This window comes from Tympanuchus pallidicinctus, unplaced genomic scaffold (genome assembly GCF_026119805.1).
Source record: "Tympanuchus pallidicinctus isolate F22 unplaced genomic scaffold, pur_lepc_1.0 scaffold1, whole genome shotgun sequence".
Classification (NCBI taxonomy): Eukaryota; Metazoa; Chordata; class Aves; order Galliformes; family Phasianidae; genus Tympanuchus; species Tympanuchus pallidicinctus.
The window spans coordinates 37,212,775-37,356,953 of NW_026294618.1; the positions used below are offsets into that span (position 1 = coordinate 37,212,775).

At 35.4% G+C, this 144,179-nt stretch overlaps 1 long non-coding RNA gene across 1 annotated transcript; it reads left to right on the top strand.

Annotated features, from left to right (window-relative positions):
* Positions 1-4,721: 4,721 nt before the first annotated feature.
* On the top strand, positions 4,722-109,341 carry LOC128076484 (uncharacterized). Its single transcript, XR_008204399.1, has 3 exons — positions 4,722-4,822; positions 108,038-108,147; positions 108,410-109,341. It is a non-coding gene; the product is annotated as an uncharacterized LOC128076484 (long non-coding RNA).
* Positions 109,342-144,179: the final 34,838 nt, after the last annotated feature.

A 144,179-nucleotide genomic window follows, 5' to 3' on the forward strand; every position in this document is an offset into this window, starting at 1 on the left:
AGGCTGAAGGAGATAATTTCTTAGATCACATCATTATCAGTTACAAGAGATGGTGTCACCACTGTGAGACAGTTAAAATGCAGTCTACGAAGTGGTGACATATGAATTCCACATCAAAGAAAAAGTTCAAGACATAACCTTCTGTGGGTAAAATGCAATGTCTTTTAGGTAGGAAGGATGAGATTCTTCTGGATTTCCCAGTACCCAGAAAACCACCCACTCTGACTGCTGCATCCAATACTGACTAGGCTGAAGGTTCAAGATTACAGAGTCAGGTTAGAGAAGAAGACAACCTTTCTTTTGCAGCATAGTAATACCAGACCCCATACCAGTTTGCAGACCATGGAGCACATGCCCTGTTTTGGCTGGATTGTCCTACCATACCAACTTCACAGTCTGGATTTGGCGCTTTCTGAATTCCTTCTGTTCAAACCAACAAAAGAAAGACTATGTGGGCAACGATTTCCTAGCAACAACACTGTCTTAGCAGCTGCGAAACAGTGATGCTGGTGCATATTTTTACAAGCATGACAGGCTTTTGTTCATTGCTTGCAAAAATGCATAGCTAATGGTGGTGACTATGTTGCAAACCAGTCTTTGGCAGCTGATATTTCCTTCTATAGATGACTGTTATTGTGCTCTTGGTACCTGATGTACTTTGCATGGAAATAAATAAGAGGCATTACTTTTAGAGCAATCTACAAATATTACATAGATCGGCAATGGAAAGAATGAATTCTGGTTTTATCCAGCGATAGCTCAACTCCTCATAACAATGTCTAGCAATTTATTAGGAGGAGAAAAACTTACACAAGGAAAAATTAAACTGGTATTTCCTGTACCAGCTGTTTCTTGTAACATACAAGTAAGCATATTATCTTCATTAATTTTGTTTGCATTGGGTGGGCTTTTAGAGTACTTGCTTTATTATGAGAACTCGAGACTGGACTCCAAGTAATAGCCAAAAACTTCAGGAGAAAATAAATTAATTAATATACCATGTTAATATTGTAAGCATTTTAAGATACGAAAGATAAGTAAGCTAGTGCACATGGAAATCCACAAATAAAGCAATAAAACCCATCACAGTGAACCACACCACCTCGTAATTAACTCTGAAGAGAGTTCTGTACTCCAAACTTGAAATCGGCTAACTGATAGTCATTAAGGTCCGTTTTCACAGTTAGAAAATGCAAAGCCTGGCTCCTCAGCCAGTCAGTTCCACTAACCTTACCTCTCAGCTCTCAGGGAGAGATGCTCTCAGCTCCCTGCAGCTTCACTGCACTGCTCAGGATAAGTTTGTCAGTCTAGATGATGTGCACTGCCTGAAAGTGAATTCCCTTTTGAAAGAAAGGGAGTATGTTTGGAAAGCAAATATTTTGACTGACATGTTTCATGAGTGCATGCCTGATGGAAACAGAAACTTAATAATAAAATAAATATAAATGTTTCAATGCAAATAAATCGCAAAGTATATATCTTCTCCTAAGTATACTCATTTTTAAAAGCTCTACACAGTAACAGTATAGAATAGATACTGGATGAAATTAACAGGAAATGTGAAAATTATAATGTATATTTGCAATACTTAATCAACTGGCTCATCTCTGATAACACTCTAAGTCTGGGATTTGGATTATTTTATCAAATGAATTTACACATCTTCAGATCCTAAGAAACTCATTTTTTACGCGTGAGGACTGATTTCTAATATTTTTTCTAAGAAAAGAGAATTTTCATTGTTAGTAACAAAATTAAGACGTTTTAGAGAATTAAAAAATGTAGATGCCTCAATACCAGCCAGACAAAAGGCTTATTTTAATTTCATTGATGTTCACAGAGAAAATATCAAGTTTCCATGCAGATGTATTCAAAGTATTTTGTTCCAGATTCTAAGAATTGACATTGAAGTAATCAAAATAGATATTTAAAATTACACTAGCATTCTTTTTTAATTTAAATTGATTAATGAAATTTACAGATCTGTATCACTTATTAATAATAAGAATAAAAGAATTTCCTCTGATTGGAGGAAACTCAAGAATCTTATCTCAGAGTGAATAGTATTATAAGTGCAATTTAATTTCAACATGTGTTACAATTTTTCAATGCATTAATATTTTAGTTTTTTTGGAAAACTGACTTAAGCTTTAACTACAATGGAGATCTTTAAGTACATGGTAAAAGCACAGCTCCAAAAGATAGGAAGAAATGTGTCTGGCAACTTAATAGTTCTCCATTTATTCTATCTGGCATTTATCCAAAAGTTCTTGGCCTTCAAGAAAAGGTGAGAGATTTTCAGAGCTGAAACATTTTTCAAGCTGTTCTAGATTTCTGTGCTTTAAATCTGAAGGACCTGCAGATTTAAATTCATAGAAGTATAATTCAGTATGACCTGAAAGGCTTACCATCTTTTTGCTTTGCTTTTGATACCTGATTGTTCCAACAAGAAAGGTACTGGAGAAAAAGGCTATCTTCAAGAGGGTTTGAAGTTGGTATCTAGAAAAACAAAGTTTTCTTGGAGTATACACATAATATCTACTTCCTTGCAAAACTGACTGAAAGAAAGAGAGTTAAACCTCAATGGAGACCCACTGTAAATTTTGTTACCATTTTTTTTCCTATAACAGCTAGACATAAAACCAATTTTCTAGAGATTTTCTGAAAATTTGAAAGAAAAAGATTTTTCTACTTGCTGCATTTAAAACCATGTAATGGTTTTACAACGGTGTTTTATAACAATGTGATCTAAGTGTGTTATCCAAGAAGAAAATGTTGACATTGTGGTCAAAAGAAAGTTTTTATTAACCAAAAGTCAGAATGTGCATTAAGCATTTCTATTAGAATTATCAATTTGTGTCAGATTTGTTTGCAATTTGTGCTCCAACAGTATTTTCCCTTCCTGACTGTAATAGAAAGCAATTAAACATACATTAGAATGCAATAACATTATTATGGCAATTGCACTGGAGCATGAATACAGAAATAAAATATGGAAAATTCTGATATTGTGGCAAAAACTATGCTTGCTACTATGATCATCCACTCTTTTTTATCAGCAACATACTTTAGAGACTCTTCTGATCTCTCTGCGGTTAGTAGTTCCATCTCTGTAAGGTTTGTATCCAAAATCTGACAAAATTTAATTTCTAACAGCCAAGTATATAATATTACTACAAAGTATTGGCAAACAGATTGGCAGCTCTATAACCTCAACTCTTTTACTTTCTTTCCAGAACATTTTAGACTCTCTTCCTCCACTGCATATTTCTACAGTACCTAGTGTAACAGCAGCATCAATAACCTCCCCATAGCCAGCAAGAAAAGCAAGTCTCCCTGACTTTCATTCGTCTCATTTACATGACATTGTCCCAGCACCAATCTGCCCTTATAAGCTGTTTGCACCAATATGTTAGATAGGAATGTGAAGCAGAAGGTGGGCAGGGAAAACAGTTGCAGGAAAATAATCCCTGCATTTGCCTCTTCAAGATCCAAGAGAGCCTTTTTTTTTTTTTTTTTTTTTTTTTTTTTTTTTTTTTTTTTTAATGAGAGCTATGGATGCTTGAAAATGCATTCTGTTCTCTGCTGTCAGTTGGATGTGGTACCGTCAAAGCTTTAGTTACGACAGTGAAAATTTCTGAGCTGTCTGTGTTGACACAACCCTCATGCTGTCCTTGGCTAGGTGAATCTGGCTCTCAGCTCTTATGAAAGGAAATGAAGTTCCAAATCATTTATTTCACATTCAGTGAATGACAAAAAGCTGCAGCCTGCTAAAAGCCACTGACAGGCATGGTAAGTTAAGAAATTATTTTAGTACTGAAATGAGTAAGATATAAAATGCTGTATGTGTACTTAATAGTTAAGGAGAAGCTAGGATTATGGTAATGTTATATAATATTGTCTAAATGGGGTATCTTTCTCCAAATTACGGTGTGTTTTTTTTTCTCCTTTATTGATTCATGGGCTTTTTTTTTTTTTTTTTTTTAACATGAGCCCATCAGTTCTGCTGAAATTTTTGTGGAGATTGGTTTTTCCAAAGCCAGCTGGTTAGTGGGTGTCAGTCATGGGCAGCAAGCAAAGACAAATGATAGAGCGTGATGATGATAATCTGTTGAAATGTAAGTGAAAGAAGTTCAAATTTCTCCTCTCAGCAGCAGGTGACTTTAACCCCCAAAGCACTGTGATGTAAGTATCTGTCATATTGAATGCATACCTTTTGCGTAAATAAAAATTTACTAGCACAGAGACATGAAACAATATCATATATGATTCAGATGAATGCTTTTGCTGTCAGACTAGTCAGTACCAAGACACTGGCTGTAGTTATTAAAAACTCCACATAAAGTCTATGCTTTATCTCAGGATGGAATTATGAAAAAGGGAAAAAAAAATCATAAGGATTTGCAAGCTCTTCCCATCAGTCCCGTTTAAGAACAACATGCCTTTTTTACAGAATACCAATGCTCAAAGCCTCCAATAACTGATATTCCAGTATGAATATTGCAATATCCTAGTACAAACACTGCATAGAAACTTCAACTTGTAGCAGTTGATTGATAAAGCATATGGAGAATTCTAAAATGTTACTGCAGGGGGAAAAAAAAGAGAGAAAAAAAAAGAAAGAGCAAAAAATAAGTCAGAAGCCTTAATTAACACTTACTGCACAAGATCTGCCAACCTGCTGTGCATAGGCAGTAAATAGAAAAAAAAGAACTAAAGGAATAGTCCTGTTCATTTATCTGTCTAAGCTGAGCCAAGCAAAGAGTAGCCGGCGCTGGGACTTAACAGAATAGCATCTTAATTGCTTATCAGGATGAGAAAGGTGAGTGGTTAACTGCTGCCAGTGAGAATTCAGTCTGTTCCCTTAGGAATTGGACTGTTTTTCTTAGCTATACATTTTATTTTTAATATAATTTATATATTTTTATAAGGTTATCAGGTTGTAGTTAGTAAACTGTTGAATTCAATTTATTTTTGTTTTCTTGATATAACATTATCCTCTGAGAATTCTTTTCACAAGAGTCTTCCTCTTATTTCTTTTTATAGTGAATGTCAGGAAGGATGCTTTGTTGAATAACCTTTTCTGTTTAACAAGGTTGGGGGTATACTCAGGTGCTAGAGAGAGGGTTTGTTTCATTTTTCCTTCTGTAGTTCTCCTGAGATGTTAAAATTCACTAGCTAGATTATTCTCTGTTTTGATATTTTAATTATGTTTTCTGTAGCAATCTGCCTATAGCTTCTTACTCAGCCAAAATGCTTTTTGAAACCAATCAGTTTGGTTTGAATGACTAATACTAAGAAAAGAGGTTTAATATTAAATGTAGTCAGCACATTTTAAAAACTATTTATTATTAGTATAATAATATATAATTATTATTATAATTAAAAATTATTATTTATTATTAAACTATTTATTAGAATTATTATCCTTCATTAAAAACTGTTGTATTTCCCATGCTTTCAGAAAGATGTTTCAAGTATAATCAGAAGTGTAATCAGAGCAGTTTCCTTACACCACAATCTCAGTTATTTCAAATCACAACTTCATGGACTGGCAAGTTGGGAGCCTTTCATGTAGAACAATATGACATGGCTGGATCTTCAGAAGATCAACATGTTCTTCCAGTATGGAATATTTTCCAGAATGACATAATTTTGCAAGCTCTGAATTCTACTGGAAGGAAATATGAGAGATGTGGATATTCTTGAGCACAATCGCTAAGATAACTTTGTCAGTTGCTTATTATCCTTCTGTTGTTGATTCGTGGGGCTACTTCTCTTTGGTTGTTTTGTTTTTAGAGGATACATTTTTACCTCTTGCACAAAGATTAACATTTGAAATCTTTTTCTTGTTGTTGTCATTTTTCTTATCTGACAAGTGCTGATTACAAGTGAATGAGTTGGGCTGTGGGGGAGATTACACAAGCATCTAGTGCAGATTGGGCATTTCTACTATCAGCCAGTTAAAATAACTTAGGCTGTCATAAAATCATGCAGGACAGGTACATTAGGGAGGAAAATCTTTCACACAGTGTCTTGAGATATAAGAAGAATCCATGTTTAAGTGCATAGTTTAGTAACACCGTTTGTCACAAGATGAATAGTTCTAGCAATATTTGCCATTTTCATGTCTGTGCTCCCACTGTCACACAGTGATAGTGAGGTAGTTCAATATGCATAGATCCCAGTGAAGGCATGTGTTTACTTGCCCCGTATTTCATATTGAATTTTCAGTACCAGCCAGATGCATAATCTTGCTATGCTTATTGAATCTTCTGTACTTGTGTTTTGTTTCAAAACGTAGCGTGCTAGTGAATTTGTGTGAAGAGCCTGAATTTGCAAATCTATAATAAATCAACAATTTCAAATAGTCTGTTCTGGATCATTTAGCAGAATGTTCATCATCTTCCTAACACTTCTGTGCATCTAAGAGAGTTTTGCCCATCATCTCTAAAGCTGATTCTCTGTGGACACACTTCATAAAGTAAAACTCCATACATACTGATTGCTTGCCATCATCTTTAATACTGTCACTTTTTTTCCCAAGCTCAGTTACAAAAGACAGCTGAAAAAGCAAAATTCTGCCAGATAAGGTAATATCCACTCGTATATCATGAGCTGGGTGATGCATCCTCTTCTCAATTTCTTATACAGTTTTCATCCTAGTGTTACTGTTAGAGCAGTATGTTAACATTTTGAGACTTTGGACTCTTAAGATTTTGAAGAAAGTACTTTGAAAAACAGTGTTTTCACCAATCACACAGTTTAATTAATACTGTGTTATAATTCTATAAAAAGTTATAAACAAACCAGCCTCTAAAGCCTTTGCATTTTATGAAATATGTGGTCAGGAATTACTTGTTATGATATATGACTTACTGTATCATGAAAATGTTGCTGATAAACATTTAAGCTGGAAGGTCTTTTTAAAAAGGAGGTATAGCAATGTCTATGAAAATTAGAAAACATAGCAAACTGCAGTTCAATGCATCTGCAATTTGATCCATGTTAAAAAAAAAAGAATGGCAGAGGAAAACATTCCAAACATAGTCATAAAGTGTTGTTCAGACAAACTACAGTGATAATGGGGAGAAAGGACATAGCTACACTGTTCACTGAAGCAATTTTAGATCTTGTTCCAAAAAGTGGCATCCAGAGGAAAGTGGAACGCTTAGCTGAATTGTTCCATTGTTTTGAAGGCCCACATATATCAAGGACCCTACAAACCACTTGTATTGATGCCAGCAAGGTAATAAGGAACACATTTTGTTGTATTAACTTCCTGATTTAGTAACGTTATTTCCAGCTTTGTAATCAAGTATGTCAAATTTTATATTTCTAGATTAAACTTGAATGCTTTTAACTTTAAATGTTTGTGTTGTGTAAGAATGAAGTCGTGGAGATTGAGAAATATGAGACAATCTCCGCAGAAATAAAGGATGCTCATGCAACAAGGCATGCTGACAAACTCCCAGAAAGCTGAGATGAATGTAGGAATATCAAGACTTTTAAGTGTGTTTCCTATTTTGCTGCAGGGGTCAGCTTAAGGACAAAGTAACAGTTTACAAGGTAACGCTTCCCCAGAAAGATATTGCCTAATCTGAGCAAAAAGGCACTTTACAGCTCTTGCTGTGCCCAGATAAATTATACTCAGCCAGGTGCAGACTGGTGCAATTGCAGTGGTCCTGGTAACTGCTGAATTGAATTTATGAAAAAAGTTCTCCCTGCTCAAATTTCTTGACTTTAGACTGAACAGTGTTTGAAACCAGAAGTCAGCCAGAAATAGAGCTTTGGTGTCTTTTGTTTTTCATCTGCTTACATTTTGATTCTATGTAAGTCCTATGTCAATCAGAGTTCCAAATTTGACATTATAAAGCCCACCTTAGCAGTTTCTGAGGAAGGGAAAGGAAGGTGATACATATGAATGATTAGTTGTTAGAAATCTCTTGACAATCCAGGCTTTTATTTTTCCCTTTATTGTGCTTTTTTGCTGCTTTTCATCTTTTCAATGATTTTTTTCTTAGGAAATGCACAGAAACAGTGGCTGAGAAAAGCAGTTAATCCAAAGCCATGGATGACATCTGGTCCTGGTTCTATCCAGTTCCTTGTTTTTAAAGGTTGTCTTAGTCATTTTTGTTATTTGTGTTTACATCTTCCTGTTATTGAATCTCCAATTGCAATCATTTGAAGTCATGCAATTCAGCTGAGTTCTCCCACATGTTTTTCCAGATCCTGATAATGTATTCAGGGTCTGTGAGCTGGGGTTTTCCATGACAGATCTTCAAGAGATCTCTTGAAATAATCTTTTTTGGCTAGCCCTGCAAAGAGTGCTATTTTAATTCTTTGGCCTTTTTCTTCTTTTTTCCTGAGACGGTGATACGGTGTTTCTATTCCTGTATGAGTGTTTTGTCGTCTTACCCCCATATTCATTTTGAGCATTTTCTCCTTTTTCTGATCTTATCACCTTTGCAAATAGTTTAAGTTTGATTTAAGATCCCCCCTGCCTTTTTTTTTTTTTTTTTTTTTTTTTTTTCTCCCCACTCAAAGCATGTTGCTTCACATTTTTTTCTTTCTTTGTGGAGGCTGCAGTGCTTCTTAAGGACTGAGTGAAGCTGATGAAATCACTATCACTTCACAGACTTCACAGCGCAGTTTCAGCAGTGCCACAGAATCCTCTTGACAAATGTTTACCTTAAATAAAGTTTGGGATTTCTGAGCTTTGCCATTTATGCAGTTCTTTCTGGCTTCTTAGCAAGGGGGATCAGACAATGATTGTTCCTGCAGTTAGCCATACTATCCATTGGTTTGCTCTTATGGGAGGACTGAACCCACTTTCTTGTCCCAGTATGCCTGACGATCTGTAAAAGAGAATGCTATTTCCTGTATGGGTTAGACAAAACTGAGGCAGGGTACAGTCATCTGTCAGTACCTTACTTCTGCTTATCTTCCTTATGGCTTCAATAAGCCAGGATGTCCCCCTCCACAGTGAGCGGCAGACAGCAGAGCCAGAGCTGAGCAGTCACAAGCTCACTGATGAACCCTGACACAGGAGAGAAGGAGCTTGCAGAACCTAGAAGTGCTCAGGAAAAACGTTTGGACAGCTCTTCCCCCTGTGTTCCTGAGGGGACTCATTTACTATTTCTGTCTGAAAGCCATGACTTTGGTGCTCCAATCCTCCTGCTGTCTCCGGCAGGATCATATCAGCCTATGCTACAGCTGTCCATGCTTAATAGCATTTCTTATTTATTTATCATAGCTTGATAACAACCAGGAGAACAGTGAGGATCAAGGAACTGTGATGTACAAACTATAATTAAGCAGCAAAAATACAACAGAGAAATAGGAAGTGTGTGACAGGTAGAGGTAGACATACAGCAGAGCCTTAGAGAGAGACAGCATTTAGCTTCCTTGGCAGGTCTCTGCCTGCCAGCAAGACAATGTTTCTCATTTGAATTCATGTGCTTTTTTTCCCTGCTGGTCATATGGCAACCGTGTTGGGCTTCCTATCAGAAATCCATCTGAACTGGGCCTGCTGCCCTGCAGTAACGTGGCATTACACAGTGCTCTGCAGCAGCACTAAGCTGCATTTGTCTCTGACATTTTGGGAGTTAGTGTTTTCTTGACAAAAAAGTTCTTCTTACTGTAATTCTCCATATTAAAAAGAAACATTTACACATGCATCTTTGTTATATATCAGCAGCTTCATATCATAGCCACAGAAAATGAACTAGGATTTCTTTATTCACAAGAAAAAATCTGATCTATCCAGTTTCCCTACAATGCTTTTTTTATTTTTTCATTTTTTTAAGGTAAGGTTCTTTCTTAACCAATCCCATGTTTGGTGAAAAGCTGAGACAAACACAGTACTGCTAGCATTCATAGTGCTGCATTCAAGAAGTAAGGCACTTTCCCTATTACAGTGGAATAATTAAAGTTATTGTCTTTCAGGAAAAAAAAAGCAATGTTTTTGTTTTTGTTTTTTAAAAAGATCAAATGTAAAATAACATTTAAAAGCACTGTGGGTTATTTTAGTTCTACCATAGTCTTTTATAACCAAGTTAAATGAAAAAAAAAAAAAAAAAAAAAAAAAAAGTGAATTAAATACAGAATTAAGTACTCAGGTAGAATTTATGTGTCATTAACCTCAGATTAAATTCTATTACCAAGAAAATAAAGCTTCCAGGGGACTCAGTACATTTTTAAAGGGGAAATGGAGGGCAAATAATATTTCCATAATTAAAGTATTAAATCAAGTTAGAGAGAATGATCCAAATAAAATTACCTGCTCATTGCAATATGAATCAGAAGTTGTAGAAAACACCATTCAATTTAGTTACTAATTGTAAGCGATTATTGCTTGAGTGATGGTGTTAAATTCTGGAGTTAGATTAGAGGTAGAATATTTTAGGCATAATGTTATGGCTGGCTGACAATTTTTCCCTTACTGAATGTGACAGCACCACTGCTATACTTAGTGCAAAGCTTTGAACTTCTGTCTGCTAACTTTAAAAGGAGTTTTTAATTTTAAAAGGAGTTGGTCGCAAGGCATTTTCTAAGATGATCCCTTACACAGAAAGTCATTTGCTGCTCCCTCCTATGATTCACTGAAGGCAGACTTGTTAACCTTTCTTAGAGTTTATTAAGGAGCTGCTCTTTTTTCTCTGGCTTTCGATGAAGGGGTTAGCAAGGAATGTCTGTTAGCTGCATATAAGACATTCTCATTTATCATCACTAATATTACATTTATCCAGACTGAATGGATTTTATTCTTCATCTCTGTATCTTTCAGTGGAATAGGGAAGCAACTGGAATAGCACCATCCAAAAAAAATGAAATAAAATAAATAAAATAAAATTGGATAGAATAAAAACAAAACAAACAAAAAACAAGCATATCAATATATATTTGTTTAAGCTGGTAACATAAAATTCTTATTATGACTGTTCAATTTACAAATTAGCAAATAAATATAATATTTATTTACAAAATATTTACAAAATAGCAAATAAAACTACATTTGCAAACAAAAACCTAAATACTCCCCAGCAGGAGGAATAGATGGGCTGATAAATATTTTCACTATTTCAAAAGATTTGTCATGATAAAAAAGAAACAAACAAATAGAAAACATGTGCATACCTGTGCACATGAATGAGTAAGCACACCGACACACGATCTGAAAGGTACAAATAACTACAGAACAACCGTATATTTATTTTTAACTCCTGAAAATGTATTCTAAGAGTTTTGTAATATTGGTCTACAAAATTTTAGTCATGCTATAAGGTAATACTCAAGAATTATTTTTACTCAATTGAAAGTATAAACTAGTTACCTTTTATAATTCTAGCACTATTAAAAATAATTACAAGAATAATAAACAGATGCAAAAGGAATAAAAGTATATCCTGTTTTTTGACATAATTTCTTGAACTGGAATACTGTTTTGTAACAAAAAAGACTGCAAACATTTCTTTTTTACCATATATGAAAAGTGTGAAGCGATACTCATATTTTACTGTATAACATTATGTATCTGTACATATTTTAATATATCACAAATAGGATATTCACAAAAAATCTTCCATTTTTCTAATAGATTTTTTTTTCCATCTTCAACAAATTCAAAGAGATAGAAGTCTTAAATATTAAAGCTGAGAAGAATTTTTGATAGGAAAATTGAAATCTTGGGGTAGAGGAGAAGCATATTCATATACTTCAGTCAAAATGAGGTTTAATGTAACATTTAAACAAAAAAAAGAAAATATTAATACTAGGACATCCTAGATGTTTTTTATTAAGCAAAATATTTTTCTTTTTCTTTTGGAAAAGACATTTTTATTAGTAAATTAATTTATTCTGTCAAATTCAATTTTTTTTCCAGTGTCACGTTACGTTATTAGCCCTCGAACAAAACAGAGTAGAAATATGCAATGTTTACAATGTTGGACATTTGTTTTCCAGAAAGAAAAAAAATAAGCCATCTGGAAGATTCAAAGGAAAAAATGCTGTATCTTAAGAGTTTGATGTCTGTATTTTATTCATAAATTTGAACTTACTTGTTTTGTAGAAAAATGCTAAGTAGCTGGCTTTCTTGCCAATGTTTTCCAAGCATTATGGATGAATGAATGTTTATAGATATCTTCAAGTTTTATATTGGTGAAGGCACAAAAAGCAAAAGTTTCAATCTCCTTTAAACGTTTTCTTTTTAATTAATCATATTACTATGATGTTTTCCATACTCAAAGTTCTACAGGGATTAGGATTTCCTTCTCAATTTCTTACATATGTGAATTTATGACATTTTTTTCGATATCTGCTCTTAGGAGGAAAAGGGTTAATTATTGCAAAAGAGTAGAATTCTAAGTGGGAATCATTGGCATTATACTTGAAATTGTGACTTAAAAATTAAATAATAATTTGGTTCCAGCATTAAACATTCAAATTATAATATTGATTGACTCAACCAAATTATCTAATTAGAATTTATATCCAACTAGATAGCTATCTTCTTAAAAATTATAAAGATGGATTATTTTTATAATTAATGTGATGTTTTAATTTTAATTCTATATTGAGTCTACCTTGATTAATTTGATTCTGATATGATTTTGTTCTGACAGTCCTAGTGAAGCTTAGATTTGAGGAGATATTTTTGCAAGATGGAAAAGAAAAATAAAACAGAAAAGGGGGAAAAGGAAAAAAAGAAAATATTTAAACTATTTCTTACAATGATCAGTATAGGTCCATAACTGTGCAAAAAGTGGATGGGTACCAGGCTGAATTAAAAAGCTAATCAATTTATCCTAATTAGTCTGGTTCTCATGCATCCATCTCCTGCAGTGCAACAGGGTGCAGTGGAATTAGCACAAAAATGTTGGAGTAGAATTAGTTTCTGTACACTTAGATATATTAACAATTCACTACTTGTTTACTGATTTATGTTAGTTTACTGTGGCATCCAAATGGCAACTGCTGGTCCTCTTTAATCTGTATTTTAAATCATTCTTATTCTTCAGTTCCACATCACAAAATCTCTCTCCCACAGTGCTGTGCTGTTTCTGGGTTTTTGTTTGTTTGTTTGTTTTGTTTGTGTGCATATGTGTGCTTTTTTTTTTTAACCTGAATTGAAGAATTTGGGAGAAAGCTAATGAAAATGCCCATTAACAAGCATAATGGATGTCCTCAACACTTTTGCAGGTTAGTCATTACTTCATATTGGTACACATTCCCTATCCAAACAAATCCAAGAACATTTTTCTAATACAAGCAGATTTATATTCTTAGCATACTGCTGTTCAGACTTTGGCACTAGTTTTTTCTTATAAAATGTTGCTTTTAAATCTTGAAGGCATCTATCCTGAACTGTTTTGAACTTGAGATGTTTTAAGGTTTACATTTAATGCAGGTTACAAACCACCTGAGGAAGTCAAGTCTGCAGGAAACTAAATCATCCCCGTGATAGTCTTGCAACAGAAACAAATTCTTGAGCATCTCTCCACCATTTTCCTAAATCCCAAGAGCATTTAGACCTTTCAAGAGCTCTTGATCCATCTTTAACTCCTTGAGTATTGAACTATGAAGTGATTTTTTTTTATAAGGTGTATTGATTTAACCTTTTGGCAGCCCACTCTTTAACCTTATGTGGAGGATTTCACTAATTCCAAGTTTTCATTTGAATTGACATCTTCCTTGACATCTGACATGATTGCCAGGACTTTGTACATTTAATTGCTCAAATGCTCAGCAGAGATGAACAGGAATGACCCCTCAGACTTCAGTGGAACAATAAGAATTTAGACCAGCTTGCAAGGCTCGAGTTATATAGGTATTTTGAGGCGTTACTTTATCTGCCTCATATGTTAGATTTTGGACAAGCTCAATTTACAGGCATTCTTACCAAACTCATACATAATTTTTTTAGTTCAGAACTATCCTAATAAATTACAAAATGGAAACTTTTTCTCCTTCAGTCAGCACCAACCTTTACTTTTTTGGATGACCTCAAAAACTAATTCTGTCCTTTGCTTTACACATGCCACATTCACACCCCCATGGCCTCCTCATTTGATGTAAGGCAGCCAAAAGATTTCAGGTGAGGTGATACTCTGGGATGTTCTCCAATTTTGACTGACTCTCAGTGGAATTTTTTCAAGGGCACTCTTATGTCCTCAGATCCCAAAGGAAATAAAAAAGACCTTGCTATATAACTTCCCTTTGAGCCTTTGAAACTCCTCTTTTAAAATAACGTTCCAGAAAAGAAGAAATTAATATTTCTAAGCTTTCACCTCAACCAATAACATCTGTCTAGTCTTCAGATGAAAGTTTCACAAAAAAAAAAACCACCACTATGCACTTCTTTTTACTTTATCCATTGGAGAAGATGAGAAAATGTGAAAATTTTGGATGAGAAATGAAGAAACTTTAATTTGATGATTTTCAAAACTTTAGTTTCATCAGATGAGACTTGAACAAGGCTCTAATGATTATAATATCACAAACATTGCTTAATATGTTCCATGTTATAGTTTCCTACGATATCTTTTGTGATATACTCAACAATTTCAAATGCTCCATTCAATTTCAGTCATTCAACTCAACATTCTTTATTAATCTTATTATAGAATTTTCTTAAATCTTCCAAATACTTTGTTTGCTTAGCTTTCTTTCTTCTTTTCCCTACACTGTACTGCTAATTAGTATTTCTAAGGAAAGTTGAATCTGAGTATTGGGATGGAATTTTACGTATACTTAGATGCTAAGTTTTGGAATCTGGGATAACAAATTTCTACCAGCAATTTGGGATTTGTGGTAAAGTAATAAGAATGATGTTGGAATTTAATTATGGTAATTCCAAAGATTGAAAAATATAATTACAATGTACTGGTCTTCATCTCATACAACTCATTAGGAGTGACAAAGGATTTTATATAAAGCTCTTACTGTAAACTGAAAAATTTAGCAAGGTAATCATGAAAACTTTTCATTTCAATTCAGATATATTGGGCTATAACAAACATAGAAGAATCAACCAAAATTACCAAAGAAAACTGTGAGAGGACTTGTCTGGTAAACTTTAAAAGTGTAAGTGACAACTCTCAATTAAGAAAGATAAATATAGCAATAACTTGGACTCCTACAGTTTGGAAAGCCCTGAATTAAGTCTGAGTGGTGTTCCACAGACTGCCTATGACAGTGAGACTACAAAAGGTCCAGGGATTTTTATGCCATAGAATATCTCTCCTATTCCAACATACTGTTTCCTTTACATATCACAGAAGATATGCCTGTTGGCTGTGCAGCATCTGCTCATATAGTATACTTTTTTTTTTTTTACTTTTTTTTTTTTTTTTTTTTCAGTTACCCTTCTTGAATGTCTGTATTCTGTCTTAATTTTTTTCTGTTTCCTTTCCTGAATTTCTAATTTGTTGTGAGATATTCATGATAATGCTGATCAGGAAAGGCTTGTCCTACTAGCCTACTGTTACAGTTTATAACTGCTTATTTTTACCAAGAGTCTCTTCAGTCGCTACAGGTATAGTGAAATAGCCTCAGGACCATTAGATTTGCCTCTTCAGTGTCCTCATGCCCTGTGGAGCTCAGTTTTCGAACTCCGTGAGAAAAACTAAGGTGACTTTGAGGAGATCTGTACTAAGAACGTTAAGATTGATATGAAGCATGAATGGAAATGTGCATGTGTAAACACCAGAAGAAAGAGTGCAATGAGGGTTAAGAGAGTTGCATGTACTACTACTAAAAAAAATACCTTTTGCAGCAATAAAGTTGAAAAATGTATTGTTTCTACTAAAGCTAGAAAGCCTGCACTCTGTAAGACCACAGTACAGACAGCTTTTTGGCAGAAGGCACTGCAGTGTGACAACAGAAGGATGAAAACAAAGTTACAACACATCAAACACACTGTATTTCTCCATGTCATTATTTCTCCTGTTTGCCCAAATGGAAGGCAGGCTGTAACTGTAAAGATATGTGTATTCCAAACAAGGAAAAACAGGCAATGTGATAACCTTGTCTAATATTGATGGAGGCTTAGACAAGTAAAATTCTGATGTCAAAGAATTACATAAGTTACTGTAGGTATCTAAAGGGAATAAAAAGACCGAACTAGTTTGTCATCATTAATGAAAACTGCTTCAAGAATTGTGGTGAAGCCTCAATAGCTGGCATATAAGTGGCCCTGGCCAAATTTTCTGAATTCCCAGCTTTGTGGTTTTGAAGGCTGGAGTGTGAGCACGAGTGAATGAAATCTCTTTGAAACACTGCAAAACAAACATCACATTGTCATTTCTTAAACTTTCACAGTGGTGTTGTAACATTCATTTCCTATGCAACAGGCTCTCAGGAAGGGAAAGGGGGACTGTGTAAACCAGCCAGGCAGATGGATAAGTAGATCTGTTTAGACCATAATTTAAAGTTACAATGTGTGTCTGACAGCATTGTTAAAAGCATACCCAACTCTATCCAAGACTCATCCCCAAATCTTCTAGAACTTAGCATCAAAAGCTGCTAAGTATTTACTTAATTTCATAACAGAATTTCTCACACGAGTATGAGTATGAGTATCATGAGTATGATACTCATGAGTATGAGTATCTCTTATGTATGCTCTTTGAGTTGGTTATATCTGGGTGAATTTTGCTCAAGGTCAACTCTGCTAAAAATGCTGGAGAAAGATCTCTCAGAGCAGACTTTTTCTTTAAAAACAGTCAAACATTCTTCACTTGCATTACAAACATCTGTTTTAAAAATAGGATGGTATTACGAGGACTAGAAAAATGTGCACATACTACTAAAGGAAAGTGCCTAAGAATTTTAGGTATCCAAAAAGTTAGACAGAAAATAAATGGACATTTCTGAAGATCTCAAGTGGCACATAAATTTCCATGTATTACATTCTCTATTTCCCATAAAATCTGAATTTCTTGCTAAGCTTTTATTTCCTCATTTATTTGGATAAATTCATTATTTTAGATATTTGTTTGTTTAACACCTTTCTTTTTTGCACTACTAATGTGATTTGATTTCATGGACTTCTACTATTCTGTTTTAAATCATTAAAATTAGAACTCAAATTTAATCCATGGCCTCAACAATGACATTTGAAGAGTGCTTTAAGCTAGATTTTTTCTACATAGAATAAATTCCTGGTATTTTCTCTAAGCTTTTACATTTGTTTTTGTGATTTATGTATGTTTATTTGCTAAAGGTGTTTCAGGGACTTTCCTTTGTTTTACTCACTTTTTACTTTCCACAAAGATTGTATGTACAATATAGTAATAAAATGTTAACAGGAAATTAGGTGCCCTATCAATTCCACTTTTTAAAAAAATTGGCAAAAAAACAGTGTGCAATTTCAGATAATTACTTGTAATCCTTAGTAATCCTCCGTAGACAGCATGAACTGGCAGTCATTAGTATGCTTTGAGCCTTTTATTTTGCATACACACCAGGATATGTAGAACATCAGTGTCCTTGCTGACTTTCCAACTAAAATATGGTAAATAAAATAAGGTAAAATCAAGTCAAAGAACTGCTCAACTTCAGTTCAGAACTAGGAGAAAACAATGAACATGAAGCAATTTTTTTTTTGTCAAAGAGTTACGCAGAAATAAAATCTTTGGAAAGATTTCCTTTCCTATTTGAAACTCTATCAATAATTGAGTGTTCTGTGTTCTTACAGTTCTGAAAGAAACAAATTCATGCCAATATAATTGATTCAGTTTGAGGTTTAGTTTTTTGCTTTTCTTGAAAAAAAAAAAAAGACAAAATCAAGAGAAAGTTATCTGTGGAATCCAGTAAAATCTCATTCAGATAGATCTTCTCATGCAACCATCATAAGATTGCATAAGAAGACACTTAAGATACTGTGAATATATCTATTCTAATAAACTAATCTTTGCCAAATAGTTACCATTAGGTAGTCAGATTAGTCCTTATCATAATTTTGGTTTGAGCAAATCAATAGACTCCCAGGTACTTTCTAGGCAGGGCAGGAAGGCTTTACCCATTTACAGAAAGGGTTGTTAAGCACTGGAACAAGGTTCCATAGGGAGGTGATTGAATCACCATCCCTGAATGTGTTTAAAAACCGTTTGGATGTGGTATTCAGGAACATGATTTAGCAGAGGGTTGTTAGAGTTAGGGTCGTATTGTCATTTTTGTGGTAGGACTCGATGAGCTTGATGGTCTTTTTCAACCTAAGCAATTCTATGATTCTATGAGTGTATTTCCAGTTATAAGTTTGAATTCAGATGCTATATGATGAAGGATTTATTAATTTATTAATGACTAATTATATACTGTTTAATTATGCCCGTTGTCCTTACAATCAGAGTCTAGGTCTCAATACTGTTTAATAAAGTGCTTTTGATATAGCCATGAGTCCTGTTTTGTCTGAACTTAGCTTTTTTTCTGCTTTGAAGAAAAGGAATTTGACCAGTTGGGAAAGAAGGAATTTGGCCATTTGTATTGGATTTTGTAGATTTTGTAGAAAGCAGAAAAACAAGAGGTTTGATGTTTACTGATTTGAATCTTCAGGTTATTTAGAAGCTTGGAAATGAAATCTGGTTTCATGATACAAAACCTGTCATTGACTTCATTAGGACCACGATTTCTCTCTTTCAAGTCTTGCAATTGTTAATGCACAATTATGGTGAACTGCATATGAACTCCATATCTGAGGTGGTTGCCAAGCCACTCTCCATCATATTTGAAAATTTGGCTGTCAGTGAGGTCCCGGATGACTGAAGGAAGGGTCATGTCACTCCCATTTACAAGAAAGGGAGCAAGGAGGACCCCGGGAACTACAGGCTGGTGAGACTCACCTCTGTGCCTGGGAAGATCATGGAACAGATCATCCTGGATGACGTGCTTGATCACATGAAGAATGAGTGTGTGACCTGAGACAGCCAGCATGGCTTCACCAGGGTAAGGTCATGCTTAACCAATCTGGTGGCCTTCTATGATGTAGTGGCAGCATTGGTGGACAAGGGAAAGGTTAAAGCAATTTGAATATGAGGTACTATTTAATATGTTGTAGTTATTAGGGTAAAATATTCAGTGCGCTTTTATATGTAATTTGCATTTCTGAAAATATTAATTAAAGCATGTTTGAAGATTATAATACTGATTTCAATACTGGCAATGTATTGAAGTTCAATATTATTACACAGGGCATTCCATAAATCTGACTTGCATTTATTTCTTATTTCAGACTTTTTGTCTTATTTCAAAGCATATGCACTGGCTTTACCCACTTTTTTAGAACTACTGAATGTGTTTTTTCATCAACTGCTATATAGCATCAAGTTCCAAACTGAAGTTTACCTTTTCTTTTCACAGACGTTTAAAAAACAACAGCAACAAAATTGCTTCTGTAATATTCAATCATGGCAATATATTAACAAGCAAAATTTTGCCTGACATTCATAAAAATATTATTTTTCCCCTTGGACATCTATTCTATTTTCAACAAAATTATGCAACAGGAATGTGTTAGCAAAATTTTTAAAATCTGTTATTTATTAGATCAAATGAAATAAAATCCTCCAGAAGTAGACAGTAACAGCTTAAGCAAATGAAACATGACTGAGACCAAAACTTCATGGAAGAAAAATAATTACATTCATCAGAAAAGAGTGCCTATATTAAAAACTTGACAGAGATTACAACACATAAAATTAAGAGAGTTCTTAGAATTTTATATCATGCTTTCATTTTCACTTCCATTTTGTTCATGATAAATTGAAAGTGCTGGAAATTGAACTTAATTTGTCTGTATTCTCACATAATATCAGCTTTGTCTAATTAAACAAAATTGAATGTGCTCAAAAAATTATGAGCTTCTTGTCTCAAATCACAGTATAACATTACAATGAGAAAGAAATGTGAAGCAGTAAAGATGCTATTTAAAAAGAACAGTAGACTAATTTACTAACATAATTTACTAACCTTTAATCCCAGGTAGTACTATTTAAGCTGCTAGCTAAGGTAAAAAATACAAAACAAAACACTGATCTGAATATTCTTCTATTCCCCATTTACCTGCAATATGAAAGGTCCCCAAGATTTGAGACATGGCTGGCATTTACTCCCAGCTAGGCTTTTATAATATTATAATACCATTATTTTAATATATTTTTATTGACAGACCTTCAGAAAACAATCATTCACAGCAATATGTTTATCCAGTCTTGTCTGAGTGATTCAGCTGTGTTGCAGCTTAGAAATTAAAGTCACTCTGACTTCCTTAAAATTTTCTCTTGCAAGTAGAAGTTTGCATGGAATTCATCAGGTGTGCACACAATTTTAGTGAGACTGCTAATTAAATCATATGTATGTTGACCTCTGATGCCTCAATGTCTTCAGGCAAGGTTGGTTTTTTTTTTACTGTGTTTCTATGTATAATGTTAAAATTTCAGAAATCGCTGAATCCACTTACTGTAGACTATCTATTGTTATCACCTGAGTCTAATGCTCAATAAGCAATTGAAAATAATTGATCCACGTTAGTCTGTACTTGTATTATATTCAACTGTGATATTTTATAAACCCATTTAATGATTTGTTGCCAAAGGATAAAAGCGCTGTCTCTATTCCTTATTTTTCAGTAAAATAGTTGTTTTGTAGCAGTACAGGATTGTCCCTACTTGTAATACTGAAAGTTCAATGCTGTAATTCCCCATCTGCTCAAATTAAACATAATTGCCAGTGACCCCTGTTCATTATCACTTATAAAGTTCAATAGTTAACAAACAGTAATTAATCTCATTTTACGACAGTAAGGAGGAAAAAGTAACAAGAAAAAAAGCCCTTAAATCTTAATGTGATTTTTATACCATCTTTGACTAAATTTTCTTCTCAGAATATTGTTTTTTGAATAAGGTTGGTTATCCCCACCTAGTGGGCAATATATTTAACGAAGCAGTAAAAGCACTGCCTACACTTTGCAAAACTGTGTGACAGTAATTGTTCCTATCATAATTAAATAATGAACATGATTTACAACATCTGTGTAGATTAAATATTTGAGAGTCACGTGTTATGCTGATTTTAGGCAGAGTTTAAATGGTCTGCTTTATTGCACACTGTGTATGTGATATTATGTCTTCACTCAATACCTAAAACAAACCCGCCTGTTTATATCGAAGAGTTTTCACATCTCTAGAGTTAGCAAACACCTACAAAGGTTTTTTGAAAGCTATTTCGTTATAGAAGAATAGGAAGAAGTTTTTACAAATAATCTCTTTCAAGAATTGCTTCTTATTATCATTGAAATTATAAATGGAATATCAGAAAGTGCCTTATCTCAGTGATTACCTCTCATCCGTTCTGGTGAACGCAGTACAAACTCTGCAATACAAATGATTAGGAAGAGCCTATTAAAATGTATGCAACCTGGACCGTAGAGCTATAATAAGCTTGTAGAGGTTTGGGCATCTTCAAAATCAAGCTGGAGGTGACTTCATCCACTTTGAATCCACAGAGTAAAACACACTTTCACAGAAATAAGCAGTTCCTACTCTCTTTGAAATAATGAGAAGAAAGGAAATGGAAATAATGTATTCTTGTTCTGTGTTGCATATAGAGTACTTGCCCAGCAAATGATAATCTCACTTTTGATTTTCTTTTTGTTTGTGGAGTGCTATATACTGCTGAGGAAGTCACTTACCTTTCAGTTGCACTGTGTCTGGGCTCCTGAATCAATTATTCCTTTCTGCAAACATGGCTCAGCAACAAATGGAGAAATGTGGAAGACACAGAGTATCCCATAATCCTTTATGGTATTTATTGGTTATGTCTATTCTAATAAATTCAGGAGGAGCAAAGCATATGGTGTAGTACTAGCACTTTTTCATCTATTCTGTTCAATCATCAGCATGCTTTCAGCACTGATTTGGCCCATACCAACTAATACTCCAAGGTGATTCAAGAAATAGCTAGTCCAGGATTTGTTCCAGTTAAACTAAATGAATGAATCCAAATTGAAGCTTCTATCACAAGACTGTGAAGTATACCACACCACTTACCTTTGCAGTCCTGCTGTATACAATGTACTCATATAAAATATCCACTGGAAATGAAAGAGCTGAAAGTTCGGACATTTCCAGATTGATGAGGCCTGAACCATGTGCTCTGCTGCCCAGAGTCTGCTTCTGCCACTAAAGTATTTTCCAGACAGATAGATTTTAACTGCTTGTATTCTAAGTGAAAAGAATGACCTATGCATATGAACCAAAAAGAAAACTGAAAAATAAAATCCCAGTTGCACAGAAGTGATTGAGCACAACCTTGAAGGAAGGCTCTTACCTCAATCTTTGATGCTTTATAATCTTTCTGCTGAGGAAGCATCAAAAAACTCAGTGCTCCGGTCAGTGTTCTCTGTATAAGCCTTGGTCTGACTGTGTCCCATCCAAGAGGGGTAGATACAGGGATACTTGTAACATCTTAATGGAAGAACTGATTTTCAGTCCTGAAATTAGGTGTTTAATTTACAGTGTTTATAACTCAAAATGTAGACCTAAGGCTAGTTATTCCATTTATTACAGATAGTGTAAAAATAATGCCAGGATATAAACTTGAAGATAAAATCATGAGAACTTAAAGGTTTTAGAGGTCATATTTTTTGGTATTTAGGTATTTAATATCTGCTTGTAATATTAACAAAGTGTAAGAGACAGTCTGAATTTCTAACACATAAAGCACACTTGAAAAAGCAATAAAAGTGAAAAATAAAGTGTTCATTTTTATTTATAATTTTCAGTCATATATTTCTTTAAAACATATTGCAAAATAGAATAAACACATTTAGCCTTTTAGAGATAAACATTCTGCAATATTTGCTGCTCAGTATGATGTACATAATTATTGGAATTAAAGACGATGTGATAAGCGGAGGAGAACAAACCCTATGTTTGGAGTTAATATCAACCATATTTCAACTATTTTTCAGGATGCCTTTATATGTATTAGATCATAGAGTAAAATAAACTCTAATATACTGATTTTGCTTTTGTGACAGAATCTTACAGTAGTCACTGTATGACAAGATAGATATTTTTGTCTAAATTTACCTTGCTTTTATTTACGTATTCACTACTTTAAGAAGTTCCTCTTATAGCAAGTATACCAGGATTTTGCTCTGGAACTCTGCCCATACATTATGACAGATAAATAAAGATTTGAGATTGATTTGTACCTGAGTGTACATGGATTTTAATGTGAATAGATTTTGTGATATTTTGACACTATACTACAAGAACTGTAGAACTAGCATAGTTCCTAAGTAATTCTGAGCTATAAAAATGCTGCATTCTTTCCTCCTGTTTCCTCAGTCCATCTTACAAAGATTGTGTTCTCAAGAAATAAAAGAGACTGCCTGTCAGTGAAAGGAAAACTTAACATATCCATGTAAAAAAAATTCATTAAACATCTTTTCTAAAGTATAGTTTAAGGAACCAACATTCCCAAGTGCCTAATTATACTCTAAATATAATTTATGACCTTTTATAATTGTAAACTGTTTGACACTTAAGGTTTAACCAACTAATCATTAGTAGATGTCATGCATAATTCTAACATCTATAATGTGTATTTTGTGAAATTTTTCAAGATTTTGATGTAAACTCAATATAAATAACTTGAATGTATTAAAGAAATGTATCTTCAAAAACTCCTTAAAAATAATTTTAAAGTAGAATTGTTATTTTAAAATAACAAAATATCTAAATAATCTGTCAAAATAATCTGACACCGTGAGGAAGCAACAAGAGTATTTTTGTCTGTCGTCATTAAATGTCAGATTAAAATATACTGAGGGCTTTTCATGTTACCTCCCTTGTAAAATTGTAGACCATCGTTCAGATTCCCTGAAATGATTTTGTCCAGAAATGATGAGTCTTCCTTCCTACGAAGATGAAAGGGGTCTTTGCCAAGCAAAAGAAATCTTATAGTAATAATAAAGGATATCTTCCTGTCTAGATTGGTTCAATATTTGGTCCTGCAAAAGCTAATGAATTAAAAGGTTTTTTGTCAGACAATAGTGTACAAGCATTCAAGCTTTTTTTTTTCAGTGTAGTGTTTAAGGAAATTAAGGTCTTTTTGCTTTTTTAAGGAAATGAAGTTTTTTTTCCTGCATAATAGCTATTGCTTAATGACTTCAAATTAAAAGGACTTGGATTTGATGCACGGACTTACATTTTAGACATTATGAAATTGTGCTTGCTGAATGTTCTATTTTGTTATAAGTTTGCTAATTGTTACTCTGAAGAACGAAAGGGCATCGTTCTTAAAATCAGCTAAGAGCATTCTGCATTGAAACTGCCTTAATCATTGTATGAAATAACAGAAAGAACATCCAATTTACAAATGAATAATATGGAGAATAAAAAACTGATGATTCCCCATCAGTGAAACAGGACTTTCATGTGCAATGATGTCACAACAATCAGCTACGGGTCTTCAGGGGTAGGAGAAAAGAGGGGAAAGATTATTTTGATTCCTTACCAATAGTGAAAATCTTAGAATAAAATGCTTTCAAAAAAAAGTCAAGTACATTGCCACAGCCAATTAGGAAGGATTGCTTTTCCCTCTATCACTGCATTAACTTTCAATAATGACTATTCTGCAGAAGTAAACAGTAAACTGAGGCAAAAGCACATTCAGTAAATAGTAAAGAGGCAGTGTGTGTGCCAAGTTATGCACGCAAATATAGATATGTATATACATAATAACATTAGTAACATATTTTGTAAATACTACCCAGTAGTTTTCCTACACTTACTTTCTAGCAGAGCCACAGCAGCTACATAAAAATGTAGTGTACTGTTTCATGTACCTTAAGGGGCTGCATGTCTGCTGCCAGCAGAATATGAAGCCAACAGTCATAGGGCTACAAATATCCGGGAAGAATCTGCAGTGACTCAAAGGACATTAAAAGCAAAGGAGTGAGGGGAGCAGAAGAGTAGAATAAATATGTTGCCTCAGTTCTTATGATCAGGAGCTTCCTAGCTGTTAACTATATAACAAATAAATTTGAGCATAGTTGAATTAAGATATATGTGAATCATCCTGTCTGCAAAAAGCACACTTCTACGTTTTCAACTTTTTTTTCTTGTGAGTACTTACTAATTGCTTCTGCCATAGATATTAAATTTCTGTAAGTGAACACACAAAATGTGCTGCAGCAGTGGTGCTAGGGATAACAACTGGGGAGGATGAAAATGAGGGACAATATTTAAAATATTATTTTTTATATAGACAGCAATGTACAATCAGATTTTCTGTTCAAAAAGATATGAGGCCATTTCAAAATACGATGATTATCTATTGGTATTCTGACATGGGAGAATGAGTAAACAGCTAGACAGAAATTGGAGTATTTTACTTACTGTAATGTGACTGGAGCAGAAGCTCCTGAGCTGGCAATGACACTACAACTTTCCATCAGGAGTGTTTGCTCTGAATGTGTCAAGTACCATTGCACTTTCTTTCCCCCGTCATCCCTGCCCTAGTTTTCCATGAGGATCTTTATGTATCTGTCTCACTCCAATTTATAGGAGGGAGAGGAGGTTCTTTTAATATCTGTATTCCTGGCATGAGATTAAGAAACAATGGTTCAAATGTTGGTCTGACCAGTTTATTACAGATCTTAATCAGGGAGACAGGGAAGGGGAGGACAGAAACTATTATGAATTAGGGTAATGGGGAAGGGAAGGTGGGCAATAGAAAAGATAGGAAAGAAGAAGCAAGGAGTCTTTATAGGAAGCAAGAGGGAGATAGTCACCACCATGGATCCAGCGTGGCTTGTAGTTCAGTCATTGATCTTCAGTAGTGGTGGGTCATCAGGCATTGTTGTTCTGTTGATGACGACAGTCACCATGGTGATGATGGCCCCTTTTCAATGGTTTCAAAATAGTCAGCTTTCTTTGGAGTGACAGCTCAAATCCAAAGTGGTTGAGTCAGCTCTCCTTGGAGTGGCAGTTTCTGGCTCTGGGATCTCAGCAGAAACTCCTTTCTTCTGGGCCTTGCCAGCAGAAAAGAGGGAGCAGGGATGCCCACCTGCATCCTGTTTTTCACAGGACACGCTGGTATCATTCCCCAGTTTTCCCATACCATACCCATACTGGAGCTAGTTAGTCACAGGCCAGATGTTCTGCCAGTGAACACTCCCGAGCACTCTCTTCCGGAAGCAAGCAGCTCTGGAGGAAGGGGCTTTCAAATGTCCACAAAATGATGTCAATTGTTACACAGTAGCACCCGTCACTTGCCTCTTCAACAAATCAGTCTTATCACAAGAAATACCTCAAGAAGCAAGCTTTGAGCCAAAAAAAACCAAAGAATTCTCACAGTATCTTAGTACTTTTTAGATTGAGGCAGCAGCCACCCATTACACTCACTGATATTTTTTTGTGTTATACACAAATGTGATGAAAAAATGCAAATTTTTTAGGTCTTTCTAAATTTTCATCTCACTAAAAATGAACTCTGCTTCTGATATTATTCATGTTTCATAGTCACATTAGAATATTTTGGTTTTGCATATTTTTTTTCAATACATATATATTGTTGTGAATGGAATATAGGTGAAGAGAATGTATGAATTTTGGACTAGTAAGGCTAAGACATAGATTCATAAGGATAATTGCAGTTTGCTTCCATGTGGGTCCTTGGAAGCTGAAATGTAAATCTCTGTGTACCGGTTTACCTTTATCCATGCACATTTGGTAACTCATACATCAGGAAAGAGCAGCACAAATTTAAAACAAACAAACAGAAAACCCAACAATCTGTACAAATATTCCCTTATTCTCCTACACATTGAGAAGGGTGAGTACTGTGTGCTCTACAATTTAGATTAGAGCAGTAGCAGTCTGGAATGTATTTTTGCTGTTTTTTAATAAGCATGATAAATCTGCTTACTCACACACTATTTCTACTCAGCTGACTTTCATGTGGCATTCATATCTATATCTGTGATTTTTATCCATTTATACCTACTTACCATGATGCAATATCTCCCCTTAAGTCACCTGTGATCTTCTCATGAATGTTTTTAGTCACAGGATCATGATTAGTGTATATTAGTAGAATCACACATAAATCTGGAGTTTCTTAGAATGCCTCAAGCAGATTAAGTCATTTTAAAACCATTCTGCTGCTGCTAAAGATGCACCACACAGCTCCTGCAGTTTCACTCAGCCATGTCTTCCTTCCAATCCTCAAATTCTGGTTGTTGAAAATTAAAAATGAAAAATCTAAAAGTTGTCTGTAGAAGGAAAGGAACAGAAACATGTAGACAGGGTATAAGATGCAGGCTGGAGGAAAACTGGGTGGAAACTTTCAGTCCCTTTGCAGAACAACTTTATTTTTAAGTCACCTGCTTTTTTGTAGATAGTTGAAAGAGACTATTGTAGCTCTTTACACAAAATTATATGAAACTGAACATAAGAAAGACACTTCTGAGAGAACTGGATCACAGTTTGATGTTGATTACTTTTGTCTGCCTTGAAAAATGTCTAATAATTTCCTTCTCACTGTTTTCTTCAGTTTTATGCCCTCCATCAGGGTACAGAGTGGTCAGTCACTCCCCACAGGGTCTGTCAGGGCAAGACCCATGGCTGAGTAGGACAGCATGTTCAACTCATACCTCACTAGGTATGAGTTGAAAGCAGTACAGGTGACATGGGGTTCTGGGTCATGGGAAGGGTGACTGAGGAGTATGGAAGCCTGGACAGGAACAGCCTGAACTGTGGTTGCCCTCAGGGGTCCTCACAGATTGCAATTTTATCTTCAATAATTATTCAGTGTGGGAAATTGCCAGTTGTGCATTTCAAAAAAGGGAGAAGCCGAGAAGCACTAAAAGCTGTGACTTGGATGATGCTGTGGGAACCTTTGTATATGAGCTGAATTCAAATTTTTACCAGTGTGGTTTAAATAAGGAAATGTATTCTTACAGTCCTGCTGTCCAGAACGAATTGAGAAGATGTTAAAATTATTAAAGAATTTAACATTTTCCTTTGTTTGTTTTTTTATTTGTTTATTTAACTTTTGATGTTAGGTATTATCTGCCCTCCTTAAGACTATCTCTGTGGTTGAGACCATAAACCTTTGACACTGGGAACCTGTGGGCAGAGACTGCTGAAGTGTGGTAAGCAACCTGGTGTAGGACAACTGACAGAACTGCCATAGCGACCTTGCCAACTTCCATAGCGACCTTGCACCTCATTGTCCAGCCCGCACTCAGCAGCTCTTTCATCCTCACTTCTCTTTTCCAGGTCGTTCACAACAGACATGGATTTTTCTTTCCTGGTAGTCTGATGCTGCTGTGCTTGGGCTCTCTGCCTGGTTAGGACTGCATTGGTATCAGCAGCTACACAGGGTTTACCTACTACATAAATTTTAAAATAAATGTATGCATTTATTTGTGTGGAGAGGATATTACATTGTTTTATTATAAATATTAAAAGAAGAAAGAGGAATGCAGAAGCAGATTAATGCTGTTATTAGGCAGGTTTTATTCTTTTCCTTCCTATCACTTATTGGAAAGTAATGGAAAAGGACAAATGAGAGAAAAGATGGAGACTTATTATGTGCCCACCCATAGGGAAGACAAAAAAGAGAAAGCAATGAGCAAATAAAGTATTAGACTGTGAGTTTCTTCTCTGCTTTTTCTCACAGTTAGATGAGGTAATGCAAAAAGCAGCACCACAAACTAACCATAAAAGAAAAAGGCCTGCCTGCAGTTTGACCTGAAAATCATGACAGGTGATGCAGACAGAGTTCAAGGCACAGAAACAGCAACATCCTGGAGGTCTAGTGTGAATTACCACCATGAAGGGAATGACATAGGAGAGCACATACAAATAAAAAGAATCAAGATTCTGTGGCTATGACAACTTTCTTGGAGAATGTCCAGAAGCCTCCTTGGGGCTCAATAAGTTCAAATAGTAAACCTTGCTGTGCCTGAACAGGCCAAGTAGACTCCCAGGGGCTCCTTGAATATATGAGACAGAGGAAAAACAGAAGCAATGGTCAGCTCTCGTAAAATCACAGTCACTGTCAAAACAAAACACCAGTGAATTTTCTCTAGATACATGGCTCTTCAGAGATAGCAGTGGGCCTTTATCCCAGTGAGGCTGACATACTCAAAAGCAGGGTGGAAAGCTGAAGTTTATATGCCTGTTAAGAATCAGTCGAAGATTGATGTAGTGTCAGAGTTGGTTTCAATACCAGCATGAAGCATCTCCTTATTGATCACTGCAGTGCCTATCCTTCCTGTAATAGTAGCTTCACTCTGTATAGACTGTTCAAATATTCTGTGAGTCAGAGATTCATACACAGCACCTTAGACATTAACTACAAAGAGTAGTAATGAGTCTTTTCTTTTCTTTTTAACAATAACTATCCAATTATTTACATCACAAGCCAGTTTTCTTCCTTCACCTCACTGTTCTTCAGCCTTACCTCAAAATTAAATGTAGCATAGTTCAGTTCATTGTTTAAATAAAGCTGGAAACTGAATCCATGTCTCACAATCTTGCAGAATGCTGTAATTCACAAACTGCTGTATAAAAGGAATATTCAATAAGTACTTCTGTGTATCTTTACATTTTTTAGAAGGGCCCAACACCAAAAATTCTACTTTCAGTTCGCATGGAACAATGCACACAGTTCCAAGTGAAATAAAATTGTTCATCTCTCTGGGTGATAAACATCACTTTTTGCTATGTAAAAACAAAACAAAAACAAAAACAAAAACAAAAAAAAAACAAAAAAAAAGAAAAAAGAAACTGAGCTTTAAATAACAAATTGTGGGCATTTAAAAATAGCACAGAGTATGAACAGTATGCTTGTTTCTTCCAGCATCTAAAAGATACAGCAGGGCGTGTTATTTTAAATTTGTGCAGGTGTGAATAATTTAAAAAAATCACATTTATATGGCTTTGATTACATGATCATTCTCATAGCTACAAGTGATTTTAATCAGCAATGCTGAGAGGTGGTGGAGCCTTTATAAATAGTATACAATGAATTTGCATAAACTCTACATACTCTGGACCTTTATTAATGTGCAAATTGCTAAACAATAATAAATCTATAATTGACTTCATACATTTTCAAAATCTCTTTTTCCACTTCTTTTAGAATAGCCTTCAAAATAACTAGTCTTCCAATGTTAAATAATTGTGCAGTAGGAATTTCCTTCCTCCAAAATGATCCAAAGTATACGCTGATATTCCAAATGTCTTAATGACAATTTAACTGTAATAAGTCAGTAGATATCTATTATTTAGATAAGAGGGGCGGGAAAAAAAAAAAAAAGAAAGAAAGAAAAAAAGAATGGATTCTTTCCCCACTCTTTCCTCTTCTTTAGAAATGAAAGAAAATAAATAAATAAAAATCCAGAAATCTGTTACATAATTTTGTATTTCTTTACCTTATCCAGTTCAAAGAACTATCATTCATAAAAAAGCCTCCTAATGCACAATGGTTATTGAATTCATGTACTATCAACTTTCAGACAGTGCTTGAGCATTAGTTGTTGCCTTCCACAGGTCCAGCCTTCCTTGGTTCTCTTACTGCTTCTTTAGTGAAGCAGTTACTCGCTGATATAGAAACATATTATGCTGCCAAGTAGATCTACGCTTGTGTAGATGACCTTTCTATCCACCTGCCACTCAGCTGTTTTTTTTAATGCACCAGTACCTGAAGGGTCTTGAGGAAATAAAGGTTCCAGTGTCCCACCCACTTTAGAACTGGACCATACTTTTGAGTCAAATTGTTTCAACACATACAATAAACATAGCAGGTAGAAGTCTACAGGAGAAGATCTGGAGCATAAGAAGAAATGACAAAAATTACCAAAATAGAATTTGGATATCAAGGTACCTGCTCAGTGTCTGATACTATCAATACACTGCTGCAGTACAATCTGTCTACACTCAAGTTATTAATCATGTCTTACGGGTCAAAAAGGATTTCAGATGTAAAACATTTTTCAAGTGGGAGTTAATAAAAACAGAGGTGATCAACAGGCTGTATAACCTTTAACTCCTCATAAATCTGCATTTACTCTGGTTCTTTACTGTCTATTAGTTCTTTCAGACACATCTGTGATAACAGTGGGCCAAAAAAAAAGGGGATTTCTGCTGGAAAAATCAGGCAACCATAAGACTTGTAGCCACTTTTTTTTTAAAACACTTTGATAAAGAGAGGTCAAACTGTCTAAAGCGGTGAGGTTAAGCATAAAGGTTTTCATTAATTCCCATGAAATCTAGAGGATACAACGACTGTTATGCAAGCTTCATACTCACAAAGTAAGTTTCACTCAAGGACATTGAAAAACAAACATAATTAAGTGTGAATATTGATTTTAGTCAAGTACACACTAGAAATGGGCATGTAAAAAAGACAAAAAGATAAAGTCTTTCAAGATGGGATAAAATCGAGTATCATCGAATCTGGCAGTAGATGAATTTAACTTGTTACAAAAACTATTTAAAAATGAATTATCATATTACTCATTTGATAACATATTAGCAATCCATGCTATATTGCTGCAACTGCAAGGCAGCTGCTTTCCTCATTTCTCAATGCTATATAGCTGTTATAAATAATAAAACGATCTAATGTTCATCTGTGATTTTTCCCAATTGCCTTAGCCCAAACTCCACACAAGACCAAAGCACAAATTACAGAACAGTGCAATAGGACTTCATTAAGACACTCATATGTCCAAAATGTTCCTTTATCTGTATAAACAAAACTGTTTTTGGATATTCTTTTAATGGAAGATGTTCAACCCACGTGATTTTATAGTGCCAGGATGAAGAGAAAAATAGAACAAAGATTAGTTCATCAGGCTGCATGAATACTCACCAGGTGGTCAAAAAACGCAGTATCTGTCAAAATATTTTTAATCATTTTTTACTAGCAGGACTTCAGACAGAACACAGATGTTTATTTCAATCAGTACCATAAAATTCTAATTTCACCCTGCTCCTCTTTCTCTGAAAATGATCAATTTGAACTTATACAAATAGTTCAGCAATATCATGGCAGAAATTTAGTCGTCTTCTGTTTAGCTGGAGATCTAAATTTTTATTCCTCTTAAGGGAAGATTATTATAAAAAAAAAAAAAAAAAAAAAAAAGACCCATACAGATACTACTGTCCTTTCACACAATACTTTTCAGAAATTCCAGCTTCCTTCTCTGAGTATTTGCTGAGGCTCTTACAAGTAACGTTTTAGGAATTCATCATTAGAAAAGTATTTTAGGGTCTGCTGCCACAAGTAACCATTATTTTATAGTGTGTACACATGAATTTGAAAAAGATCATTAAACATGTGCCATTTTTTTCCCTTCTTTTTGTTTGACAGTGACCTGAGTGTCTTGGCTACATATTCTCTACAACATTAATATCCTTTAGTAAATAAAAATCACCCAACAGGAGTCCAGGCCCATTCAAGAACTTTCTCATTATTATATTTATCAGTTTGCTTTTAAAAAAAAATAGTAAGTACAAAAATGTTGAAATATTAGCTGTACCATTTTTTGTAAACATCATAATACTATTAAGGAAAGATTACAAGAACTGGTGATAATCCTTTCACTAATGACTTGTAAATCCTTCTGGCTGCAGTCCTGCAGAACAACATGACTGTGTGTGTACGTAAATGCACATATCTTTGTTTTTCACTCCTGAAAAAAACTTTGTTTCACTTATTATTTTGATGCAGAAAGAGTTGTAACAGACAGGTGTCTGTCCACATCAGAAAAATCACTGGAGCATATTAAATGCATTAACACACAAGATTATACTCAATCTTCCCATTGGTAGAGAATGGAAACTCAAGGTAACAATTAAGAATGAAGGGATCCACAAAACTCTGTACAATAAATTTCATGTCCAGATGCACAAGTGTTAAACATCCAGCAAACTAGATAGGAAGAAGCACTACTTTACATGAAATTCAAGAAATCCCATCTGACTGATGGGAACAGTTGCGGCCTGGATCTGTAAGGAAATTATCCTTCATAAAGATCACGCTGATGTGTGATCACTGATATGATTTTTATGGACATACTGGATGTGTGTTGCTGCCTTTTGAATCACTAACTAATTTCAGTAAGTTCTCAAAGCTAGATAAAGGTCTTTAGACTTAACAAAATAAAGTGTTGCAGCCTCACTTTGTATACCACATATATACCTATCCACAAGTTAGTGAAATTGTAAAACTTTGTTTTAAGTATTGATTTACATATTTGAGTATTCTGACTCTTCAATCTTTAATGTAAATAAATAAATAACAAGTGTCAAGATGTTTAATCAGAATTGTAAAAGTATTCTAGAAATTGTGGGTTGCATGGAAAAGATGAAAATGTAATTATATTTAAAGGTGGCCATAAAACTTCTTTGTTGTTCTGAGATAATGCAGTAGTTTATAGGTCACTTCTGCAGTTTTTCCCTTTTACTGTAGTATGACATAGTACAGGACCCCTACTTAACAGCAAGTCATGAATTTTATACACCTCTGATAATCAGTCTCATCAGCTCAAGTGTTGCCAAGTGAAGCACATAAGCTCTCAATCCACACTATGTGAAATTCAGATGGGAAAAGAGAGGTGATGTCATTCTTTCCAATCCTGCTTTGAAGTTTTCCAGAAAAAGGTCCTAACAAACCTCTCACACATCATCAGAGTAATAATGAAATGCATTAAAACTAATGTTCATGTCTCTTGTGCTTTGAAGCAGCAGAGAAACCCAACCAGACTAAGATTTATAATACTTAGTGACTACCTGAAAATGCAAAATATATACAGCTTAACCATGCTGGATAGAACTCAGCTTTTATGCTCAAGTAACAGCATTTCATTTCAACGTAAAAATCACAAACATTTACATAAAAGAAGGTGTGAAGCATAAGAATTGACAAATGTCTTAAATATATAAATGTCATCATTTTTTTAAGGATATAAGGTGAATTATGGAGGGAAAAAATAAGATAAGTAGTCAGGGGCATGCATCAGTGAACCTATCAGTGACCCCACAAAATACATGTATCAAGGAACTGCAGTTGAACTCACTATCTAAAAATGTATATATAATACAATGTGCTTCGCAGTCAATTGAAGTCAGTCATCTTATATCATGGTGAACACAGTATCACAACAAGAATAAAGCATCATGATTTGTTTTAATAGAAAAGAAAAAAAGGAACAAACTAGTTAATCATTAATGTGAAAAAAATTTTTAATCCACAGATAAGAAAAAACTTGATATTATATTTGAAAGACAAAATTTTAAAAATATTTCACAGCTCTCTTCCTATCTCATAGTGCATGCTTGTGCACAGATTAGCATCTTAAACTTTGTGTTTGTAAGAGATTTTGAGCTGTTATTTCAGGCTGATATGCTCAGAAATTTTAATATGCATTATATGCAGTAGATAGCATTTATATCATCCATCAGCTAAATTTAGTCTCACTGTGGTAACCCACCCAGGGAACAGGCTGTGACTGTGATTAATTTTGCTTTTTAATTTTTAGTCTCTACTCTGTGTGAATTGCAGCATGACAGTTTGGAAGAGCCAAAGGTGTCTCAGATTCAATAGGAATTTACATGAGGGAGAAGGGCAAGTTCACCTGGAAATCTGCAGACAAAAAGTGAATAGTTTTGCGATGATATTTTCTGGCTTACTAGAAGTAATAATGAAATGAATATGACAGTAACTCCACAATCTGCTTTATCTATAAACAGTAGAGAAGAGCACTCAGAGTGACAGTCTGCCTGTCTTCTTTGACCCACTACAGAATTAGTATGCATGTTTGGTAAAAAGAAGTTTTCTTTGTAGGTTTCTAGAGGAAGATCACCCAAATTTAAGCAGGTGCAAGGTTTTCCCATAGCAGGCCACAGTCAAAAATAAAAACATAAAAGTATATGGTTGCTTCTCTAACAGAAACAGCAGAAAAAATGATCCTTTTGTGTCAGAGACACAAATGGATAGTGCAGCTTATATTCATATTAGTAAATACCTTTGTCCTCTCTTATTGCCTACTGGGAAAAGTCTGTCCTGCGTGCAAGAATTAATTAATAATTAATACAATTTATCAAGTGCTGCTCTCTTAAACCTCTGGATTCAAGACGTTTCTTCTTCTCTGTCCACATCTTGAGTCAGAGTCCCTAACACAGTGAGTCTGAACTGGACAAATCAGAGCTTTTTGCAACACGTTGAGATGATAACTATCAGTACGGACAATCTCAGCCAATTTCTGTGCAGATTAGTTTGTCGTCCTCAAAGGTAGTTCATTCTGATCCATTTTGATTTTACAGACAAGAAATGCTTACTTGGTAAGTGACCAGCAGTTACTATTGGCATCTCTTTTTGGAGACAGTAATCAACTGCTTCTTAAAGTGTTTCCAAACTGCAAATGAGGCTGTAGGACAGATGCTTTCTTCAGATCCAGCTGACTCAATAACTGCCATTATCCCTCAACACTTCCATGAAGTATGTCAGAGTTTTGCATATCTGCCAACATGGCAGCATTGTGAAAAACTCCATTATTTAGCATTAACTTGTTTCAGCAAATTCACGTAAATTAAGCCACTCACATATCAGTGTATCACATCCCAACAATTAACAATTTAACATTTCAGGAAAGCACAACAATCAGCTAAAGAATGTAACCTTTTCTACTGCCACAGAACAATCCAGGAGACAATACTCGTTTTCAGGTTGACCATGTGAACTTTACTTGCTGTTTCCAGTGCAGTTATTTGTTTGCTAAAATCAACTTCACCACTGTTTTCAACTGACCTTTTCAATTTCTAATTGGAGGAACAAGCTAATAGTGATCATGCTGAGGCCATGTGTCATCAGGGAGACAATTGTCAGTGAGTTAATTCTTATTTAACTGCTATGCAAATGGTTCTTTTAAAAAGATTTGTTAAGAAATTTTAGTAGATATAACCGTCAGCTATTCCTGGAGCTTCATTTTTTGAAACTTACAGATGTGCCTGTGAAAACCCAGAAGTTACACGGGGAAATAAAAATGACAGATCAAGAAATTCACCAATCACCATCCTGCCCTGGACTAATAATGTAATGTGGATGTGCTACAATTTCTGTCCAAGACTATAAATTCTATGTAACTTTTTATAAAGATTTTAAGAAGTCTATTTATAATGTGAAACCTGATCTGTTTTCAACCAGACTTATCCTGAAATAATCAGAAGATAAAATAAATTTCTAGGATAGAATCATAGAATCATAAAATCATAGAATGGTTTGCATTGGAATACCTATATTAAAATCATATTAAATCCCTATATTTAAGATCACTGTAAGATGCTATAGGCAGAGGCACCTCCCACAAGACCAGGTTGCTCAAAGCCCCATCCAGCCTGGCCTTGGAAGACTCCAGGGATAGGGCATTCACAGCATCACTGGGCAACCTGTTCCAGTGTCTCACTACTCTCACAATAAAAAAATTTCTTCTTAATACCTAGTCTAAATCTACCCTCTTCCACTTTAAAATCATTTCCCCTCACTTCCTATCACTAGCTGCCCCTATAAAAAGTCCCTCCCCAGCTTTTCTGAAGCCCCCCTACAGGATATGTACTTTCAACTGGTGATATTCTATGATCTGTCATATGCTAAATCCACATCAGTGGATCTGAGGTATCTTCTGGATTTGAAAATGTATTTTCAGAAGATCACTGAATTTATGGAATAGAATCATTTAAGTACTATTGAATGCTTTGCTTATGTTTGCTGTTACTATTTTGAATTTGACATTCTGGAAACAAAATCTTTCCAGTCAGTTTTTACTAGCTGTTTTGACAGACATTTCTATGAGATTTCTAAGTGTATTTACTTTAAAAAGGACACCTTTCTTGACAAATGGAATCCAGAAAGGCAGTTCCTTTACATCTCCTTAGTGTAGAATGACTGCAAACCCATGCATTTTTTAAATGATTCTGTGACTTACATGAGTCTGGTAGTCTCTAAAACCAAGAATGCACTTTTGAAGAGTTTATGTAGTTTTAGTTTAGAATTTCTAGAGCAAATAACTGAATCTTGAGGACCTACTATGCTGAGTGTCTGGGGATTGTTTTCCTGTCCAGTTATATATACTCTTATTTCTTGTTAGATGCGATGCATTTCTTAGGTTGTCAAACAATTTAGGAGAAAGGCTGTTTACTAAAAAAAAAAAAAAAAAAAAAAAAAAAAATAAGAAGTTTAGAAAACATGTAACAATTGGGGAAGTAGGGAAGGACAAAATAATAAGTCTGAGAAAAAAGGTCTGTTTCAACTTGAATACAGACAAGAGCATATGTTTAATTTAAATATCTGTGTATAAATTATTTGCTTTGCTCAGTAGTGGTACATGATATCAGCTAAAGAAAAGTTTCAAGGATAATTAAAAGTCAGAAATAAAAATGTACGCAGATTTTATTAGCAGGAAAAAAATGATAAAAATCATAATGTAAATAATATAGTGGGTATCCAAAGGAAAAAAAGAGAGAAACAAACTCTTTTTCTTTTTTATTTGGAAAACTAAAACAAAACAAAACCTCTCAAATATTTTCTCCCCACTTATTTACATCAAAATTCAAACAATTTTAAAGTGGCAGAAGATGCTTTATGTTCCTCAGTAATGTTATATATCTCACTTACTTTTAGCTATCCTTAAATTTGTTATCCAATCTAAGCTACTTCTCCCAATTTCTTGCACAACGATGAAGAGAGGTAGCCACTACCTCTATTGATTTTTCTTTTCCTTTTAGATACCTGTTTTAGAATAGGATGAGACAGTCTCCAGATACGCTTCTCTACTCACCTGGTTATACTGCAGAAAGTCTTCAGCTCAGACATGTGGATTAAAAATTAGAAAAACCAAGATCATAAAAGAAGTCTGGACCTGAGCAGAAACAAAACTCAGTGATATACTTAATTGCCATTAACAACTCCACATATTAGATCAACAAAATACCAAACTCATTCCTCAATTTCTATTTTCTCTTTCTTTGTTATAATTACCCTGTTCTTCACAGAATAAGAAAGGAATAAAACAACAAACAAAATCGTCCTTACGTATTTATTTTTAGAATCTAGAAATTGAGACAGTTCTTCAAAATGAGAAAGAAAATAATGGACTTAGTGCCAGAAGAATGACTAAATAACTTGTGGGCAAAAACAAGATGATTAATAAAGAAATGAGTAATTAAACAAATAGAGCCAAATCAAAATGTGATTTTGTTGAGAAAAACACATGTAAAATATGAAAATGTGTAATCTAGATTTTTACGTGGACAGACTGGATACTCAAAAGGTGCTCACAGCAGAATATATCTTCTCTCTAGAAAGCTTAGCTCATCTACCAGATCTGTAATTCATCTGTCACTGTCAAAAAAAGAACACAAAATCTCAGCCAAAATGATTCAGACATTTCTAAGAACAAGTGAGGTAAAAATATTTTCTCTGCCTGAGATAAAAATATTCTTGCAGACTTTTCCTGAGAACATTTAGCAATTGTTTTAAGCTGAGAATGTACCCACTGCTTACTGATGGAGTTGATCTTTGTGTCAGGGATGTGTGTTCACTCTTTCTGAAAATCGTCCAAAATGAAGCCAAAATGTGGCTTTGAGAAAAATAAAATTAAAAAAAATATATGGTAATTAAAAAAATAAAGGTGAAGAAAATGGAATTTTTTACACTTTGCAGTATTTGTTTTTGCCATGTTCTCTAATACCTTGACTTTGCATCTCTGTGTGCATATATATATGCGTGTACGTGCATGCTGAGTATTTGACACAGATATTTGGTTCTTTAAGAAGGTGATCAAGTCTTTCTTTTTAGTTTGTACAGAATCAGGCACTTGAGATGTTACTGATATAAAATTAAAATATACCTACAAGCAGTATTATTTTCAGAAAAAATATCTGCTAATTCTTATTGTGATGAACTCACACCATTTCCATTATTCAGCGTACTCCTAAGTCAGTCTACCTAATGCAGATATTTGGGGATGTATTCTGCTTTGTGCACATAAATGGGAACTGAAAGCCCCAGCAACGTTCTTGGTACACTTTTTAAAGGACTGAATATTCTGTCTTACAAACTTAAAAATGGTGTTTGATGTGTATAAAGAGTTACAGAAGAAAACTCAGCATATTGCATGCAAAATCATTTCAAATCAAGTGGGTTGTGAAAAGACCATAGAGCTGCCAGTTGCATAGTAAATAACTGTGAAATTTTAGATTAAATATATCTCTTGATGTAGCATCTTTATTCTTCCTTGGGTAGAAACTGCAGCAGAAGTGAAAGCAAGTCATGAACTAAATTCAGGTAGAGCAAAAATAGACAGAATAGAGTAGGAGAGAGTAGGAGAGTGATTATGTACCAGTGTATGTATGGTTATGTATGAATGTAGAAAGAGCCTCCAGAGATATTCTGTTATTAATTGCAACAGAAATCAATAAACAGGGCAGATCAAGACAGGTTTATCTGTTTTTGATAGAAGTTGTCCATATCATCTTTTCCTCAAGCATAATGAGAAGTAGTATAAGCACCTACAGAAGAAAGCATAAAGCCATCTCCTCCATTTCCAGATATCTGACTGAAAATATTTTCAATATTGGATAAGGAAAGGACAAGGGAAACAGTTGCTAGCAAATTCCAGCATTTCATGCTTCTTTTCTGATAAGACAAGATCAGTGTCCAAAGCACTGTTATCACATAGAAAGCACTATGGGTTCTGACATAGTTCAGTAGCTCTGTTGTCTCTATTTGTTCCAGGATCTGAAATTCCTTTAATGTGTAGTGTTGTCACTGTCACAAGGCCAAGCAAATTCCTCACTTATAACAAGACTGCACCCATCTTTCTTTGGACTGATGCAAGAAGGAGATACAAGTAAAAATATGAACATATAGTAATCTCATGTGTCCCACATTAATTAATTGGAGAAGAAAATGGAAAATATTATCCCTTCTGAGAAATATATAAGCCTGAATAAATTTGGTATCAATATCTGTTGATTACTAAAGCACATTATTGTGTTGTTGGTAATGATATTCCTCTTCAGGAAGTTGTTTTTTGTTTTTTTTTTTCTCTTCTTACAATTATCCTTGTGTCTCTTTTCAGCATAATAAAAGCTGTTTTACTTACAGTGTTAACCTATTTAAAACAGCTCAGATTGTCCACTCTAGACAAAATATTTTCTTATTAATAGTCAGATTATATCATGAGTATGTCAGCATTCAGATATTTTATTTTACAGTTTAAAAGTAGTCTTAGCATAAGGACATAAGAAAGACAAAGGAGCTCTGGACAAATGGAGACTTCTGCTGAATGTCTATAGTCCTAATGAAAAGACGTATTTGCTTAAGAGTAGAATGATTGAACGGGTTGTCACATTTTCTTTTGTCTGATTGTAAAGCTGAATGATTCAGTCTTTTAAATGCAATGTCTCTAAATATGTTTGGCTATGTAGCTTCTTCCTGTTTATAAATTTTACTATTGCTTTATAATGACAAAAATTATGAAACTAAGGAGGAGAGATTTCATTAAAAGATAATTACTTTATCTGTAGCTTAATCCCCTGAATATCAGGCTACAATTTCCCTTCAGGAGATGGAATACTTTGAAACGGCACTACTAATTTGAGTGGAATATCAGGGCATTAATCAAACATCCATAATGCTACATGCTGGGTAGGCATGACAAGTCTTTAAGGAATTGATCTGGCAAAGTGAAATTTTAAGACATCTGGAAACACAAATAATCCAGTGGGTAGTTGCAAGTCTACAAGAACTCAATAGTGGGACCATTACATTTACATGCATATTTAAATACAAAGTTAAATGAGTTGTGGAGGATTGAAGCAGTTTTATTTGTAGTTACTATGCTGAAAACAATATGCTTTAAGGCTCGACTAGCTATAGTCTCTATATTTTGTTTAATTCAGCTGTCAAATCTTTCAGCTTGCATAAAATAACTCACTGAAAGGTCATCTTGGGATGTATTTTCATATTGCAGGTAATCAAAACAGAATATAACAGAATTTTTTTTTTAAACTGATAGCAGAGTAGATATGGAATAGGATCACTGGGATGCAGTGATGTGAGTAGACCTAATGAAATGCCACTAAAGCTAGAAACCATTTAGACTAGAAAATAGACTCATGAGGAATCCAATGTTTCGCTCTTGGTAAAGCTTGATTTTCTGGCTCAGTAGCTGCTAGTCACATGGGTGATGTCCCACTACCCAATACAGTCGCTGAATCATATTGCTTCACTCTGTTCTTCCTCTCCATTCTTTTTCTGTATTCAGGGTTACAAAGTAGCTATTCCAAGATACATAATTCACACTGCTTGTTTTTCTTTAAGTTCAAAATTACATTTACATTTACTTTTGACGGTTTTGAGAAGACAATAAGATTATTTGAAGTTCTCTCCCTTTTTTATATAATGCTGTATATTCCAGTTCAGATTAAATACATATCTGTATATGAAAACAAACTGGGAGAGAATGAAAATGGTCCACATATATGGCTGCCTGCCTCAAAAGACCCCATGCAGACTCAAATGACTCATTACTCACAGTAGTTTTCAGGACCAGAGCCTTAATTTGGCATAGCAGAAAGCAAGAATTAAGAAAGATAAATATATTGCAATCATTATATTCATCAAGCTATGGTTGGGAGATTATATCTGGTATTATCATAGAATGGCAAACATTGGAAGGGATTTGGGATGAAGTTCATCAAGACCAAGTGTAGGGTCCTGTACTTTGGTCACAATAACCCATGCATTCATACAGGCTTGGGACAGAGTGACTGAAAAGCTATATGAAGGAAAAGGATCTGGTGATGTTAGTCAATGCTCAGCTTAACAAGAGCCAGTAGTGTGCCCAGGTGGTCAAGAAGGCCAACAGTATCCTGGCTTGTATTAGAAATAGTGTAAAGAGCAGGAGGAGGGAAGTGATCATCCCCCACTCAGCACTGGTGAGGCCTCACCCCAAGTACTGTGTTCAGTTTTTGGCCCCTTTCTACAAGAAAGACTCAAGGCCCTGGAGCATGTCCAGAAAAGGTCAGTGAAGCTGGTGAAGTCTGGAGCACAAGCCTTACAGGGAGCAGCTGATGGAACTGGATTGTTTAGTCTGGAGAAGAGGGCGCTCAGGGGAGACCTTATTGCTCTCTACAACTGTCTGAGAAGAGGTAGTGGCAAGGTGGGGGTCAGCCTTTTCTCCCACATAACTAGAAATAGGATGAGAGGATGGCCTCAAATTGCACCAGGGGAGGCTCAGGTTGCATATTAGGAAGAATTTATTCTCAGAAGAAGTGATTAGGCATTGGATCAGCCTTTCCAGGGAAGTGGTGAAGTCACTGTTCCACTGGAGGTGTGTAAAGAAGTTGTAGGTGTACCTAGGGACATGGTTTAGTGGGCAATACTGGTGGTAGGTGAAATACTGGACTAGATGTTCTCAGATGTCTTTTCTAATCTTAATTATTCTATTATTCCATGATGCTATGACTTCTAGAGATTTCTTAGTCCAAACTGTTCAGCTTAGAAAAGGATCAAGTAAAGCAGGTTACCTAGGGCTGTCTAATTGTATTTTGAATACCTTCAAGAATGGAGACTCCACAGCTTGTCTGGACAACTACTGAATTATAATTACCAACCAGTAATATTATCATATTTTTCAATCATTAGCAGTATGATTATATAAAGAAATCAAGATCTATCCTCCCTAAATGACAGAAGTGAATTCAAACAATATCTACATCTGTAATATACCCACAATTCATTTTAAAGCATGGAACAGGCTTAGAAATTTCACTCGTTTGTTCTATTTTCTTCATCCATTTCACAGTTTAAGATGGAACAAGGAACAGGAATATAAAATCCATCAACTGCAAACTTACCAGTCAGAGTATTAAAAGTAAACAATATTTTCAATTTAACTGACAGTTTAATCAATTCATTTGAGAATTCCAATTTGATTTGCTACAATGGATAACTCAGATTTCATACATATTTGCACTCAAGAACATATCAATGCCATGAGATACATTTCTGTGTGGAAATTTTATTTTTTTCAAATTACATTCACAATTTTTTGGGCCAATTAATCATTTTTTGGTTTTGCATGTAGCTATTGATCAACACAAGTTTTCTTGTTTAATGGTCATTTTAATATCAGAGTCAGGCCAGTGTGAAACACAAGGAGCCAATTATTGTAAAGTGTTGCCATGCCAACACTGGTATTCAGTTTTTTTTAATATTTTCACTAAATTTATTTCCCCTGTGGGCAAAATAGCTGCTACTGTTTCTTCAAACTCAGTGGCCATCATATAACTACCTGTCAGATTACCTGAGCTCCTCTTGTTAATTTCAGGCTCCATTGAACAGTACTGTGGTGGCAAGACTATCACTCAGCTTTTAGGAACAGCTCCAAAATCCATAGATTTTGCATATGAGAGAAAAATGTTGGAGTTTTTACAGAAGAGTATAATATTACTCCTTTATTTTAAGAAAAAGTGCCGAGCCTCTCTCCATCATATTTGAAAAGTTGTGGCTGTCAGGTGAAGTTCCGGATGACTGGAGGAAGGGTACAGCAATGTACGCTTGCAGCCCAGAAGGCTAACCATATCCTGGATTGCATCAAGGGAAGAGTGACCAACAGGTCAAGAAGGCTGATTCTGCCCCTCCTACTCTGCTCTGAGACCCCAACTGGAGTACTGTATCCAGCTCTGGAGCCTCCAAAACAGGAAGGGCATGCAGTTGTTGGGGAGGGTCCAGAGGAGGGCCATGAAGTTGTTCAGAGCACCTGCCCTACAAGGATAGGCTGAGAGAGCTGGGGTTCTTCAGCTTGGAGAAGAGAAGGCTCCGTAGGAATCTTATAGCATCCTTCTAGTTCCTGAAGGGGGCCTGAAAGATGTGGAGGGACTGTCTACAGAAGGATGACTGGAACTAGATGATATCCATTTTTGCAAAGAAAAATTATGTAAACAAGAAAACTTTTTAAAAGTAAACTGAAAGAATCAGACAAAGAATAAAGTTCTGGAGATAGCAAGTAGCTCCCTTCAAGATGCCTTCAAGATATAGAGTAATTATAAAATCAGCCTCATTACAAAATACAGAACAGTAAAGAACAATAGCTAAAGAGCAAAATTTAAAAGGCTTTACAGAAGTACAGTATTTACAAGATAATATAGTATTTATAGTCCAGCAATTACAATAAAAAGATAAATTCTGTCTGAATAAAGTGAATGGAAAAGAAGTTCTATCAAGTAAAATATGAAACTTCAGAAAGCCAAAAATGACTTCAAAGAAAAACTTCCCAAAGCCATGATGCTCCTAATAAGATATTTTCAAACCTACTAGAAGAAAAGTACTTAACACCAACTTTGTAGATCAACAGATATGATGATTCTGTGATTCTACAATTCAGCGACTTTGATAAGGACAATCAACACAGGAAACAAGTAAGACCACGATAGGAAACTTTATGCTATTACTTACATCCCTTCTCACTACAGTAAAGATTTCCTCATGAGATGTGACTCAAAGGAATCGTCTCAAATTACAGTGTCAGCTGGTAAATAAATAACACAATGAACAAATAAAGAAAATAAATAATACCTATTGGTTAGGGCTAAGTAGTATTCTAAGCATTAAAGGAATTCATAAATCGTTTAAGTAGTAACTGTGTCATATAGATAAGTATTTAAATTAGCTGAAGAAGTGGGAAGTCAGAAAAGAACAAATTATACTTTGAGAAAGTCCTTCAAGAACAGTCAAACTATTAAAGACCAACATTTGATTCAGAAATAGGCTACTTGTTCAAAATTCTAATATTTACAGAGTAAATATTTGGTTAAATAAAGTAATATGGAGAAAGAATCAAGACAGCTCTCATAGAAGAATACTATGCTTCACAAAGATATTAGAGTTTTCTGAGTTAGTCTTCAACATTGTAGGGTGATGATCAGTTTGACAAATGCACTGGACTTAAAAAAAAAAGCTAAGTGAGTGTCACCAGCAGAACAGTTTGCTGATTATGCCTAATTACACTTCATAGTAAAAAAAAACAAAAATGATTGCAGTGTTAATAGAGATTTTTCAGTATAGAGAGTAAGGGTAATACAATGACAAATTACTATATGTTAAAGCCCAAGGGTAAAACAATATTAGCTATTGATACCCAGTCATGGACTGTAAGCTTCAAGTACATAGGCTTCAAGCACACAGGACAACAAAGATAAAAAAATGTGTACCTCTCCTGCTGAGAAAAACTGGAGATCTGGCTCCAATATACATGAAGAAAGTACACAACAACTTTTTTTGCCTCTATTTACCCCAAGAATCTGAATCTAAAGGCAAGGACTGGGAGAATGTAGAAAACCACCACTGCAGAAGATCAGCTTTGCAGACATCTAAGTAACACGAAGGTGAACAAATTCCTGGGATCTGATAAGACACATTCAAGGGTACTGAATAGACTGGCAGATGAAATTTATAAGCAACTGTCTATTACATTTGAAAAGTCATGACAGTCTGGTGAAGTTCCTACTGACTGTAAAAGAGGAAATATAACTCATTTATAAAGGGGGATAAATGGGAAGACTTGGGAATCTACAGGCCAGTAGGTAGCTTTCCTCTGTACATTGCAAGATTATACAGCACATAAAATCATAGAATCATAGAATCATAGAATTGCTCAGGTTGGAAAAGACCTTCAAGATCATCAAGTCCAACCTCAACCTAACCATACTACCCTAACTCTAACAACCCACTGCCAAATCACATCCTTGAGCACCACATCCAGTTTTTGAACACATTCAGGGAGGATGATTCAACCACCTCCTTGGGGAACCTATTCTAGAGCTTAACAACCTTTTCTGTAAAGAAGTTTTTCCTTTTATCTAACCTAAACCACCTCTGTATACTACGCAAAGGTGCACAGAAAACAAGGAGCTGACTGGTGACAGCCCATGTGGTTTCACTAAGGACATATTATGCACAAATTTCTACAATATATCACAACACTGGTAGATAAGGGAAGAACAACTGAGGTAATCTCCTTAGACTTATGCAAAGCATTTGACACTGTAGATTTAGATTAGATATTAGGAAGAATTTTTTTACTATGAGGGTGATGAGCAATAGGTTGTTCAGAGAAGTTGTGAATGCCTCATACCTAGATGTTCAAGGCCAGGCTGAATGGAACTTTAAGCAGTGTGGTCTAGCGGGAGATGCCCCTGCCCATGGCATATGGTTTAGAACTAAATAATTTTGAGGTCCTTTCCAACATAAATCATCCTATGATTCCTATTCTCATCTGTCGTTGACATTAGGAAAAGAATTAGAATAGTTCCACCGAAGGGACCTACAAAGATCATCTAGTCCAACTGCCTGACCACTTCAATGTTAACCAAATGCTTGTTAAATACTTGAGACATAGTACATCAACCATCTCTCTAGGAGAGCTCAGAGTCACTATAGATAACCGTACAGAAATGTCAGCTCACTGCTTAATAACTAATTACATTAAGTACATAATACAGTGCACACACACTGGACAACTGCAATAACAATTGACTACAAACTAGAACACAGGAGATTCCCTGTGAACATAAGGAAGTGCTCCTTTAATGTGTAGATGATAGCACTAGCACAGGTTGCCCAGAGAGGCTGTGCAGTTTCCCACGTGGAGATCTTCAAAATCTACCTGGAATGATTCTATATAACCTGCTCTAGGTTTCCCTGCTTGAGCAGGGGTTAGACACATGGCTTCCAGAAGTCCCTTCCCTCCTCAGTCATCCCATGACTCTGTGAAGACATTCTGCATTTTGGAATTTATCAGAAAGGGTTAAGGGAACAAAATAGAAAACATTATTGTTCAGCCGTGTAAACCCCTATGGATGTTTGAAGGCTGTATGGAAATCTTGAAAGGGGTAGCCCTTGAAAGGAATCCCCAGTTGAATTAAAAAAAAAAAAAAAAAAAAAGGTAGAAAAGATCATCAACAGTACCGTAGGTTTTATGTTTTATGTCCAAAGAACATTGCATATAAAAGCAAATGTAGCTTTCTTTTGAAAAAGCTATAAAGGACCGAAAGTTACCTTTTGAGGCTCCTGATCTCAGACTTTTCTACAAAGAAGGAAACAAAACCAGGCAATCAAACAGAACTTTTTCACCTGGACCAGAGCTAGCACTTGCCTAAAGCTAAGATTAAAATATTTCTAACACATCTAGGCAGCAGATGTATGATTTGCCCTTAGTAAAAATGTAGTTTTTTTATCACTAGAGTTTATGCAGTCCAGTTTTTATGCTATTGTTAACATGGAAAGAACAGAAATTTAGGAAGACAATTTCTCAGAACAACAACAACAAAAAAAATTGAAATTAAAGATTTTGGAAAAGACCAGAACATTCAGTCTGATGTACAGAAACAGACAGGAGACGATTTATATCCTAAAGAAATAGCAATTAAAAGAAGAGTAAACAGTTTCAAAAGTAATTAATACAATGTTTTCGGTATCATGATCCGTCTGACAGAAAAGGACATACTGTCTGATTGCTCAAAGATCACTGACTGCTCTGTTGCCTGGAATTTTCTACCGCCTGGATCTTTCTCTGTATTTGTTATTATCGAATGTTAATAGTATCTGGCAAGTACTATTAGATTATCATTACATGATTTTAGTAGAAGGGCTGAAATGGAATGATTGACATTTTTCTATGAGTAAAGCATTTCTATGAAGAACTATAGTGTGTACATCCAGTGTCTGTCTTCTATTGCTTCAGAGATTCCATCCATTAATAGGCAGTTTCTAAACCACTGGAAAACAAATTTATGGAGCAGAAAAGCCTTGTTTAGAATTAGCTATGTGCAAAAGGAGAAGTCTTTATGATCAACTGCGTTTGAGTTACATTTGCAAAGATCAGAATTCATCCACCCCAGTTTAGCCATTTAGAAGTTAGTCATTCGAATTTTAGGTAATCTCACAAAGTTCCCTTTATAATTAAAGTACAGAAACAGATGTCTCTGGAGGATAATTCATCTTCCCACTATTCCTCATTTTAAAACTCTGTCTTGGAAGGAAATGAATAGTCCTCTGGAGGTGTATGTGTCTGAGAGGGACCCTCAAGTTATTATACATATGTGGATAATTTTTAGATGCCTAAATTAGATTAATCCCATTTTTAAAAAAACTTTTCAGTTTGGAAAAAAAAATTGTTAACATTTTGTTATTCAAAATAAGATGATTATTATTATTATTTAAAGATAAAGTGCATTTCTCATAAAATTCAGCCAGGAAATATTTAGTTTAAAGTCAGGCTTTCTCCAGAAAGTTATGTCCAAGTGAAAATAGGAATGTATTACTAAAAGAATTTTTGCAACTCTAGCACATAGAATTTGACTAATAAATGCACATGTAACAATAAATTATGTTTTGTTGCCAAGACGACAGAAGTGAAAAGCATAAAAACTAACATAAACAATTTACAACTCTCTGGGACAGAAAGAATTACAATAATGCATTGTCTTTCTAAAAAAAAAAAAAAAAAACCAAACAAAAACAAACAAAAAAAATGATTAATGAAAGTTCTTACTTTATTGCCAGAAAAGAAGTAGCACATGATAATAAGACAAAAACCCAAAAAAAGGTTTATTTAATAGCCCATCAAGTGAATATGAGGAAGCACACATATTTCAACCAAAGAAATTTTGTCTCACTCATTTCTGCCTATTCCATCTCATACAAGGAAGGACAGAAATACTTTGTTATAATTGTTTTTGCTATTGCAGTGGAGTCTGTGTTCTTTTATTCTTTTTCTTTCAGATAGTTTAAAAGAATTCATGTCTCTGAGAAAAGATAAAACACATTCTTAAAAACCTATGATCAAATTATGGCCTCTGATTTAGTAACAATTTTGCTACTGAATCTAGATTGAACTAATCTCATACCAATGGCAGAAGTTATCTTCCAATACATTTTGTAACATCAAAATTGATAAAATTTTTCATTAAAATTTTTCCAAAGAATGCTGGTGCAGCATCTAAAACTCAACCTTGAATAAGGCACTACTCAGTCAATGCAATAGACTTTACCATTGAAAATTACATTTTATCTGTCATTAGCTTCTATTAGTTTCCTAATCATATTAAAGCAGCAAAAATATTTAGAGCCCTGAGACCACCATCTTTCTCTAAGCTGAACATGATTGCTTTATCATGTAAAAGTGGAGCACGTGATGAAAGCAAATTTAAAGATACCGTATGACTGTAATGGCACCAATTTGGGACTCAGATATTTGGATTTTCTGAGCAACTGCGATTAATTTTTTTTTTTTTTCGCATGTCCAGTGGCTTAAGGTGTCACTGACATTTTTGTGACTGAAAACTAGCTCATAACTAAGAACATATGAGGTGACGTCTATATCATTTTGAAATTTGTTTGCTTATACAAAGTCTGAACATCAGGTCACCTAAACTAAATCTGTTTAAATCACAGAAGTAATAAAATAGGAAAGATGAGATTGTAGAAAATTCAAATGCTATTTCCATTCCATGGAGTTCAGAATTATATTACATACAGAATAATTAACTTTACTGTATTCTATTCTAAATAGCAGGTTAAGAGAGTAGAATTCATCTATTAGCATAAACAGAACTATAGCAATGACATGTACTCTGCTAACTAAAATATCAGCAGAAAATAACTTACAAGGGAAAATGAGAATGTAGACAAAATGTCTTATATTCAGAGAGTGATGTGAACTATAATTAAAATCACACACTATAAATTAATATAGGATTCTGGAACATGATGGAGATTTTCAAATAATGGATTAACATATGAAGCAGCAGGAAAATCAGAGAATGAAAAACTCTCTCCTATAAAGAATTATGTCACTGAAGCTATGCAATTCCCAGACCTTTAAAAGCAAGAGATCAAAAGACAGAATGAGAATATGTCATCCTAATGATAGGATTCATCTCAGTTACCTTGTAGTCATCTAAAATCTAGGCTGCTCAACTAGGCTGTTCATCTGAGCTGCTGTTACTCTTCACTGACAAGACAGGCAACTCAGAGGGCAAATCACCCTTTGTTTATTAGAATGGGCTGAATTACCCAGATGAAGTCAATTTTTCTTTCCAGTTGTGAATGAAGGTAGCTTGGACAACCCTGTGAAATTACCCTTCTATTTTTTAAATAGCTAATATTAATTTCAATTAATCCCCAAGTGAAAACACTTACGTGCGAGGAATATATTTTTTCAAATATTAGGTTTTGGTCTATGCAGAAAAAAGCACTCCACAGACTCATCTAGTAAAACAAATGCTGTGAATCCATACAAAACCTTTAAATGATCTTCACAATGTAACTGAAAGGATAATATTTGCCAAGAACATTTAAAAATCTTTCCCCTCTGAAAACTGTGAAGGTATTTTTAATTAAAATGGACTCTATAATAAAGAAGGTAGCAAGAAAACAACATATTATAGGCTTGCTATTGAAACTTCTTATCCCATTACAGCTGAACAGTAGAGATTGATGAAAAGATTATATTTATATGATCTAAAATAATCATGTTACTGAGAGGAAAGTGCAAATGTTTCCAGGAAACATTCTGACTCATTTATACAAATTCGGAATCCCAGATTTGTACCTGTTGTTCAAGCTCTGTAAAATCCATAGAAGGAGGAAACATTCTGGCTAAATATGTCTACTGAAAGGATTACAAAAGTTCTTTGGACACAGGTTGTTCTAAAAGTAAATAATAATATAATATTATAATAATATTATATAGTAATATTATTATATTATTTCCACAGAAACTACAACAGGTACAAAGAACAAAATAACACCATTTAATAGAGCAAATTTTCAGATACAGAACTATCAGTGGTTTAAGGGCTAGTTCATCTTGTTTCTATGACTGGTGGGGTGGAGGCACCCATGGATCTGCGCCCCAGAAAAAGATAAAGGAAAAGGATAGAGATGGGCCTAAAAGAAAACACTGGCAACAATCTGAGGAGAAACAAACTAATTTACTAAATAAGATGTCAGAATGCAAGATAACACAATATAATACAATATAATACAATATATTCAGAATTGAAGAGAAAGATAATAAATCAAATTAAATGAGGGCATTCCAAAAACTGAAGGCCTTACTCTAATGCTGAGGCAAGATGTGCAATTGGGATGAGCAGAAGGGAGAAGACTTTGCCAGGGATTTTATCTGTTTTCTGAGAGCTAAGTCCTCTGGGGTATGTAGTTCCTCTATTCTGGGACAGGTACCTGGAACAGGAGCATTAACTCTTTAACTTCGAGTATGCTACATGATGTGATGAGGTGGAATACAGATAACCAAATATCATAAAACCGTGACAATAACACAATTTGTCAACAGTCACCACCATTAGATAATTCACCTAGATGAACTGATTGAGATACTCTTTGTTTTGTAGTGTGCATAGCTGTTTGGAACATAGTTTGTCTTCCATGTTGCTGTTGGCACTGCTGAATCACACCACCCATCACCTCACTGTGCTTGCAGCCACTGCGTGGGCTCCATAAACATTCAGCAAGCATTGATGAATGCTGACAGGTGCCACTTTTTCTGCATGGAGGAATTCAGTGACACACCTTTGCTTCATACACACTTCCGTGTCAAATACCATGTTGTCAGAGTGGTCCTCTGCTTCTGTCTTTTGCACAGCAACAAAATGTAACAGAATGTGGGCAGGAAAGTTCAACATCTAGTGCAATACAACGAACGTCTGTCTCTGACATTGTGGGCTAATAAAATAAAATAGGAGGCTTTACTTTTGGAGCAATTTTCATATCATCCATGGTGTATTTGCTTGATTGTTGCATGAGGGCAATATTTTGAAAGTGATCTTTTTTTTTTTTTTTTTTTTGTAGTTCAGGCACTTTCTGTAATGTAGGTTAAATCCTAGTCCAGTGTGTTCCACATTGTCAGTAATGAAATGTGGGATTTAACACCTCCAGATGTACACCTGCTGTTTCATTCTCAGAACTGTATGACTATCCTATTTTCAATCGAAAAGTTTCACAGAAATATATGAAGAATTAAGAATATATCATTTGGCCTCAGCAAGCTATGAATGAATTTTGTATAAGTAAGTAAGTTGCTTTTTGATGCTGCTTTCTTGCTTTTACAGTAGCCAAGCGGAGCTTACTTAACTTTATCATTCCATGAGATCTAATCATGCACTATTTACTCAAAATCCCATTGAAAACAGTACAGATATTTTTCTGCATCTCAAAAGTATGATTACATGTCAACAGACAAACTAAGAAAATTCAGCAGCCCTCTAGTACGCTTATTAAAAACTAGTATCTCCTAATTAAGGATGGAATAGGTCCCTGTGTGAAATCTACTGCCAGCAGTGAAAAGGACAATAATACAATACTGCCTTTTTCACAGTTAGTCTCAATTTGTAGCATACAGTAAATGAATAAAGATCTAGTTTCTTTTAAAGGTATGGGCCAGATACTCAGGTAGGCAGAGCGATATACATCCTTTTCTTCAAAAAAACCTAAATCAACTCACATCAAATAGAATCTGACCCACTTTTTTAGGGATCTCTCTTTTGCTCACATGCTCCTAATTTGGCTGCTTTTCTCAGTCAGTAAAACATGAAATCCCACTGCTGTTTTGCCATTTCTTCTCTAAACAATGACAGCAAGAAAATAAGCGTCAGCAAGGAAAAGTATGCTGAGACTGGTTTTTGTTTGTTTGTATTTATCCTTTTAATGAATGAGCAGTAAAAGAAATAATAGATACAAAAGAAGCATATGCTCTAAGAAATGCACCTCATCAAAATACTAGAAATAATATTAAACGCTGACTAAAGCGAATTCTGAAGCTATGAGCTTCAGTAGAGATGAGGGTTTGGTTTCTATGTTTTATTTTCTGGTGTTGTATTTATCTTCTTTGCTTTACCTTAGTAGAAACATAGAATAGAAAATGCATAAAAGATGACTCTAAACAGAGCAAGGCAATACACATGAGCAATGAACAGCTCACTAAGTACATCTCTATGAACGAATAACTTTGAAACTCTTCATTCCCTAAACACGTTCATTAAATTCACTTAGACCATGTAATTGCATGGCAAATTGAATCACTAAGTTGCTGAAGGCAACTTAGGAAAGATCATTATTGTTTATTATTCTCATTACAGAATTTAACTTAATTTGAAATCTAAATTATTACCTTGACAATGAAAAGCACTGGAATCTTATTCTGGGTAAATTATATATATTTTGATAAACATATCTAAGTGTGTGTGCTTATATATCGTACATTCCATAACAATCACTTTATTTATCCAACTAAATGCATCTCAACAATGCTTTGTTTTCAGGGATAACATACCTTTGCATTTAATATTTCATTGTATTTTCTCTGTCTTCTTTAAGCTTGCTTTCTGAAATATTCCAGCTAATATAAGGAATTTCATGCACACAAAAAAGAACATTTCTGCATTCCTGCATGTGTTAGTCAGATGTTCAAACTATCTCACTACCACTGAAATGATTATATATATAATTTAGAACTTTTGTCTTAAAAAAGGACTGTTTTTCTGATTTCCCTACACACTCAATGGAATACAACCAATCATTATGATACTGAATTTGATTTACACATATATATCAGTAAACCTAATCAAATGTGCAGCCCTGTATTGTTTAAAATCTGTGTGCAAATAAAGCATATAAATTTTATAATATCACATTAAATTATGCATCAAATCTAGTGTCCAGTCTCTGGAACTGTCAAACATTTAGTGCAACAGAGAAAGGCAGATCTGCTCTGGTATTTAAATGTAAAACCCAAAAGCCAGGCTAAGCACTCTGACTCCTGTTTCTTATGTTACTAAGGAAGATGAAAAAGAAAAATAGATCTGTCCTGCAACAGAACTATGTCTTTTAACAGCTTGATAATCCTCTGCAATTATCATCATTTCTGCGCAGTGCTGTGGCCTCTAAAACTTCCAGTTATAAAACGAGAAGTTGAGAAAAGATTATATAATGAGAATATACCATCAACATGTATTCTAAGTCTATTGTTGCTTTGCATACACCAAAATGAACAAAAAAGATTTTCAAGACTCTATTCTCAGACACTTGGTTGAAAATGGCAATTTGCTGGCAAAATTAATTAATTGTTGTCACTATATGAAAAAGAAAAGGACAGTAATTACAGGTTTAAGGATATTTGTGCAATATTTTGCTTGTTTTTTACCAGTCAACTCTGCTATGCACTTTCTAAACATTAGTGCCTTGTGAAGGACAGTGTCCTTTTATTTTCATTGAGAGACTTGATTATTTATTTTCTCTGATAGTAGAGGACATAAAAGCTAAAATATAAATATTTTAACATTGTTTAAAAGCTGTTGTTTAAGAAACAGCTATGGAATTCTTTCCTTTCATGGTTTTTAAATGGTCCTGTTTTCCAAAAGTTGTGCAGACGGATACCCTCTGGTGTAGCAGACTCATTACGATAAGAGTAGGTGAGCATTAAACAAGGCATTAGGAAAAAAAAGTATAGTTTTTAAATGAAGATGTGTCTTGAAGGATTTAAAAGTCTGAGAATAAGGGATTTTTCTCTTTCTGTAATTAAAAAAGGATCTCATCAGTTTCCTGTGATAATTTACTAAAACAGATTGAATGTATGGCAGAGCATCTGTCACTGCTCTTTAATATCAGCAGAGAGATGCAGTTAGTCACTTATTGCTAAGCTGCTTTTAACTTCAGTAATGTGCATACTTTTTCACAAAAGTGTTTGTTTGTTTTTGTTTTGCTGCAAAAATATTGTGAGTTGTTTTCTAAATTAAAATCCAACATTTCAATTCAATATTTAATTGATAGATAATCATGGATTCCTTCCAGATGGTGGATAAAGTAGGATTTACCCTATTTTCTGTCAGTCAAAATAGTCCAAGCAAGTTGCAGAGGTTTCCTCTATCTTTGATAAAAGGAGAAGAACAAATACTTCCAGGAAATGGGTCGGGAACTAACATTGAATATTTATTGTAACATGGAATTTGATTGCAGAGGTATATTAGGTAGCACACCTGGATGAGATGCTTAATTTAAACAAAGTCTGGAAGTTTCATTCCACCAAGAGAAGTCAAGTGAAAGTATGGACTTATCATTGACTATTGATTGCAATTCTCTGCAAGTTCAGTGTAAGGCCATCTCACACTGGGAACAGCTTCCCAAGTCATTTTGTCAAAGGCAGTTCTATAACCATGCAAGATTTTACTATAAAAAGTGAATAGAAGGATGAGGACAAATGCCCTTTGTTAGATCAGGGATTGCTAATCTACAGTTGGTTGATATGGTATGACATTCAAAAATATGAATTATATTGTAAAGCATTTCTTAAAAGAAATACAGATTTCGTTTAAGCAAAATAAACAATGAAAGTCTGCAAAACTGTGAAGTATTTGGCCAGAGTAGTCATCCAAATTTCTTAACTTTGTTTAGTAACAAAAATATGTAGATTAGTCTCTACATTGGACAACTCAGGAATTCAAATGACATTATAATACTGACAATTAGGCTTTGCAATTCTTTTACACATATTTAATGCAGTTACAAATTTGTACTATTAAGTGAACTTGTTCCCTAAAATCTGATATGCATGGATAAACAGTTTTAACGTGTTGGCCACTATCGAGTCATTCATTTTCATTTTAAATCTCACAGTACTTATTACATCTAGCAGGTAACAAGCAAGGTAACATCGAAATCTGAAGTTTGCAAAATTATTTGAGTTAATCCAAACCAGATGGTAAATAAAATGCTAGAGAAAATTAATAAGTAAAGTGAGGAGGGAAATTACATCCAGAATAAGTAAGTCCAAAGCAATCTATACATGAAGAAAACCTTACGTTGCTTGTTTACACCTGTCTCAAGAAAGGAACCATTAGTCATTTTATTAATTGAGAGATATTTGCTTAATCTACAACTGCAGGCTGAAGGCAAACAAAGCATTAGCTTGCATAAATATCAAAATGATAAATAGCACAGATTTTCAAAGTTCTTTTGTATAAATCAATATTATGGCATCATCTGGAACACTGTAAGCACTACTGCGTGGCACTGGGAAATCTATTATGCACAAGATCCAAACTTTTATGTATGATTTGAACTCCTAACCAGGCTTTGCAAGATCAAGAAGGAGACTGGGTAGAGCTGAAGTGAATAATAATAAAGCAATTGAGAATGAAGGTGATGGTTACCTGCATCTTTTATTTCCCATATTTTTTATTGGTTACTTATTTCAGAAATACTATATGGAAAAGAGAGAGAGAGAAAGAATTACCAAAGTCAAAGAAGACACACACTTGGAAAGACTCACTGAAAAGACTGAGAATATTTTTACAAAGAACATAGAGAGAGGCATGACGAATGCATACCAAATAAGAAATGGTCACAGAAGAGAAATAAATATCTGTTCTTATAGTCTTATACCAAAATTAGAAAGACAGCACAATGACAATAAGAAATCAAGGATTAAAACAGTAGGAGAAAAGACTTCTTTACATGATGTGTTATTAGACTGTGGGAATCATTTCCAGCAGCTAGAGAATACTAACAGGAAAACTGAGAAAGCCTGCTAAACTTTACACCTCAAGACATAAAATGAAAACTTAGGGAGATCACTTTAGTGGAATGAAATTTGATTTCTTAGGGTATTTGGTTAATGGCTATTTAGCATAAAAATCTTGGAGGCAAAGGAGAAAGAACAAATTTAACAGCCACACACATAACCTCTGAGATAGAAGAGACAGTACCAGATATCGGGAATCTTAGATCCCTGATGGATGGACTACTGAAAAAATCACCCAAAACCTTGAAGAAGTTCAGTATGTCAAATTTATTATGGGATAATTAAGGTGTTTCTTAAGATTGTTTGGAGTTTACAATAGGATGTTTAAAATGAGAACCAAATGCCTAAAAATAGGCATTTTGTGACTGGGGGAAAAGGAGCTGCCCACATGTAAGTAAACTGTCAATATGCTTACAAAACAGCCCATGCCATTTACATGTACTCTCAGTAGTTTATTTCTGACTGTTTTCTCTGTGTGTTCTCCAGTATATATGTTTGTATGTGTATGGTACATGCATGCAGTCTGCTCTTTTTCTATAGTAAATCTTCTGGCCAGACCACGTGGCAAACATGAAAGTCTTGGTGACACCAATTGGAGTGGAGGCTATGTCAGCTGGGGACCAGCAAGTGCATGAAGTCCAGCCTTGCATAAACCAACTGACCAGAACCAGCTGTTAGCAAATCTTTGTGTGATGTTAGCAAATCTTCATCCTGATCATCAGGCCTGGGGCTGTCTGCATTGTATTTTACAGTTGTGAGATCTTCTTGTGTTATTGTGGCTGCCAATCAAGGCACCGCTCATGTGGCTGTGTTGATCTTTGTGCTGGCTGTGTTAATGTTGTTCATGCATCTGCATGTTTGGAGATGCTTGCTACAGGCTAGACCTGCAAATGGGAGCAACAACACCCACATCAATCACACCGGGACAGGAGGAACACAAAAGATGAGAAGACCCCAAAGTTTGGATTCCTTCAAAGGTCTTTCAAAGACAATTTTAGACAACTGCATCTGATCTATTTTTGTCTAGTCCAAATTTATCCAATTTTCCTTATGATGACAAACTTGCACTTCTTTTGGATGGTGCTGGTAACTGCAAAAAACGTACTTGACCACATGACCTTTGGGTATAACAATACATATTAATTTATTTCTGAAAACTTCCAAGGTAAAAACTCACTTCTTAACTGCTGAATGTTATACAAGCAAATTACATCAAAATATTCACAAGAAACTGCATTAATTCAGTTTTGATTTTTGTTCTAAATAGAAGAACTGTTTGTGCTCAGTATTTGAACCATCCTTACCTGTAAACTTCCCAATTCCAATTAATTGTGACAAGCAGCCTGTAACAAAAAAATTAATATTTACTGTAGTACCATGCATATGGATCATATTTTATGCAAGATATATTCAAATTTAATACTATGTAGGTAGCAATTTTCCTGGTTGTAAAATTGAGTTAACTTAAGAGAGACCTATAAAAATTAGGCTGCGTATATCAAATAGAGAGGTAAAATGTCACTATGAAATCCATTACAGTAGCCATTATAACTGTGCATATGCAGAACATTGTTTCAATTTGTTTTGGAATAAATCCTGCACTGCATAAAGAACTACAGCTCCTATTGAATTCAGTGTTGATTTGACCTGAACTTTTTTTTTTTCTTTTAAAGGAAAGAAAAATTTAAGAATTGACTTTTTAGCAGTGAATTATGCGGCACCGCAATACCATGTTTCACTTCAGCCAAACGCTTAGCAAAATCACCATTTATTTCTGAGGTTTTTTAAGGACATTCTCAAATGATGTGCTGATGAACCCACAAAGAGCAGACCATTACCAGGACGTTATAAGCTTTTTATTTTTAAACAAGCAAAAGTAGGTCTTCAGAGAAAGCCTTCCATCTGCACATAATAACAGATGCAAAATTCTACATTTTTTAGTAGCATCAGAGAAGTCCAGAAGTAGCATCCAGAAGTCTCTACTTGTACCTTCCATGAAATTACAAATGTTCCCAATATGCTTTAATTGCCCAATCTACCTGCTAGCAAAGAAAAACTTATTTCTATAATTTATGAGCAGCAATTGAAGCTACTGTAATAAAAATCTATATGACAATCATGAAAAGAGCAGTCTAAAAATAATAGTTTTGTTTTTTCCTATTTCTAACAAATATTTTAGAGCATATTAAAAGTTAAATATTAACGATTCTGTGTATTTGAAGGTACAATTTCATGTAAGTGCTGAATGGCCTCTTCAGGCTTCAGTTCAGCCATCCAGTGACCACGGAAAGAAATATAGAATTTATTTTCTCAAGGAAATTTTTGATGTCTTCGTTACAATTGCTGAAATGATAATATTTGTGATGACATAAAATCGATTTTCATCCTTTTTGTTAATATGAAACAAAGTACATGTGTTACATATTAGGTCACTCTACATATAGGTCACTCTAAAAGTAATGCCTCCTATTTATTCCCATGACAACTACAAAGACAGTAGAAAACTATCAACAGATACAAAGGTTGACAATGGCTGTGTCTGGCACAGGGCAGCTCCAGTCTGTCCACACAGAGGCTGCTCCTGCTCTTCCCATTGCCCATATCTGGACATGGACACACAGTGCACTCTGTCTTGAGAAACAGACTGTAGTCTGGTCACAAAACTGAAAGAATATCCCTAAAACTCCTGATGAGTACAGCATAGAAATATGTGCTGTACACTGTGGCTGACTGCTATTCTGGGATTCACACCCAAGAAACTCAGTAAACGTTTTCTACCACCTGATCTTTCTACTGCCTGAGTCTCCTGAAAACCACTCTTCTACAAGCTGTCTATGCTCTCATTTCAGCTATAGAAGATGTAAAAAAAAAAACAAAAAAAAACAAAACAACAACAACAAAAAAAACATTACTGCATGGTGCTGTTTTTCAGTATCTTCAAGGCATTTTCATGTTATGTAATATACAGACATAGCACTTTCACCCATAAAGGATAGTTTTGTAATTCTTGTTTCTAGAAATAATATAGTGGCTCTATAACACAAACTAGAGAAATAACATTGTGAAGTTGTGTATGTTCAATAAAGGAATTAACAAGATGAAAAATATTCTGAATTCTGGCAATCTCCTAGCAGAATCAGTAATAATTATGCACAGTTTGATTGAAGTTCCTTGTATATGTTCAGCAATTTTTTTTTCCGTGTGCATTTCAGATGCAATGAATACTCTTTGGTACCAAATAAGATAATAAATGTAAGTTAGGAATAACAGAAGAGTTTTGCAGAAAAAGTGAAAATATTGATATTTGTCTCTTGGACTGCATTTAAAGATTTTCAATTAGTAGTTTCCTTAAATCTGGGTACTCAGGATTCAAAATACTTTTGTTTAAGACTGTTGTGTTTCCTCATTTTCTACCCCGCTGTCCCAAAGCACAGACATTTCCTTTGCATCACTTTTAGCATATTTAGTTATTTATGTTTTAAAGGAATGAAGAAGTATTTCTAGCATTCAAATGCATGGTAAAAAATGCAGCTATGTTTCTAAAATCATCTACTAGGAAACAAGGTTATGGGATATGTAAATATATTGAACATTCTGTGTGTTAAAAATTGTCATGCAACAAGCACATGGAATTGTAAATGTTAATATTCAAAAATAAGTTACTACAATTAGTCATCATTTATTACTTTTTGCATATAAAAATGGAAACAACCATTCTTTAGCATTAAATATATATTCACAACAATCATTGTTCTGACAGTAAAGAAAGGGTATATGCAAATTATTCTGCCAAAAAGAAATACATAAAACAGAAATAGCTTTTAGATTAAAAAGAAATCTGAAGATGCTCCCATCTTCTTCTTCTCCCTTCACTCTTTTCCTTTGTATCTTCACAACATTTGGAATATGTCCAAAAGACCTCCTTTGTTCATTCACATTTCAAAATGAGTCGAACTTTTATAAAACTAAACAAAGATGTTATTTCAGGGCACAAAATAGTCTCTATAGATTCCTGATTGTTTTAAGCCCAAATCTGGGATACTCATCAAAACCAGAAATAAAAATATTTGGAGGGAGGGGGTTAATAATGAAAGTGATTAGTCAAATAAAGTAAAACAGATGCTTTCTTTTGATCCATTTCTTTTTTTTTTTTTTTTTTTGGAGCAGATAAGAATTTTTCCAATTCAAAACATTTCAAATTAAAGCACAAGACAAGAGGAAAAAATTTCAGATGTCTCTACCATGTTTTCATAAATCTTCCTTCTGATCCAGTTCTTTTTCTGCCATCTTGCAGCTGTCTTTCAAACGTCACTAATATTGTTTCCCACTTTCAAATTTTCAGTGCTAATTAACTAATTACAACTCTGAAGTAAACTAAGTCCTCAAATGTTTCAAAATGCATATACTCTTTTTTCACCTGGAAACTTCTAATTTACACTGGTAGCCTGTGAAAGACAGAAACTATTCATGGAAAACATTTTATTGAGGGTTATCATCAAAGAGAACACATAAAGGACATGTAGCCCAACAATTTCATACAGCACAATTCTGCGCCATTCAACCTTCTCAGCCTAAACAAACAGGGAATTCAGATTAAATATGGCAAAAACGATGTCACTGAATCAAAGTCAAATATGCCAAGCATTGATGCACTACTTGGGGGTATCCAGCCAGCTTGGATATCTATCAGTAAATGCAAATCAATAAATGTAATAGAATACCTCAACGTCTATAAAGTGCTCAATGTTTATAGTCCAGCAGTTTTTTTAAGTGCAGCAAGGAGGACACTGCAGTCACATGTGGAAGCAAACTGTCTGGTAATAACTTTGCTAATAACCTACCATTCACCTACTGGATGCTCAAAAAATCCTGGATTCATAATACGACAGGTTTGTGAAATGATATTTTTTCTTTATAAATGACAGTAGGTGACATAAAGCTTTCTTGTTGGCTTAACTACTGTATCTAACAATTCTGCAAAGACATTTTAATGGAGTAATAAAAAGATTATATGACATAAAAACAACAATAAGTGGAACATTATGCTTTTATTTTTATCTCAAATCAACTTATTCTTTGCAAACCAGACCACTGACCTACCAGTAGAAGGTAAACATCATCTCCCATCATCAAACAATGTTGCTTCCTCTCACTGTCATTAGATTTCCCTATTCCATATGGAAGATCATTTAGCATTCTACTTCTACTCCCATTTGGAAGGATAATCTTGATTGCTTTATAAACTAAAGATTTGATCTAATTTCTAACCTGAATTTACTCACAGACAGACAAATTTGCTGTTTTGTAGCTTACTTTTAAAAACATCTGATGTTTTGTGCCCAGGGATACTCATTCCCTTCTGTAGGGCCATACATCATGAACACCTATTAAACTTAGGTTTGCATCAATTGCAGCTCAGATGTCTTATGAATAATCAGAATTATAGATCTTTTTCTTCTTCAGTTATTTTCATCCTGTCTGCCCAAGTTACAACAGGTTTTCTAGTTAATTCCTGAGGAAGTGACCTTGAACTACAGTTTCTGTTTCTTAAATCTTGGAATTAGTCCACTCTTTCTATACAATATTTTCATGATTTGTTGTGTTGAAATGTCTTCATATCAGGAACTTCTTCTGTCAAGGTCAGTTAGCAACATTTTTCAAAGATTAAAACTCAGATATTCAAGAAGTTTTACAAATGCTTGTTTCTGAGTAGCTTTTAGACCTCAAAACTCCCCATTTAAATTGTATCAGAGTTAAAATATTCCTAAGATTCATCATGTCTGTTTTTTTTTATTAAGAAGCATAGTTTCTTCAGAATAAAAAGACCATAACATTTTCCAAAAACATGAAACTTTCACATTTGAAATCCAACCCTGCTATTCAGCATGACTTTACCATATAACTTGTCAGAAGCGTGAAACCAGCAGTTTATGCTCTCAATCGCATTTCACTAATACACAATCTGAGAGGAACATGGCTATTGATAACTGTAATTTCTAACAATTTGGTCTCCTATTCACTAAGATATTTAAAAATATGCTGCATGTAAATATGAGTATAGTTATCAAGATCTTCCCTAGGAATGGTACATTAGTAGAGAGACTCTGAGTTCTCATTATTTTTCCAAAGATTTGAGTTTGACTTTCTCTCAGGAACAATGCTGACAGCTGCCCCCCTTTAATGCAGCTCTAAATACATTTCAGCCATTTTGTTTGGAGAGTCAAATCTACTAGATATATTATCAATTATCTTGGTTCATTGAACACATAGACTAGTGAACATAGATTCCTTCATCGTGATTCCTGATCTCAGATACTATTTTTGACCTACGTATACTATTGAATTAGAAATGTTGACTCAGCATGTCTATTAGGATATCTTTCATTCTGGTGTTCAAAAAAAAAAATAAATAAAAAAATAAAAAAAATCAGTGCTGAAATTCTCCAGTCAGCACGAGTGGTTTGAACAAGTACCAAAACATGTTTAATATTGTGGAAACATATTATACAGTATATATTACAGACTGACTCCAAACCTTTTTTTTTTCATTCAGCAAATAGACCCTATAAAGAAAGCTGCAGGGCCTTGAAGCAAATCAATTTTTTGTGGCCATAAAATTGTTTTCGTAGTTTATTTTCTTACTAGAAGTGAGGATGAATTTCTGATTGATGGTGTTTTCTGATGTTCAATTAATTATATACAACGATAAACAGACAAGGTTGATATCAAAACAATAATGTCAAAAATTAGCAACAAAGAAGTACAAGCAACAGAAAACCTGCAATTCACAGTTTACAGTGATCTTATTGTGTATATAGAGACAGCAAAATTCAAGCAGCAAATAACTAGCTCATCTAGTGCAGCAAGGATGAATCTCAGTAAGTTTCTGCACAGATTCTGCATTATTGCAACACTAAATTATGGGGTGAAAGTTGTTTTGATGTACTGAGCATTTTGATCCATTCCTGGATATGGAGGATGGACCAACAGGACCAGAAAAAGCAAAAATTCAATTTTTCAATTCAATTTAATTCTAATTCAATTGAATTCAACAAAAAATCAATTGCTACAGAATGCAAAAAGGAGACTACTTCAAGAATTATAATCCCTCCCTGAAAAAAGACCCCAAAATATATAATCAAATAATCAATTTATAGAGAAGTAAAATATACAAGAAGCTAGCATAGATCTGTCAGAACAAATCACGTTAAGAAAAAACACTTCTTTCTATTACCAACTAACAGATTTTTTGGGTTGTGTTACACATCTTGAATTAAGGGAGGCTTTTGACACTAGTTCACATGATGGTATTGCGAGCCAATTAAAGAATAAAGATTGTAACAAGTGAAATCTCCCATGGGCATGTTGCAGTAATGTTGGAGGAAGGAAAACATTGTCTTTAATTTACATAAAATATGTGGTGTTGTTCAGCCTAAGAAAAGGAAAGAAGGATAATATTGCTCAAGCACAAAATAAGCTGTTACAGATGAAGAAATTTTCTTTTTTTAATTTATTTATGGTGGACGTAAGAGGTTGTAAACTGCAATAGGAAAAATCAGGAAATCCTTAGGAAAAAAAAACTTGAGTGCTTTGGACTAGGGATTCAGACTTTTGGGAAGCAAGAGAGAAAAACGGAGGAGTCAGGGCATTTACTCACACTGGAGAAATTTACAAACAGAGAAATTCTGTTTGGAATGGAATAGGTTGATACAGCCTTGACTTAGGAGACAAGATTAAATTTAGCACAATACGATTCAATGTTTAGATGCTAACTCCCTTGCCACTGAGGTCTCTGCTGTTCACTCAGTACCAGCTTTCAAGTTCATTGGTGGCTATGTAGTTTCAGTTTTAAGCATCTCTAGAAAAAGAAAGATGTAACAACCTCAAAATATGATAAATTGATTTGGAAGCTGATACAAATGTGCTGCCTCACTTATCTTTAGTGCTGCCTGACATGAAATAGCAAATTTGAGGTGTGTATGTTTTTGCAGGGAGGTTACAATATTACACAGCAAAGGTAATAAATAATAAAAAACAAATGAGAAACTCTTTGTGAAACGAGAAGCCTTATTTCAGATTATGGAACTACCTTGTGTCTTGCTCCAATTTATAGGATGGAGTGGAGGTTCTTTTAATATATGTATACCTGATGGCAAGATTAAGACACAAGAGATTAGATGTTAGTTTGACCAGTTTATTACAAATCCTAGTCATCTAGGGAGATGGGAAAGGGAACATGGGCCATAGAAAAGATAGGAAATAAAACAAAGGAGTCTTTGTATAAAGAGGGAGATAGTCATCACCATGTGTCCAGCTTGGTTTGTAGTTCAGCCATTGATCTTCAGTAGTGGTGGGTTGTCAGGCATTATTGTTTGGCTGACAACAACAACTGTAACTAGCTTTCCAATGGCAGTACTTATTGTCATGGTTCTATGTTTTTGTTTTTTTGTTTTTTATGGTTTCAGTATTCCACATCAAAACATCATGTAGTGTACGGGGCATTAAAGTGTCACTGCCCCAATTCCAAGTACCTATCCCTGTACATTACAGCAGTCACAGGATCTGGCCCTTTCCGGGTGGGGGGGGGGCGCTCTCTTGCTGCCTGGCAGTGGGTGCTGGAGGTGCTTTCCTAGCCGTTCCAAGCTTTTCAGGTTTGAATTGGTTCCGGGAACTCTCTCTCTCTCATCTTGTCTGATTTATTAATCTCAATTTCAATTAAATTGTATATATTGTGTTATCTTGTATTCCAATATTATAGTAAAATAAGTTTTCCTCCATAAATTGTTGCCGCTTCTCTTTTCCTCCCTTCCTTCCTTCCCATTTTTTGTGGGACTGGGGTGGGGAGGAGGGCAGAGGCCTGTCGCCCCTGTCACGGACATAGATTGATCTGGTCAACTCCATGACACTTATTTACAAGTCCAAAGTGGTCAAGTCAGCTCTCTTTGGAGTGACAGCTCAAATCCAAAGTGGTTGAGTCAGCTCTCTTTGGAGTGGCAGCTTATGGCTTTTGGATCTCAGCAGAAACTCCTTTGTTCCCATCTCCTGGGCCTTTCCAGCAGATAAGAGGGATCAGAGAGGTACCCACCTGCATCCTGTTTTTCACAGGACACCATGGTATCATTCCACAATTTTCTCATGCCGAGCTGAAGTTATTTGGCCACAGGCCAGATCTTCCACAAGTAAACATTCCTGAGCACTCTCTTCTAGAGGCAAACAGCTGCAAAGAAAAATGCTTTCAAATGTAAAATTGTTCACACAATGATGTTGACTGCCACATGGCAACACCCACCTCTCATCTAGAGAAGTCAGACTCTTATCACAAAAAATGCCTCAGAAAACAAGCTTTGAGCCAAAAACGAAGGATTCAGACACCTTGCTTACTTTACTTTGCAAACAAAATGAAGGTGACTATATTTTATTATTTTGTTGGGCATTTTTCATGGGCATAATGTCCTTATTCCAGCAAAATTTCCTGGAAAAAAAAAAAAAAAAATTGAAAACTGTTTAAGAAAAACCATAAAGTAGGCTCTTCTTTTACCCAGTAGATGTCCCTTCAGCTACCATATCAACATCAACCCTTCAACTACCCATTAACATCAACCAATCAATTGTGGACCAATATAATAAAATAGCAGGCATTATTTTCAGAACAAACCCCAAAGACCAACCCCTTCCCCCCATCCCCAACCCCCTCCACCCCCCTGCTGTGGGTAGTGTTGCCAACCACTAAATTTGGCACTAGATCACATTGCCCAGGGGCCCATCCAACCTGGACTTTAACAACTTCAAGGACGGGGCATCCAGAACCTCAGAACCTCTCTGGGCAGCCTGTGCCAGTCATCTTCACCACCATCACCACCATCTCTGAGAAAAAAATTTCTCCCCAGCATCTAATCCCTTCTTTCAGTTAAAAACCATTCCCCTTTGTCCTATTGCTATGATTATGTAAAAAGTCTGTCTCCCTTTTGATTAAAAGTTCCTTTTAAGTACAGGAGGGCTGCAATGAATGCTCTTCAGAGTGTTTTCTTCTTTGAATAGAACAAAACCAGTTCCCTCAACCTTTCTTCATAGGAGGTGCTACAGCCTGATCATTTTTTGTTGCCCTCTTCTGGATCAATTCCAGCAACTCCACATCCTTCCTGTACTAGAGGCCTCAGGCCTGGACATAGTACTCCAGATGGGACCTCACAAGGGCAGAGTAGAGAGGGACAGTCACCTCCTTCATTCTGCTGGCTACCCCTCTTTTGATGCAGCCCAGGATACTACCAGGGCTGCAAGTGCACAGTGTTAACTCATGTCAAGTTAACGCATGTTTAATACAGCAAAATTCGAAGCTCTCCTCAGCATGGCTGCTCTTCCCTCAGATTGTACATTTATCTGGGATTGCTCCTGTTGCACTTCATTATATTCTCATGAACCCACTTCTAAACTGCCTTTCTTGATCTCTTCTGTGCCAAGCCTAGGAGAAGACAAGGTAAATTATTAATCTAATTATTCCTATCATCATCGTTTCTGTGTTCTTCCTTTGGGCATGCAGATGAACTTCTTATCACATAAGAAGTAGTACATTATACTGAGTATTCAGTGATTTAAAATTATGTAGTGATTGGAATACAATTTTTAGTGAAGAAAGACTTATGAATATGCTTTAGCACAGTTCTATCTTTTTCTCTGAAAATTATGAAACTGTTCCTAAACTACTTTGGTAGATTTTCATCTAACAGGATGGCTTGTCCCATAAAAACAGCAGTATGTACAGTTCTAACAAATTCTTTCTGTACAATAAAATAGATGTTTTGCTTTAAAGATAAGAATTGGGGAAGACATGATGAAATTAAATAGACATTTTAAAACTATTTTAACTTTCCTAATTTCCATTTCACTTAAAGAGTTCTCAGAAGTTTCAGAAATAATCTGAAGATCACTGAAAATATAGATCAGTTTTCTTCCCTATATTCTACCAGTAGAATTCCCAAGAAAATATGATGAGTTCCTTGCTCCTACTGGTAACAGTGGTAATTCTCCCAAGAGTTCCTAGAGTGCAAAACACGAGTTAATATTAATCTTATATCTTTTATTTATCACAGCAGAAAATTCTCCCTGGTTCATCTGAGGAAAGCATACCTTGTTGAGCATCTGTTCCTTATCATCTATACTTCTAAATCAAGATTTTCCCTGTGATATCTAAGAGAATCACAAATGTATTAAACTAACAGAGGGAGATCTCTTTATCTTGCCTTCCCCTCCTTCTGCATTTCTCTTGTAAAGGTTATTTAAAAAGAAAAAATGAAATGTTCTGCTTTGACTTATTATTTGGTACATTAACTCAACGTTACTGTTGTTGCTGGGAAACATTGGGAATGAAGGGGGGATTTCACATTGCACAAGAAGTTTTAGATATGCTATTTCTCATTCTGCTTACTTTTCCATGTCACCTGATCCAAATGCCAAGCCCAAATCCTCAGGCATACAAAAAGCGCATCCCATTTACTTTGTTTCTTTTTCCATGCACAAAGGTATATCTAATGTTTTGTTGCAGTTGTTCTGCCTTCCACTAAAGAGAAAGGAATATCATTACCAAATTCACTGTGAAATAAATTGAAACCGTTGCCATTAGAGTAATCATAAGCCAGGTCATTTATGTATGGATAAATTTGAAATGTCTGCAGATGTTCATCTACAAAATAAATGCTCTGTACAATATTAAAGAAGTTATTCATAATTTGAATATTATGTTTTCTTCAATACCTGTAACTGATGTTCTCCTCGAGATTTAGTCGCTATACAATTATTTATCTCTCCTATATGAATGGAAATATGTAACAAAGGAATGTAATATGTAACGCGTAAAATTTATTGCATGAAGAAATTCTTCGTAATACATATAAGTGCCTCTGTTCTACGCTTCCTGGAAAAACATATTATATGGTTTTAGCAAAGATGGTTTTGATCTTAATGTAGAAATAATTTTAGCAGCTCCATTCTCTTAATTGGATTTGATATGCATTGTAAACCAAACAGTACCCTTCAATCAGCTACAAAAATAAGCCAAGCTTTAAAAATCACGCAGCTGCAGACATTTACAACACGCATTCAGAGTCACTAGCAGGTCTATGCATTGTTTTTTTACTTACACAAAGGCTAAACAAACCATTCATACTTGTAGAGACTGAGGTTAGATGCTGCAGAGCACCAAATGTCCAGAGATGTACTTAAACAAAAATGTGGTTCTAAATATAATCTTACTCTCAGATGGATTTCAGTTATGTATTTAAACCAAGGTGCACATTTCAGAACGTTAATAGATGAATATGAATTTTTTGACTCTTTCAGCAATTATGTCGTAGGAAAGAAGAACTTTTGATAACTTTTTCAAGCATAAACCAAAGTGTATAAAACAGACTGGAACATCATATAAGATGTAATTACATGCTATGATGTATTTCTTATTCAAAGAATTTTGCAAAAACATCTATACATGTCTACTGTTTAAAAAATACCTTTTTAAGTGGCTACTCTGGCGCACTGTGAAAGTACTGGTGAACCTTAAAAAAAAAACAGCAAAGCACAATTGTATGGGTAGCATGGGCACATCTGTCATCACTGTGAGCAAAATGTTTACTTAAGCAAACAGTACTCTACTCAATTTCAAAGCAAATTATTTGAATTTAAATTCCAAAGGAGACTTTCCCCACTTTCTTGTAAGCCTTGTTGGTTTAAAAATATAAAGCTAATGATGGCTTTCAGAAGTAGATGAATGAAGTTTTGCACTTTTCCTAGTTTTAGGCAACACAGAGGAGATATTTACTACTTATTCCTTATTCAACTGATAGATACCTTTCACCTTTGACTGTTAATGTTTCAGCTGTTGTTTTAGCTAGACTAAAAGTCATTCTTTTCCCTTTCTGAAGACCACAGTGTTTCATATATAAACATTGAGAGTTTTCTTATTGTTTACATTTGCATCCAAATATTCTCAACATCATATTGTAACATAATTTTTTATTTTCAAATTGTATTTAGGCTACAAGACGACTCTTGTTTTTTCTCAAGATCTTTCATTCTTACACTTTTCGTAATAGCAAGAGTAAGGTAAATTCCTATTTGTGGCATAGGTATTTCTTTTAATGAGTATTTACTTGTGTAAATGATTGTAAGCATAATTGAGCAAAATATAAGAAGAGTTAATTAAGCACAGCAATTATTTATGTCATGTGTTTCCAGAGAGAAATCATTAGTTGAGTATCTGGATTCTTGAAGTTATAGAGAGTGGGGTTTGAAGAGAAGTCAAATTTTCTGTGAAGTCAAAATGAAATTTCTATTCATGAGTAGTCCTACTTCCCAAAAAACTCAATCTTATACCATAAATAAATAAATGAATAAATGAATAAATGGGCCAATGACAATCTACTGATAGAAGAAAAGCAGTAGGCGGAGTTAGTGCGTACAGGATTCAGTACTTCATGATTAAGTCACAAGATCCAGCGAAGAAATTACACTCACAAGAACAATCTGTGTTTTAGAAAGTCAGTAAAATGAATTTATGTCAGCCAAAGTTTCTTATATTTGGACTGAAGTTATGTTTTTGTGGAGGGAAAAAAAAAAAGAAAAAAAGAACTAACAGCATTCAGTAGTCAGTGGAGTAGAGAACTTATTTCTATCTTCTTCCTGTCTCTAGCTTTAAAAAAATAATTATTATTCATGGCTTAGGAACCTAACTAGAACTCCAGAGCCAGATGGTTGCAGTATTGGACGTGAGGAAGTATTACTTTTCGGAAAGGGTAGTCAGGCACTGGAACGGACTGCCCAGGGAGGTGGTGGAGTCACCGACCCTGGGGGTGTTCAAGGAAAGACTGGATGTTGTATTGAGGGACATGGTTTAGTAGGAGCTATTGGGAATAGGTGAACGGTTGGACTGGATGATCCTTTAGGTCTTTTCCAACCTTGGTGATTCTATGATTCTATGATTCTATGATTGTTTGCGGCATTTGCATGGAGAATGAAAGCTGGAGACATGGAACCTCTTCTACCAGTTCTAAACTTGAACTCCCTCCTCTCTCTTCCCTGGCATGTTGTAATGGATAATTAGAACAAAATTGGATAATAATAACAAAATTTCACTGCCACTTCCACAATTCTGGTGACTTTCAGCAGAAAACAACTAACTTCAGTCTATAGCAATATTTATGAACTAACATGTGGGAACTAAGAAGAAATTTCCAAACAATTATTACTTTCCTGTGGTCAGTTATGTCAGTATTGAATATCTGTACCTAATTTCACACACACTTCCATGTTTTTTGGATGTTTCTTGCTGGCTATGTATGAGCTTAGCAGATATGAACACAGCACGAATGATACTTCTCATCAGCAGCTGCTTCTGAATTTCACATCCAGAGTGGAATGCATAGCCATGAACATATACTTAAATCTTTGCGAAATGGCTTACTTTCATGAAGATGACCCAAATTTATTGACATTGTGCAATTTTCTCCTGGATATCAGCATAAATTACAATGTCTTGAAGTTAATTATTAATTATTGATGAGACTTTAAAACTAATTTATTAAGGAAATTTCCTAAAATTAAAATATGTTTAACCTTCTCTAATTATCAGGAAAAAAGCAACAGCATAAGAATACCCAGCTTCACTCTCATATTTGAATGAATGTTCCATTTAATGTTTAAGATGTTATAATGATTACTGTATTTATTGTAAAATTACATAAGGCTCCAAAAAGGCCTAATTTAAAGCCCACTGAAATCCTTGAATAAATTTCATTGTCTTCATTGGTAATTGGATCAGACTACTGGACGCAAGGAATAATGATAAGTAATCAGTAAGAGAACAAAAATAAATCTGGTCTCTTATGAAAACAAGGTAAAAGCTACCACATATTATGTAAAAATGCAAGTGGGGAAAGTAAGAAAAAGACAAACAAAAAACACAAATGGGATATCCTGAACTCAATTAGATCATTTCAATGAAATGTTTGCTGGTGACCTTCCACTAGGTGATAAGCATAATTGGAAATTGTAATGTATTATGAATTCCAGTGAACAGTTCAAAAGCTCAAATTGTCTTTTGTCCACCAGTCATTAATTCATACAAGGAAGGAATGTTTTGCAGTTAGTGTGCTAATATGTAATTCAACATGTGCTAAATATCAATGAGTCCTATCTTAAAATATATAGCTATGCTCCAGATAATGACTTCTGGAATTTACAAAACTATTAAATCTCATTTTCACTTTGAATGTGTACAATACTCAGTGAAAATTTCAGTTGTGTTTGTGTCCTGATAAAGGCAAAACCATTTCCATACCCTAAAACTCTTCCCTCAAGACTCAGAAGCTGTCAAATTCTTTTTTTGTATTGTTTTTTTGTTGTTGTTGTTTTGTTTTGTTTTGTCCAGACTTCATATTGTCATCTAGAGATAACTTCATCCCTACAGTATGACAATCTTTTCCCATCACCAGTGTTATATTTACTGCTACATTTTTATGTAAGATACAATAATATCACGTTACATATTTCTCATTTGTTCATTACTTCTTTTTCCCCTTAGATTTCTAAACGTTTCATTGAATAGAGATTTATTAGTGCTAGCTAGCCCGACTTAGCTATCTCACTAGTTATATAATCTTAAGTTCATTGACATTTATCTGGTAGGGAATTATACCTTTCATCAAAATATAGTAAACATAATTTTGGCCATTCTGTACTACTCTTTAAATAGATATTTCCATTTAGATAACCTGCATAAAAAGGAATGAAAAGTCAGTCTAAAAGCGAAGACTGGAGAATAGAGGTGAATCACAAAAGGCAAATTCTGTCATGTTTGTATTACCTTTGTTGAAATAAGTGCTGGGTCATAAAAGCCTCACTGTTTGCTAATTTGTAGCTGAACTGAGATGCTAGTATACATAAAGCCCTATTAAAACCCAAAAGGAGCTATTCATGCTTTAGAGGCTGCCAGTTTATGGTTTCAGATGGATTCCAGGTCTATGTACCAAAAATCCTTGCAGAGAACTAAGTATGCTGCTATTCCAGTATATTTTTACTGATCTAAATGACGTCAGTTTCCAAAATTGTACAGTGAGGTTGATGATTAAATTATAAACTTTAAATATTGCAAAATATCAGTTATGTTTTCACAATGAGAAGGATATATATCACGCTGGAAGTTTTTAATAGAATATGTTCTGGGAGTCTTAAAAATATTTTTCCCTCATTGTTTTGTAAGATGAAAATTATTGACCTTGTATGTAGATATATATCTTAAAAAAAAAGGTTATGAAGATTCATTATTTAAATTATTACCCATTACACAGCTTAGACCACAGTCTGAGATTCCTTGACTTCTTCCAAAATGTGAGCTTTCAGAAGGCCTATGGACATTATGTACCTTGTGTAGACAGTTACTGACCTTGCAATGTGCGTATATATTTCTTTATGTTTACTCATAACTGGAATTGATTTAGTTACCTACATAGGTATATATGTAAAGAAGATGCTGAAGGTGAGTGCTAAGAATCAAATTAAATAAAGCATGTACATATATCATTAATCGTTGGCTATGGTCAACATAAAAGAATTATGGTAGCATTCAAATGAACAATTAGGTGATATATCCACTATAAAGTTCAGTTCTCATCCACTTTTAGCTGTGTGTATGCCTAAGTGGTGACAAAATCAATAAACTTCCATTTAAATTATCTCTAGAGTATTTTTCATTTACCTGTACAGAGAGATGTTGCTGTATGTTGCTTTGAGTATGACTAATTTTGTGGCTTTCATTCTGAGGTTTCTCTCTCTCCTTATTTACTATAAACACAGCTGATTAACATCAAAGATCCAGCACTTAGAGAAGTGATTGTGCAATTGAGCCTCAGAAAATACCACATTTTGTTTTTTGAAACCTTAGGGACAATGTACATAAGCATTTAGAACTTTCACTTATTTTGTTTCTTTAAAGGCATTAAAATGAAGTATAACAAAATTCAAATGTACACTTTAAACTCACTAAAAGGTAGAGGAGGGTTTTTTTTTCCAAATTTAGAGAACTGTTCTCATGCTGTCACACAAGGACAGCCAAAGTTGTAGTAAACTAGTGCTATTGTTAAGAAATATGAATTTTATTATATTTCTTATTATATTTTAACAGTTTGCTCATTGCAAAGTATTTTAGTCTAAGAAGAGACCATTCAGAGTTCCCAGGTTGTAATAACTTGGGCATGTTGTGGAGGAAATTACAACTTTTTTTTTTTTTTTTTTTCACAATTACAGAAGAAAAATCTTTTAGCAAGATGAGCAATCTATGAGTCCTGCTCTGAAAGTAATACCTCTTATTATCTTGGCCCATGACATCAGGGGTGGATATTGGTGATATAATAGTAGAGATTAAACATCACACCTGTATTTCATTACCTTTTTTTTTGCTATTTGACAGATGGTGACGGAGGGGCAGTCTGACAAAATGTCATCTGATGTGGAAGTGCAGATGAAGAAAAGATGTGCAAATAAATTCCTCAAAGAAAAAAAAAAAAAATGGCACCCGCTGACATTCATCAATGCCTGCTCAATGTTTATGGAGACCAAACAGTGGGTGTTAGCATAGTGACATGGTGGGTAGTGTGTTTCAGCAGTGACATCAGCAGTGTGTCTCCTCTACTTTTCAGGAGCATGGCATGAAGGCTCTTGTTTATTGCTGGCAAAAAAGCATATCTAATGGTGGTGACTGTGTTGAAAAAGAGTGTTTTTAGCTGAGAATTTGCTCCATCAAATCATGTTATTATGCTCTTTATATTTGTTGTTATTTTAATGGATAAAAGCAGGAAGTATTACTTTTGGAGTAGCCTACATATTTTACTATTATTTACAGAAATTAAGGTCTCCAGTTAAGCGAAACAGGACAAGAGGAAATGGTTTTGAGGGAGGGAAGATTTAGGTTGGATGTCAGGGAAAAGTTATTTACTACAAGAGTGGTGAGGGGCTGCAACAGGCTGCCCTGAGAGGTTGTGGATGCCCATCCCTAGAGGCGTTCTAGGCCAGATTGGTTGGTGGCCCTGGGCAGTCTGGTATAGTATTAAGTGGGGATGTTTGTGGCCCTGCATATGGCAGGAGGGTTGGAGATTCATGATCCTTGAGGCCCCTTCCAATCCTGGCCATTCTGTGAATGTCCTTGAATTCTGTGAAAAAAATATCTGCATGTCTATCATTTTAATCTCATCAGTTTCACTGTAACTACATGTACATGTAGTTTGACTACAATTTAAGTCATTCTCAGCATTATGAATCTTAAGAGTAGACAGATATTTTGAAAAATCTATGCTAGGTAGCAATACTGTGACACTATTTTAATAGATACATGTTATTCATTCTTTCACAAAATGTGAGCTTTCAGAAAGGCCACGATCATTTCACAGAATCACTGAATTGTAGGTGTTGGAATGGACCAGTGAAGATCATCCAATCTGCTGCTAAAGCAGGGTTTTTTTTCAGGAAGTTACACAGGAAAGTCTCCAGGTAGGTTTTTTGTATCTCCAGAAAAGGAGATACACAGCCTCTTTTGGCAGCTTGTTCCAGTGCTCTGTCATTCATTTCACAGAATCACGGAATCACGGAAACACCAAGGTTGGAAAAGACTTACAAGATCGTCCAGTCCAACCATCTACTTATCACCAATAGTTCTCACTAAACCATACCCCTCAATACAAAATCCAAACTTTCCTTGAACACCTCTAGGATCGGTGACTTCACCACCTCCCTGGGCAGCCCATTCCAGAGCCTGACCAATCTTTCAGAAAAGTAGTATTTCCTAACATCCAGCCTAAATCTCCCCTGGCACAGCTTGAAGCCATTCCCTCTAGGTCTACCACCAGTTACATGAGAGAAGAGGCCAACCTCCAGCTCACTACAGCCTCCCTTCAGGTTGTTATAGAGAGCAATAAGGTCTCCCCTGAGCCTCCTCTGCTCCAGACTGAACAATCCCAGCTCCTTCCATCACTCCCCATAAGGCCTGTGCTCCAGACCCCTCACCAGCTTTGTTGCCCTTCTTTGAACCCACTCCAGGACCTCAATGTCTCTCTTGCAGAGAGGGGCTCAAAACTGGACACAGTACTCGAGGTGCCGCCTCACCAGAGCTGAGTACAGGGAGACAATCGCTGCCCTGTTCCTGCTGGCAGCACTGTTTCTGATGCAAGCCAGGATGCCATTGGCCTTCTCGGCCACCTGGGCACACTGCTGGCTCATGTTCAGCCGAGCATCAATCAATACCCCCAGGTCCATTTCCTCTATGCAGTCTTCCAGCCACTCTGCTCGAAGCCTGTAGAGTTGCCTGGGGTTGTTGTGGCCAAAGCGCAGGACTCGGCATTTGTCCTGTTGAACCTCATCCCATTAACTTCATCCCATCCATTCAGCCTGTCCAGATCCCTCTGCAGGGACTGGCTACGCCCAGGCAGATCAACACTTCCAGCCAACTTGGTGTCATTTGCAAACGCACTGAGTGTGCACTCAATGTCCTCATCCAGGTCGTCAGTAAAGAAATTGAAGAGGACAGGCCCAAGCACCAACTCCTGGGGAACACAACTTGTGACCACTCACCATCTGGATTTAGGTCCATTCACTACCACTTTCTGAGCCCAGCCTTCCAGCCAGTTCCTTATCCAGTCAAGAGTGCACCTGTCCAAGCCATAGGCTGCCAGCTTCTGCAGGAGAATACTGTGGGAGACAGTGTCAAAATGATAGACATGCACAGATAATTTTTTCACAGAATTCACAGATATTCACAGAATGGCTGGGATTGGAAGGAACCTCCAGGATCATGAATCTCCAACCCTCCTGCCATATGCAGGGCCACCAACATCCCCATTTAATACTAGACCAGACTGCCCAGGGCCCCATCCAGGTAGTCAAATTTCTTCTACACAGAAAGAGTATCAGCACTTGGTTGCATGGTAAACATTGCAAAAAGAATGATCTGAAAGAAGACAGTGGCAGTCAGCACAGGACTCAGAAAATGACTCTTCCAATCCATGGTATAACTTTTAGAATGATAACAGGGAGAAATGGGCAGAAGGGAAGGGTCTGGGAAGAGTATAGTTCAGCAAGGCTACAAATCAGTTATCAGTACTTGCAGTTTGCTTATTTGATATTCTATTTGTCATGTTTCTCATTTTTAATTAAAATGTAAGCTGTCATTATTTTAGAGTGATATAAAGAGAAAAGCATTAACAGTCAGATCACAAAACGTTGGTACGTTTTTAACTACAGGATTTTCAAGTGCTCCAATAATCTTCATTCATGGACAACCCCCAGGAAAGAATCACTCTTCAAGAAGTTGCTACTAAATCTAATCTACAATAAAATGCAGGTTAATTCATTTATTATCTTGATGTAAAAGATTAACCCTGCATGCAAGTACTAAAACTGAGCATTTTATATAAGGCTAGCACGTTATTGTTTTAATACTGTCTACTGAGATTTTTATATATACACGCACAGACAAACATCCATATATACATCCATATATACATCCATATATACATTTGTTTGTCTATATTTATGCAAATCAATTACACAGAATTGGAGATAGAGAACTGAATTTTGTAGCACTAAAATCTATGAAATAGTGTCCCTACAGCTGCTTTCTGCAGGATCACATCAACATTATTTTCATGTCATTTTCTTTTAAAAAGAAACAGCACCACCTTGTATTCTGAAATAAAGCTACAGCTATTTGGTATCTTAGTGGCTATACAATATGTGCACATGCACAGAAACAGTTATTCACCAAAAAAAGAAAAAATAGAAATGTCAAATAGAACACTAAAACTTGAAACTTCAGTTCAATTGTATTTTTAGAAGATACTATTACAAGAAGCTGGAGAGGTATTTGAAATTGAACTTTCTTTTTGTTACTGAAAACCGTTGAGTTGTGTTCTGGTTTTGAAAAAGATTAGGTTCAATTTACATTATCCACAGGATCATACTACTTGTTTTCTGATCTAAACAATGATAGATGTTTGTGAAAATGCTTTAGAAACAAAGTTCCAAAAAGGTCTGTATAAATTATTCATCAACTATACTCATTAGATGATACTTGCTCTGCTGCACTTTAAACGTTTGTCATTGAAAGCAGAAATAATGCAATATGATGGAGGTAACTAGCCATCCTCCACTGAGAAGAAAAGTGAATTTTTATGCAAAGCACAGCTGAAAAAATTATTTGTCCAAATTTTATACCGAAAGTTTATGAATACATTAGAAGTAAATTATTATCTGTCCATAAATCATCCTTAATAAAAATGAATGATATTTGTAACCAGTCTTTAACTGTTCTTAGAGACAAAACCATTTCCTCTCTTGTTGCATCATGCTTGTTAAGACAAAGATGACTGGAAAGCTCACCTTCAATCAGCTGCACTTTTTTAACTGTTGCATTAGTGTACCAAACTAGCGTACCTTCCAGAAGTGGAACTCATTAAAACTGCAGTCAAGTACAGTGTCATGTCTCATTTTTTTACCTCTTCATTGCTTACAACGCCCTTCAGAGGGCAGGAGACAAGTGTTCTTTCACTACCAATTTTGATTTTTCTATTTCTAGACACTGATTTCTCCCACGTCACTCGTTTTCCAAGATCTAAGGGCAAGATTCAACATTCAGTCAGTAAACCTGACTGAATTGCAGTCTAATCCTTATGTAAAACCAAAACGTAATCACTGTTAATGTTCAGAAAAGAATGTGGATTTGACCTCAAGTGCTGCTAAGAATTTTTAAATGTCAGTATACGCATAAAAACACAGTTAAACTTATGCCTATAAATGGTCTTGGACAAACTGCTAGATAAAGGATTTTCTGAAATTTCATGGGAACTTTTAGAATATGAAGGTCTGAACTTTAAAGAAGGACAGAGCAGCTGGAACCATGATATCAGCACAGCTGCAAGTGCTGGCTCCATTTTCATAAGCAGTAATCAGGATTAGTTGGGTACAAATATTGCTGAGTTAGGCACCTTTAGAACTCACTAGCAAAAAAAGTATTTTAATTTTCTGGTTTGCAGAAATTTAAAAAAAACAACAATGTGGCATGTATATATGTTCAAAGGCACACAGAAGACTCCTGGAGAGCTTGGCATCACTTGCAGGTCATTCAATTCTAAGAGATTAGTGAGAAAGAAGAAGACAAAATGAAAAGAAGGACTAAAGCAAAGAGGAAGACTAAACATAAAATGGTGACTGCAGAAGAAAAGGAGAAGGTAGACAGAATTGGCATTGTTATTAAAAACTACAAAAATGACAGCATTATCTGAACCAGAGAATTATTTAAGATCTTCAAACATTGGACTCATCCCATTGGATTCATAGCTACATAGGCTCTTCCTGCCTAATGTTTTCTATATCTTTCACTAGCAACTTTCTTTTGGTATATTCCAAGTAATTTTATCATTTTGGAACAGATTTTTTAAAAACTTGTAAGGATTTTAAGAAAATTTAAGCTGGCTTTATGGCAGCTGTTGCCCAACTGTGAAAGTGCTAGAACTCATTCATTCATGAGATCTCTCATGTAGAACCTCCTTTTATGAGCTTCTCTGCTTTTTGCAATTGAAACTGAATTCCAAAAATAACTTTCTTCAGTCTCCATAGAATCCATAGCTGCTATTGGAGCAATCCTAAAATCTACAACAGGAGAGAAACATTCACAAAATACAGTAACAATGACTTAAAAAATAACATGAACAAAAAACATCTTATTGCTTTTGCTCTCCCTTTTCGTTTGCAAAAGCTAGGTAACTAATACATTCATCTAAGAGAAAAGAGTGATGTTCCTGATGATCCTGAGATTTTGTGTGAACCAGAACTTTTCACATAGTTGACGCAATAGACTGTGATCAATGTTTAGGAGAGTTAATGAGCAGATGGAAGATTTATGTCCTTAAAAAAAAATTGAGGTCTTTAATAAGGCAGAAACCCACTGTCATGAATAGAAATTTGTATTTCCTATCACGCTTTTCATAATCTTTTTATCTACACTTTTTCTTTGACATCATGATAGAAACAATGTTGTTCTGTTTCTTGAAATCCCCTGCCTGTGGGACAAAACTATATATATATATAAATACATTCCCAGGAGCAACTATTGAAGATAATGAAGTGTAATTGACTTACTATTTCATAACAGTTTCATAAAGTAAAGAATAAAATGCTGATTGACACATTTTGATTTAAACACATTTTGATTTAAATGTATTTTGATATTTTTACAATATATTAAAGCCCTTTCCTGTGCATTTTTGTAGAATTCTTAATAATGACTTATTCCATGTATGCAAAGCATACATACACATAATGTTGTTTACATCATCTTTAATATTTAGCAATTTCTAGAACATTCTACATATAAATAATATAATATTTTTGTTTAGTTTTGTTTCATCAACAAATGTTTTTTTAAATATATATATATATTTAATTTCTTCATTTAGTATTCGTGATAGCCTTTTTGAATTATTCATAAATATTACTCTTTATTAATTATCTTCTTTAGCTAACCATAAATAATTTTGGCCTAGTAAGCCATTACATTCAAATAAATGTAACCATTCTGTTTCTAGCCTGAAATGTAATGGAAAGATCCTTTTATCGTTTGCCTTTTTTTTTTTTTTTTTTTTTTCCACAGAAAATTCATATATAAGAATAAATCAATTATATTTTGAATATGGAAAATTACGTAAGAATTTTCTAAGGCTGAATCAATGTTTCTATGTGATACTATATCAGTCTTTAACATTCCTATATAGAAAATAGTTTAATTTGCATTTGCACTAATTATTAGTCCACATACTATGTTTGATTTTAGTCTATGAAATGTTCTCTAGAAATACAAAAGCGCACTGAAGTTAATATGTTGAAATGCAGTGTATGCTCTAATTTATGTACTTACAGCATTGCAGCTGAGGGGTTTGCTTGGTGGAATATTCTGCCTCTTCTGCTGAATCTGAGAGCATGAATCTTCAGTTAGAAGATGTGAAATAAAAGATATGTATTACATGTAGTCCTTCACTAGCATCACTTCTTTTCCTGATTATACTAAATAAGTGAAGGGAAAAATGATTTTTTCAGATACCCATTGTGACATGAGAGAGTCACTGACTAAGAAATATATATGAAAGTAGTGGTCCAAGAGAGTTTCATGCAAGAAAACATTTTGCATTCCTTCCTGATATCTCCTCCTTGGCCAACAGGACATGGTTTCACAGCTGTTAATGTGTGCAGCTTCAGTCATTCATTCCAACATGAGCACTTGTCAAAAGTGGTAAGCTGCTTTTCTGTATTTTTTCTTTACTGTACCATAAGCAAAAACTAAAAGTAATAGAAGTAGATTTATTAGAAATTGATGCAACACTTGTCCTTGGTAGAGATATTACTTTTTCCTACTTTTTATAAAGTGATAATATTATTAGTGTGATTACTGTATGAAATCCAATCACAGTGTGTGAGAAGAAAAATAATACAAATTTGAAATTAGAACAAGCAGCTTAACATCTTTCAGAGTTGCTCCTGGTATTTCTCTCTCATCAGGCTCTGGCAAGAAGCCCAAGGCCTGAATGGTTTTGTACATTTTATTTATTAATATTCACTGGAAACAGATTAACTTCCTTTGTGCATTATTTGTTATTGTTTCACCTGCCATAGGAAGAAATAGCAAGCACACTGATGAATATAATGAAGGTGGCCTATTTTCGGTGTGATGAAACTATATACATATAGTTTCATTCTATAGTGAAACTATAAGTGCCTTTGGTTCAACTTTCGGAATGCTACTGTACTTTTTCTAGTTCCTACAGGAAAAAAAAAAAAGGATAAGAGAAAAACAAAACACAAACTACAGTAAGGAGATGTTTGCATGAGGAATTGAGAATCTAATCTTCCATCCTTAAACAAAGCCACCTTCTTCTGCCACACTCCTGGTTTGTACTAGTTTTACATTCAAGTTCTCTTTTACTCAGTTTGAGTGAGGTCTAAAATGCGAATATAAAACTACAAGATTTTCAGTTGAATCTTTAAATGAACACAGAGATTATAGCCATTCTTACTAACTGAAAAGTTTTCTGTGCATTTCACTTTTCAGCCTTCTTCATTAATGATACAGGTCTCCTTTCCAAACATTAATATTGTGCCACTTGGTTTTATGCACATGAGGTAGATGAGCATAGGTTACAAGTTGGTGTAAAATCTTCACTGACCACAGTGTATCATTTACTCCACAGCCATCATCCAGAGATTGCCAATACATCTTTATAGTAGATTTGAAAAGATGTAATTAAAACTGCTGTATTTGGAGTTATTCCAAGAACTGAGTCACAGTCAGCATTTTTCCCCAGAGTAGATCTACTTTCAACAAAGTGAATATGGAACGTAACCCTTACAAGTGATGAAGATGTAACTCAAAAATAACAAATTTGCTCCTAAAAACCTAGTGTCAAAATTTCAGATAGCTACTTCAAAAGGCATGTTGTGCTTGATTTTCATAGTTGCAGATTAATAGCCTTCTCATTTAATATACAGTTGCTTGCATGCTATTTTTTTCAAGTATATCAGTCAGCCTTTGTCTCTCTGTTCCTGAATCTTGAACATCAGTGTCATCAAAATATTTGACACTGTATCCTTTTTTAAAATTTACTTATTGGATAAGTGTTGTTTGTTCATTTATTTTTCCCCATGGTGTTAACATTCTTTAAATTCTACAGTAAGTCACTTTTAGCTGCCTTATGTATGCAGTTCTCAGAAATCAATCCCATCTCCCTTGCAGACATTTTAGTACTTCTCCCTCAGCACTACATACCTAAAAAAACCTCTCAGAGTTCTTCATATATTTCAAGTGTTGAGATGCCTGGAATTGAGCATAGAATTCCTGACACAACCTCATAAGAGCTATTCAGAGATTAACACTTCATTTCTGCATGACTTCACACTTCAGTACAAGCAGACAAAAAATCTCATTTGCCTTCTTCCCTAGAGAAACACTGAATGACTGCATTTACAATTTAATGTCCACAACTATCCCAATGTCTCTCTTGCTATCCCTAAACAATTTCAAGTCCATTTCAAGTTTATAATATGTATAGAATACTTTGATTCAGATTAATTATTTTCCAGCATGCCAATGGAGCTTGACAAACTCAAAAGGTAGGCCCATGTAAAGCTAATGAAGTTTAACAAAGCCAAATACAGGATGTTGCTCTTGGGTAGAGGCAAGCCCAGATATATGTACAGACTGGGAGAAGAACTTGAGAAGAACTGGTGGGTGAAAAACTTTACATAAGCCAGCAGTGTGCACTTGCAGGTCAGAATACCAACAGTGTGGGGGAAGATGTAACTGTGAGCAAGCCAGCAAAGAGTTTATCAGACTCCTTGATAGATCCTTGATAGACCCTATCACTGTGAAACCTTGGGAGTCTGAACTGTACAGAGAGCAGATGGTATCTCTTTGCGTCTAAGGGTAAGCAGGAGGTTCTGTTTGTATGCACTGTTAATCTTACCATACTTCATCCTTTCATCCTTTCATCCTTTATCACTGTGTTTTGGGAGAAGCTAGGCCAATTAATGATTAGAGGGACAGGAATTCCTGGCTTGTAAGTGAATGGTGTATAAGATGTATGTTGAACACAGTAAAGCAGAACTATTCTAAGAACTATTCTGATGCTACAAGAAACTGTGAGAGCTCTCTAACTCGACTGAGCGCCTACAGCCAACAGTGTACTCCACGCTGCATTGAACAAGGTGTGGCGAGCAGGGAGAGGGATGTGATTGTCCCCCTTTGCTCTGCCCTTGTGAGGACCCATGAAGTACTTTGTCCAGACCTGGGCCCCCAAAACAGGAAAGATGTGGAGCTTTTGGAGGAAGTACAGAGAAGGGCCACAAGAATAATCAGAGAGCTGGAGAACTTCTACAAAGACATGCTGAGGGACCTTGGCTTGTTCAGTCTGGAGAAAAGGAGGCTCCAGGGAGACCTCATTGTGGCCTTCCAGTATTTAAAAAGAGATTATAAAGAGAAGTGAAATCAATTTTTACAATGGGTAGATAGAGGTAGGACGAGGAGGAATTGTTTTAAACTAAAGTAGAAGAGATTTAGATTAGATGTCGAGGAGGGTAGCAAGGCACAGGAACAGGCTGCTCAGAGAGGTTACAGATGCCCTGTCCCTGGAGGGCATAGAATAGAAGCAGGAAGAGGAATAATAGAACAAGGACAAGAAAAAATAAAAGAATTAAAAAGAAGATAATGAAATTGAGCACTTGAAAAGTCTAAGTTGACTGGATATGGACCAGTATGTTAGTTGGTAAGGAAAAGAGATTGATATGTGTGCCTTTTTTTCAGAGTAGAATATAGAAGGATTTGTTTGTAGGTGTGTTACAGAAAGCAGGAGGTAGCAAAAAAAAAAACCACTAGTTTTCATTCTTAAATAAAACAGCCATAAGCAAGTGCTTGCTATAATAAATAGAATAAATAACATTACAGAAATGTGTGTTTTTCCTGTTACACTTCATCACAGTTGATGGCTTTTACCCTAAGATTTGCAAGTCTTTTTAGCTTACACATAAAAATAGTTACCTAATTAAACTTTATCTATTTATTCCCTTTTAAAGATAAAAGTTTACAAGTATTTGCCCATATCATTCATATTAGCATGCCTACATGCTCATGAACTACCCAGGTATTCCTTACAAATAAGACAAATGCATCTCTTGGGGGAGTTCTTAAGAAAACTAACACAAAAACTATATAGAAAAGTATATTGCAACATCTTCTTTGCAGGATATTCTACTCTCCACAAGCACTTGCAATAGTTCTTTATTTTATTCTTCTTTCCCTAGTCCTTCATTTAACTTTGCTCTGCTTACTACACTTTATGTAAGGATTTTCTCTTTCACAGAATCACAGAATTGCATGGATTGGACAGGACCTCAAGAGATAATCGAGTCCAACCCCACTGCTAATGCAAGTTCCCTTCAATAAGTTGCATGGGTAGGCATCAGGAAGGTTTTGAATATCTCCATAAAAGGAGACTACAATACCTCCCTAGGCAACTTGTTCCAGTGCTCCATAACCCTTACCATAAAGAACGTTTTCTGCATGTTTTTATGGAACTTCCTGTTATTTAGGCTGTTGGTCCCTGTCTTATCACTACACAACACCAAGAGCCTGGCCTTATCCATTTCCCTCCCATCTCCCTTTAGATATTTATAAACATTGTCAGATACTCAACCTGCTTTTCCCCTGGCTGAACAGACCCAGGTTACTCAGCCTTTCTTCATATGGGAGATGCTCCATGCCCTTTATCATCTTTGTGGTCCTCTGCTGGACTCCTTCTATGATATCCCTGTCTTGTTGAACTGTGGAGCCCAGAACAGTACACAGTATTTCAGATGAGATTTCACAAGGGCAGAGTAGAGGTGAAGGATTACTTCCCCTGACCTGCTGGCCATGCTTTTTTAATGCACCCCAAGATACCATTGGTCTTTTTGGCCACAAAGGCACAGTGCCCTTGCACCCTTCTCTCTTTGACAGCTGGTTGATTCTTTCTGCAGGCAGGCTGAAATAGGATTAGCAGATGTTACAGACTTAGAAGATATTTTTCATGACTGGTTGATTTTTCCACCTACTCAGAGGTAGGTTTCTTGGATAGATCATATCTGAATATGAAGACAGTGAGAACAATATTATATAGCAGATTTATGTGAGAGTACACATACAAACCCAGAATGTAGAAGATGAAATACATTTCAAATTTGATCTCAGATTTGCAAAAGGCATTTCGAACTGTTTGATAGTAAAGGCAGTAGTACCATATTCTAACTTTATATTATTCTAATTGTTTGAAAGGAAATTGTGTTTTAAATAAAGTCTGTTATTTTACTTCTGATTTTTTATGGAGCAGAGATCATCCATGACTTTACCATCCATATTTGATCCTTTCTATCAGCTAATATAATACATAATGAAAGAATTTGTGTATACAACAGGAAAACAATGCATCTGAAGATATACAATAAAAGAGTATCTAGTTGAAGCAGGAATATTCTCAAAAATAATTATGAAAATAATAGAAGCCTAGTAATTTCTCACTGACACCTGCTAAAACTAAAAAACAATGCTGCTATTTCATGTTATACTTTAAGGTTTATTCACTTCCTCCATATTTTAAAAAACTGACATCACATCATTAAACCACATCTTTCTGGAGGAGTAAAAAACTCAGCCCAAGAATTTGTAATATATACCATAATGTTGCAGGCTATGTACATAGCTCTCAACGTTATAGAATTAATGGTGTTATTAATATTATTTATATTCACTGTAATAGCAACTGTACATCAATACAATGGTATATAAGTAGCCATTGCTTTCTTCATCTTAAGCATTATGAATGTTGTTTACCATTCCTCATTTTCACACATTGTGTTGTTCTGTAAAAAAAAAACAAAACAATAATGTAGGCAAAAAAAGGCACACTGAAATATATACGTGTATTTTCAAAGTACAGCAGGGAGAGGGAAGGTCACTGAACAATGTAATTGATGGCAGCAGCAAAATGTTTCCTATCCTGCAACACTGCTAGACTATGTTGATCAGAAATGCCAAATCAGATCGAAGTATAGAAATGCAAGGTAACACCCTCTATTATTCACATTGATTGCATCAAAGGAAATAGAATGTAAATTAGGAAAGCTCTGATGAATGGTTGGGCAGCCAAAAGAAGTACAATAAAGTGTTGGGTTTCTCTCTCCCAGCAGAAGCATACACTGTGTTACCCAGCTCATCAAAATGCAGAGTGCATATTTCAGCAGATTGAAATCAATTGTAACATGAGATAGCCTCTTATTTTATTCATCTTGACTCTACTGAGTGATAGCTTTACCTTCTGCTGTTCAGCAACTTTCAGAATAATGCACAAGTCAGTGGACTTACTTAATGCTTGTGTGCTGAATCTTTATTTAATGCATTTACCAGAGACTGGTGGTGCAGTAGGCTACAGTCTCATATGCTTTCTTGAAGAATATGTGGGTTACAGCTTCAACAGAGGAAACTTCAATTTCTGTGCATGATATAAAGTTTGTACATCGATGGACTCACATTCTTTAATTTTAAAGTAGAGAACAATGGTTATACAATTTTAACATTGCTGCCAGCCAATTAATAGAGCACCATTGATCACGTAGGTTTACAAAAGACCAACAGGCTTCCCACATTGTAAGACAAGAATAAATTCTCTAAAATTTATTGCCAAATTACTGGCAGCTGAGGTGCACAGTGAAACCAGGTCAATTAAAGTGATCACTGTAAATCACAGTTACAGCTTGCTGTGTAAATAACAGTTTATAACAAACATAAATAACAGCAAAGTGGCTCAGTTTAGCAGTGAGACAAACTGTTGGTGATGTTCACATACTGAAGTGTGGAAATGAAAACAAGTATACAGCAGGGAAAAAAGGTGTTTAACCACAAAGGCAATGCTTTAAGTGGCATTTTAACAAAAAACAAGGCAAAAAACAGCAGGCAGGCAGAACATAACCAACCCATCAAACTGAATTACAGAGAAACAGAAGTCAAAAGATACATAAGAACTAATGTACTGAGATTCACATCTAAACAAATTTGTAAGCAAATGTCTATCATCAGACTCGAGTGTGCCTTCTGGATCTCATACGCTCTTAAACTTTCTGGTTTCTTTTTCACAGTAACATTTTATGTCTTTTTTTTTTTTTTTCTATCAATTTACTACTGCAAATGTTGATTTTTCTCTTTCATTGAGGAAAATGTAATCATGTCTTTTTAATTTACAAAAAAGAAAAGTTATTCCAAGTTTGATAAAAATGATGAACATTAAAAACCTTCATGGTAAGTAGTTTATGAACATTCTCAGTGCTATTCATCTGCAAGTTTGCTAATTCATTTTATTCATTTTATTATTTTATTTCATTTATACCTAAACTCAGTATTTGTATTGTATACCTATTGTAGTATTTGTAACACTGGTGTAGAGAGTAGAGTTTCAAAATAATGGATTTATATTTTAGAATGCAGAGAATGTCTGTTTTCTGTTTATTTGAGTTTTCAGGTGCTTAAACTTTTCTACACAAAATTCTTTAAATCTGAGGAAAATAAAGACAGCTTTCTCCTTCATCACCAAAAAGAAAAGTAAATGAAGAACTGTAACAGAAATGCAGAAATTTTAGGTTCTTGTATCTCATCAAAATACTGCACAGGCATCTCAACAGTCCTCTCCTTAGGGGCACTTCAGTGTAGGGGATAATTCAGTACTTAAAAACAATCATTTAGTCAACTACATCAAGTCTGTAAGTTAAAAACTCCAAGCAGGATAATTTAAAATTATCTTTTGCTGTGCCTAAGTTTTTTTGCAGATCTGAACCTCGATGACTACCAGCACTCTAAAACAAAGAAAAACTAGTAGCATTTCCTAAGAACTAGGAAAAGAGGACTAGGAAATCCATAGTTGAATGCAGGCATCAATCCCTGTTCGTACGTTTTATAGTATTTTCCATAAATGTATCAAATTTCAGTTTAAAATTGCTATGTTGTTTCACCCTAGCCTCTCAACTGGTGGATAGAGCCAAAATCTGAATGCTCTGTTGGTCAGCAATGTTACTCTAATTTTCAGCCTGAATTTATTCATAGCTAGTTTACACTAATCTCTTCTTGTGCCAAAGTGATTCTCTTGTTTAAATAGCTTTCTGCCTTTTTGGGGTATTTGTAAACAAATTCATATCCCTTCTTAACTTCCCTTTGTTTGGTTGATCAAGCTAAGTTCATATTTTAAAAGGATGTCTCTCCATTCTCCTAACCATCTTACTAATGCTTCTCCTGGCCTGTTTTAATTTATCTTTCTGGAGTTTGTCTGATCAGGATTTTGCACAGGAGAGGTTTTACCAGGGTCTTACACGTCAGTGCTACCATTGCCCCTCTTTGCTATCTCTTTTGATTCAATTCAGAGACAAATTTCTTCTTTTCATAACTAAACCCCCTTGACAGCTCTAACAACCTATGGTTGTTGAACATGCAGTTGAACATAGGTTCAGGTAGAACAGTTTTCTGCCTGATCTGCAATTTTGCTATTGAATTTTATCCCATTCTTACTGTAAATTTTGCTGTTGTTTTTATATTATTTACTTTGTTTTCTGAGAGGCAGTGAAAGTTGCTTGGTTTAGTTTGGTATGTTTATTTATTTTACAAGCTCTGCAGACTTTTGCCTTGATAATTTTATGTCCGTATTTCATCAGCACAATATTGTGTCGCAGTACAATATTGTATTCAATTAAGAGAGTTGAAAAGTACTCTCCTTGTTGCTATCTCAAAATGTGCTACATATCAAAGTTTTCCTGATCTCAGGAAGACTATTTCAACACTCCTAGTTTTATTACTAGTGAACAAGTTTAACCAAGAGTCCTGGTTTTACCAGTATTCCATATCACAACTTGTTCAAGGAATACTTAGATGTAGTGTTGAGTGATATGGTTTAGTGAAACAACTGGTGATAGGTGGATGGTTAGACAGGATGATCTCATAGGTCTTTTCCAACCTTGGGATTCTATGATTCTATGACATCATGCAACAGGCTATTAGGTGCTGAAGCACAGTGCACTCTGGAGCTGTGCTTCCCAGGTCCTGTGAGTGTAGAAACCTCAGCTATTGCCACTTGAGTTCTGTCTGTTCAAGAGGAAGATACACCAAGGAACAGACTACAGTTCCTAGGAGTTTCCAGTACTCCCTGTGTGATTTCTGAACCTGGGTGACAAGGGTAAACTGGCTCTCTCCAAGTTTCCAGTAGTGCAGCAAGTAGCACAATCAGAACTTCTCTCTCTCCCATTTGTTTGATTCATTACGTGTAACTCCTTTTCATATCACATTCTTACGTTCTTTTATCATTTGTAGTAAATTAGTTATCTCTCCTTATCTTGGTCACATTCTTTGTACTTCCTCGCCTCCCAGAAGAGGGAAGGATGGGGATCGGGAAACCCTGTCACTGGTGACAGAATCAACTAAGCTGCAACACTAAGTTACGTATGATTTATCTTGACATGTTGATTTAAATTCAGTAATGCATATGTTTCTCCCTTCCTTTACCATCAGGCCACTAATTACATTTTCATTTTCATTTCTGTTTGTGCTATTGATTTTCATATCTTTCAGGGAATCCATTTCAGTTTCAAGTTTAGCAATTGTCGTTCTATTCTCTCACTTCTGTTCCAAGAAAGATTCTTGCTGATTGGCCTTTCCAAATGAGCACTTTCTTTTCACACAAAGTTCTGCCAAATTCAACAAATATTACTGCATTTTAATTGTGAAAAATAGAAGTCTGTTTTGTGTAACAGTACTACCCATTTCTGGGTATCATGACTATAGGCATAAATCATCTATTTATATTTGTAAATGCTAAATGAAAGGAGGAACAAAGATCATGTTTTCTCAAGAAAATCTAAAAATAGGCCTTCTGTATTAACAGTATGCTTATCATTACATAGCTTGTCTGATGTCAGAAGAAATCTAAACAAATCCATCATCATTACGTGCAGACGTTTTCAACTCAAGTTATCTGTCACAGTATGTAGTTATTATACATCAAAGGTTGGATCTATATCAAGAAAATGGAAAGCTTACTTTTCATAGTATTTTTCAGTAGTTAATTTCAAAAGCATTTAATGTGGATGTTGCAATTTAACTCTTCATCAGAGCAAACATACTTTTAAAAAAATCTGCTGAAGGAAACATACAAAGGATGATGAAAAGCAAATTGAATAGTGTAGTTGATACAATATTACTGACTTTGTTTTTGCAAAAGGCAGTGATATTGCCTTCTAATATTTAAACATAAAACTAGGTTTTCTCAATATCTAGAAATAGAAAATCCAATGGAAAAAAATATGGTGACAATGAACAGTGGCTGTCAAGCTATTCTGAGTTAAGAAGTGCTCAATTCTGCTATATGACAAGGGACAGTTAACAGTTGAGTATATAAATACTAGCAAACAACAGAATGCATTGCAAATTGAGACACATGCATACACTGTCGGATTAGTCAGCTGGTTGTGACATTGGTTGTGCCACTGCTTGTGGCCTATGGCACTCCAGAGGATTAATTACACTGTGACAGCAGGCCTTTTTGTTGCTTTGTTTTGTATGTGCAAATAATTGAGTGTGCAGTTATGTACAGGACATGCTGCTGTGACCATAATAAAGACAGACAGCAAGAGACATTCCATGACAGCACAGCCTACAGATCACAGTGCTCTCATAAGGAAAAGGAACTGTGGACCAAATCATAAGTTTTCCTTGAGTCTAAGGTTCACATCTGTTGCTCCAAGACAAGTTGCTCTGGTTAATTGGAAGTAATTTACATAAATGCAATAATAAAGAATCCTAGATGTTGCCAGAATTGTTATTGTTTCCATTCAAAGTAAAGCACCCTAGGCCAAATCATCAGCTGCAGTAAATTAACACACCACAGTTACATCAACAGCTACATGAACTACATCAAATGAGAATCTAAAGAGCTGAGTTTAGAAGCTATAACTATATGAATCACAACAAGTGTGCTGTTAATTTTAGTTCAGTAATTCTTTGAAAGAAAACAGATTACACTGGCTATCCCACCAGAAGGCAGTTGAGCTCATGGTGAGACTTAGGTTCATAGTACTATATTCTGAGAGTGGACTTCAACAGATTGCCTATTCTTGATTCTTCAGAATTCAATAATACCTTCCACAAAAGTTGAAAATACTGCAGTGTCAAAGCCATCGAAATTATGTACCACAAAAACAGCATTTGGCATCGCGGCAGATACTTTTTTTACTTTGTATCTTAGTTATTTACTACGTCCACCAATTATATACAAGAAGCCATCTCCATGTTCACATCTGATAGGATAAATCTAAATAACTTCATGTTGTTGTTTAACACAGCAGACAGCTAAGTACAATGCAGCCTGTTTGATCCTTTAATTTAAAGCCCTTATTCCTTGTCGTATCAATACAAGTCCTTGTTAAAACCATGCTGGTCAGAAAATCTTGTTCCAATTCCATAATTTCCCCTTTCTAATAACTCAGACGTTTGTATTTTCACATGACTGTTCTTTTTTATAAGCATTTAAAATCCAATATGAACTTCAATTTGACACAGTGATCATGATTCAAAAGATCAGATTTCCATTTTGACCTTGGGCAAGCCATAAATTTTCTTAATCTCAATGTCTCATCTGTAAAGCATGTACAAAGTTGTTCCCTACTTCAGTAGAAAGTGAGAAAACAGCCTATTATACTTTGTAAGTCAAGCATCACAGAAAAGTCTGTATTTACAAGTAGACTAGTTATGTACAGAAATTGTTCTATATGCATTCTCAGTTCCTTAAGGTATTTCTTCAACTTTATGCCAGTGTTATAGTTTTTCTATAGTCAAGTTCACTAGTGGAAAAGAATTGCCTCATGAGGAATTCTGGCAGCAAATAAACAAAAAGTGTTCTATTGCAACAAGAAATTTCATCTATATTATAGGCTATGTATAAGGAGATATTATAAAAAGAAAGAGTATCTAATGCACTGTGGAAAAATAATGTCGAGGCAATAATGCAGAGGCAATGTGCACTGTGGAGCTGTACCTCTTGATTTTTTAGCAGTCTCATATGAGTTCTTACTGTCCAAGAGGATGATACATTAGAAGTACTGCATTTCCCAAGAGTCTCCACATCATCTCTAATTCTGGGTAATAGGCTTCTGAGTTCTGTCAGTACAGGGAGCAGCATGGTCGTAGCCTTCCTCTCTCTCCCATTTGAGTTATTAATTTTAAATATTTTTCTTATTACTATCTTACATGCTTTTAATCTGTGGTAAATTTGTTATATTTCCTTATCTTATATGGGTCACTTTTCTTTCCTTCTCCCAGAAAGGGGATAAAGGGGACTCCTTGTCCTATTACACTTAAAACCAGGGCACCCTAACATTAGAATGTAAAGAAATTTACAACTCATGGAATCTCACAGTTTCAGATATTTTTTTCTAATTTTCTTGTAATCTATTTGATTATAATTATTTTTATATGAAAACCTTTTTTTTTTTTTTTTTCCCCAAAATTAGTGGAATATGAACCATTTCTGGGCTGCACAATTCTAAGAAAAATTGCAGGGATGGTACTGTGTTCTAGTACAGTAACAATTACCAACCAGCCATTCCAACTGGAAAAGATACCTTTTCATTTCATCTTTCCCTTTTACAACTACTAAAATGTAATTACCAAAAAATGACTTCATTTCAATAGCTTCAAAAGCTACTGCTTGAGTATTGATTGTTCTAGAAGTATTCCAGATGTCTAATTCTCTCAGCTGACAAAATTACTGTATCAGCTGCAAACTGCAAAATCTGGAAACACCAGTAAACCTACTACCCTTCTTCAATTTTTGATTACTGCAGCTGTTATCAAAGCTACAACAAAGTGACTCATCAAGGCAGCAAAATTACACAGAGAATATGAGAAATATTGTAGTAAATAAATATAGATTAAATAAGTAAGGAGAGAACTTTCACTAGTTTTATAGGTTTTAGACTGTATCATGTGGCAACAAGCATAGGGGCCCACAGTGAGAAGACGTGGTATTAATGAGAAGAGAACTTGGAAAAGTAATTGAATAAAAAGGATAATGAATACAGAAGTGTTTCCTTGTTTTAACTGTGTTTAAACTGATAAACATGTCATTTTGTGTTCCATCTTGCTAACATCAGTCTACCATCTAGTATATTTAGCTATTACTGGAAAGGATTCAGCTCTACAGATACTTCTACACTGCAATATGAAGATGATCAGATAAAGTTCTTATTAAGATATGTCAGTGTAGGGGATCTGTTAGGGATCTGTTGAACTGGTGATTGTACAACTGATGAAGGAGTGTGGCTGGCCTAGGGAACACGGGCAAATTGTTTGCATCTGTCCTCCCCATGTGACCAGAAGGCATGGACCAAGAGTGGAGCCATACTGGGCTCATATAAGGGCCAGCCATTGAAAGGAAAGCGTCTCTTGGATTGAGGCTGCTTTCTGAGGAGGAGTGCTGTGTAGTCAGAAGGCCCCTTCAGCAGTTGGGTGAATTCAGTTCTTCTTCCTGTGTATGATTATCAGCCTATCTGTGAATACTTTCCCTGGTACTGCCGAGAACCTGTGAGAAGTAATTTTGCTTATTTATGAGCAGAAAAGTCAATAATAAAATAAATCTCTCATGGTTTCTTATTTCAGCTTCCTATCTTCCTTATGGAAGTCCCAGAAGACTCAGTCCTAAAGCTATTCAAATTACCATTAACTGTAAATTCTGAGTGTGTAGATCACAACAGAAAGTTCATCCTCAAGTACAAAATATCGTGATTTGTCCCTCCACTGAAAAATCCCTGTTTTACCCAAAACTTAAATTGGAGTATCTAGAAATAATATTTCCTTTCTGTCTCTGTCCCATGCAAAGAATGAAAGGAAACTGGCAGAAGAACTGAATGCAGGTAGTTGATCTTATTTTCCCCAATTTTTTTTCTTGCAAGCCTGTGCATATGCACAGTGGTATGTGGTGTCTTCTAGATTTTCTCTCTTAAATATGTTTTATGTTAATAAAGATATTCAAATAGGCCCTTGGAAATTGTGATAGAAACAATCTCCAAAGTCTGGACAGGTGCTCCATTTGTGATCTTGAAAAATCTGCTTTTGTGAAGCTCTGTGAATAAATATTTCAATAATCCACAAAGTAAACTTCATGAAAGTCCACCCTGGAGTATCTTTTAGCAGAGTTTGTAGTCCTAGAGTATTTTGAAACTGATTCTTTCATACCATGAGTAAATGCTTCACTGCCTAGGGTATGGAATAAGACAGAAAGTATTTAATTCTTTATATATGTAGCATTTTCTTTTTCCCCATGGTTATGGTTGTCTTACCCTTACCAATTTTCTTCAGTATATCAGAATTCTTAAACTATGTTGTTTCCTTTAAGTTCTGAGGAAAGAAAAAATGTAGTTTTTATTTCTAATAATACTTTCTCAGTGAGTTCAATGAAGAGATGAAATTTCCCAGCTAGTGCTAGAGGAAATTCAGTTTTGTTATGATAAATGAAAGTGGATGAATTCACGTATTTAATGTAGGTAAACCCCAGAGTATATGATTTCTGCTTACCTCAGCTATTTTACTGAATATCTCCATTTAGCATTAAACAAAATCATTGGGACAGGGAAATAATGAGTCACGCTTTTCTATGTATTTCCTCATTCCATTTCATATACATCTGGGTATACACCAACATCAGCTGAAGGATTGTACTGTACTTTGCTTTTATTATTGACAAATATCTTGAAAATACTGAGCACTGAAATCCCTGAGAGTAGGAGAACACTAATAGCCAAAGAACAACTTACATGTTTGCAATACAAAAGAGGGATATATTGATTTTTGAGAGTTGACCCAAATTAATAGTGCCAGCAAATAAGGAGACACCATCAATTATTTGTTCAGCTTTAGAAATACTGGTGTTATGAAAAACAGAGTTGCCTAAATAGGGTGAAAGAAAATGCACATATGCAGAAAACTGCACAATCAAGCATTAGCAACTATGAAGTGCTGCAGCTGTATAATTGTTTAAAATAATCCTATTTTAGTAAAACAGGATAAAATAGGAGGAAAAAATAAAATCAACTAATTAACTGGGAATATTTTTGTAAGGAAAAAAGTGTGTACGTATTATTTTTGGCATAGTACACAGCAAGATGAAAAAAAAATTAATCTGCAAATCTGACATTAGTTTCGACATCAGTCTAAATGCCAGCTTAGAAGTACCAACCTTTCAATGGTACTCAAAGGGATATGTGAACTCCTTCCAGTCATGTTTTTAAAAATCCAATGTTTAGCTGGATGAGTCAAAAAAGGGTTTTCAGATCTGCTAGATACCTGCATGTTCTGCATGTTATTACCACTCCAAGCCTTTAGTTTCTATACATTTCCTATTTCTAAACATCCCATTTCATTCATATACCAAAACAGTCTTTTTTTTTATTGTGCACAAGGTGAAAGTAGATGATCATACATAGGATGCAGCCCAGAAAATCAGAGGATCTATTCTTAGTTCCTCAATTAGATTAGCTTCATATATGAAGCTTGGTCATACATGGTTTGAAATTCTATGTTCATAGCAAAACATCCCAGTACATAAGCCCATTCAGTGCCATACCTCAGCATAAACTTTGGATTTCATGTGCCATCTAAAAGATGAGGTTAAGGAATTTGGTCTTTGAAAATCTCATTAATAGCCCTTCCACCAGAAGTGAAGTTTCTCACAAGTCATGCCTTTTAGGAGCTATCCCCAAAAGTGGGAAGTTCCCCATTTCTATCTTTACATTTTAATTTGTTGATGTTATGGATGGCTCTGCAAAAGAAAATGCAATACAGTTTAACATTCTGTGATATAAAGTCTGCACTATCTCATAAGCATTTATTTTAGCCCTTATTCTTGTGCGTAAATTTTTCTTTTCCTGATTTTTCTGAATTAATATTCTCTACACTTTCTACATAACTGAAACATCTTAGAGATTTCTGAGACAGTGAATTATGTTTTTTCAGTTCTCTTAAGAAAGACAGGCCTACAGCTACAACCTAGACTTTAATGATATTTTCACAGAATCATAGAATAGTGGCAAAGGACTTTTCTAGCCTAGCTCCCCTGCTCGAAGCAGGGCCAGCTCAGGATTGTGTCCAGTTGGGTTTTAACCATCTCTAAGAATGGATACCCCTCAACAACTCCTTGAAACCTGTTCCATCATGCAATTACTCTCACAGTTGGTCAAAACAAAACATTAATTTATTATTATTTTTTTAATGGTGTTGGTGTGTTATATTCATGCAAAATTTTCGGTGTTTCAGTTTGTGCCTTTTAATTCCTTCTTCGTCACTGGGCACCATTACAACCTAATCTCCAATTCATGACACAATTAGGTCCAACAGAGCAAGAGGAAAATAAGGATGAAAGGTCTATTAGCATGTTCTGCCAGGAAAAAATAGAAAGACTCAGATTACTTAACCTAAAGTAGAAAAGACTACAGATGAGAGACAACTGCAAGATTGTCTTTGTGATCCAAGAACTCAATCGTTCTTTGTGACGGTGGCAGGCAGAATTGGAGAAAACACATTGCTGTAAGGAAGATAAAGATTCAAAGTAAGGAAAAATGTGCCCCTTGAAAAAGTAGGGGAGCATGTGAATTTCAATCTCCAAAACTAGAAAAAGACAGATATATATTAGGGATGACATAAATATGGATTTTCTTTTGATCAGACAATAAATGACCTCTCAAGATCCACGCAGTTCTATGAGTCTATAATATTAGAACTGCATAAATAAGCATTTACAAATTATACATGGTTTTATATTGTTGATATTTCTGAAATTATTTTTAAATCAGTAAATGTTAACTTCCCTCTTGACAAGAATGCAATACATATTTTAAGCAATGAAAAGGCAAAAATTAATGTTGATTAGAGTGAGAAGCAAAACTGCATAAAATTCTAGATAGTAATTTATATTATGTTTTTATTCTTGAAAGGTGAACTAGAATTAAATTACTCCTGAGGAAGATATTAATAACTGGAATCAGTTGTTTCTTACAGAATTAAAACAGCGCTTCTGTGCTGCTTATGTTGAGTCAGTATTTTGGGCTTCCTTAATCTATTTCTTCCTAGATCTATGATTTATGACATCTGAGCACTGACCTTTAAATTTCTGCCCTAACAAGCAAGCTTATTTGTACTTCTTGGTAATAAAAAGGCCTCCAGGCCAGTAAGTATTAGCCTCTTTAAGCATGCTTCGTAGTCTCACACAAAATCTTCCAGAATCTGTGACAAGCAAACCTGTTTTAGGAGACCAGAAACTAGTTAGAACTCAAAGCTGACTGATACTGCAAAATGTCCCTTATTTTGCTCCTGTAAAGGCAGCAGAAAACTGCCCTTCTATATTAAACTGGATTCTGAAATGTGAAACAGCAAATAAAAACAGATTTTTTTTCCTAACATGAATATCAAATGAGGATTTCTATTGATCCTAAGTTAAACACCACACATGTAAATTGTCTTCTACTCACAAACAGTATTTGTCAAATTTTCACTTCTTTTGTTTTGAGAAATGTGGCATTAAAGTTAAAGAAGGCCTTAATTTAGACTAAATTTGATATAGAGTTTGGACTTAAAATTGGACATTGGACCAGGAGGTTTTTTAAAAACTCTATGTAGATACAAATGAAAAGTGTATATACATGTACATTTTACTAGAAAAGAATATGAATATTTCCCCTTTAGAGGAAACTGGTTTGTACTAACGTTAGAGAACTGGTTGTACTAACATCAGATGACAGTCATTCGATTAAAAGTATATCTCTAAAGTATTATAAAACTCTACTCTGATTTCAGTTACTGGAATAGTTCTGAGAGAAATCTGACTTGTATCATCATGTTATTACCAAATGTTCACTTCTGCTCTTGATTTAGAGAGGGAAAGGCTTAGTCCAGTGAGGTACAATTCAAATAAATGGGCAATTCAGAATCATAGACATGAAATCGCAAAGAGCACTGTAGCATGAAGAAAGAACTTTGGTATTAAGAAGATTTGTAACTTTAGAAAGTGAATATTTCTTCAGATATCTCCAAGTCCAAAGACATAACAAAATCAGTTGTAATGATGCCATGAGCGGATGTTTTCTACAACACTTGATAAAAGAAAGATTGCTGTAGGAGTTTTCAGGTATGTAAATCTGTACTACACCATCAGGGACAGGTAAGAAGCTTGTAAATATGTGCATTCCAGAAAAGTCAGTGAAACACTGCTCAGACTCACAATGAATTAGCAAGCTCATATGACTCTGGTTACAGTTTCCCACAAGTTCAGTCAAACATGCAATATGTGTACAGTGCAGTAAGATCTTTAGAAAACAAATTATCTATCTCAATATTCAAGAATCACTTTCCTGAACGGAAAAAAATAGATAAAAGTACTTAAAAATATAGAATAGAGGGTTTAAGGAAAAAAAAATAGATTCAGCCAATGGCTAATTAAAATGATAGAGGCATTCATCTGACTCACTAGTTAGTCATAGTACTCTAGTAAAAATAGTGTCTCATTAGTCTTCTAAACATTTATTCCTTATTCTACATAAAATTGATACTTAATCACTTTCCTGGTGTACAGCAAGCACGTATTACACAGGGAAAAGTTGGAGAACGGAAAGCTTATAAAATCTGTCAGTCTCTCCTACAAGTTAGGAATGATTCATTATAATGGGCCATACGCGGCAGGGTGACTCTGAATGGAAGCTTGTAATTAACTTTGCTTCATGTTTTATTGATAGCATTTGCTGTTTTCTGAGATCTGATCATACATCCTGACTAATTTGCAAACCTATGGATCATGCTGTGCTTGGATAGCCTGGCATTGGGGGGTGTATATGAAGCTAAATAGATTGTAAAGAAAGTATATCACATCCCCTATGATTTCTATACAAATTTAGATTCTGCCTTTTTCATCATCTGTTTGATGCTGTTCTGATCTCAAAGCGCACTTTAGATTTAATATGAAACACAAAAGTTCATTTCTTCTGTGTCCAATCAAGATCAGTCGTAGTCACCTGATTGAGAATAGGAAAAAAGTACTTAGTTTCCCTTAGTTGCAAATAAATATATATGTCCTTTGAAATACTATAGATCTTACACTTCAAATCTGGAGTTGTGGAAGCTTTGCAATTATAAACTTGAGCAGAGATGAATGGATATGGATGAGCCTTCTGTTACTCTGGATGCAAATCACCCACAAATTAGGTAAAATATGTAGGCTTTTTGTAATATGGGTAATTTGGCAAAGTTAAAAACAAATTTGCAAAATCCCTAAAAGACCATGGATTATTTAGGAACAGATGGTGTGAAAGGCATTTGAAATCCCTCCTGTAGACCATGTTCTACTTCATATGAAAAGAAGCTCATGGAGCAGAGTCTACCTCCAAATGGCTTTGACCCTGGTCTTCACATCTGCTATCACTTTCCTGATCAACTAATTTTTCAGTTTCATTTTCAGTGTGAAACAACGGCAGTGGGATTTATTCTCAAAACTTAGAAAATGGGATGTTCTAAAAATGTAGCTTAATTCTCTTCAAATAAACTGGATTTGATTTTACTATCAGCAAGGATGTGTGCTTATGATACTTTTAAACTCTAGTTCTGACCATGACTATTTTTTTCACAAGTGAAGGAATTTTAGTATGATTTTAACAGCATTTCAAAATGATTGTAACATTTTCTGCTGTGAAATTATACTTCCAAACTCTAATCAGTATTTCTACATCATATCTCTATGTGGCTTTTGATGAGATCCATCAAGATTCAGTGAGAATTACAGGCTTCACTGGAAAATCACATTTTTTTTCCCTTTGTCTTTCTTTTTATGATTCCTGTGGTACATCCTCTTCATGTTTCTAAAGCTCAATAAAATCTTTTAAGCCTCAGCTACAAAACCTCAGCTTGAGGAGAATCCTCAGAGTCATGTGATGAATTAAGTAAATATTAATCGAATATCACAATTCAATTACATAATTAAAGGCTGCATTGAAGATAAACAGGAAAGAAATTAGATATTCAGAATCACAATTACTCCTGAATTCTGTAACTATAGAGTGCTCAAGCTTGCAAAAAATCTGTTCCTTGTACACTATTTTTCTGCTTGTGCACTTATTCAATCTTGACTTATAGCAGAAGTAAAGGCTGTGTCATGGCCAAATCTAAAATTCTTGTGGTGATTTCTAATTAAAACCTAACTGAGAAAACAAGTAGTGAGGAATGGGAAGTCTTTTGTAAGAAACACACCTTACTTTTTGTTTTTTCTTTTGTTTCAGTGACAAACGAAATATGAAAATGTGGGCTGAAACACAATTCTGTATACTGGCAAACAGAGGCATTTAAAAATGTGTGACTGGTTTAAAAACTCAGGGAATGGTTTAATGATCATGAAGGTTATAGAAAGAATTACGTTTTTGTCCTTTGTTTTCTAGTTCCAATTTTAATAGTATATTTAATTTGCATTTCCAAGCAATATATTGCCAAAATGAAAGGTAGATTTTGATGTAAACTTCGATTGCAGGATGTGTTTGCCACAAAACACTGAAAATGTGATTCTTGCAATGAAATCCCCAGATGGGAAGCATTTCTGCAGTTTCATGTCGGTTCCAAATCATTTTTCTTGAGGTAGTACAATCATTAGGGAATTTCTCCTCTACTCTTTTCAATAAACACTTTCTTAGTTTGACAATCTAAACTGTCTACAGTGACTTTTAATAGCTATCTAGCAATAGCTTGTCTTTTCAAGCAACTTAAAAGTCACATAGGCATATATGTCACTCAGTTTGTATTGCAAATGAGTCTACAATGAGCTATAAAGCACTGAAATTTTTCTATGACACAAAATATCTAGCACAGTAAGGTCCCAATCTAGCTTGACTAAACTATAAACTTCATGGAAGAATGATGCATTGAGTCATGGTAAGATGGTGGTCCTTTTGTAATTTTACTTACCTGAAAAAAGAGCAACCAAAACCAACAAAGTCAATGCAAGTTTGTTTCCACAAAGAAAAAAAATAAAAATCAAAGTGAGTTCCAATTTGGGCAGTGAAAGGTTTTGTTTGTTTTTATTTGCCTGCTTCTTGACTTTTTTGTTGAAAAAATGTTTCAAACCAGTCTAGCTCCTGAACTCTTCAAAAGCCAGCTATGAATATATACACATCTTTTGAGTTTAGCTTCATTTTAAGAAGTAAGAACACGTCAGGGAGAGCAGTTACTAGCGTTGATCTCTCCTATGCATCCCTTAAAATGCAAGTAACCTTTCAAAACACATCTGTACACAGCTTTTTCAGCCTTCTGATAACTCCTGCATCCCACGTAGAATTACTTTGGTATCAGTCAGTTTTATAGCTTTTTCTATCCCTTCTCCAATCCCACAGTTGTTTCTGTTATACACAGAAGAAATGAGGGAAATGTTACAATCCATTCTAGTGCTACTCAATTGATGCACTGGATAATTAGCGCATGAATCATTCTCTGAGGGCAATATAAAATTACTGCAGATGTTCAGATGATATCTTGAGATCCCATCCAAATCTCAAATGGTTTTAAAATTGCCTAGGTAACATCTTTTTTTTTTTCATAGTTATTAGTCCCCTCCTTGAGAAAACTGAGGTCTCTAAATTAAAGAAATGTGGTGGATAACATGCTATTTTTGCTACCATCAGCGAAAAGGTTTTCTTCTATGAGGTTTTGTCAAATAAAAAGCTTAGTAGGCCACTAATGGCCATGACCTGTGGCAACCTTGTTTTACTGTTTAACTGAATTATTTCCTTTCCTAAAACGCCAAGTGAGCCACTGAGAATGCTAGGTCAGCATATATAGTAAACAAATCACCAATCACCCAACAACTACGGTACCATCTGCCTTCAGAATGAAAGATCTCTTCCCGAGCTTGAACTTTTGGACCTTGGCTTTGACCCTGTCTGAGTTCTTGTTATGTTAACAAATGATTTTGATGATAAAACTGTGAATCTACATATGGGACTACTGAGGGAAACACATCAGTAACGAATTACTTAAATAAGTCAGGTTGTTTGACCCAACCCTATCAACTCTCTTAATGCATTTCCTTCTCACCCTTCTGTATTGTCACTGCAGTTTAATTTCTCCCCAGTCTTCCATGAATTCATTTATACAGATTGCATCAGTGCTTTTGGCAATTAATCCCACATTTTTTGCCTTCTTTGCATGAAATAGCTCTGCTGGAATTCCTGTTTACTTCCAATTTCAGTTTGTTACCACTGGTTTTTCAAACAGCAGGTTACAGTTAATTAAAATTAATCTGAAAATAGAAATAAAATGGTATAGGAAATGTCTGTAACTTGATACATTATTTTTTTCTTTACCAATGTTCTCAAACTGCATATTATTAATACAGTTGAACAAATAATTACCCTAAATCTCATATTCAGGTAATTACAAAAATAAAATGAACATCTGTTATTACAAGTGCATGATGCCAAGCCATAATATGAAGTCTAGGGGTTAACACAGGCAAATTGGACACAGTACATAAACTCAAAATAAATTATTGTATGGTAGTGTAATTACATTCCAACCATTATGTTAATTATAATATATATCAATTCAATAATTAAAGAAAACAAGCTCTTCCTCTGGTTTTCTATTCATATTCTTCTGAGTACTGATTTATTCTATGTCAGCTGGGATGGCACCGAACCATAAATCTGACAGCAGTGCACGGTGATACCATTTTTAATATGTAAAAGAAAGCTTAGTCTACACTCTAGATTTGAAAAGAACTATTTTGTTAATTAATCTAGGTCAAAAGTAAACAAGATAGAGCTAAACAGGGCATAGAAATTCCACTTGCTGATTGTCCAAATAATTATATTAAACATGTATTACCTTAGAGATACTGATCTAAATTATTTCTTTAAAATGTCTTCATGGCAAAATTAAATTAGAATGAGAATATTCTCTAAGTACAGGCTATATTAGCAGAGAATGGAGAACCTAATCACAAAAGTATGTGGTTGAAGACACTTTATGATACTTTATCTTCCTTCAGTAAAAATGTGATATTTCCAATATCTCCCAGACACAGGTTTTTAAGAAAACTTTAGATACTGACACGCGGGCAACATGATCTGACACATCTATACATTGAGTTTGAAGATGTTTACACACACTTAGGAGAGAAAATCAAACAAAGCATTAAAACAACTCTTGGCTGTGAGGTGGGTTTCTGAGTTTTTTGTTGGTTTGTTTGTTTATTACTCCTGTTAAATGATGATAATGGTGTTTAGTAACCTATGAAGTGTTTTACTGTATATCAAAGGTCTACAAAGCAAAAAGTTATTCTGATTGCAGCCACTGGTGGCCAGTGTAGAATTCATGTACTAGACGTGTTCTCACAAAGCTCTTCTGAGAGCCCTTTCCCGTTGATTTCTCTGCTAAGGGACAAGGACATGTACCAAACCCTGGCCTGAGGTTAAGCTGACTGAAGAGAATAGAAGAAACAACTGTGAATAAAAACTGAATATAACAAATAACAAAGCAAGAATTTGACAGAAGTTGCAGACAGAGCCATGAAGAATCAAGCATTACAGATGATTAAGGGACAGGAGGTATTTCACAGATAAATAACAGGCAGCACTGGAGATTTCAGGCAGTGGAGTCTTATAGTACTGGAATTACTGTTGAGAAAACTCACAGTATATACTGTGTCATACAGCTGCAAATAAACCCAAACTACAATTTCTGCTAACAAAAAGAAAAGGACTTGTACCTCAGCAATGCCATTGGTTTTGATAATGCGTACCACATTAATCAGTGGAGGTGCAGGGGGTGGTATGAACAATATTCAGCTTGCCATAGATAAATGGATATTTGTAGCAGGACTGGGATTGCATGGGTCAAGCTGTGGCAAAGCTGAGTAGAGCATCAAAATCAAACTAAACTGCTTTGAAATTGTCCATGCCCAAAATCTAAAAAAGTTTACCTCTGATGGCTCCAGGAGTACTCTCTCTGTATTGTTTGAACGGCTTATGCATGCTAAGAAGGATGCGTTTCGCAAGGTAATTACTATTCATAATGGTAATGAATTCAGTTATTTTGGGCAAGAGGAAATGAATAAAGTGTAGTGTGGAGAAGTGACATTCCAGTTCCCCTGCTCCCTTGGACAGTGCTAACAGAACTGTAGCACAGATAGGCCAAATACCTGACTTCATTTTACATGCATGGTGTATTTCACCTTGATTGTCTTCCAGTACTAAACATAAGAGATTTTTCAGTTTTACTGCAAAACTCTATGTATGTGTAGAATGTTATGCTACTTAACCTACCTGCTACATCAAGCAGGTAGTAAAGGAATCTTCTTGAATTTAATCTCATTTTATTTATTTGTAAGCTAGATGACCTAATCATTAATATAGCAAGAAGCAGAAGAACATTAGGTTTTATACATACTGTGTATCCATTTTGTAATATGTAACTAAATTGTAGACTGCATTTGTTTTATGTCAGCCATAGGAAAAGTCTTTAGCAGTGAAGATGCACCCGGGGTGAGAGAGAATCAAATCAAAGAATATTTAAGCAAAACATAGGCCCTGGTGGTATGCACACACAAATGCTGAGTATCAATCATGATAGCTAGAAGCATTCAGAGACTGCAGGGAAGCAAATGTCTCTCCTAGTCAGGAGTCAGGAGAAGATGACCTTGCGGTGGGAATTTCATCAATGTCTACAACTACCTGAAGGGAGAGTGCAAGAAGGATAGAGCCTTTTTCAGAGGTGCCAAGTTGCAGGACAAGGGGCAATGAACAAAAACTGAAGGTTTCTTCTGAACATAAAGAAGCACTTTTTAAACTGTGTGTGTAACTGGGCAATGGTACAGGTTGCCCAGAGAGGTTGTGAACTCTCTTTCTTGGAGATCTTCAAAAGCCACCTGGACATGGTCCTCAGCAACCTACTCCAGGTGTTACCTGCTTACGCAGAGAGTTGGATGAGATGGACCCAGATGTCTTCCTGCCAACTGTCTTTCAAGAGTAGAAGAAACATGAGCTGAAGACCATATGCATTCTTCTGGTAACTTGCAGCCTGCTTCTTGCAGTCCTTCCCCTTATATGAATTCATAACATGGCCCAGTCACTGTGAGACAAATGTGTTAATCCAGAAAAATTTTATATATATCTCTATAGGTTATCTTGCCAGAAAGGTTAGAAACACTGATTCACTTCTTAACTTAAGAGAGAATTTCATGTGCAATAGCACTGAAAGTTTCACTAAAGCTATAACATTATTTGCTTATTCCTTTTGTCCTATAACATGCTAGGTTAGTCAAAGACACAATTGTATTTGATTGACAAGATTTGTTTTGACATAAGTTCTTTCTCAGTACATTATTAATATTTATATGAACTGTACTGAAAAAAAAAATCTAACTCATTCATTAGTGACTCAGATTCATCTCCTACCAGCAGTAAAATACTGAAAATATATTTGCAACATTTGACAGTATTTTAAGAACCTTCACAAATAATTTCTTCAAACCTTTCTAATAAAAATGACATTCTGTTTGCCTAAATGACTGAAATATTTCTTAATTTACATCAGCAACTTTTTTACATAATGAAGGATATAACTGAGCAGTCAACAAAACACTCTAATTAGAATCTGTTTCAAATGATAAAGAATGTGAAGACATTCAAAATTCTTAATGATACTCAGATATTGAATGCTGCACACTATAAAAAAAAATATGAAAAAGGAAATGTCTTTAAGTTACTCCTTTTCTGAATCTGGGTCACTGAATGTCCAAGATTACTGCATTTTCTTAGAAACTTTTTTTTTTCCTCATAAGCTCAAGTGTTCTGACAGCCACTATACTTTCACTAATCTGAATTAGCTACACAAAAACTAAGAACTTCATCCATTTGCCTATCAGAAGTGTCTGCATCACTATTTTTCTTCTACTATCCTAGTATACTGCTTGGCCTCTGCTGATAGTCCAGGACTCTGAACTTCCATACACCTCCTATTATATGCCAGTCCTATATTTGACTAAGATATCTTAGTGCATGTCAAATAATACAAGTTCCTTATGTTTAGACTACCAAATGAAGTCTGAAGCATAACTTATTTTGCTGAATTATTTTATTCTTACTAAAATATAGATGGATTTAAATATATATTTAAGATTATATGGGGGAAAAAAATAATATTTTCTATTTGAGGAGGTTTCAATTCCAATTTCAGTTTTAACTTGAAGATATTTCCCTAACAGTGCAAGGTGGTTTCCAGGAAATTAAGCCTCTTTATCAATAACTGTTCATCACAATTCAGGATCACAATTCAACAAAAGCAATTGAATAAAGTGGCATTCAATTTCTTCACTTAAGGATGTATTTTTTGAATTTGCTCAGCTGAATGCAATTGTAGTGCCAGTCTTTGTTTGACAAGATAATACATATTACTTCATAGTTCTATTACAACCTTACTATTTTCTTCTTGTCTGGTAGTACTGAAGACTTAGGACAAATATCATCATCAATCTTGTTCACGATCACGATCTCTTGAAAAGCATTAAATGCTTAGTGGTGACATAAAGAATACTGTTATTATTTGGACTTAAAAAAATCTTTTTCCAATTAAGCAATCTAAAATATATGAAAACACTTCTTAACCCTCTCATATTTCAATGTGTACAAAAATACTGCAAAAAGGTGAATCAAAACATGTTGTCGGTGTGTCATTGTCAATAATGAAGATATTACAGAAATAAAACCAAGTGGAACAAAAGAACAGCTTGTTTCCAAGAATATGGTACAGAATATGGCACATATTAGGAGTGAGATTTCATTCCTAAGATGCTTGATAACAGTTAATAACGAAGAAAGTCATATTTCTGTTTCTGTTGTAGAAAATAAAACAGAAGATTCAATAATATAACAAGGAAAGATCATTCAGCACTTGCTATAATAAATTTCCTTTCTGAATCAACCATTCTTTATTTCTTTTTAACACTCTGAAATACATCATATTAATGTTTTATTTATTTGATCACTGATTTCTTCAGAAAAAAGTATAAGATCAAACAACTAATGATCATTCCACCAATTGAAGAGATTAGGCTGCTTTATTTACATTGTCACCAGAGTTAGTTTTCAGTAAGGATCTTGACTTACATTCTTCAACAGAGTATTTCAGATGCCAGCAGAAAAATCTCTCTTAAATTAAATGTATAAGTACCTTTGAAGGTCTTCAGAGGAGTAATCATTCCACTTATAGTTAGGTTGCAGTTAGCCCAAGAGCCTTTGGTGTTCTCTGAAGTTTAAACTGGCTTTTTAGGAAACTAAAGTACTTATTTTTAGGGGTCCAACTTACCCAGACTCAATCCCAGACCAGGTTTTTCTTAGATGTGGCAGGAAAACTAGTTTCTGACATTTTTATTATCTTGGAAAATAGTTGCTTTTTCAATTCACTCATACAACTTTCTTGAGCTTTTCCTTCTTTCTCTGAAAAGGACATAAATTAGATAGCAGAAATTTATTATTTTGGTTTTCCACTCTTTGCATCATAACTACACAGATGTACCAATTATTACTAGTAATAACTTCACTACCAAATAGACAAATAATCTCTGCAGTTACTAAACAGAGTCAAAGTACATTATCTGACAAATCTTTAACCCTCACATTTACTGTTAGGTCCTGGGTATCAAGTTGGCTCTGATGTTGAAGAACTCTAAGCACTGACACTGGAAAACTGTATTCCTCCTGGACTGGTAGGAGATGATAAAGGATTCCATTTGCTCTCAGTAAGTTTGTCCTTGCTTCAGCTGGGATAGAGTTGATTTTCTTTCTTCTGTCTTTCATAGTCAGACCAGTCACCCTTGGGGTACTCAGTGCCCTGACCTAGAAGATAGAGTTAGGGAGCAGAATATACCCCCCATAGTTCAGGGAAATAGTTAGTGACCTGCTGCTGCTACATGGCTTGTGAAAAGGCCAGATGAGATACACCTGTGGGTATCGTGGGAGCTGAAGAATGTGATTGCCAAGCTCCCTTCTGTCTTTTTTCAGCAGTCCTGGTCAAATGGGGAGGTCCTAGATGACTGGAGACTTGCTAACATGACACCCATCTACAGGAAGGATCAGAAAAAGGATCTGGGGAAATACAGGACTTCCAGTCTGATCTTGGCATTAGGGAAGACCATGGAACAGATCATCTTGAGTGAGATCTCACTGCATGTGTGGGAGAACCAGAGGATCAGGCCCAGCCAGTATATGTTCATTAAATGCATGACTGGTCCTGCTTGACCAATCTCGCCTCCTTCTGTGATAAAGTGACCATCCTGGAGGATGAGAGAAAGGCTGTTGATGTAGTTTACTTTTAATAAAGCCGTTATCTTTATTAAAAGTAGCTTTATTAGTCTCCTACAGCATTCTTCTGGAGAAGCTGGCAATCCATGTCTTAGACAAGTGTAAAATTTTAAAACTATTCAGAGCAATGGCCTGTATAAAAGTGCTCAACATTTCTCCCTGCAGCATTCTCTTTCCACACAAACCACAGGAAATCAGAAGGTAATTAGTCCAGCAGATAAAGGTTAACATTTGTACATAATGAGCCCCATCATTTTGTTACTGATATTTGATTGGAGTTTGAATGGTCCACACTGTCCTGAACTAGACACACCAGATAACTTTGTCAAGGATTCAAGGTAAGGGGGAGGGGGGGAAATGTTTTCTAAAAAGAACAGTATCAGATAGAAATGTATTGGCTTATTATTTTCTGCAAATATAATTCTGAGATTCTGATCTTTTGAAGTTATGCCTATTCTTGGAAGACTCGGACTATTAAGTCTTCATGATGCAATCAAAAGTGACCGTATGAAAACACAATGTACATGTTCTTTATGGGAGATTGCACTGTCTTTTCATGTCATGTTTTGTTTTGTGTTGTTGTTTCGGTTAGTTTCGCTGATTTTTTTTTCCCTTTGGATATTTTATCTAGTGTTAAACAAAAACAACTACGAAACACTCATTTTGCCTCGGGATCTCTATCACACATATATGTCCACTCTATTTTGGTTGGTTGGCTTTGTGTTGTTTTTGTTATTGTTGTTGTTATTTGGCTAGTTGGTTGTTTTGGTTTGTGGTTTTTTTTTGGGGGGGGGAGGGAGAGGAGGAGGATGTGAGGGAAAAGAATGGGCTTTTTTTTGATAATGTGCTCTATTCAAGCATTACCACTACTTTGCTTTTACAAATGATTTGTGTTATGAGAGATGTCATTAGAAAAGAGAGCAATATTTTATGTTAGCTGTGTCATTAAGTTCTATAGTGGAACATTAATTATTGATTTTTGCCTGAAAAGCATCAGAATGTTGTATTAGAGCTGCAATGAACTGTTCACCTTACATGCATTCAACAGACCTGTGACATTCAAAGGTGACAAGGTTTAGTTTTGCTACTACATTCAATGAACTCTAAAGGCTGCAACAGAATTGTAAACAGAGCCAAAGTTGCCCAATGGTAGGATGTTTAACTCCAACATTTTTGTTGGACAGTATATTACTGAACTCATTCTCAGATATTTAGTCCCTTTTCTTCCATTTTCTGCATTCTCTCCCTTTCTGCAAACCATGCTTTAAGTCATAAGGTTCTCATATACGGTATATTAGTCATTTTAATTGTGTAGTTCTTCTGGTATCTTGCAAGCATGAAAGAGCCTTGCAGGTAAATGCATGGATTTGCAGGCAAGTATCTCTCTCCCTGGTAGTTGTTCTATCACAAGCATATAGTCTTTTTATTTCTGTGAAAGAAGATAGCAGACTACTCAAAATTTCACACTGGGAGAAAGTACGGCCTCCTCCTGCTGCAGAGCCAAAAGCAAAGGCCCTCTCCTTAGTTTTGCAGGAATTTTGACGTTGCCTTCATTAATCTGAGCTACTGAAGAGTTACGGCCCTGCTGATAAACTCTCCTGTGCGTTGTCATATCACATGATGCTACACAGCACAGTTATCAGTCCTTAGATGCTATTATTCGTAATGCCTTATTTTTAGAATAGTAACTGACATGGTAGAACTAGAAAAATACTTTAGGTGGATATCTTTAATCACCTGTGACCGGAGCCAGTTTTGTTAAACTCCCCTTCCTTCACCCCATTCAGTCTAACAAAATGCTGACCAACTTTTCTCTTACAAAAAGTGCAGAATATTCAATTCTGTCTTACTGTGTGCTGACTTTGAGAGAGCACCTTTCCACTTCTGGCCATTCTTATACCTAGCACACTACTGACTGTACTCTTCACATTCACAAAATAGTGTAGAAAGCTAATTTTTCAAACAACACTTTTCTTACTGTAATTGCTTTTTGTCTGTCTTTTTTCCTCTTGTTGATGACCATTAAAGGTGGACTGATTGACTGTTGCAGAGATATTGGTCAAAACTTGCTCTAGAGATGACAGCTTGATCACTCTGTGGGGCCCTGAGCATGTGAGGAATCAGTCCATGGGGCTAGTGGATCAGCTCTCTTTATGCTATCATTCTCAAATTACAAATGATCTGATTGAGAAATCACTGCTATTGCAAATGATGTCAGATCTTCAGACTGTAACAGCAGACAGTACTAGTGAATCTAGTTCTGATAATGTTCCAGGATGAAAACATCTGTATTAGACTGAGATTCTTTCAGAATCATCATGACTGCTGGGTAAGGATTAGGTACATTTTTGCTCCATAGGTTCGCCAAGAGAGCAAGAATTAAAAACAGGAAGTTATTTGAAGATCCTCGAATCCTAAAATATATGGATAATTATATGAGGTTTCAGCAATATGAGATTTTGAATAATCTGAACCAACTGCATCACAACAGAAAAACAGAACAGATGAATTCCTTAGGTGAAACTGTGTTCTGCCACTGTAGTTATGTTGGTAAAATATAGATATAAAATCAGACTGCCTGACAGATAATGCATTGACAAAATCTCTAGAATGGCTACAGCTAGGATAGCAAACAAGAGCATTTCCTCAGATTAGCCTAGGGCGTGAAAAAAAATAGCATGGTCTTATGAGCAAAGGTCTCATTTTGCCGCATATAAATGATCTCAGAGGGGGTGTTCTGTCAACATGGGTAAACATGGTATATGGGAGTAAAGTCTGAGATATAGATACAGATGGGTTAAACAACTTACTCATAAACACAAAGAGAGCATGAAAGGGGAAAGGACTGGTAAAAATCTAGAATTCACCAGACTGGAAGCAAAACATAGAAGATTTAAAGGGACCTTCCTGCTACTGTACATCATGTCCCATATTTAATTTCATGATCTTGAATGTCATCCACAGCTCATATATTTGTACCATTAAGTACAGCAAGATAAGCTTGTTATTACTTTCTTTCTACTTTCTGCTATTTTAACTTTGTAAAATATCAAAACTACCTGAATACAGAGAATTTCACAGAAGTTATTTCGAAATTAGAGGTATCCAATAGCTACTGCACAGAAAGCAGAATTCATGTGCGAGAATTTAAATCTCCCATCTGTAAATGGACAGTTAAATCAGCTCAACCTGCAAGAAGCCAACAGTCTTCTGATGACTGTTCACTGCACTGTGTAAAACTACTCTAATTCAGTGTTGGACAATACCCAAATAAAAATATACATCTTCCACTTCTCGGTGAGTGACACATGTACTGATGGTATCACCATCGGATCTCATGGTCCCTTAGACAGCTCCTCCAGCATTTGGTCTTTTGCCTAGTGAGACTGATAGGCATCAAAGTTGGAACAATTCAGCTATGTCCCCATTACTCTCTGCAATTTTGGCCACGCTAAGCCTTACTGCCTTCATTGGAGCTCTGTTTAAAATTGAGGCTTACCCATATGAAACATGTTAAGTGGAGAGGCATTGTTTTATAATTCAGATCTAGTCTATCACACCCAGTTCATAGTTGTACTCCGAAGGAAACAACTATTCAAGTAAGGATGGTGCATCTGAAAAAATAAATTGTAGAGAAGTGTATCTAATTACTGGGCAGTCTGCCAGAAGTTGGACAAATTTCTATTCCTGTGCTTGTTGCCCCTGGTTGTGCTCAGAAACTGGGATTTGTACTACCAAACCACTCTAACATGAAAAAAAAAAAAAAAAAAAAAAAGAAAATTCTGTGCTTCTACAAGCCTAGAAAAATCCCTGATCTTTTCTCAATTTGACCATTATTCAGTTGTTAGAATAAATCACAGCTAACATTTCAGATTTTCCATGTAAGTGTCAAAAAACAAGGGATAAATAAAACCTCAGTATAAAATTGAATATACACACTATCCACACTTAGTAGCCTAATATTTAATAATGATGCCTGGCTCTTTTCCTTTACTTAATAATACTTGTAGAATATTGGAAAATAAATATAAATTTTTAAAAATCTTCACTACTTCATATCTATTTGTGGAACCAGAACAAGTGTTAAATATGATGAATTTTAGAAATACATTTGTCAATGCAGCATGCAGGTAAAAATAATGTTGCCAACTTTTCTTCCATTGTAGCAAGTGCTCTCTCTAAAAATACAAAGAGTGTCATAGGACCATTCCCCATAAAAGAAAAAATAAAAATAATTCATAATTTAAAAGTCTCTAAAAAAGTATCGTCCATAGTCCCTCTAAAATGAGAAGGCTTACACTTATACTAATATTTGAACCATTTTTTTTTTTACATAATATGTCCTAAACTTCTAATCTAGTTTATAAACAATTTTATTCCCACTGTATTTAATCTGCTTTCAAGCAAGAGGTATTAATTATAATCAAAACATATTTATTTTACTAGAATTTTTTTGTTTACTAGAATTTAAAATGTAAACAGCACCTTAATGACACTACTGCTGCTTTTGCACTCTAGCAAATAGTAACTTAGAGATGTCTTTAGATTTTTGAATTCTGGAGTCATAGTGGCCTCTATTGTTGTCATATTAGAATAGCATGTATGTAGGTTGCTCCAAAAGTAATGCCCTCAGATTATTTTCATGTAAATTACAACAGATATATAGAGCACAATAAGACTATTTGATAGAGTAAATTCTCAGCTACAAAGCACCACTTTTCAACATAGTCACCAACAGGTGACATACAGGGCTTTGCATTTAGCATAGCTTCATCGAGACCAGATTGTGCCTCATCAATCTGGTGGCCTTTTATGATGGAATGACAGTTATTGTTGGACTAAGAAATGGCAACTGATGTCATCTGTCTGCATTTGTGCAAGGCTTTTGACATGGTCTCCCATCATATACTTATATTTAAATTGGAGAGAGATGAACTTACAGGGTTGACTGTTCAGGGGTTAAAGAATTGGCTCGATGATGGTAAACAGAGGGTTGTTGCCAATGGCTCTAAATCGAGGTGGAAGCCAGTCCTAAGCAGTGACCCCCAGGGGTCCGTCTCGGGACCTATGCACATCTTTATCAACAACTTAAGACTATAGGATTGAGCGTATCCTCAGCAAGTTTGCTAATGACATTATGCTGCATGATGCAGTCAACCATCCAGAGGAATTTGGAAGGCTTGAAAACTGAGCCCATGAGAACTTAATGAGGTCCAATAATGCCAAGTGCAAAGGTTGGGTTGGGGCAATCTGTGATACGAGTACAAGCTGCGTGAAGAACTCACTGAGAGAAGCCATGTGGAGAAGGACTAGGGAGTCCTGGTGGACAAAAAGCTGGAAATGAGACAGAAATGTGCACTTGCAGCCCAAAAAGCCAGTGGTACCCTGGGCTGCATCAAAAGAGGGGTGGCCAGCAGGGAAAGGGAGATGAATCTACTTAGCTGCTGTGGGCTTTATCTGAAGTATTTTGTCCAGGCCTGATGCCCTTAGTACAAGAAGATGTGGAGCTGATGGAGCAGATTCAAAGGAGGGCCATGCAGATGATTACAGGGTTGAAACATCTCCCCTACGATGAAATGTTGGAACTTTTTAGCCTGGAGAAGACTCTGGGGAGACCTCATTGTGGTCTTCCAATACTTGAAAAGAGATTAGAAATAGGAGGGGGACTGATCTTTCATGCATGAAGATAGTGATAGGACATGGGGGAATGGATTTAAACTGCAAGAGGGAAAGCTTAGGTATGATATTAGAAAGAAATTCTCCACCCAAAGAGTGGTGAGGCACTGGCACAAGTTGCCCAGAGAAGTAGATGTCTTACCCCTGGAGATGCTCCAGACCAGGACTGATAGGCTCCTGGGCAGTCTGATCTAGTAGTTGGCAACCCTGCTGACAGCAGGAGGATTGGAACTAGATGATCTTTGAGTTCCCTTCCAATCCAAGTCATTCTATGATTCTGTGATTTTTGCCAGCAATGAACAAGAGTCTGCATGCATCACTTTTAAAAACCTGCACTCGTGAAGGTGACACACTGTTGCTGACACCACTGCTGAAATGCCTTACTACACTAGCATGCGCTGTTCAGTCTGCACAAACATTCAGCAAGCGTTAATCAATACCAGTGGATGCCATTTTATTTTATTTTTTTCACGTGGAGTTCAATGACACACCTTTTCTTCAAACACAATTCCATGCGTCATGGTTTTATGATTTTTGGTTATCAGTATTCCACATCATAACATCATATAGTGCACTGGGAGTTAAAGTGTTAATGCTCCAGTTCCAGGTATCTGTCCCAGAAGAGAAGAACTACATACCCCAGAGGTCTTTGCTGTCAAAGAGGAATCCCTGGCAAGATCACCTGACATCTCTTTTCCCTTTTTCGGTCTCCTCCCTTCTGCTAATCCCGACTGCACACAAGGCCTCAGTGTTAGTGTAAGAACTTCCATTTTTTCAGACACTCTCTCATTCTACTTGATTTATTAGCTGCAATTCTAATTATATTGTATTTTATCGTTCTATAGTGTGTCATCTTGTATTCCGATATCTTACTGAGCAAACTTGTTTCTCCCCAGATTGTTGGTGCTGTTTTGTCTTGGGCCCATCTTTCTACACTTTTTTCCCTTATCCCTTTCCAGGGCACAGATCCGTGGGTCCCTCTACTCCACTAGTCACAGAACCAGGCCAAATCAGTGCATAAATGATTGACACCATGTCAGAAACCATGTCAGTTTTGTCAAATTGCCCCTTTGCTGCCATTTGTCACATGGCAACGAAATGTAATGGAATATTGATGGGAAAGTTCAACATCTACTGCCATGTCACCAACGTTCTCCTCTGATGTCGTGAGCCCACAGAATAAGATAGGAGACATTAGTTCTGGAGTAGCACTTGTACCACCGGTGTAGTAAATATACTACCTGTAGATGTTTTTCATTCTTTGAACATATATAATAATTGCTCTTGCAAATTAAACCACCATCAACCATCTCCAACTGACAGACAAATCTTCTAAGAAATAATGTGATCCATCGAACAGTAAGTGAAACCAAACACTGTTTGGAAAATTAGAGTAGTATGGAAGGCCCACACAATTTTCTCAGCATGTTGAGAATATTAGGAAAGTCACAGAAACTATTTTTCTCTCCTATAATGAGATCATCTTTTGCATGAAGATAAAAGATGGAACTGCATACAACTTTGGTCATCAACAAATATAGATTAGACCTGTTTTCACTCTATGCTTTTCCAATGCACTGAAGGCATTAATGCGGGAAAAAAAGAAAGATCCTTTTTTCCAAGTACAGTTGAACTCAGTTTAAAATACACAGCATGAGATTATTTTTTAGACTACCTCTCTCTTTGTCTTCGTTACTATTCAAAAGTCCTCAATAGTTCATTTAGATGATATTGCTAATTTTTAGATGAAGTCAGGATGAATGTCACCATAACCTATTAAATCTGAAGCCAGTTAACAGAAAACAACATAGTAATTACTTCATAGTAGTCATAGATGCTATTTATATCAACTTTTCATGTATCAGAATGAGCTTTTAATCACAAAAAATCTTGAGTATTAAAATTATCTATTTTTAACCTTTTTTTTTTCCCCAACACTATCAGGAGATAATTCAGTGAGGCACTGCATTTCAATTTTATGAATTACTGAAGTCTGCTGTTAGATATGCTGTTGAGAATAGGCTAAAACTCAATTCCCTTGTTCCCTGTCCACTCAGGAAACATGACTGATTTTCCTAATTCTCACTATTATAAAGTGATTTATATTCTTTTATATTCCAACAGCATATGGCAAAATTATTTCCTTTAACAATTGTCGAGCCAAAAACAATCTCTTTTACTGTTGGACATGTGAAAAAGAAAGGAGTCTTTTGCACAGAAGAACGAGACTTATCCAGATACATGTTTAAGATTTCATATTGTACAGATAAATATCATTAATATTCTGAGGAAAAATAAGTATGAAATAATAGAATAAATGAAGATCTTAGTAATCTCATCTAAAGTAAATAATGCATATATTTGCTTTTTAAAATGTTTTTGTTTTTTTTTTTAATTAAGTATTTGTTGATAATGCACGTTTTAAAAGAGAATACAGTAGACTTTGCTGTCAATGTGCAAGAACCTGATGAATGAAACTTGGGTAACATAAACATACAACTTAGAAAGGAGTCAGGTCTAGTACAAAGAAATCAAAGTTGTTCACAGACTTCTGTACTCATATTTCAGTGTCTTCGCAGCAAATAGATACAGTATAGGAGCTACTCTGAAAGTAATGCCTCCTATTTTATTAGACATGGACATTGGTGGTATGGCAGTAGAGGTTGAACCTCCCCACCAATACTACATTACATTTTGTTGCAATAGAGGGGCAGTCTGACACAATGGCATGGAAGTGTGTATGAAGCAACAGTGTGCATCTGAATTCCCCTATGTAAAAAAGTTTTACCCACTGACATTCAATGAAATTTGCTGGACATTTATGGAGATCAAACAGTGGGTGAGAGCACAATGAGGTGGCACCATGATAGCAGCTGTGATACAGTGGGTCACCTCCACTGGTGCAGATATTTGTAAGTGTGGCATGAAGGCTCTTACTCATCACTGGTGAAAATGGATAGTTAATTGTAGTGTTAAAAAAGAGTAATCTGTAGCTGAGAATTGCTCTATTAAATGTTTTTGTTGTGCTCTTTGTATCTGTTTCCACAGAAATACACAGAAGGCATTAGTTTCAGAGCAATCTACATGCATTCTAATGGGCAACTTGATTCATGATATGAGCAGATCACTCTGTCAATCTCATAATTTATGTGGTTGTAAAGTCACCCATTTTATGTTAAATTCAGATAGTGAACTTTTCAAGCTGCTATTCCATTGCTGTCTTTTCATCAGTAAAAGAAAGGTATAATCATCAAGGTGGCAAAAAGGAAACAAAATAGACATTAATATATGAGATACTTCACTTTGACAAATGCTTGCTCCCTTTCAGATGTCAGTAAAGAAAAAAATTAAAGTAGAATTACTTTAATAATTCTACTTTATTCTAATAATTCTAATAATTCTATTAGTAGAATTCTAATAATTCTATTAGTACAACTAACTAATAGTACAACTAACTGGGAGTGCAAGTTAGTAGAAATAGTACTCTGTATGTGTCAAGGTACATGTTTGCCTTCTTTCAGTGCCTTATTACTTACCCTGAAGAATAATTGCATTAGGTAGTTAGCTAACTCAGTACAAATTGTTCAGTTGTTAAACAATTAGCATTACTGAAATAAGCACCAGGATTGTCTCCTAAAAGGTTTCTTTTTCACTGTGGACACAAGAAGAGCTTTAATTTACACGATAGAAATATTACTTCGTAACAAACTGAAAATGGGCAGTAAGTGATGAGGAAAATACAAAACTGCAGGTTAGATAGCATATTACAAGAAAGGTTAATTTACAAGACCCTTTTATAAAATGTCTGCAGGGCACGCTGAGCAAATGACAGTTTATTCTAGAGATACAGTATTTTTTCCTCTAAGATGTGCTACGGTAAAAATGGGGTGGTGACCTGATTTCAGACATGTCCAGACATTTCCTTATTATTATTATTAGTTAATAATTATTATTTTTTTGATTGAAATAGAAGCATTGAAGACAGGATTTCATAGAGTGGCTTTTTTCTGGTCAGATTCAGAAACTTGGTGGTGAAATGTGCATTTAGAAGAGTTAATAAACTTCTTTTTGCTTTTTAATTCATTTCCAGATCTCTGTTATGTCTGTGTTATTCCACGCACAGTATCTGGACAGGTTTCATTTCTCACAGGTCATTTGAGCAAAAAGGAGGTGCTTAAATGCATCTATGTGCTATTGATGTTCAGAGGCTACTGGCTGTGTCCAGTTTTGGGCCTCTCACTGCAAGAAAGATATTGAGGCCCTGGAACGTGTTCAAAGGAGGGCAACAAAGCTGGTGAGGGGTCTGGAACACAGGCCATATGAGGAGAGGCTGAAGGAGCTGGGAATGTTCAGCCTGGAGAAGAGGATGCTCAGGGGAGACCTCATTGCTCTCTATAACTTCCTGAAGGGAGGCTGTAGTGAGCTGGGGGTCGGCTGGTGTCATTAGTGATAGGACCAGAGGGAATGGTTTCAAGCTACGGCAGGGGAGATTCAGGCTGGACATGAGGAAGTATTACTTTTCAGAAAGGGTGGTCAGGCACTGGAATGGATGCCCAGGGAGGTGGTGGAGTCACCGAGCCTGGGGGTGTTCAAGGAAAGGCTGGATGTTGTGTTGAGGGACATGGTTTAGTGGGAGCTATTGGCAATAGGTGAACGGTTGGACTGGGTGATCTTTTAGGTCTTTTCCAACCTTGGTGATTCTATGATTCTATGATTCTATGATTCTATGATTCTACTAAAGATTGCCCATCTTTCTCAGAAACTCATGGCATCCTTGAGTTTCCATTTACCATTCCAATAGCAGAATTAAGACAGATAGTAAAAGAAAGAATTACAGCTGGCAGCAGATGTTATGAAATCTGCTTCTAGAGTACACTTGCTTATATAGACATTTTTGGACAAAGCTAAAAAAGGAAAACATATTTTTCACCCTGGCACATCAGCTGGTGTCACTGTTACAAACTATATTACTTAGAAAAACACATATTAGAAATTTCATCAATGTTGACAAAATGAAAAATGACAGAACAACAAATTAATATAAAAGTCTCTCATTCTACCATCACTCATGAAGCAAATGTGCTTATGTAAATAAAACAATGTAACTATACTTTTTCCTTTTAAAATGGTTAATCCTTGAGTGTTCTTATAACTATTTTATCTGATAGTGTTGGATAGTGATAAGTGATGAAGTCATTGATTAAATCAATGTGAGAATAGTGACTGAGAAAATAAATAAACAGTAAAGATTTATGAGAGGTTGCTAAACTTCCAGGGCCGCTGTCCCACAGTATTCAACTTGTTTTCTGTTTTACTTCACATCAGGTGAGCAGGGGACCATAGTGGTATTTGGGAGGATTTGCAAGTGTGGAGTGCCTGTGGGATGGGTGCATACGTTGACCATCTGGTGAGAAGGAGACTCATGGGGTCTAGGCAGAGGTTTCAGATGGAGAAAAAGGCCATGCTGGTGCTCATGATAGGACATATGCTTGTGAATCTGGTATGTGCTGTGTGAATGCCTGTACCTGTAAGCTACAGGACCAGTGAGCCTTACATAAGTTCTTTGCAAGGCAGCACTTTGTGGCAGTTGGTACAGCCACCCTGATCCATGTTTGTGTCTGCTTTCTCTTGGATACGTGCTGAACTTTCCCATTGGCTGAACGTGCAAACAGTAGAGCAGCAGCCATGTCTACTGTGCCTTTCTTATGGGGATGGAGAACTTGGATCTCTGAGCTCTTCCTCCTCTCTGGAGGAGAAAGTCCCTGGCCCAGAGCTGCTGGACATAGTAGGCATTTATAAGATCCCTTAGTGCACAGAGCCTCAAAAGCCTCTTTTGTGATCTGAAAGAGCTGGAAGTATCTAACTTGAAGATGTTGGCCCTCATACCATGAAATGGTGTGTAAGCTGCATAAACTGCTACTGAGCTGCGAAATCTTTTGGAAACAAACAGCAGAGAAAGAGAGGCAAATTTAGTAGATTGCTTTCTCAATAACACTCATTAGAAAATGACAATTCTTTACAATTTAAAAGTTTCAGACTTTTTTTGCCTTGGACCGTATTAGTGGAATAGAGGTTGAAGCCAGAACTTGACAACTCATCCAGGACATAACCTATTCCACTGCCTGAGATGGCTGTTATTGTCCAGCCCTCAAGGAGCAGAGGATTCAAGCCTAACTCGTGTATAATTTATACATTTGTTTTCATGCAAATATTGCCATGAACAATTTTTGCTCTGACATTCTGTTACAGTATTCTAAGTTTCTTAAAGATAACAAGTATATCCAACCTCAGCCTGCACTGTGCTGGTCAAAATAAATGAAGTTATACTATTCTTCTCTGGTATACTATTCTTCTCTGCCTAATCCAGTGGGAAACTTGGAAGCTGTTTTGATCTCAGAGGTAACATCTATGTTGAACATAACTGAGTAGAAAAAAAAACACACCTCTATAGTAGCTTTTCCCAACCGTACTGTAAATATCTCTCCTGACACAATTTAGGTTTTCCTTGGCCCTTTTTATGGTGAAATCACAGCAGCAACTCTGTTACTAATCTCTGAATTTGGTCCAGTCTTCATACTTTTCTTTCATTTTCCCTTGAGGAGCTTACAGCACAAACGCTTCTATTAATGCTGAAGTGTATTACTACACACTCTGTAGTATGACATTTCATTTTAAATCCCTCAAACAAGTTTTAAAGGTTAAATTTTAAATAGTGTGCAGCACAGGGTCTGAGTCCTTTGTGGGTGAGAAGGACGTTAGATGGGATTTTTCACCCCCTGAGGCAACCCTCCAGTTATCCTCTAATCATTACAGAGAGAATCCACTGTTTCCAAGGCCCCAGACCTCACTGTCAGGGCTTCATTCACTGGTAGGTTAAGGCACATGTATGCAGATCTGGATCAGGTAGTTAAGTTCCAGCAAGGGAAATTATACCAACAATATCCAGCCTTGGCACTCCTTCTTCACAGTCACACCACACTGTAGAAAGCTGGGATGAAAGCTCTCTCTAGAGGTCAGATAGCATAAGGTAAGCCTTCAGAGTATCATTTGCAGGTAATCTTTATTGAATCTAAAGTTCCCAAGACCGACTAAAGCAAGAACTATAGTGCCATAAGTAGACATTAAGCCTCAGAGGGGGAAGATGGGTGAAAAAACATAGAAGTATAAAAGCACTGCATAATCCTGACAACGAGGCTTACAAAATGCCTTACAAACCAACTTTTACTTTATTCTGCTATTTATAACTTATGAAGACACTGCTGTTGTGGTCAGCCTTGGACTAAGTCAAATGAAGGAAAAAAAACTTCCTTCAGAAAGAACTACACTGAAGTTAAAAAAACAAACAACAACAACAATTTATAATAGCTGAAATTGCTACCACAATGCAAGACTGTCTCTAGGGCATTCCATTTTCCCTAACTACTGACAGCATAGCAAAAATGCTAGCATAATAAAATGGAGGAAAAATCTTCCTAAAAAGGATGGGTATTTTCAGGTTGCTTATCAGAAACTCTTTTCCTAAAGCTAGATATTTATGTGACATAGATTAAAAGTTTGAAATATAATTTTAGTCTTTATTAGCCTACATTAAATGTTCTCCCAAGAGATATTTTGATGCTCTAGTGTAATTTATTACAGAAAGATAAACTAAAATAAAATCAAGTTTAATCTATTTACAACACTTGTTTTGGCTGTGATAATTTCATTATTTATAATTGCAGTTTAAATGACCATAATGACATAACTTTCAATATTTGATACATTATTTAGATTAACCATATTGCAATGGAATTTTAAACATTAACAGCAGCTGATTAATCTATTTAACAGTCACCAACTGATGAATATATTACAGCATACAACAATTCACAACAGCTATTGCCATAAGATTTATGGTGCTCCTCATGAAAAATAAAACAGATGTACAATTTACATTTTTTACTCATTTTGATTCAGTGCTCTTCTGAATATAAATTACAAAAAAAAAAAAAAACAAACCCTGACAACATTTTAAGTTTTTAAAATATGAACAAGAAAAGCAACAAATTACAGTTTAAGAATCACAAATAAGGACTACAGATAAAGCAATTAATTTGGTGGGAAAAATCCTCACCACAGTTCAACTCACATAAAGTTCAGAAAGTTTGCTTTTATTCAGATAAGAATGATGGCATTTTCTAGCTGTAAGCCACTCTGTCCAAAATAAACTTCTATGTATATAACCTCTGACTCCAATGCAACATTCACAGGGACTGTACCAATCCTGTTACCTCTGGATCACTGGAGTTTTTCCAGGTCCAGCTTTGGAGGCTGGGACTCTGAACTGCAGTGGTACTGAAGTGATACATGCCAAAATGTCCTGGGAGTGCTTTCGAAACTATGAAAGTACTTGTATCCACCTCAAAGACACTACAATTTAACAACCTAGCACATATTTTAAGTGGTAATTCTTAAAAAGGGATACAGAAGACAATGACTTAAGGTGCTCTCTTTCATTCCTGATACAGGAGGAGAAGCCTTTCATGAAAAGTCAGAGTACACAGTTCTGGGCAATGACAGTTACACCAACAGGCTAAGACTGCTTTCAGTTGTACTCAAAGACCTTTTTCTTGCAAGGCACACGGTGTTTTGAAACAGTAAAGTCCACCTGACTACAAGAAAAAATGCTTAAAGATCTTCTAGGCATAATCAGAATTTGTAGATCTGATCCCTGGGAACAGAATTGGCCATGAACTCCTTTAGAAATCAATCCCTTTACCCCAGCTGCCCAAAAACAGGACAGTGGGAAATCAGAGAACCAAATGCAGATAGAGAAGAAAACTAGCAAGTAATTGAGACAATATATTATTTCTTCCTTAATCTTAACACAAACCGTTTCTATCTGTATTCTTGTATTATTCCTTATTTTAAAATTTATGCTAATTTTTGTAACAATTTGGTACTAAAACTATTCACTTGTTAAAATAAGATGTGAGGGGATTATTTATCTGTTTATTTACTTACTTATTTTCTGCATAATGCATTTTTACTGTGCACTGTCCTGAGCAGGCATTCTTGATTCAGCCTATTCCCAATTCATGCCACAGCTATTCCTGTTATGTGGGTAGACCCTCAGCCCTTATACTGCAGGTCCATAGAAGCTAAAATTGTCAAGAACAGTTTTATTTAGCTGATGTCTCTCCCATCACATCTCTGCAGATGAGTGCTTACAGTTTGGAAAGGCCTTCCTACTACTCTTCTAGAAGCATTTCATTACTCCCCTGTAATTGGGATTTCCTAAGAAAAACCCAGTGTTCCATGAAGTGTCTTGGATGATATGGCTTTCTACACTTTGGTGTGGAGGTGGAGGTCACGTAAATACAGATTTATCAACACAAACCATTTGCAGTAAAAATAGACCACTGGAAGGTGCATATAGATAACACATGATATTTTATAACACATATTCCAGGATATTTTCATCAATGGAAATTTGCTGAGTTCTGGTATAAGGAAGAGTGTCTTTGTATATATTTACAGTTGTATGTCTTAAGCATTGCCATACCCATGTTTATTCAAAACCAGCCATTAAAAATCATTGGGCATCACCAATACATCTTGCTAGTCTGTGGTTCTTCCCGAGGATTAGTTAAAAAAAAAGTAGGGGGAAGGGGGAAGGGAATTGCATAGCAGAGAATTGGAAAAGCATTTATCTATTAACCTCTGTTATTCTAATCAGACAGTATTTGACATAGGTGCAGTGAAACTTTGTACTGAACTTGATCTTTTGTAGTAACTCCAAAACACTTATTTTTAGCTTGAACAGAGCATTCCTGAATAGCATATATATATATTAAATCTCACATGGTGCTGCACCAAGCATGTTAATTATGCTTTCAGCAGAATATTACATATTTTATGCAACAGTATTCCTCCTCTGCACAGCTCCACATAAATAGACAGTGCCAACATGTCATTCACTTCAGCATAACTTCATACAATAAAAATGCACAGAAATATTGCAACCAACATCCAGAATGTCCAAAGAATTAAAATATAAACAGTACCACTTCATTCACTTGCTTCCAAACTGCTAAAGCAGACAATGTGGCTTTTGGAATAAACCTAAATCCATCACCACAATTCATAACCCAAATTCAGCGTTCAATGCCACAAATAATAATATTTGGATAACCAGTATCAAATCAAAGGAACATTTCACAGCAGACATATGCTATCAATAACAATCAATAAATAATAATAGAATTTCAGTTATTAGTCTTCATTACTGTTTTGTTAAATAAAACAAGAAACATTATGCATAATGTATCGCTGTTTTGAAGAAAAGATGCATTTAAAAGCAAATCTTTTGCAAAAAAATTTCCCTGCTAATGCTTTCAGACTACAATGCAGTGACTTAACTTCTTACAAACTATTTACACGAGCGAAATATATTCCAGGGCAGACTAGTATTAAAAGTGCCTCAGCAGAAACAGAAATAAAAGAAGAAAAAAAAATATTTTCAAAATAATCTCAGAACTGATATCTTCGCAGCTCTACACCAGAATCTGAGCACAGACTGATGAATTTGGATGAATGATTAAAAAATAGCAGGATTGCAAGGTAAAGAAACGGGTTCTCTCAGAACTTGTTGTAACCGCGAAAAACCACTAGAGGGCAAAGTTTCCATAACAAAAAGAGTGCCCAAGCCCGGCAGTCTTGTAAAGAGAAAAGTAACAGTGGAAAATAAACCAAAGTAGCTTTGGCTCTTTTTTAAAACAAGAAGAACTAAGAAAAAGTGTGTAGTCACAATAGAAATTATGATTTGTATTTTCATTTTCAATTGCTGTTGTCAATTACTCTGTATTGCATGTTCTTTCTTGTTCTTCAAATAACAGTTTTTTTCCCGCAAACAGTTACATGAGAGAAAAACCTCTCTTGAATCTTCAGAATGAAAAAATAAAATCAATTAATTAATTAATTGATTAAGCAGTACATGCTTAGGCTTGCAAATTTGTCACAGCAGAAGATAACTAGAAAGACCCAGAAGTGTCTTTTACACAGTACTAGCTTTCATTTCATCAGCAGTAAGAGTGAACATACATTGCACTTTTTAAAAACCCAGAGGCATCTACAACCTTTATTGCTTTAGAAAGTGCTCTTCACAGTCATCAGTGTCTTTTTGCAAAAAATCATTATAGAAATACTATTGTTAACAACTGAAATATTAAAATCTGAGACTAATGTTATAAAGGGAAATAGTTATTTCAAGATTCAACCATTACACATCTTTCACTCCTGCTAAATTGCTAGATCTGAGGGCCCAAGCATCACGCAGAGTACACAAAGTCGGATGCCTCAGTGTGCTGAGAACTGACAGGATTGAGAGCATCTGTGCAGAAAAGAGCTCATGGATGCTGATGGGCACCAAGTTGAACATGAGACACAAAGAAGGCCAACAGTATCCTGGGCTTTAGGCAAAGTACCACCAGCAGGTTGAGGAAGACAGTCAACCTTGCGATGTCAGCATTGGTGATGGCACACCTGTCCAGTTCCGGGCTCCCAGTACAAGAAAGACATGAGCATACTGGAAAGAGTCTAACGTAGGGCCACAAAGATGATTAAGCCTACAGAGGTCCTATCCAACCTCAGTTATTCTGTCAACTACACTGACATCCACAGTGACTGTATTCTCAGCTGTCCAGATATGCAAAGATGCATAGCCTTGTTTGTAGGAGATCTGGAAGACACTGTGAAATGCAAATAACTGGTTAGGCACAAAATATAAATAATGGCTTCATCTTCTTTAGTTTTCATTATAGCATGACAGTGGCCTTGTAGATGGTAGTAAATGAAATGTGAGTAAGAGGTGTATAAAGATGCTATATTAGATTAGAAGCAGATCTCAAGGAAACTACACCTTTTCAAATCATGAGCAACACATGGTTTTGGATATAGTTTTCCATCTACGACTTAATTTTTTTCCATTAAAAAAGTAAAGTTGTATCCTAACATTTGGAAAATGAAATAAGCTCATTCAGTAAGATAATGAAATAAGAGCTCATCCATCCAGACACTAAAGCACAGACAGTGAAATCTGTAGTTTAGCTAGAGAAAATAAAGATTACTAGAAGTTTAATCTGAGCAAGGAATGGAGATAATGGGAGGCAACACCAGACCATTAAATAGGAAAGTTCTGGGGCTAGGGTGATTACATGGGGAAGCAAAGACTGGCTTTGCTTCTCATCTCTTTACAAATTTCCATTGATGGAAAAGGAGCTTTCATCATAAAGATTGAAGGAAAAGGGGAAAAATAAACCACACGATTAAATCTCATGAAAGACCATGTTAGTGGATATTCACCAATACAAAATACAAGGTTGTGCACTGATATCTAAAAATATTTAAAAGAAAACTAATTTTTAATTTTGAATTTATTTCCGTAACATGAAAACAGAAGGATCTGATTGTGCCTGTAGATCTGATATGATATTAACATGATATAGCTACCTAAAGGGCAGTATTGGCACATTGTCTTTATGATATAGGTAGATTAATCAAAATGGAAGAGAATTAGGAAGGACTGTTAAGATGATGTGGACAATGGAATGCTTGTCATGAAAGAGAGGAGTCAGCTTTTTTAATCCACGAAAATTAAGGATGAGATGCAACTTAATTCTTCTTTCTAAAACCCTTCAGGGTGAAGAAGAGTGACTTAATCTAAGAAAAAATGTCAGCTAAACACAACTGTGAATAAACTGACAAAAAAAGAATTAGTAGAAGTCCTCGAGCAGCCTTCAAAGGGGACTTGAAACAGAAAAGGAGGACAAGGAATGTATGTACAAACAAAAGAAAACAAAACAAAAAAACTACTTTTGAGATGGGCTTTGATATTCTAACAGAGTTTAGATTTTTGCTCTTGCGCTCACTACAGAAAAGGCACAAAGTCCCTTTTAGCCCTGTTCTTTTTTTTGTGAGCACAGCTTGAGAACAATGTTAGATCTTGTAAATCGAAAAATAAGAAAATTCTACTAAAAGAAGCCTGCTACTGCCTAGGTATATATTTCTCTGAACAGATCAGTACTCTTGTGAGGATTTGAGCAGTTAGGCAACACATGTTGCAGTACACTGAGGAAATTTAGACATTTTATTACATTAGGCAGCAACTGAGAGGTCTGAAAATCTTAAGTGATGCATAAATTTTACTCATTGGCCCATCAGGGGCTCTAGCCCACAGTGAACTATGCATATGCACAATAAATTATATGGCACTGTGCAGCCCCACAACGATAAATCATTTAAACAGCTTTTCCATTCCACTAGCCAACATAGTTCGAGTTCACTATATTGAAATTTGGAAAACATACATACCAAAAATGTGTATCCTATAATCAGAAAAAGATCTGCAGCAGTAGACATCTAGACTAATTTCTAAATAAAGCAGCGTACACAGAAAATCACATCTTTCCTTGTCAGAATGAACTGTCTAGAAAGCTAATTCCTTGATAAGGAATTAAACAACAACAACACACAAAAAAACAAACAAACATACAAAAACAAGCAACAAAATACACACAAAAAAACAGTAATCAGGTTGAGTTAGATGCAAGTTTCAAAACCCCGAGGTATTACTAGATTAGTAGGAAAAAAAAGAAAGAAAAAAGAAAGGACACCTACTTGGACTAAGAAAATTATTATCCCAATCCCAGTTTTATTGTAATCACTTTAGTGCTCGGTCTCAGGAGAGAAAAAGAACTATCCCTTGGAGAAGGATAGAGGAGAAGTGACTACAGATTAAAACAACTCTGTGAACACTATCCAAATATTCCACATTAACAAAAAAAACTGAATAATTTCTTTGTAGGAATTATTAGCAGAAATTGAATGAAAATCAAGAATTAAAAAAAAAAAAAAGCAGCAAGCAGATATACATGAGCCTTAGCAAATGGAACAAATCAGCAAAATATTTAAGAAATCGTTTTAAAGGAAACTCCTGTATTGCCATTACCTGCCCAATAGAATTGTGAAAAAAAAAAAAAAAAGACACAAAAGAAAAAACAGGAGATAATACCATAATACTTCCTCAGTAACAGGGCACATCAGCACATACTAAAAGGACAAAGTGCTGGAGCTGCTGTAAAAAAATGAAAAGATTAAATTCAATAACTTGCAGATAAATAAAAGCAAAAATAAAATATCACGCACTTTCTGCATTTATTATGAAAGCTGGATACATGAAACTTCATGCACTAATCTAATAAATAAAATTTAATACAAAAGCACTTAAATTCACTCACTGATCTACTTAGTAATACGCTGTAAATAAGATCTTTTCTAATTTATCTACATTTTGAAGAGGTACTGTTTTACTTGTTGGTTATTTGAAGTAAGATATTTTATGATGAATGTTAAGTAAAAAGTGTTCAATGACTTGTCACTTTATATTGAATATGAAATGGAATACTGACACGTTGAAAAGGTAAAAAAAAGTAAGAAAATGCTTTATAGGACCTGTTCTCAGTAATAGAGCGGGAGGAGGAAGGAAATGTTTCCCTGTACAAAAGATATCAATGAATCTAGCGGATGGCCTTGCTGCCCTTTGCTGGAAATAGGTGGTCTTTAGGGTCCCTTCCAACCCAAGCCATTCTGACTCTACAAATGGATTTACTCTGAAATATAAGATTTGTGGTCTGAGGGATAGTTGGATCCATAAGACTGTTCTGAGCAGCAAAAAGTCTTGTTTCACTTTCACACTTCAGAAACTATTTAGTCTTGATGACTGTTTCCTACTGCTTCTTTCTCCTCAGCCTAACCTCAGTCTTCAAATGAAAATTATATTCTCTGGAAGGAAATGGATGAGCAGTTCTGGACTCCCAGATTAATTCTTCCTGGAGGAGAAGGTGAGAAAATTGGCTTATGCTGAACTGCTGTCCCCACAAAGCAGAAAAAAATGATGATGTATGTGAATACAAACAGTTGTGTTACAAGATTTAACAGATTGTGCCTCATTAACACAGCTATTATAACAAATCTCCTAGTCTAGCGAGTAAAATGTTTCAGCAAGATACCATGAAAGCACATTAAGATAAAACTTATAGGAAATATCTTTTACATTGTATGCCCCTGTAAAACAGTATTTGCTAAAAAAAAAAAAAAAAAAAAAAAAAAAAAAAAAGACTTTTATTTGCTGTGTATAATTTATCCAGTAGAGATCTTAGGATGGTAACCACTGAAAATGATTCTGTATTTATCTTTCTAACAGTGCCCTCTCTGATTGTGCTCCTTGTTTTAGGGAGCTGTTTCACACAATGGAAATGTTCCCAGGCTCACTGAAAACAAATTAAGAATTACTCTTAACATAGGTCTTACTGCTTTCTAGAACCTTAATACTGAAAAGTAAAACAGTGAGTGGTGAGTGACTCATAAAACCTGGATGGGAGACTGGAAGTTGCTCCTTTAAAACCATAATCACTGTAAAGTGAAATATTCTTTAAATGCTCCAGTAGCAATACTGAATTTCATCATCGCAAAAATCACATTACTCTATGTGTTACTGAGAAAAAAAGACAGACTCTTTCTCCCTCTCTCTGTATATATATTTATACATATATGTGTATATATATTTGACTCTCTTTCCCTCTCTACATTTTAATTTTTTTAATTCCTTGTTATTTTCAATTGATCCACCTTCTTCCTTTTCCCCACACCTTGTCTATTTCCCCACCCACTCACATCCACTGCTGATAAATAGAAATATTTTCCACCTCTTACATTGACTTTGTTTGCTTTATCTCATTTCCAGGATTTCATTATTTGCCTAGGTTTCATTAGCTATTACAATAGCCAACCTCAGCACAGTACTAGTTACTCAACATAAAGCTGGCCCAGGCAGTCTGCCTTTCCATTAAGGAAAGGTTACAATACAGCCCATCCCTGGCAGTGTTCAAGAGGCGTCTGGATGATGTGCTGTGTGATATGGTTTAGTACTAGTGGTGGCAATGGTGATGAGGAGATGGTTGGACTGGATGATCTTATAGGTTGTTTCCAACCTTGTGATTCTATGATTCTATGATTCATTACTTTAAATCAGGGTGGTTTTAAAAGGCTACACTGATAGATTCAAGGTTATTATTAATATAATTCTGGAAATAATCGGACAGTTTTCTTTTTGGGCTGTGGTGAGCTATTAGAGAAGTGGAGGGAAAAAGTCCAGTAATGTCTTCAGGAGCAGTGGTTAGGAAATTAAAATTTTATTATCCAGCATAAACATTGTTTCAGCTAAACTTTTAGTCTCCAAATCCGGATGTCTCCACTTCTATCAGAACTTATATGTAATTCCAGAAAGATAAGGCAAAAATACTATTTCTCCTTTCTTTCTTTAACCACGTTGTTGTTTTTTTTTTTTGTTTTTTTGTTTGTTTTGTTTTATTTTGTTTGTTTTTTTAATAATATCCACTAACAACATAGAGCTGTACTTGGAACAGGTGTTGGAACAAATAGCATACAGTGGTCAGCCTGAATTATTGTATGGTTCTATAATAGTCCTTGTTTCTTTCTTTTTTCTTTTCCCTTCATTGTTGTTGTTGGTGGTGGTTTTGGTAAAATCACCAAAAACTACTAAACTTGCTTATTTTATCTTTTGAAAAAGTGTCTAATCATTATCTACAGTCCCCTGAAGACGAATATGCTTGAAATCTCTTCAATGTTGCAACACACTTCCAGACCCTCCCAGGACAATAAAAATAGGTTGCAAGAACAGAAAAAGAGGTTGTTAAAGTTCATTTTGAAAGTACAAGTTCAATTATAGATGAGCTCTTAGTCTGAGGGCATTTAATTTCACAATAAACAAGTAGCAATTTTTTTGACATCTAAATGCCAAGCATCAAATTTCCAGCAGTTTGAGGCACTTACATGCATTGTTTTCATTCCCCCTGTTCCAGCTGCAGTCCCACATGGCTTTCTAGTGCAAAATTAACTGTGACTCACACAAAGTAGATGCCTGCAGGCAAGAAGACAGGAAGAGATATACCTTGACTGAAGCTTATATTGGCTAATAACTGCTGTCACCTTCCAAGCTAGCCTTTCTCAGGATGCATTGTTTTATATTAGAAATCAGACTCTCAGGTTTTGAATGAATTACAGTGTAAGTTTTTAATTATCCTCCTTCCTCTTCTAGCTATTTTGTCAGCATTATACTTTGTAATCAAATTCATAGTTCAGATAATTGTATATACTTTACAGGAGTTTTTATTGTTGGTATCATTATAAATTAAATCAACAGTTTTGTTTTACATATAGAGTAGAAAGTTTATGGTCTTATTAAAACTCCAGTAACAGTCTGCTCAATTTATTTTGAGCATAATGTAACGAATATCTTAAAGAGAAAAGGGCTTTTTTTCCCTGTGTTTTTGAGGGGTTTTTTTTGTTTGTTTTTTGTTTTCTATGTTTTTGTTTTTTCTGTTTTATTTTCTTCCTGATATTCAGCCCACTGCTCTCCATTCTTATGTCTACAGAAATAATAACAGCAAAGTCTAGAGGACATAAGCATAAGTAACAACTGAACTATTTTGAATGCTGCCACAGTTCTTCACTTGCTGAATTTCCGGGTATATTAAATACTTTCATCCTTGAATCCAGATATATACAGATAGCTCTTCTCTCTAAGATACAAGACTTCACAAACATTTCATATTAATTCACTTCACACCTTATTTCTCATTTATTTCCTTTTCCTTCCTTTTGAATCAACAGTCCAAGAAATATGCCTATTCTAATCCAATGGTTTTGGAATATTTCTCATAACCTGAATTGGCACAGGTCCTCTTTCTGTTACAGAGTTGTGGAACAACAAATTCCTGTGTCAGAAAAAAAAAGAAACTGAATTATAAATTCTGCTTATCTACGATGGATGTTTGTCACTGCTTCTGCCCTTCTATCGTACTTCTATCACACTGAGCTCGGGTGCTCCTTATTATCATAGAATCCTAGAATGGTTTGGGTTGGAAGGAGCATTTAAGATCATGTATTTCCAACTCCCCTGCTATAGGCAGGGACACCTAGACTAAGCAACTAGACTTGAGCAACTAGACAAAGTTGCTCAAAGTCCCATCCAGCCTGGCCTTGGATGCTTCCAAGGAATGGATATCCAAAACCTCTCTGGGCAACCTGTTCCAGTGTCTCACCACCCTCACAGTAAAGAACTTCTTCCTAATATCTAGTTTAAATTTACCCTCTTCCAGTTAAAACCATTTCCCCTCATCCTGTGGCTAACCGCCTTTACAAAAAGACCCTTCCAGATTTCCTGTAGGCCCCTTCAGGTACTGAAATTCCACTCTAAGTTCCCTCCAGAGCCTTCTCAAGGCTGAAGAGCCCCAGCTCTCTCAGCCTGTCCTCTTAGGGGAGGTGCTCCAGCCCTCTAATCTTCTTTGTGGCCCTCTCTGGATCTGCTCCAGTAACTCCATGCTCTTGTGATGGGAGCCCAAGAACTGAATGCAGTACTCTAGGTGGGATCTCACAAGAACAAAGGGGCAGATTCATCTCCCTTGACCTGCTGGTCCTCCTTGATGTAACATAGGATATGACTGGTCTTCTGGATTGCAAGTGCACATTGCCTGCTCATGTTGAGTAAACCAATACCCCCAAATCCTTCTCCTCAAGGCTGTTCTCAAGCCATTCTCTGCTCTGCATCTGTGCTTGGGATTGCCCTGACCCAGGTGTGGGACTTTGAACTTGGCTTGTTGAACTTCATGAGATTGGCATGGGCCACCTCTTCCTTTGGATAGCATCCCTTCCCTCTAGTGTGTCAACTGCACCACTTAGCTTGGTGTCATCTGCAAACTTGCTGAGAGTGCACTCGAGCCCACTGTCCACGTCACCTACAAAGTGGTTAAATTACACTGGTCCTAGTATTGATCCCCGAGGAACATCACTCATCACTGGTCTCCATTCTGACTCTGGGCTGTTGACTGCAAGTCTGAGTGCAACCATTCAGCCAATTCCTTATCCAAAGAGTAGTTCATCCATCAAATCATCTTTTCTTAAATTTGGCAACCAAGATTTCATGCGGGACAGTGTCAAAGAGTTTGTACAAGTCCAGGTAGATGACGTCTGTTCCCTCAAAACTCATGGATGGATTTCACTGGGTCTCATGGACTTGCACACCTTCTATTTCTTTAGATGGTCTTGAACCTGATCTTCACTTACAGCAGGCGTATCTTCTTTCTCCCAGTTCTTACCTTTGCTTTCTGCTTTGGCAGTATGTCTAAAATCCTTGCCAGTGAAGACTGAGGCAAAGTCAAGCTTTCTTCCTCAGATTTCTTCATATCCCTCATGCTCCAGTTTACTTCTGGAGGAGCTCGTATCTTCACTGGCCTTCGTTTCATAATTGATATACATATAGAATTTCTTCTTGTTCCCCATTATGTTCCTGGCTAGATTATAATTCTCTCAGGTCACCTTTCCTAACCTGATCCCTGGCTTGTGATCCAACTCCAAGCCCATCATCAGCCTCAAAGTGGGATGGTTTGAGGATTCCCCTCCCCCGTAACTCTAGTTTAAACCTTATTGGCCAAAATGGTCTTCCCCTTATCCGACAGATTAACCCCATCCTCCCCTAGATGACCATATTTCTCTAAACTAGTTCCATTAGATGAATAGCCAAAGCCCTGTTCATTACACCACTCCCTTAAACATTTATTAATTTTCTTAATTCTATCAGCCCTTTCCCTCCCCATTCCCCTAACCAGGAGGATTGATGAGAAAACTAGCTGTACTCCCAAGTTCTTCACTGCTGCTCTCAGCTCCTTATAGTTCCTCTTTATATTCTTCAAGTTGCTAACACTGTATTACTGGTGCCTATGTCAATCAGCAGCAGTGGGTAGTAGTCTGAAGGACGTACAAGATCCGGCAGCACATCTGTTACATCCTTGATATGGGCCCCTGGCAAGCAGCAAACCTCTTTAGACAGTAGTTCAGAACAACAAATGGGTGCCTCTGTACCCCTCAGAAGACAGGCATCCACCACTATAACCCACTGGTTTTCTTAGTTGCAGTAGTAGTTATGCAGTGGGGAGCAGGTCTGGCTGCCTTATTCAGTTATTGCCTGAAACAGTCCATGTAACCAAAATACAATACATGTGTATATACATGTGTATACATGGAGAATTATTACAAACACAGAGGCCTAGAGATGATGAAATCTGCCACAGACTTTATGATGAGGGTCTTATCATAAAGCTAAGAATGGGATCATCAGCAGCAACATTTCAAACTCATCAAGCAAATGCTTGCTAGCATTATCTGAGAATTAAAGCTAATTCTCATCTCTAAAGTCTGATGGTTAGATTTCACAATTTAACGTGAAAAGTGTTCCCTCCACTTCAAAAATAAGTATCTCTATGAAATTGCAAGATGGATTCTCTGTTCACAGTGCTAAGGAGAAGCACAGCTTATGAGCAACCTTGCCAATGGACTGCATGCCCCTTGGCCTCAATCATCCTGTCCTCACTGTCTTAGGGAGAGAGCCACAACTTTGCCTCCTGTACTCAAACCACAGGATAATACCCATCTGATCTTGCAACATAAAGCTATATTACTGAGAACTTATAGGAAAGACCCAGCTATGACATCTCAGGGCACATAATGGCAGACAGCCAATGCAAGAATGAACTTTTTATGCCCCAAACTTGCAAATAAACTTGCCTATCTACATCTGAATTGGAATCTGTATCTGCATACTACAAACAGAAGAATCCACTCAGTTAAGGGTGGTTTCAAGAAGCCTAGCTGGATCTTAAAACGTATAGTTAGCCAATGACAACGAGGTATGCAACTCATAAAAAAATTATATTGCCTCTGCCTTTGATATGAATATAAACATATATGTATAAAACAGCATGTCCTGTTGGTGACTGTGTTTTAAGACACATGTCGGTCAGATGGAAAGGACTAAGTTAACCAAAGAAAGGTGTAACTCCTTAAGAAGAGTGCTCTATTCAGAGCTTTGAAACTGACAATTCAGCTTATTGATACCAAAGAATTTTTGAATTTGCCTGTAATTCAGATGTTACTTTTTGATTACTGAATTACTGAAATTCTACTTCCTGCACTCAGGTTATCTTCTAATGTGTACTCCTTTGTACATCACTATCTTGCATTAAGTATACAAATGTTATTAAGTATTTTGTGTATAATTTTACAACCTCTAAAAATAGTAAAAGCTACTTCGCATAAAATCATTACTAAATAATTGCCACATAAAATAACTGCAGAATGGATGACTACTGTAAAGCACTGTAAAGCACTGTAAAGCAGTGTTATGTATGGGTACAGAGTATAATTGGGTTTCCCTTTATTTACTACCAGTTACTGTAAACAAGCCAAAACAAATATTTAAAACAGAATCGCCACCCTGACAGCTCCCGTATTGTTATATCTTTGTGTTCAGACACCCAACCAGTAAGGATATGTCTGAAATAGTTTCTCAAGTAAATTGAAATGCTTGAAAAAAGAATGAAAACTGGAACATGAATTGTATATCAACCAAATTATTGCCCTTACTGACAACTGGAATTTTCCTTTCTCATATTATCCACCCCTGTACAGTTGGGAGGGGGGGAGGGAATAAGAATCACAGCTATTCTCTGGAGTGTGTTCTCTAGATTCTATGAACATCCCCATATTTTTTCCTGTGCAGAGCATTTTATGAAGGATAAGCAGCTTTGTCAACCCTGCTTACATCCGCTCAACCTGAACAAAAACCACTCTGACAACCAAACAAAAGATTGGCATATTCACAGAAATGGAGAAATCAGGAAGTTTTTACAGGGTTTGAGGATTTCTCAGGAACAGCCTCAATATCTCACAGCACCAAGGACAAAATTACTGACACCCATTTGTCATTCTCCCACCAACACTTCCAGCCCCAAACCACCCCAGCTGTAACAATTGTTATCCCAGCTTCTAAGGAGGCACATCTCAGATATCCAGAGTTTCCAGAGCAGCAGTTTCAATCTGCTCTATTCTGTTTGACTCCTACTGCAAAGGCTAAGTAATATTCAGAAAATTGACATTTAGACTAAAACTGCTGACAGCCTCTTACCTACAGCATTTGGCATGACTATGCTATTACACAGTATAAGAGATTAACTTTTCAATATTACAGATGTGCTGATGAGTCCATAAATGTCTGAATTAAGCCTGAAATTTTTTTGCCCGCATTTTAAACTGAATTTTTACTGACTGCATTCCTTTTAGGATGAACAGGTAAGCTATACTAATACCTGGACACAAAGCTTTTATAAGACACAGCTGTACTATTAGTGTCACTATATTCTCAACAGAGCTCAACAGAGCTACAGCAAAAATGCAGTACCCCTTATTGAACCAGCTGGTACAGATATATTAAGATAAAGAGACAGTGTTAAACCAAAGATACCTAAAAATCAGTGCTGTAAAAAATTGTTATTTGATGTATAAATAAATTCTCTCTACATTATTTTATTACTATTTTTTATACCACGGAAGAGCATAAATTGCCCTTTTCATTTCTCCCTCCCACCAGTCTCATATGGAGGCAAAAAAAAAAAAAAAAAAGATTTCATGAATTTTATCATTCAAACTCCAATATTGCATTTCACTTCTTTACCTAACAAATATCAAAATGAGTGTGGGATGACAGATTCTTAGCCCTATGTACCATGAAGTTATGAGGTCTTTAGACAAAGCATTACAAGTTCTTATCAGTACCACCATATGCTGTAATTCCAAATGCACATAAACCTGTCAACACATACTACTTGTTTTCCAGTTAAAGAGAAACCTCACAGAGAAACCACAGATATTTGTTTCCTTCAGGATGATGACCCTGTTTAAGGGTATGAGACTGCAATTTATCTGCCAGTGAAAATAACAAACCGAACAGCAACGCATAGAGCGGACTTGATTTGCTCATGAGCTCAAGCCAATTTTCTGTATATAACTACAGTATCAAAAACTTGTGAAAGTAGTTCTGTCTCAGTATACGTAAATGGCCTCAGTAATAAGATACTAAACAAATCTAAATCTTTAGATTTGCAAATTTCCTCTAATATTTTGTATGCGATTATGGATTTCCAGTAATAAATTTGCCATCAGTCCAGTGAAGAATCTTCCAACAGAAAAAGATGATCTTGTTCCCAATATGTGACAAACTGATACATTCCCCAAAAAACATGTCCCAAAGAGGCAAAAAAAAAAAAAAAAAAAAAAAATCTTTTGTGTACATCATTAAAAGAAGTACAAATTCTGTTTTCTTTCTTTTGGATAGATGCATGTATACTGACTGGGAAATCACACCAATACTTTCAATCAGCAAAGTTGTTTGTGTCATTGTAGCTTTATGCCCAAGAATATTAGGAAGAGGTCATATCTGCTATTACGTGTACAAAGATGAGTTAAATGAAAGTTAGCTAAAGAAAATCCTTTTGGTTGTATAAACTATGTGGAAAAGTAGGTATCTGTTGCATTTAGAACATAATGGTAACATACATTTCAGTCCTTTAATTCAATACTGCCATTACCACTACCAGCCTTACATTATCTTTGCAAGCCCTCAGTGCTGAGACTTGCTGGGTTTGCTTTATCTGAAATTATCGCAGCCTGACTGGGGCCTGCTTTCAGCTGGCTAAGCTGAACAAGCAATTTTACAAATGACATGTTGGTTATTGCCTAATCCATTTTCTTTTTGTTTACTGCTGTATAATTGTTTGCTACAAACATAATTTTTACATAGAGAGACATAACAAGATGTTGTTATGTGTACAATGGAATATTTATGACTCCAGAGCAATGACACAGTGCAGAGGAACACAGGCACAAAATGATAGCACAGGTCTGCAAAGTGAAGATACAAGACAGAGCACAGACAACAGGATCTTAGAAATGAAGGTGCAGAGTCATGCTGGTGACCCCAGGGCTGTACACAGCTCATCTCTCATCAGTCAAGGAAAGGCAAACTTTGGACGCGGGTAAAAACATCGTTAGGAGTAACAACAAAACCTTAAAACAAAGAACAAATATCTCACATGCATAAAACATATAATGCAAATTTGGATGTAATGCAGAACTGCAGATCAGAGAAGAAGAAAAAAAAAAAAAAGGAAAAAGAGAAAGAAAATAAAAGGAAAAGGAAAACAAAAAGAAAAGAAGGAATTACAAACATCCAGGCATGCAGACAGCACAGTGATTTTCAATCATCAATTACTCAATAGTCATGTGCAACAGTAGTTCATAGCTTCACTTTCTAAATTAGCTTGGATAGTTTTTGTAATAAGTTGTTAAAGCCAATGTATGTTGAGGAATAAATATGCCTATATTTTGCCTGGCAGAACATTCACATATTCAGTAAGTACTAAGTTCTAGCTGGGTAGGTACATGACTCTGGGAACAAGTGACATGAGGATTAATTAGGCATCGGTGAAGGATTTTTATTTATTCTTTTTTCTTTTTTTTTAAGTAGTGTATTAATTGAACAAGACAATGTACTCATAGCGAGAGAGATTTTTTGAAGCGACAAGATACTTTTTTTGTTTAACAATACCTTAAATTATTATGAGAATAATGTTTCTATGCATGGCACTTGTCAAAAGCTCACTTGGACTATTTTCCCTGTTAAGCTTAATGAAAGACAGTTACTGCACCTACAGGCAAAGAAACATATCCAGTTTCTGCTACTGCTCTCTTTGAATTTCATACATTTGCCACATTTTCTGCTTTTATATGTAGCAACTTCAAGTATACTTGATCCTTACAGACTTGATATCTTTTCTAAGCTATCATTTGTAAAGCTGGGAGTTGCAGTTGCTGGTTATAGTGCACAGCAAGTTCCAGACCTTCATTTACTCTCAGATTTCATATGGTTGTCCCAGGAATTTAAGAGGTTAAACCTAAAGGCATTTGTACCACAGTTGACCCTTGAAGAGCAACAAATGATGTTGCCTGCAGCGTGTTATCACTAGTCTAAGTGGTTTAATGGCAATTTGCCTGCACCATCTCAATACCAGATTTACGACAGTAAGTTCATTTCAAGGTCTTCTACTCTTAATTGCCCATTGATTAGTCACCACTCTTTACAAGGGGAACCTCAGATTTTAATTGGAATCAATGCTGACAAATGGTATATAAGGGTCCCAAACCCTTACCACTGACTTAACTGGATAGATACACACTTTCAGTTTTAACTGTAAGCATGGAATGTTACCTCACCTGATTTGTTATTCTGTTTTACAGCTACATGTAGATCTTTATTGTTTTTTCTGATGTTCTGTATTTCAGAACACTCTGGAGTGCACCAGTTTAAAATGCTGTGTTTATTTGCTTTTTTCTATAGAAGTGTTCTCTAATTCAAAATTCATTTTCACTCTTTTGCTACCTGAGGAGGGCCTTATCAATGTTTCATACGCACTTCTTAATATTGAAGAAAACAGTTATTTTCGATATTCAGCACATGTAATGGACCTCGTCTGACCAGTAGATATAGGCTTCTGTCCTGCATATTACCTTCCAGTTTAGAAAATGTTAATATAAAATGCCCAGGCTCCACTGTACTTAAAGCTGTGGGATAGCTAATTACAAGGAAAACGGAAATTATTAGGCAAGATAAGTCCATGCACATCACTAAAGGCAAGTACATTTTTAGGCAGGTGTGCACTGAAGCAATTATATTCCAATTATGCATTCTGCAATAATTTTTCATGCTTAATTTAACACATGACGTAACCTATTACAGAGGAATAGGCCAAGAGAATTTTAGTGCTGTGTTGCTTTTATGCTGTAAGAAGAGAATTTTAGTGCTATGTTGCTTTTATGCTGTAAGAAGTACTGCTGCAGTAGACTTAGACATGATTTTAAGGTCAGTATGCACTCATCTAGGAAAAGTAAAGGATAACTCTTGGAAAGGTCACTAAGGTGAATATGAGCTTACAGCTGGAAGCAAAATAATTCCAGTTAAAATCACAAGGTTCTCTATTAGTTCAGAAATTGAAAGCCTAACCTCTTTCTCATAATAAATAATACAGTTTATGGTTTAAGTTATATCTGGCAAGTGACTCTTTGGAAAGTAACGCCAAGCAAAGCAAATAAAATTGATAACAAAACAGAGAGTAGTGCTTTTGCTTAGTTAACACAATAATTTGGAAGGCCCTTCTCAGCTTAATAGTTCACTTATATTGATTATACTGAGATTTTCTTTTTGGCCACTCTAATTCAAACAATAAGCCTACCGTTTTGGCTGTTCTACTTTGCTGGTTTGAATTATTCAGGAAAGGGCATACAAAGTGTGTATATTTGTTCATGCTATAAGTAACCAAGCATATTCTCTTGCCTCTTCCCCTTGCCTTTTCATTCTTCCACTCAAATTTTCATTTTGTTGCTTTTTAAATGAGTATAGTTTCAACATTTTGTCTACTTACTTGTTTGTTAATGCATTTATTTTAAGTCCCATACATAAATAACTCAAGATGAGTGACAAAAGGGACAAAGAAATGCAGGACACACTAAGAGGTCTTCGAATTTCTAAACTAGCTCTCATTACAAGCTTTAATTAAAACAAGAGTTGGATATTTACTAGGTTGTATCTTACTCTATGAAAGCTGCAGTTTTGTAACATGATTAAACAGAGAAAAAGAAAAATTCTTCAGTTATTGCAACTGTGCAGTGATGAATAAGGTTGTAATTTATTTTTTTTTTACTTAACACTTAAAATTATTTTCAAAATTTTAAATTTATTATAGGCATCCAAGTTATTCTACAGGTGGCCATAAGCAAGCTATGCAACAAGCATACACATCAAAGCATTATGTAAGTTTTTATTTTTACCTTCTATGTCTTGTCACATTCATAACTGTTTTTGATATTCGTTGCTTCTCTTTCTGGCAAACACAAAACTACCATCAATCAGTACCACAATTTCAGTATTACCTATTTGTTAACCTCATATAATTCTGGAAATCTCCTTCTCAGGCTTTTCTAAGGTCCTTCTGAAGTTGATTCTACTTTTGTATCACAGAGTTAAAACACTTTTCCACTCTGCATTAATGAAGGGTTGGAGTTAATAAATTTGTTAACCTTGGTATCTGCAACATCCACAGGAGTAAGACACATTCACTTGCAGCCAGTGGCATTATTCAACAACATATGCAGAACATCTATCAAAATACATTATATATTATTACATTAAGCAGCTGAGATTTCTTTAATATGAATTATTGAAATATTCCATTCCCAGATTTTCTTCTGGAGAACGACTTTGGAGAATATTAAATCATTTTTTTGGTTGACTTCTTCAGAAAACATAGTTAATGACAATCCTGTTCTGGGACTAAAATGTTTAGAATAACTTAACTGAAAAAAAAATTACATTGGGATCAAAGAGAACACTTGGGACCTATAAATAAAATGTAATACTTTAATGAGTAATAGTGTTATTACTGAAACTTGATCATGAACTTTGTAGACATACTAGGCACAACAGCCCTCCTATAATATAAATCTTAAGAAGACAGCATGAATATGACCAGAGATATCCATGAGGTTAGATAGCTGGGTTCTAGTCCACTCAAGTACATATATTGCTCTGAAAGTAATGCCTCCTTTTTATTTCGGTGGAAACTACAATGGATACAAAGAGCTGAACAAGATGGTTTGACAGAGCAATTCTCAGCTACAAAACTATGTTTTTCAACATTATCACATCATTAGCAAATTCATGCTGATGAACTGATCAAGATACTCATCATTTGGGGGTATGACACCTGTGCTTGTTGATCCAGAACGTAGCTTATCTTTCACGTTGCTGTCATCACTGCTGAAATGCATCATCCACCACTTCACTGTACTCACATCCACCATTTCACTGTACTCACATTCACCATTTGGGTTGCATGAACTCTCAGCAACTGTAAATCTATGTCAATCGATACAATTGTTTCTGCATGGAGGAATTCAGCTACATACCATTGCTTCATATGTACTTCCATACAAGATGCCATACAGTCAGACTGCTCCTCTACTGCCATCTGTCACATAGCAACAAAATGGTAATGGAATACTGGTGTAAAGATTTCACATATACTGCCACACCACTGTATCATCAACATCCACCTCTGATGTTGTGGACCAACATAATGAATTGGGAGGTATTATTTTCACAGTAATCCTTGAACGCATTCTACATAATATTCTTTTTTTTTTTTTTTTTTCTTTTTTTCTTTTTTCTTTTTTTTAATAACAGTCTGCAGTCTGCAAAGAAACCTACCATTTCCTATTTAACCAAGTTTCTAGGATGTGTAATAAACTTCGTACGGCAAAACTGTTTTCTTTTATATTCTTTTTTTCTTTTAATAACTTACCCACTGAACACTGATAATAAGATAATATGCTTTTTTTCCTGTTCAATGAATTCAATTTTCAACTACTCATCCCTGTGCTTCTTTGCTGATAACGACAGTTCAGCAATTATGGAGATTTTCACTATTTTTATTTATTGAAAATCAGTGGTTATTAAAGATCTTTTATTTCAATCATCACGTTCATAAAGATAAAAAGAAAACACAAGTTTGGATAGAGAGAAAAATCATATAGCCAGAAGAATGAAAAGAAGGGTAAAATACATAAATTTATGCATCAGATGTTCTTTAACAAAAGAACAGTTTCTTAAATGTTAAGTCATCCAGACTGTCAGCAAGAATAAAACTAAATTTCTACAGATTCTGTTCATGCAAATCAATACTTTTCACTATGACTTCTCTCAATTTCTGAAGATGGAAATCCATATAAAATTTGAACTCTGAAGTCATGAAATGTGAATGTAAGGAAACACTAGATGGAGAAAGATGAGTAACAGGAAGGTTAAATTCACCCTTGAAAAACAGATACTGGGATTGTACAGTTGAGATAGTCACAGCTGCAAGGGAAAAGTGTAATGTCTAAGAGGGAGTGAAGCTAAATTATGAGGCAAATAAAGACAACTTGCTAAAAAGATGTAGCAACAAAAAGCAGTGAGACAGGAGAGAGAACAGGAATGGAATAAAGGATTATAGGATAACAAATCTGGACTGCCTGTTTACACTCTGGTTTATATTACATACATTTATTGTAACAACAGAGCAGATCTTTCAGCAAGGATAAAGAAGACTTTAAAAGAATAGCTGAGCAATGCACAGTTAAACGTGAATCCACATTTAAACAGACTTACTTTCTTAGCAAATACCACAGCAGGTAGAAAACCTGAGGCTGATCAGTCAGGTTTCCATGCTAAAAAAGAAATGAATCTGTAGAACCATAGACCCTTTAAAACTGTCATGCCTATTTCACTTTTTACATCATTGATTACACTTGGCGAAAGGGACATAAAATATTGTTTATTAATATATTGTTCTGTATCTCTTTTGGACTGCTGTTGCTAACTACATAAACAAGGCAACATTGCAAGCTCAAGCTTCTTCCCATGTAATTCAGGACCCAGTGAGGTCTTTGAGGCAAATCCTACACCTGGCTGAGAAATCCAGACTTTCAATTCTCCAAGGCGCATTCTGCTTGAAGTTTTAGATTCTCTTATCTGCAATGTAGTTTACCTCCAAAACACATGGAGACCACAAGAGCTTCCAGATGCTGAAGATACGACACCTCTGTGGTGTCTCGAGGGACCTGAAAAACTGTGCTTCTCCATACTGGCTTCAAAATTCTTTATGGCTCTTCCTCCCAAAAGCATAATTCTCCATAATGTTCTGAGAGAAAGGGGACAACAATGCAGAAAATGTTGGCTCTAAGTCAAAGTCAC